Here is a 144,179-nt window from a genome sequence, read left to right as displayed (position 1 = left end):
TGGTTGACAAGTTATAATAATTTTGCAATACTTTCATTCAGAACATGGTATCCTCAAAGGTAAAAAACATTTTATTTCATTTTGGACACAAAAATCCTCACAAAGATGAGGAGGAGCTTGCATGCAAGTACAGCTGGAGAAAAGTATCAGATTCCAGAATTTTCTACCAATGCTTCAAGATCATTTTTCCCCAGAACATAGTTGTCTTTAAGAGAATTTCACCAAACTTCAGATCCAGGTGAATTTTACTGAATATTAATAGGGAGGCAGATTTTAAATTTTACAAGAATGTACAGAAATGAACCATACTGCTGTAAATTGAGGGTGGTGGTGGTGTCATTTTATAGATCTTGATCAAAAATTGGCTTCAGTGGATCTGAATGCAAAAACTGCAGTCCCAGAAGCAAAGATATTACCATTCTAAAATTCTAAACACTAAAATGATAACATTGTCTAAAGTGTGAATTTGTGACTTTCTCTTCAGATGGCTTGACATTCAGTATCCTGGTGAATACTCATATATAAGAAGAACTTTCTTTCTGCCTTCTTGTTCATTCATCACCAAGATATGTGGAGGGCAATGAGTCTGAAAAAAAGAGAGAGAAGTCCTGTTATTCTAGGGGAGCTCTCCATTTTGAGGCGGAACCTTGATTTTCTAGAGTACTGATTCACATGGAGAACCACCATGGATAACCTAGGCTCTCTCTCTCTTTAGACTTATCAGCGCCTTCCATGTATAAGAGGGCAATAGAAATGATGATGGAGGATGTGGGTTTAGAATGCTCCACTGTACATACAAGTATTGTATGAATATTCCGTAGCTCTGAATGACTAACTATGGCTATCATCTTCATGGAGCAGAATGAGGTGGGAATGAGATGAAACAACAGATTATACCACTTCAGACTACAGGATATATATATATATATTTAAATGATCCCTGACCAGAGGAATTAGCACAAATCGAAACTTCTTGTGCAGCTAGAAGAAAGCTAGGAAACAGTGTTTGCTTCCAAAGTGCTAACTGTTGGAAGTGACTGGATGCAACTCATCTTACACTTGTGATTATGCAGATCTTTGCATGGGGAGGAGAAGAGAGAACGAAGGGCCTCCTTAGGTTTCCTGGGACTGTCCTTTACCTGCTCTGACCCTGTGGTGACATTCCTTCAGTCTTGGGTGGCTATTCTTAGCGCTGCTGATGTTGGTTCCTTCCTTCTCACATCTGTTCTTTTGTCCTTCCAAGTAGGAGACATCTCGCCCTTGTGTTCCAGAGACGAAAGGGGCAGCTATGGCTCTTGACATCTTCAACAAACATAGTTAGTTTGAAAATTCAGAATGATTGCCCAAGGAAATTTCTCTCTTTGTAAAGGAATCACATTTGGTCCCCCCATTTTTAGTTCAGTCGTGTCCCATTCTAGGGGGCAGTGCTCATCCCGTTTTTCAAGCTGTAGAGCCAGCGTTTATCCGGAGACAGTTTCCGTTGCCACATGGCCAGCGTGACTAGGGAACACCGTTTTACTTTCCCACCGAGGTGGTACCTATTTATCCACTTGCATTTGCATGCTTTCGAACTGCTAGGTTGGCGAGGAGCTGGGACAAAGCGATGGGAGCTCACTCCGTCGTGTGGATTCGATCTTACAACTGCTGGTCTTCCGCAGCACAGGCTTCTGTGGTTTAGCCCACAGCACCACCACGTCCCCTTAGATTTGAGTTCTATCACCTTTCCTATCTCAAGTGTATCTACTTAATAAACACACACCTTCTTCTTTTCTTAGAATTGTGAATGTGATTCCTTTACAAAGAAAGAAATTTCCTTGGGCAATCATCCTGAATTTTCAAAAGTCTAAACTCACAAGTTAATGCTGTTCTTGTCTTGCTTACACTGCAATGTTAGTTTTACATTTGCGGAAAACCAGCTACATAGGGAAGAGTAAATAGTTTCCACCACCTGCAGCTTGAATTTGTACAGTCTATTTGGCCACCTGTATTGGCAGCTGAATAGTTGATACGGTAGACTGCCTTTAGATTAGGCACCCTTCAGTCTCTAGAGACTATGGTGACGTGCTCTGTATGGAGGACTTGGAACAGCATCTAGTGTGGCTGAGAAGGCCAGTTCGAGAGTGACAATCCCTTCCACATTGAAGACAAATATAGTCTGTCCCCTGTCCATCTCCCTGATTTTGCTGGTTTCTGGACTGCCTCTTTGCCTCGGCCTGCTGGATAAGGGTCTCTTCAAATTGGGAGAGACCGTGATGCACCGCCTGCCTCCAGGCTGAACGGTCAGATGTCAAGGTTTCCCATCTATTGAGGTCCATTCCTAAGGCCTTCAGATTCTGCCTTAGGGGGTAAATTGCATGGACCACAGCTCTTTCCTCTAACTTCCAGGGCCTGGAAGTTCTGCATCCCAGAATCTGCTGCCTGAAATGGTCGCTTCAGTCTACCTAGTGGAAGGTGCTGCAGGGGCATTAAGACTGCATCAGCTCTATTTATTTAATCCTCTTCAGGTGTTCAACCTGTAGGCATGTGAGGCTGTAATCACAATGATGGATGGGAGCATGCACATATGCCCCATCACTCACCTCCTCAACCCATCTGGATGTCAGGCTTTCACAAGCTCACCTTGAAGGTTTGCCAATGCTCTTGAAAGAGCATTCAGCAGACAGTGTTTCTGGGTAAAATTCATGTAATGCCTCATCTAGATCACAAAAATACTATGCATGCATTGAGCCAAACACAATTAAATATACCCTTGTGTATCTTCTGAATGTACAAAGGTCTGGCGACTTCCCAGCAAGCCTGTGAGAGGAGGGTTTCTTTGCATCCCCTCATCACCATCATACATTTAGGCCCATATACGTTCAGCCTTAACACCTGAATAGAGCTTTTCAGTCACTTCATCTCCCAATATGGATCTTTTTAAGTAGAGCTGGTGACTGGCTCCGGAGGACTGTAAATATTTTGACAAGATTTGGTATTTTTTATTATGATTTTTTTAAAAAAACGTATGGCTGCCAAGAAACAGCCGAGTGCTATCAGAGTATTTCAACACGACAAGCGTTTAATGATTTCTGGACGCAGGCCACCCGTCTCGGCTAGTAAGAACTTACATAAACACTGCTGTGGTCTATTAAACCACTCCAGACCAGATGATGTTGTAATCCATTAACTGGGTGGAAAGAGACCTGCAAAGCAGACAGAAGTGTGATTGGAACACTTCAATGGGCTAGAGCCTTTGGGTGGTCATCTGGATGGCCTCCAAGCTTTCAAGATCCAGACAAGCCACATGTCAACAGAGAACAAGCAAAGTTTTGTGTGTCATTGTGAAATGTTGCCCACCTGTGTCTGCAGCTTGTCCTTCTGCATACTTCAGAAACCACCTTCAACTTGAACACCTACAAGATGGGGTCTGGCCACCTAATCCTTCCCCGTCATTGTGATCTCAGTCCCATGGCAACCCGGGTCTCTTTCTTTAAAGCATGTTCCAAATATTTGTTTCTAAAAACCACAATGGATTATTGTTCTCAACAGATATGTAATGTCTCATCTCAAGTTTTGTCACTTTCTTTCTAGTCATTCCAGATGGTGCACTTATTACCAATATGTGAATTCATACTGCTTATTAACTTCATTTGCCAAGTCATTTGTCAAATGACAAATTTCGGTTGCCAGCGCGGTAACCAAATCCAAGATAATAAACCAAAACAAAGCCCAAAATTCTATCAGTTCTATCACATTTTGCAACTACAGCAGTCAGCAGCATGGCCACTGATAAAGGGATATATAGAATCAGGGCAACGTCAGATTCCACTTTATTTTCAGACCTGGAAGTTATATTATTGCGTTCAGGATTCCAGGAATTATGTATGTGTCTGTTATTAATGTGGATAATTTATACTCACATTTTTATCTCAAAAGATTTGTTCAAGATATCATATATCCTACATGAAATCCAAAAGTATCACAAGACAGTCAAAGAGATTAAATATCCACGATAAAATGGCCAGAATAAGCAACAATAAAAACACATGAAGTTTTAAATATATATCTAAAAGTAGTCTAGAGGTCTAGCGGTTCAAAAGCATGCAAATATGAGTAGATAAATAGGGACCACCTCGGTGGGAAGGTAACAGCGTTCTATGTCTAAGTCGCACTGGCCATGTGACCACGGAAGATTGTCTTCGGACAAAACGCTGGCTCTATGGCTTGGAAACGGGAATGAGCACCGCCCCCTAGAGTCAAACACGACTGGACAAAAATTGTCAAGGGGAACCTTTACCTTTACAGTGGTGCCTCGCTTAACGAGCGCACCGTATAACGAAGAATCCGTATAGCGATCCCTTTTTGGGGATCGCTATACGGAGCTGCCCCAATCGCCGCACTCGCTTTGCAACGATTGGGGCGTCCGGCGGCCATTTTGGAGCCGCCGAACAGCTGTTGAGCGGCTCCAAAATGGCCGCCGGATGACCCGAAATGGCCCCCCGCAGCGTTTTCGCGACCTCGGTAAGCAAGGGGAGGGCGCGAAAACACTGACAGGGGGCCATTTCGGGTCATCCGGCGGCCATTTTGGAGCCGCCGAACAGCTGTTCAGCGGCTCCAAAATGGCCGCCGGACCAGCAAAAACATCGCTGGAGGGGTAAGTTTTGGCACCTATTGGAACACATTAAACTAAGTTTAATGCGTTCCAATAGGCTTTTCCTGCCCCGTACAGCGATGTTTTCGCATAGCGAAGGTTAATCCGGAACGGATTAACCTCGCTATGCGGGGCACCACTGTATCTTTTTTGGTCTAAAGGTAAAAGCAACATGACATAGTATTATCTTGAACTCACCTGATCTTCTCTGGCTTCAGAAGGTAAGCAGGGTTAGGCCCAGTTAATATTTGGATGGGAGACCACCACATAATCCTAGAATGTTTAGCTAGGGGTGGAGAAGAATCCTGCTTAAAACAGGAAAGGAGCTGCTGTCAGTTGAAGTGAAGAGTACGGGCCTAGATAGACCAAAGATCTAATGTAGTCTGAGGTTGCTTCTCTGATTGCTATGTTCTGAGCCTAAAAAACTTTCAGAATAAAAGACCCCTTCTAGTGGAAACTAAACACAGAATGGGTTCCGTTGGACCTTCTCAATCAGGAAGTCTCACAGCGAGTGCAGGTGACACCTCAGTAGATACTTTCTCCCTCATCCATCCACACATACTGTAACTCTCCTGCTCAAAAGAAATTGGAAAATTATTATTTTTTTGGATTACAACTCTCAGAACCCACCTACCCCTGGCAACACAGCTAGTGGGGTCTGGAACACAAATTCTAACAATGATATAAAGCTGCAAGAGGTGAAGTCCTGAACTTCAGCAAACAGTACATACCAGGAATGGAAAAATCTGTCCATTTTGCTTTCTCATGCATTCAAGCATGTTAAACACCAGGTTCTTTCCATCCTGCATAGGAAGAAATGAGTCATTTTCAGCAAGTTTCTTCCAAAATAAGCTGAAATTAAATTCCCCTCCATTTATACTGGCTAATTTCAGTAGGAACACCTACTCTCAGCATGAAGGCAGCCATGTTAGACTCGCCAGCCACATTAACGAGGAGCCCTTCAGAAAACAAAAGTGGTAACCCTATCGTAGGGCTTTGGTAGGTTATTATGAAAAATGAACAAACCTATCCACCCCTAATGTGCATTGCCTTGTTGAGCATGCTAGGTTGAGACACTCGTTATGTGTGTTGGGCCTTGTTAATCCAGAGCAGTGGTGGACTCCCAGACACCTTCACCACTAGCTGTGCTGGCCTGGGTTTCTGGGAGGTGCAACTCTTTTGTGGACTTGGCGAATATGCAGCACCTTCCCAGGAATTGAGGCTACACTCCTCTAATGAGACCATCCCAAGGATTGACATACCATGGTGCACTACAGTAATTAATCACAGCGGAATAATTAATCCATCTGTGTTTGGACAACACTTTCTTGGTTTAATGGTTGTTGTGGGTTTTTCGGGGTCTTTGGCTGTGTTCCGAACACGGCCAAAGAGCCCGAAAAACCCACAACAACCATTAGATCCCAGCTGTGAAAGCCTTCACGAATATACTTTCTTGGTTTACCTATTCGTGCTAGATTGAAGTGATAACCCAGCCAAGCACCTTAAATACTGCCTTCATCCTTGAGCTGTGGACATCTCTGCATAAATGCATTCTTAAGTCATGCCATCCTGAGCAATCACCTATCTTAGAAAATAAAGAAGAAAAATACAGATAATGAAACTGGTCCAAAATGAAGGTGTAGGCACAGAGGGACAGACAGATCCTGAAGCTGAGGCTCCAATACTTTGGCCATCTCATGAGAAGAGAGGACTCCCTGGAAAAGACCCTGATGTTGGGAAAGTGTGAAGGCAAGAGGAGAAGGGGACGACAGAGGACGAGATGGTTGGACAGCGTCATCGAAGCTACCAAGATGAATTTGACCCAACTCCAGGAGGCAGTGGAAGACAGGAAGGCCTGGCGTGCTCTGGTCCATGGGGTCACGAAGAGTCGGACACGACTTAACGACTAAACAACAACAAAAAGGCACAGAGGGAACATTGGTACCCCTTCCCTATTGCAAAGGTGTTTTGTGATAGCATTATAGAGGGGTCTTTTCCATAACCGGTTCCTTTTCACTTGGAGATGCCAAGGGTTGAGTGTGGACGATAAATATGTAATGCTCGTGTGTGCTATGGCATTACAATTCACTGCTTTTCACAGAATTATTAAGAGTTTTATAGGGTGGGATCACCTTGCAGAAAGTATATATGCTTCCTGTCTTCGTCTTGAGGTGTATCTTTGTTCCTTTTCAGCCTATTTTACCCCTTGGTTGAGACCCAGATCTGAATATAGCTGGTTACACTTTGCATTTGATACTATTCAGTGCTTTTGAGAAAGAAGAACACAAGGCATGTTCCTTCCTGTGTAGAACCGGAGCAAACCAATTTATTTCTGGAGCAAAACTTGAAACATGTTTGCTGGTAAAATTTGTCTCAGAAGGACTAACTCCAGTGTCTTTATGCAAGTCTCACAGCTTCAAGACATCCTCTGCTTCCAAACAGTAGCATACTGACATCAGTGGAGCCGTGCCAAAATTTGACCAGGCAATTCTCTGCTTTGTGCTGCCTGGGATCACTGAAAGAAAGAAAGAAAAATAAAAGACTTAGTTCAGTGGACAATAGAGGCAGCTGACTTGGATTATAAAGAAAGCGGAGAAAATCCATTGGCGGAAAAATACAAACCTGCCAGTGTTATGTACGAGTTATATCTGCTTCTAGGTTGGGATGGTGGCTGCTTTCTCAAGCAAAGAAGAAGAAGAAAAGAGAACAGGATCTGAATGTATACAATGGCTTGCATAACAGCAGGAAAGGACAGGAGACAATCGGCTGCCAGTGACTCATGTGGCCTTTCAGGACACTGAGCAAGAATATGTGTGAAAGACTTGGATTTTTCAGGACCGAGGATGAGATTTAGTCTAGTGGAGCATGATTTCCTGGGGATGATGGAAGCCGTTGTGGCGGGGAAGGTTGGGGAAGATTGCCTAGTGTAAATCGTTACCTATTATTTTCTATGAGCATTCTTTACAGCACAAAACACACACACACATATGTATTATATATCTGTATCTACAGATCTAGATGTGTGCGCACACACACACACACAAACCCCTACCTTTCAAGAGAGCCATATAGAAATGCCAGCTTGTATGCAACAAATTATTTTAAATGATAGTATATCCAGAAAATGTCTGAACAGTTCTCACTAATGATCTTTCATTTTTAGCAGCTGCCTTAGAAACTATGCATATATTTTGGACAGGACCATTTCATACTGGTCATCTAAATGCACCAGAGCAATCATGGGTTATATGGTTTCTTGGATGGTTTCACTTAAGGGGACACTAGGAGGCATGAAAATAAAAGTGGCATGAGAGAATCGTGTTTTTCCAGCCTCCACTTGGAGAAGTGCAGTGTATAATTAGCTTTAATTTGTAATTGGTTTTGACTCCTATGTGCCAAAGCCTTGCTCTTTGCTTCTAGATACTGTACCTGGCGAACATCACAAGTGAGTTTACTGGCTTATGGAAATAAAGGAAAGATTGATGATAATGGGTGAAGATCTTGCGTGATCTTCAGTCTATTATGCACTTCCGAAGTGATCTTTGCTGACTTCAGTTGGGCAAATTGTAACTTGCTATCATTAATGAAGAATTATTTATTATTTATTTAGGATATTTCTACTTTACCTTTCCAAAAATCCATCAAGATGGTGGACAAAGAGAGAGAGGGGGGGGGATCAACACAGAATTTAATTGCTTGAATATCAAAATCCCATGTAGGTAGAAACTGGTATGATTCCCATGGTCTCCTGCTACTGGCTTCAGTATGGCCTGGAACCACATCAGTTACCACTGAAAAAATATAAGAAGGGAAAAAATCTTGTCGCCTGTACATGTGTGACGCTATCGGAGCCTTGCTATTTCTCTCTAAGTATTTCTATGCACAGCCTTGTCCCTCCAAAGTTCGGCATTTGGCCTTAGAAACAGACAAATCAACATTAGTTTGTCTGCTGCGGGAGGAGGGTGTTCAAACACGTTAAGACATACAAAACCCTCTGCCAGTAATCAACTCAGCAAACCACAGTTTTATTGGAGTGGGGCATCAGAGTTTGTGGTGCACTGGAGACTACACAGTTCCCACCCCACCCCAAGGCAGTTTTTAATGTCCCACAAGACCGAGAAGAAAAATAAAAACTGTCTGTCTAGGGTCAAAAATTTTGAAATAGAGTACATCAGTAATGATGTCCACCACGTAAGATGTTCTGGTGTTTAGGAGACATTTGTGGTCTGGGTGTGTAGTAGATAGAACATGTCTATTAACTATACACAGAGGTTCTTCAGAAATGTTTTATGTTACCTGGCAGAAATACCTGCAGTTATGTAATTTTAAAGTATATTGTGGGGAACTTGAAGTCTTCAGGCCACTGTGCTTAAGGTACTTATTTTGAAGAAGGTATTTACTTCATGGTGCTGTGGTGCTGGAGGAGACTCTTGAGAGTCCCCAGGACTGCAAAGAGAACAAACCTATCCATTTTGAAGGAAACCAATCCTGAGTGCTCACTGGAAGGACAGATCCTGAAGCTGAGGCTCCAATACTTTGGCCATCTCATGAGAACAGAAGACTCCCTGGAAGAGACCCTGATGTTGGGAAAATGTGAAGGCAAGAGGAGGAGGGGATGTCAGAGGACGAGATGGATAGACAGTGCCATCGAAACTACCAAACTCCAGGAGGCAATGGAAGACAGGAGGCCCTGGTGTGCTGTGGTCCATGGGGTCACAAAAAGTCAGACACGACTTAATTACTAAACAGCAAAATTGACTTCATGAAGGGACAAAGTACAGGATATATTAAATGCAGGACTACATTTATTTATTTATTTATTTATTTATTTATTTATTTACTTACTTACTTACTTACTTACTTACTTACTTACTTACTTACTTACTTACTTACTTACTTACTTACTTACTTACTTACTTACTTACTTACTGCACCATTAGTGCACACACTACAAGTTTATAATTAAAATTCCCTTCCCAAAAAGCATACGGTGGTTGACAGTATCAAAGGCTGCAGAAAGATCCAAGAGGACCAAATGGGTTACACTCCCCCTGTATGCCTTCCTTAGGAGATCACCAATAGGGCGGCCAAAATTGACACAGAGCAACAGCGGGTGGTCTATTCCTACTGGTGCTGATCTGGCGCCTGGTTTAAAAGTTTTAAAAATTGTTTGAGGTACTCCCATTTTTCAAATTGCCTTGTAGAATATTGTTTTGTTGTTCCACACAATAACATCACTGCATTCCCGTGCAGTGATAATGTAATAACCTAAGAAAAGCTGTGGTGCATCAGACCAAAGGTCATCTAGTCCAGCATACAGTTCACACAATGGACAACGAGTTGCCTACAGGAAACCAAGCAGAAGGACATAAGTGAATAGCATCCTTCCTCTGCCCTCTTTAGCAACTGATATACATTGCCTCTGTTAGATAGCTGTTCTGAGCGGTATATTCCTATCCTGACAAACATATATGCGTGATGAGTGTGATGTGATCTTAACCTCTCTCTCTCTCTCTCTTTCTCTCTCTCTCTCTATCTCTCTCTCTCTCTCTGTCTGTCTCTCTGGTATATAAGCATCCTGACTTAGTAGCCATTGATGGCCCTAAACTCTGCGGACCTAACATCCCTTCCAAAGACTGGGATTTTACCCCCAGCATTTTTGATCACAGCTTTCTTTCAGTTTGGTTTTCAAAGGGGAAGATGATTTGACTCAACACATATTGGGGTCTTAATGTCTTGATGGCTCTCCTCTCCTTCTGGCTCATGCTTTCTGGCTTTCATTTTAATGTGATTTCCTGGCAGTGCTGTTCTCTCTCAGCTGGCGGTTTTTCTGTCTGTCATAGGCTGAATGAAAGAAACTAGACCACCAATGACTAAGTGTCAGCTGGCATTGCACAAAAGCGTGATGTAGTCCTGTTGTGGCTGTTTCCCATCAGGTGGGGCTGATTAAATAGTTCATCCTTTTTCCTCCAGTCTGTTTATAGCTGATTTATTAATGCATTCCGTTCTTGTTCTGCAATCCACAAACCATTGCAATGAACAAACTGGGTCTTTGTCAAACGTCAGTGACTTTGAAGAGAATGGCATTGTTCATCTGTTAAACTTGACCCATTATTGTCAGATATAGCGCTGATATAATTCATCTGAACAGTAACAGCTCACATATAGGAGAAGATCCACCATGCCTCCCACATTTTTGGGAACAAATGTTAAATCTGTGGGATATTTTCAGAAAATTGAGTTGAAAGAAACAAAGGTCTAGGTTGAAACAGAAGTGTCGAGGTTGTTAGAGAATAAGTAGTATCGGAACAATGTTAACTTGTACATTCAGCCCTTTTAAATTCTCAGAATTTCCCCGTTTATTATGTGAATGACATTCACACTTTTTTTGAAGGGTACACCATAGTGGTAAAAAAATGTGGCAAGTGCTCTGGAATTGGGACAGGCTGATTCCCTTTTTTCCATTGACCATTTGACATAAAAGGAAATGCAAATCAGCCTGGAGTTCCATCTGATACTTTTTATTCTCTGGCTTTCTTCTGTTGTGCAAGCTAGCAGGCTGCTTATGTGGACTGTTCATTGGTCCATTACAGAAGAAATCTGCTCCCTTGAAGTCTACTACAGGTGTGATCATCCAGGACCGAGCACAGCAGATGGAACGCTGGGTGCAGCACTACTCCGAGCTATATTCCAGAAAGAATGTAGTAACCGAAGAAGCATTAAATAACATTGAGTGCCTGCCTGTCTTGGAAGAGCTGGACAGCGAACCAACCCTAGCAGAAATAAATGCGGCCTTGGATTCCCTCACCTCTGGCAAGGCACCTGGAAGGGACAACATCCCTGTTGAAGTGCTGAAATGCGGTAAGGAGATCATCATCACCGAACTGTATGAAATCTTTTGCCTCTGCTGGAGGGAAGGTGGAGTACCACAAGACATGAAGGATGCAAACATTGTCACGTTGTACAAGAACAAAGGTGACAGGGGTGACTGCAATAACTACCGTGGTATCTCTCTTCTTAGCGTTGTAGGGAAGCTGCTTGCCCGTGTTGTGCTGAAGAGGCTCCAGGTACTTGCAGACAGAGTCTATCCGGAATCACAGTGTGGATTTCGAGCAAATAGATCCACCACTGACATGGTATTCTCCCTCCGACAGTTGCAGGAGAAATGCAGGGAACAACAACAGCCACTCTTAGTGGCCTTCATAGACCTTACAAAAGCATTTGACTTGGTTAGCAGGGATGGCCTTTTCAAAATACTTCCCAAGATTGGATGTCCACCTCGTCTCCTTAACATCATCAGGTCCTTCCATGATGGAATGAAAGGCACTGTAGTTTTTGACGGCTCAACATCAGATCCCTTTGACATCCGAAGCGGAGTGAAACAGGGCTGTGTCCTCGCACCAACACTTTTTGGGATCTTTTTTGCTGTCATGCTGAAGCATGCCTTTGGAACTGCAACAGAAGGTGTCTATCTCCGGACTAGATCAGATGGAAAGCTCTTTAATCTCTCTAGATTGAGAGCGAAGACCAAAGTCCAACTGAAATGCATGAGGGACTTCCTCTTTGCAGACGATGCAGCCATTGTTGCCCACTCTGCTGAAGACCTCCAACAACTCATGAACCGTTTCAGCAAGGCCTGCCAAGACTTTGGACTAACAATCAGCCTGAAGAAAACACAAGTCATGGGCCAGGGTGTGGACTCACCTCCCTCTATTACCATCTCCACACAAGAATTGGAGGTTGTTCATGACTTTGTGTACCTCGGCTCAACCATCTCTGACACCCTCTCTCTAGATGCTGAGCTGGATAAACGCATTGGGAAAGCAGCCACCATGTTCTCTAGACTCACAAAGAGAGTATGGCTCAATAAGAAACTGACAACACATACCAAGATCCAGGTCTATAGAGCCTGTGTCCTGAGCACACTCCTGTACTGCAGCGAGTCCTGGACCCTTTGTGCCCGGCAGGAGAGGAAGCTGAACACCTTCCATATGCGTTGCCTACGACGGATTTTTGGTATCTCCTGGCAGGACAGAGTTCCAAATAGAGTAGTCCTAGAACAAGCTGGAATTTTCAGCATGCATACATTACTGAAACAGCGACGTCTACGCTGGCTTGGGCACGTTGTGAGAATGGCTGATGGTCGGATTCCAAAGGATCTCCTATATGGAGAATTAGTGCAGGGAAATAGCCCCAGAGGGAGACCACAGCTGCGATACAAGGATATCTGCAAGCGGGATCTGAAGGCCTTAGGAATAGACCTCAACAGATGGGAAACTCTGACATCTGATCGTTCAGCCTGGAGGCAGGCAGTACATCACGGCCTCTCCCAATTTGAAGAGACCCTTGTCCAGCAGGCTGAGGCAAAGAGGAAGTCACAAAGGAAGCAAAACCAGGGAGCTGGACAGGGGACAGATTGGATTTGTCTCCAGTGTGGAAGGGATTGTCACTCTCGAATTGGCCTCCTCAGCCACACTAGACGCTGTTCCAAGTCCTCCATACAGAGCACGATACCATAGTCTTTCGAGACTGAAGGATGCCTACTACATTGGACCATTGTCTTGATGGAATCTCCATCTATACCTCAATTTATTTCTCTGTCTTGCACACTCAGCTCTTCAGGAACCCTACATAAGCCACCGCTTGTCCGCTATTGACTTAGCAGGCAAGTTTTGCAAATACACTTTTGCCTTATAGGGATCGACTAAGAGGCTGGAAATGTCCATAAGCATGGGCTGAGGTCTTTGAGAGGAGGACCAAATGAACTTGTTTTTTGGTCTTTTTTTTTTAAAGCAACTTGGTGCCAGAATTGTTGTGTTGGGCTACTTAGATAGGTGGGAAACCCATAGGGAATGAGAAGAGGAAACGAGAGGAAATTGGCAGTCTGCCTTTGTTTACAGCTTATTCACATATCCTCTGTTTCTGCACCTCCTGCAGGCCTACAAGAGAAGTACATTAATAAGCTGCCAACAAGGTTGTTTAGCTAATTTCCTCCTATCTGTGTGTGGCCAGCTAATTTGAAAAGATCCAGGGAAAACTGAACTCCCCAGTGTGATTTATTTTTTAGGCATCCTTCAGTCTCAAAAGACTATGGTAATATGCTCTGTATGGAGGACTTGGAATAGCATCTAGTGTGGCTCAGAAGGACAATTTGAGAGTGACAATCCCTTCCACACTGAAGACAAATACAATTTGTTCCCTGTCCAGCTCCCTGATTTTGCTGGGTTCGGGACTACCTCTTTGCCTCGGCCTGCTGGACAAGTGTCTCTTCAAAATGGGAGAGGCCGTGATGCACCGCCTGCCTCCAGGCTGAATGCTCAGACATCAAGATTTCCCATCTGTTGAGGTCCATTCCTAAGGACTTCAGATCCTGCTTGCAGATATCCGTGTATCACAGCTGTGGTCTCCCTCTGGGGTGATTTCCCTGCCCTAATTCCCCATACAGGAGATCTTTTGGAATCTTACCATCAGCCATTCTCACAACATGCCCAAGCCCCCGTAGACATCACTGTTTCAGTAATGTATACATGCTAAAAATCCCAGCTCATTTTAGGACTACTGTATTTGAAACTTTGTCCTGCCAGGTGATGCCAAAAATACATCAGAGACAATGCATATGGCAGGTGTTCAGCTTCCTCTCCTGCTGAGCACAAAGGGCCCAGGACTCACTGCAGTACAGGAGTGTGCCCAGGACACAGGATCGATAGACCTGGATCTTGGTATATGCCATCAGCTTCTTATTAAGCCATACTGTCTTTGTGAGTCTAGAGAACATGGTAGCTGCTTTGCCAATGTGTTTATCTCGCTCAATATCTAGGGAGCTAGTGTTAGAAATCTTTGAGCCAAGTGTGACTTCACAATGAGTGAATTCATATTTCTTTCACTGTGTATTCACACTCTAAGGGAAAAAAATCTTGTCTTGATTGTTCTGTTTTTGTTTTTGCACCTTTGAATAGGTCATACTGGTATGTGCATCCACACATCAGGAGAATATTTGTTGCTGAAGGTACTGGGATGTACTGGATTGCACGAGTAGGACCTGTCCACATACACCTGAAATTGCTCTCTGATGTCTCACTCCCACCTTTGTCTATCTTCTTCAACCTTTCCTCGTGGCCTTCCTTCCTTCCTTCCTTCCTTGTTTCACTCACCCACAGGGCACGCAGTGGTGGAGACCGACTAACAGACAAACATCCATAAGGAAACAACATCAAATTGTACCCACCCACAAAGTATGCAGACCAGCACAGAACAACAAAGTCCTAGAGTTTCATAATCAGATCTTGCTCTGGAGCAAACCAGAAGAAAAATATACCACTCCCTGATGGTGGAGTAAAAGACCCCATAAAGAAAAATCCGTTGTCTCGCTTGGACTCTGTTGACACTAGTTTCAGCCCTGTTATGCAGACGTTGGGCTGCAGTACTAGTAAATAAAATTGAACAAATACTCAGTGTGGATGAGCTCTGAAGGTGTCAGGAGCTGTGCCTGCCCATTTCATCTTTACAGAACAAAAGTAAGATATCTGCTCTGTGGAGGATGAGAAAGAGGTGAGAGAAGGAAGGAAGTGAACCAGAAATCCTAGGAGTAGCAATCTAAAATTGAAGGGAGGTCAGAACAGGTAAAGGACAATCTAGGAAACCTGAGGACATCCTTTCTCTTTCCACTTCCTCATGCAAAGAGATGCATCTTCTTGAGTGTAAACCAATGTGCATCCAATTATGCCCAGCAAGGTATCATTTTACAATCTCCCCTTTCCATGCTGATAAAAGTTGACTCGGCATTGGTTTTGACGAGAGACAAAGGGTGCGATCACATGGCAATATTGCTTGCCCTTTGGACCACTTGTGACATGATCCACTTCAAGCTCTTTTCCAGTGTCCAGAAATCACAGGAAAGCAAACCAACCCTGCTCCATGCCCAGTCTGCACCTTTTTGGTCCAGTAGTGGGCTACATTTCTTTTGGAACTAGGCAGAAGCAATGGAGTCTGGTGTTGTGTATTCATGGAAGGGCTGCCTTAAGGGAAACTACACCCAGTGAAGCAACCCTTTCCAGCATGATCCATAAAGGGGACCGTTAGTCACCTTTATTGGCTTGGAGCACACGTGTGTAGAACCAGATAGCCAAACAGGAAATTAAATTTAGATGTTGCATAAGGTTAACATTTAAATTAAAGCCAAATTAGTTGTCATAATGGCTGGAGGAGATGGAATCCTCACTGAAGTGCAGTCTTATGGAAATCCTTCTTTGGCAGAAGAGTTTGCCCTGGTGGCTTAATCCTGATATTTCCAATGTCAAAGCAGTGTAATCCCTCCGTAGAAACAAAATTCTGAATTGGTTAATGCTTTTATTGTTGTTATGTGCCATCAAGTTGGGATCAACATAGTGACCCTAGGTCAGCTTTCAAGTTAGGTGAGGTATTTAAGGAGTGGTTTTAACAATTCCACACTCCCAGTGAGCTTCCATGGCAGAGTGGGGATTTGAACCCAGGCCTCCTGAGTTCTAATCTGTCAATCTGTCCACTACACTAAACTGGGTATCCCAATGTTTTTATTACATGACTTTAAAAGTTACAAATCAAGATAAGCTTTCAAATTCTACCAGATCCTTCCCTAGAAATAATTGAAGATGAAGAACATTAGTGGAGAGAGGGAAAAAAATCAATGAGGCTGGCTAATGTGTGTCAGTAATGCATTCTAATTAAATACAAAGAGGCTGTCTGTAATACTGTTGTTTTAATTCTCTGTTACAGTAATGCACCAGAGTCAAAAATAGCCTTGAAAAGAAAGAAAAAATGATAGATTACTTCCCTCATTAAAATCGGTCCATACAATTAATCAATAAAAATTTTCGTTGATTAATCCAACAATTAAAGCTATTAAACCTAAGATCCTAGCATCAAACCGATGCTGCTCTAGGGCTGGCTCCCTAATTAAACTGATTAAGCAAACCCTGCTGTACTCAGTGCAAGAAATGTCTGAGTAAACATACATGGGCTCACGGTGCACAAGCATCAAACTTTCTTAATAAGATAGAAAGAGCATGCAATAAACTCCATTGAAGTGTTTTAATTATCTGGGTTTAGAATCTGATCATTATAGGCTGGATCTCCAATTCAGGGGTGGAGGTGGGGAACTAAATGAGAGGAAGAAAATGAACAAAAAAGTAGTGAAGGAGATAACCATTTTAACTGTATTTTAAAAGCTAGGAAAACTCGAACATAGTAAGCGATCTTATTTGCAGACCATAGATCCATCTAATACAGCATTGCCAACTCTGACTGGTGCCAGCTCTTTAGGATTTTTGGCACCAATCCTTGGTGCTAATGTTCTCCCATGCCATCTCTAACCAGTATTGAGTTGCTGCAGTCAGACAAGGCTGGGTATGTTCAGAGTAGTTTGGTTTCTCAGTGTCTAAAGCTTTGCTCATAAAGCCAGCATCTGGTTGGCACACGATGGCACTGAGGAGCAGAAGAGGTAAGGGGGAAAGCAGAGGGAGGTATTGTTTTATAGGAATGGAAACAAGAAAAAAAATGTGGAGACCGCTTTATTGCATAGGAAGCTTGTTTCTGTCTGGGTTTTACATCCAATTTCATGGTGGTTTTACTCATTCCAGTAAAACAAAACCTAGATGTTTTCTCAGCAGTTGGCAAGGGCGAGGCAGTGCCCCCTCTCTGGATAAACTTATATTTGCCGACCTGAGGTCATTCTTATTTGTCCTTCTCTCTTCCTCCTTTTCAGTGATGGAAAATGCTTGTTTTCCAGACTACAGTTCCCAGCATTCAACAAATGGAATCTCATGGATGGCCACTGACATAAATCTGTATTACCCCCAAGTCAAAACTGATTTCCTCACATAAGAGGTTTATGAGATATTATAAGATATTAATTAATAAATTCAAATTTATAAAATCTGTAAGAGAAGAGAGAAGTAGTCATCTGATCCAGTCACAGAAATAACTAAGGGAATCTACACAGGGGTTTTATGCTAGTTTTCTCATTTGAATTGTGGTGTTACCTTTCGTTGTTGTTTTCAAGAGCATGACACATTATTAGTCATTCAAAGTCACAAGAGCTGTGATAACCTATGGTTAAGCTATCTCTTTTCAAAGTGGAGTTAAAGGAGTAGGAAAATGTATAGCCACTGAATCTGCTGTTTACGGTACTTTATTAATTTAATTTTTAATGACTTCACTAGCCAAGCTCTGAGTCAAAAGCTGACAATGAGATGGGGGGGGGGAGCCTGTCTCCTTGCCTTTTAATACAGCTCTTTGAACAGCACCACCTCCAGGACTGTAGGAAAAACTGCAAACAGTTCGATTTAAATGTGGCCACTTACAGTGGTGCCTCACTTAACGAGGATAATCTGTTCCAGCGAAATCGCTGTAGAGCGAAATCCTCGTTAAGCGAAATAAAAAATCCCATTGAAACGCATTGAAAACCCGTTCAATGCGTTCCAATGGGCTGAAAAACTCACCGTCCAGTGAAGATCCTCAATAGGGGCGGCCATTTTCAGCGCCTGTATGGTGACGAATCTGTCCAAAAACAGAGCAGGGAGCCATTTTACACAGCGGGCGGCCATTTTGAAGCCGCCGATCAGCTGTTTTAAAACATCGTAATGTGAAGAAATGGTTCCCGAAGCAGGGAACAGATCATCGCAAAGTGGATTTTGCCTATTAAAACATTGTTTTGCGATCACAAAAGCAATCACAAAACAGTCATCGTATAGCAGTTTCATCGTTTAACAAGGCAATCGTTAAGCGAGGCACCACTGTACATCGAACAGACTGGGATTCCCTGGTGGAACTTCACAGCGAGTAAATGCGAGTGAATTTGCATTTCCCTTGCTTTTACCCACCCTTTTCCCTTTGCATTCCCATAGGCCCGTTTCAAGTGAAGACACCTTTATTCCTACTTCCTGTCTGCACTGGTGCTGAGATTGGCGACCAGCGTAAGACAATTCAATGTCTGATTTTAAAACATTTAATTTTTATAACATTTTAACAGAATGAAGTAGCCTGGAGTCCGGCACCGTAGAGTCCACTGGCGCACACAAACACGCATCCTTTCATACTTGCATAATGTATTTCCTGTTCAGTTAAATGAGAACAAAAAGGGAAGGGGGCGTTTCCAGGGAAAAAAAATTACCTAGGAGGATAGCCATGTCAGCATGTGTGTATATATACAGCCCATCAAGTTGATTCTGACCTACGGCGACCTTTTTGATGATTTTTAGGTAGAGAATACACAGATGTGGTTTATCATTCCCTTCTTCTGGGGGCACTCTGGGACTGTGCGGGTTGCCAATGGCAACACAAGCTGACTCTTCTCCCAGGAGGCACACCGGGGAATCAAACTCCCAACCTCTGGCTGCACAGCCAGATACCTAAACCACTGAGCAATCCAGCTAGCTAAATGTTGTTATGTGGCTTCAAGCCAAAACTGGCTTGCAGCAACCCTGATAGGGCTTTTAAGGTAAGTGAGATATTTTGAGGTGGTTTTACCAGTTCCACACACATCAAGGAGTTCCCATGGCTGAGTGCGGATATGAACCCAGGCGTCCTGAGCCCCGGGATGTTACTCTGTCCACTATACCACACTGGGAATTCATCTATGCGAGCAGAGTTGTGTGAAAAACAGATGGTGGTGAAGACAAGGGAACGAAGGTCTTCATTTCCAGACTGATGAGCATGACACCCTTCCGATGATTCCCAGATGCACAGAGATGAGGGACATACATCGGGGCAGTGGTGCCATATAAATGGATATTTCAGTGCCACTCATGCATATAGGTGAGAAGATATAACACAGGTGTGATGAAAAGGGAAACTCTGCTAGGCATGGATAAGATCTGTTACCTCTACCAGGAACAAGAGAAATAATCTCTTACCATGGAACTCATATTCAAGTTTTTACAGCTGAAATATATTTGACTGGATTTTTTAAAAGTTAGTACTAATGTTATAGTGATACCCAGTGGTTGTCATGGATAGAGTGATGGACTAAGACTTAGGAGGCCTGGATGCGAATTCTCCCTCAGCCATTGGAACTCACTGGGCATGAAGAACTATTAAAGCCACTCCTTAAATATCTTACTTACCCTGCAAGCCCTTATTGGGTTCACTATACATTGGTTCCGACTTGATGCTACCCTGTTTCCCTCAAAATAAGACCTAACCTGAAAATTAGCCCTAGTATGTTTTTTCAGGATGCTCGTAATACTGTATAAGCCCTACCCTCAAATTAAGCCCTAGTTAAGTGAAAGCCTGCCGTCCACCATTGTGTAGCAACCAGAAGAAGATGACGTGACTGTATTTGAATAAACGTAGATTGTACATGAAAAAAAAATAAAGCATCCCCTGAAAATAAGCCCTAGTGTGTTTTTGGAGCAAAAATTAATACAAGACCCTGTTTTATTTTGGGGGAAACACGGTATTATATTAGATGGCCCATATCCTGTTGGTTCTCAGCTATGAACAGAACAGTCCATTCTATGCACAGTTCCTCCTTTCAAATTCTAAATGCGAATTCAAGAACCCCTTATGTAGGCAGAAAGCCCCATTGTTTTCAATAGGGCAACTACTGGCTTGTGTATGGCTGGGTATGGCTGGAGCAAGAATGGAGTCCTACACCCGCAGGACCGTTATGCTCCACATTTGCAAGTAGGAAATTGCTTGAAATCATTACAGCAAGTTAGTTTGCCTTTTTTATTTCAGCAAGTCTTCTAGGCATGACTAACCTTGGATCCAAACCACGGAATTCAACAGTACAAAGACTGGAACACATGGCCATCATACCTTGAATGATAATTCCTGTAATACCTCACCATTTGGTCTTGCTGGCTGAAGCAGGTGGGGGTTACAGTTCAGTACACCTGCAGGGGGAAGTGAAACATTCTCCAAACTTGCAATAGTAAAACAAGTCTTTGTTATTTTTGTCATCCCAGTTTCTAATACAGCTAGGGGTCATGCCTGGTTATTCTGTGCTTCATGATGCATTGCTCATAAGTCCCTGTTTTTTTCCAGCAAAACTTTCACCATCGAAGCGTGGGCAACATTTAATGATTACCCAGGCACACAAAATAGCATCAGTTCACTTTTGCATAGTATGTGTGGGCGCAGGAGGAAGGTGAATGTCCTAAACAAATAAGAACCGTTCCTTGACATGAAGCTATCTGTTAAACATGCTCCAAGTGAAAACTGGCAATCAGAAGGCAATGATGCAACAGTAGGTTTTGATAGTATATGTGGTGTTTACCCCGTGGCCCCTGCTTGTTTCACAGAGCTCACATGATTATCCCAACAAACCCACTGCCACCAGTTGACATCTTTGTCAGCCTACATTTCCAATGAAAGACTGGGGTCCATTCAGTACTGAACTTTTAAACAGATACAGGTTTATTGATTACAAGTTGTTTTAGGAATAGTTCTTAAGCACATTCTTAAAGTTACACAAAGCTCCACTATTTTACTTTAACCTCTCCTATCTTAATTAATGACCACCTTATCTATCTCCTGAGAAGACAGGAGATAGATAAGGTGGGACAGAAAGCAACAGTTAGAACTGGATATGGAACAACTGATTGGTTCAAAATTTGGAAAAGGAGTACGACAAGGCTATATACTGACCCTCAGCTTATTTAACTTCTATGCAGAATACATCATGCAAAAGGCCGGGCTGGAGGAATCCCAAACCGGAATTAAGATTGCCAGAAGAAATATCAACAACCTCAGATATGCAGATGATACCACTCTGGTGGCAGAAAGTGAGGAGGAATTAAAAAACCTCTTAATGAGGGTGAAAGAGGAGAGCGCAAAAAATGGTCCGAAGCTCAAAATCAAAAAAGTTAAGATCATGGCCACTGGTTCCCTCATCTCCTGGCAAATAGAAGGGGAAGATATGGAGGCAGTGACAGATTTTACTTTCTTGGACTCCATGATCACTGCAGATGGTGACAGCAGCCACGAAATTCCTTCCTTGTAGGAAAGCGATGACAAACCTAGACAGCATCTTAAAAAGCAGAGACATAACCTTGCCGACAAAAGTCCACATAGTCAAAGCTATGGTTTTTCCTGTCGTGATGTATGGAAGTGAGAGCTGGACCATAAAGAAAGCAGACCGCCGAAGAATTGATGCCTTTGAATTGTGGTGCAGGAGGAGACTCTTGAGAGTCCCCGGGACTGCAAAGAGAACAAACCTATCCATTCTGAAGGAAATCAACCCTGAGTGCTCACCGGAAGGAGAGATCCTGAAGCTGAGGCTCCAATCCTTTGGCCATCTCATGAGAAGAGAAGACTACCTGGAAAAGACCCTGATGTTGGGAAAGTGTGAAGGCAGGAGGAGAAGGGGACGACAGAGGATGAGATGGTTGGACAGTGTCATCGAAGCAACTAACATGAATTTGAACCAACTTCAGGGGGCAGTGGAAGACAGGAGGGTGTGGTATGCTCTGGTCCCTGGGGACATGAAGAGTCGGACACAACTTAACGACTAAACAACAACAATCTTAATTAATACAGGTCACACTCTGACTAATCACTCCTTAAACACTCTCTCTGCTTCAAACCCCCAAACTCCTTCTCCAAACTCTCTCTCTAACCAAACTAACTAGACTCTGACTCACCCCTCCCTTCTAGTTTCTCTTGCTCCGCCTCCCAACAGCTCTCATTGGTGCTTGCCAATAATCTTCTACCTGAGCCAAAGCAGGGTGATCACTACATAGTATATATTATGGGTGGATGGATTAACACATACATCTGTGTTTTCAGATGGAGCATGCTAATGTAAGAAGCCTGGCTCAGTCTAGTGCAGTCTTCTGATTCTGATGCTTCCAGCAAGCTGACAAATAAAGCATGTAGGAATAGCCATTCTACCAACTGCCTCCTTCCCCAACCAACTGGTGTCCAGAGGCAACTGCTAGAAGCTTGGTGTTCTATGTAGCTGCAATAGCTGTTCATAAAGTTTGCCTCTATTTGCACAGTCAAAGAGAGGAAGCAGACAAAACTGTTAAAAAATAAATTGCAGGGTTTTCAAAGAGACACAATGTAATAGTGATGGGAGATTTCAATTATAGAAATATATGTTGGGAGGCAAATTCTGCCAAGTTTGGCCCTTCCAAGAAATTCCTGGCTTGTGTGGCTGATAATTTTCTCCTACAAAAACGGGAGAAAGAAACTAGAGGATTTGCTATCCTTGACTTGATTCTGACCAACAAAGATGACTTGGTGAGGGAAGTGGCAGTAAGGGGAACTCTAGGAGAGAGTGACCATGTCTTTCTAGAATTCTTGATTTCAAAGGAAACTAAAGCAGAATGTAGCCACACATTTCTGCTGGATTTTTAAAAAGCCAATTTTAATAATCTCAGAACAAGGATAAGTAAGGTCCAATGGCAAGAGATCCTAACAAGAAAAGGAGTCCAAGAAGGGTGGGAGCTTCTTGGAAAAGAAATTCTAAAGGCGCAACTACAAACAATTCCAACAAGGAAAAAAGAGGGGAGATGGCAAAAAAGGCTAGTGTGGCTTCACAAAAAGCACAGGGAGGACCTAAAAACCAAAAAAGACATGTACAGGAAATGGAAAGTACAGATCTGTGGTCTTAAAGACAATGACAATTGCAACATCTCCATTAGGCCTTGAACTTAACAATCCTTATATTGACCCAGGAACATCTGAGATTTTACCTAGGTGACCCACCATGATTGTATCCTGCATTCATGCACACAGAAAGGCACTCCCACTTCTCTTACACATTTCCATACCACACAGTGGATTTCTATGATTGATGCTGTACAGTATCTCATTTGATCATAGTTCTGTCTGTGCTTTTCAAAGTTGTAAGCATGGAAAAGAATGGGTTGTATATCCCAGTCAATTTTGCTCCATGTTGATGGGAACGGTCTGTATAAGAGATATAGCTACCAATAACTGAATGCAGTTACAAAGATGTATATGATTTGGACCTTGCATCCACTGAAATAGATTGCAGTTAATTTGTGAAATCCTTGTCACAAATATGGAGACCCTAGGAGCTACTGAACAAACACAGCATGGCTGTATTTCAGTGGAGGACAGTACAAGGTTTGCCAGGTGGGATTGGGCATCTTGGCCTATTCTGGCTTTCTCTAAATAACCATTCATAAATTGCTGCACTTAGATCACTTCCCCCTTCTTCGGGGTCTATTTTGTTGGTGAGCGATGACCAGTCATGAAGCGATGTCTCCATGAAACCCATGAACATACCTGTACACATGAAGGCCACCTCGAGAACCTTAGATTCTAAGTCTAAATTTGGTTTTCCTATATCTGTTCTATCCTGAATGAATTTTAAAAAATAAGAATAAAGTCAGGGTTTTCCACCATTTCCTTTTCTAACCACACCTGAGATTAATCCTGCTTCATAGACAACAATAAGCTGTATCATTTCCTGCACTCTGCTAGCTCAGGTACCACATTTTCTAACAATTGAATGTGGCTACATTTCTGATGTAGACGTTCTCTGACAACCTGGGAAGGTGACAAGAAGATTGGTGGAGTACTTAAGTAGACTATCGTTGTTTAGTCGTTTAGTCGTGTCTGACTCTTCATGACCCCGCAGAGCACGCCAGGCCCCCCTATCTTCCACTGCCTCCTGGAGTTGTGTCAAATTCATGTTGGTTGCTTCAATGACACTATCCAACCATCTCATCCTCTGTCGTCCCCTTCTCCTCTTGCCCTCACACTTTCCTAACATCAGGGTCTTTTCCAGGGAGTCTTCTCTTCTCATGAGATGGCCAAAGTATTGGAGCCTCAGCTTCAGGATCTGTCTTTCCAGTGAACACTCAGGGTTGATTTCCTTCAAAACAGATAGGTTTGTTCTCCTTGCAGTCCAGGGGACTCTCAAGAGCCTCCTCCAGCACCACAATTCAAAAGCATCAATTCTTCGGTGGTCAGCTTTCTTTATGGTCCAGCTCTCACTTCCACTATAATTAGACTATAGATATCATTATTAGAGTAGCAGCACTGACCCTTGACATTCTGCTGTCAGGAAAACCTTGGTCAATTCACAAGTCTTGGCTGTGAGGTTAACCAAGGGCCACCAATCCTTGTGAACATCCTTTTCTGCTCTTTGCCAGTGCAAGAGGCCTAAACTGTGTGTGGAGGCCAAGCTGGACTAACTTTCCATCCCATCTCAGGGGGAATTAACACCTACAGAATGCCCACGAGCACTTCCTGAAGAGAAAAACTGTCATGTTTGCTTTCTGGGTTGTCTCACACTTGTGTACCTACCTGGCATGACAGTATTTGCTTTTAAAAAATGGAAAGCAGTAAGGGTGTTGCTGCACCACAATGAAGCAACATTTCCAGATGTCCATCTTAGTGCACATTTCTTTTTATGTGATACAACAGGCATGGTGCATAGGGGGAAAAACATCATCCCGTAAACCTTATGAATGGTTTGTCCTGCTCTTCTATTTTTAAGAAGCAGAGCCCATTTAACTGTGTAGGTTAAGAAGCACATAACCTTTTTTTTAAAAGAGTACACAATAGTAAACCACATTTTCAAAGCCTTTAAAAAAAAGAAAAATGGAAAGTATTAGAGTAGTAGTATGTCAGAATTAAGCACACCAGTTTTTCTCTGTAGGCATCTCTTCCTTTGACACAGAACAGAACTTTAAACTACTAGGGTCATAGCTTGAATGGAAAATCTGTTATTTTCCTTGCCTTAAATTAAGAGCAGACGTTTGCTCAATCATTCTGGAAAAAAGAAGAGCTAAGCAAGCTTTAAACTGAGGTCACTTGATCTATGTCTGCAATATGAGTCAATAAAGCGACTTATTTTGACATAGGTCATTTTAAGAAGAAAGAAGCTTCTGGCTAATAAAATACTCGACTCCTATAAACTCTCCTTGGTTCAATTCATCTGTGGCCTGTGTTTTTTTCCTCAGCACTGGCAGTTTGGTCCTTATGGGTCTAATATGAGAAAATGCTGTGTCAGACAAAGAGTGAATTTCAGGAACAATGTCACATTGGTGACATTGTGTCATCACATGGAGCTGCCCACCTGAAAAATGACCTGCTGTAAGAATACCACACGTCAACCCAGATAATTGTTATGTTTCTCTGGCTTTCTGGGCGAAGAGACCAATTTCAGTGCAACTGGTGTGGGAGGATAAGAAAGTTTGATTTTTTTTGTATGTGAGGCAGCATCAAGGCTTGAGCACCTATTTCTGTCTATCCTTAGCTGGCACCAGGGCTCCTTGACTCAGTGGACATGTGTTTGTAGGTTCTACCTCTTTCTCTCCCAACACTTGTTGGCCTGTCCTGTGAAGTCGCAAAGGCTCACCTCCAAGAAGTCTGCCCTCCATTCAAGATTTTAGCCCTGAAATCTGAGCAAATGGACGATGCTAACCCGGCAACTTTACTTACGATTTCCCACAAAGATGAGACATATTCATTTTGAGAGGAAAGGACAAAACAGGCCATCAATGTAATAAACAAATATCCCGTTGCTACTGCTAATATAAAATCCAGGTGTCAACTTAGTGTGCTTCTGTACAGTGGTGCCTCACTTAATGAGGATAATCCATTCCAGCGAAATCGCTGTAGAGCGAAATCCTCGTTAAGCGAAATAAAAATCCCATTAAAACACATTGAAAACCCGTTCAATGCATTCCAATGCGCTGAAAACTCACCATCCAGCGAAGATTCTCCATAGGGGCGGCCATTTTTGGTGCCTGTAAAGCAAGGAATCCGTCCAAAAACACAGTGGGGAGCCATTTTACACAGCGGGCTGCCATTCTGAAGCCGCTGATCAGCTGTTTTAAAAACATAGTGAAAAAACGGTTCCCGAAGCAGGGAACTGATCATTGGGAAGTGAATTTTGCCTATTAAAACATCGTTTTGCGATTGCAAAAGCGATTGCAAAACAGTCATCGTATAGCGGTTTTGTCATTTAACAAGGCAATCGTTAAGCAAGGCACCACTGTATATGAAAAGAAGAGGGTCCTGCTTGTTCATTCCCCAGGCGTGAACAGTTTCTTGGTAGTGGTCAGTTCTGTTGGGACTTTGCTCCCCTCTTTCAGGTTTCTTTAAGTCACTTCAAGAGAACAAATAGAAAAGAAAAAGAAAAACCAACAAACCTACCGTGGCTTTTATTTGCCAACCATTTGGGAAGAGGAAGAAGGACAATGCATGCAAGGAAATAGGAAACGAAACCCACTGAGGAGGATGTGGTCTGAAGCTCTGACCCAAGACAAACTCCATGAGATATATGATCCGGTCATTGCTACGCAGTCCCTGTCCACAGCAGCATCCCCTGGTCTCTGCCAAAGCGCCTCATTACAGGTTTTTTGAGAGCATTTTTGTATAGCGTCTCTTTGAGTAAATTTAAAGAGAGCCTTTGCTTCCAGTAATTGCTGCCTACAGCTGGGGTTTGAAACAAGTCTGTAAACTTGTGTTTTCATGCAGTCTGTCTCATGGGGCCCGGCCTAAACAGTGGATGTACACAAAGTAAAATGGCATAAAGTAATAAGTTGAGTTTCTGGTATGAAAACAAACCTACAGACTTCTGGCTCAAAACGCCCACAGGGAACAACAACATGTCCGGAGGAGTGACGTGGGCAGGCTGGTGTGGAAATGTGTGATCAACGCAGTAGGAATATTACATTGGCTTTTGCTCAGTTCAAAGGAAGCCTCTCTAGCCTGAGTCCCTTACAAGGTAAACGTTAAGGTTAATAAACATGCAAACAAAACTCACTGGGAGGGCAACAAGGTGGGATATCTGCTAGAATTACTGAAGGAAAAGCTAGGATAAGGGGGAAATATGGTGTTCCAACAAGCCTGAGGCATCGTCAACACCCAAGAGTCCGATGTAGCCAGTGGAAATGTTTGCTTGGAGTACAGCTCAAAGAAAAACAACCCCAGAAATTCATTGTTTGGACCCCTGAGCTGGCTGAGGGATTCCAACAGTATTCAGTCTTGGAAAGTAACTTTTCCAAGCTTTGTGCTGTCATTACTATCAGCGTGGCTGTGTTGGAGGGTTTTTTGCAACCTCGCATGCTGCCTTTCTGGGCTGGGGTGATTGCCCATCTACCCTTCTATCCAATCATTCTCTCTGCCTCTGAATTCAAAGAGAACCTTGGTGTTCTGCTCAGTGCTTTTCTTCCCTTTCTGTTGGCAGCCTATTGAAGTCTTTTCCTGAAATCAGTGATGATTCTCAGCTTTGCTATTTGATCTGTTCAACTGTAGGTAATGAAACCCTTTTTTTCTTTCTTCTCACAAATCTCTCCGAGTGTCACTGAGACAGTACGTCCCAGTTAATGAGAAAAGGGGTGGACTACTTTGGGGAAACCTGAAGCTATTCTGCTCTGTGAATCCCTGCACTTCTGCTGCGCAGCTGGCGGAATTTAGCCAAAAATTCAAAACTGGGCAAGAGGCTTGTCTTTCACAATATTTTTCCAGAGTAATATTTCACCTGGTGAGGAACTACCTGACCTGGAGAGAGAAGCTAAATCCATGGAGGTTCTACACTGTATGTCTCATGCTGCTCCCAATCATCAGGGATCACTGAGTGAGCAGTGACCCTTCCCAGAGCAAACTCTCTCATTAGCCAGAAGTGGCTATTTACTCTCTCCCTCTTCTTCCCTGAGACCACCATCTCTCCAGACAGCTGTTGCTAGTTTTTCACAGTTCTCCAGAGCCATTATTTTCTCAGTGCTGGGCTCAGAGCATCTCTTCGAGCCAAGCATCCTCCCAGGTAAAGGTAAACCACATAAGTGATTTTCAAATACAGCCTATCAACAACACCTCTGAAAGGTCCTCGGATCCTGGCCCTTTAAATTAAAAAAAAAAGACCATTGGGTGGGGACCAATGGTTTGGTACTGCACTCCACTAAGCCCTGCGGCGAGTGTAACAGGAGAGCAGAGGTAGAGACAGAGTCTGGAGGAAAAACAGGTTGGGGAGAGAGGTATAGAAGTATTGACAAGGGCGATGGAAAATTCTGGCATTGCCAGCTTCTCCTTTAATGCTGGGTGTCAGTAGGGATTATGTTCTGTATCTGCTACTAATTTGAAGGATGTAGACTCCATGGAAAAGACCCTGATGTTGGGAAAGTGTGGAGTCAAGAGGAGGGGACAACAGAGGACGAGATGGCTGGACAGTGTCATCAAAGCTACCAACATGAATTTGAACCAACTCTGGGAGGCAGTGGAAGACAGGAGGGCCTGGCATGCTCTGGTCCATGGGGTCACGAAGAATTGGACATGACTTAACCACTAAACAACCACAATAAAAGTGGGGGGGGGGAGTGTGTGTGTCTTATGGAGCGAATACTGTAAAAATGGTGCAATTTGTGGATATTAACAGACCCCCCCAAAGCCCATGCTGCTGTCATTCATGGCTGGGTTCTGTATTCCTCCCCCCACACCGCCAGTCTTTTTTAAAACCCTTCTGACCCCAACCCAAGCCCAACAGCAAGCCCCGGGAATCTTCTTTGGCTTCCCACCGCTGGCAACGAAAGTTCGACTCTGCAGGGAAAGAGGCAAGCTCCGCCTCCCGTCTTCCATGCCACCGTCTCCAGCTTCCCCCTCTCATGCCTGTCACTGATATTGGTTCGTTCAGCACCAGGCCATGCCCCCTGCCACCGGCACCAGGCTGCCTTTTTCCTCCCCTTCCAGGGCAGGGCCTAGAAGTACTTCTAGACCATGAGCGAGTCCCATAGAGATGATGAGCTGGCTGGGTCGGTAAGGGAGCTGGCAGCTCCCTACCTCTGGTGCCTTAGCAGTTGTAGGCATGCACACGAAGACAGAGCAAACCATTCTCTGAAAGGGGGTGGAGTTTTACTTCCGGCACTCTTCGTGGGAACCATTCCTTGTACTGGAGGGGAGAGGTTCAGAATATTTTTTTCCTTTTTTTCTCCTCTAAAAATTAGGTGTGTCTTATGGTCAGGTGCGTCTTATGGAGCGAAAAATATGGTAAGCCTTTCAGGAATCACTTTCTTTTTTGAGCAGGAAGTAAGGCCTGAATCAGGAAAGCAAAGCCTGAGGTAGGCTTCAGTCACAGCGAGTGGAATGTAGTGTCTATAACTGCATGTCTGTGGGATGCAGTTCTTAGATTTCTGCCTGGAGAATGTTACAGAGTTTTGTTTGGTTAAAATCCTCTAGCTGTGAAACAGAAGTGCAAGGACTTACAGAGTAGAATTAGCTTCAAGTCTCCCCACAGTAAACCACCCCTTTATTGTCTCATCAATTGGACTTGCATTCTCAGTACTTCACTCTGAAACATTGGTAGGGGAAAGAATAAAAAGGTTTCATCTACTCATAGTTGAACAGATCAAAAACAGTGTACTGTCCAAAAAAAATATGACTGCTTACAGCAACAGACCTCAACAGGCTTATAATCTGCTTCCAGCAGACCCCCGCAGACCACATTCACATAACTGTACTAACTGCTAACTGACTCAGGAGAGAGGGAAAAAATACATTTAAGCAAAGAGGCAAGGCTGTCTTTGAAATCAAAGGCAAGGAAATAACAATTGGTTACTGCTGGATTGATTGACAGTCACCCCAGACCAGAAAGGTCCCTCTCAGCAACATACGAGGTTGAGATAACTCTAATAGGGAATTCTTGGAGAATATTGGGAGCTGGAGTCCAAAAACCTCAAAATAACAAATGCCACACTCTTGATGAATTTCAGCTTGCTCTAACAGGAAGTGCAGGGTCTGGAGAGAGCAGGAAAGCCAAAGACAAGTAAGCAATCTGTTCAGAGAATAAGCAGATAAAAGCAAAATAGACACATAAGAAGATTAGAAAGATGGTTGATAGATGGTTAGATAGATTTGTTTAGTCGTTTAGTCGTGTCCGACTCTTCGAGACCCCATGGACCAGAGTTAGATGGATATAGTACAAATAAAAACAGAGTTGGCTTGCAGATTAGGAGAGTGGACACTGCCCTTATCACAAGCTTTCTATGAACAAAAATGAAATGTCGTGTTTCCAAGAAAATAAGAGAGGGTCTTATATTAATTTTTGCTCCGAAAAATGCATTAGGGCTTATTTTCAGGGGATTTTTAAAAATATATACAACAATCTACATTTATTTAAATACAGTCACGTCATCTTCTTCTGGTGGCTGCACAATGGTGGAGGGCGGGGTTTCAGTTCACTAGGGCTTATTTTTGAGGTAGGGCTTATATTACGAGCATCCTGAAAAATCATACTAGGGCTTATTTTCAGGTTAAGTCTTATTTTCGGGGAAACAGGGTAGACTGTTGTTTTTTGGGTGGTGTGTAAAAATCTGGCAGTGGCAGACAGCGGTGGTACAGGAGGGCAGAGTTGGGTGGCAGGAGAGCTTGGATTGCCCCTCTCCCTACCCAATTCAGGTTGCCTCACGTTGCAGATTTTGGGGTACAGAAGCAAGCAGTTTTCTTTTGGCATATGTAGCAGGCACAGCTGCAAGTGCCTCTTCTTTGCTGTGGCTATATATAATGCACTAATACCAAATTAAATAATAGTAAATTAAACGACTGATAGCTTCATGTTCTTTCACGACACCCCATAATCTGGAGACTGAGTCAGTGTCTGGGCTGACATTGTCCTGATGCACTGGAAGGAAATGACAAAAAATTGTAAGGTGCATATATTTCTGGACTATATTAATTAGCAAGTATTTACATCATTGCTTAACTAAATGACTGCCCCCCTGGTTGTTATATGGTGTGAAATAATTACAATGGAGTTTTATTTTGGGAACACAGCATGAAATCCTGTTTGTTCTACTTCTTGGTAGGTCACATCATTTTCAAGGTATCTGGTTATGTTCGTCTTTAGTTATAATTATTGGCCATGATATGAGTAGGTGTATGGGGGAAGATGACTCTGCTTGGGTTTCTGAGCAGGCCAACTCAGTGGAGACAGGATGTTGTACAGCCACCTAGGGGGAATATCCTAGTTTATAAAGAGTGGGGTCATGGCTAGGCTAATGAAACAATCCATGAATATCTATGGTTTTTGCTTCGGGGAGCAAACTTTACATATTTTTCATTGTGATTAGGTGCCCCAGTATTTTAGAAAAAGTTTCTGCATTCTTTAAGAAGATACTTCAAGAAGGATGTCAAAAAACCTGAGCAAGTTCAGAGGAGGCCAACAAGGAAGATCAGGAGACTGGAAACTAAGTCCTATGAAGAAAGGCTGAAAGAACTGGGCATGTTTAGCCTTGAGGAAAGAAGACTGAGGGGAGATATGATAGCACGTTTCAAATACTTGAAAGGTCATCATATAGAAAAGGGACAGGGTCTGTTCTCGATCATCCCAGAGTGCAGGATGCATAATAATGGGATCAATCCACAGGAAGCAAGATTAAGGCTGAAAATTGGGAAAAACTTCTTAACTGTTAAAGCAGTTTGACAATGGAGCTAATTATCTCAGGAGGTGGTGAGCACTCCAACTCTAGAGGCATTCAAGAGAAAAGTGGACAACCATCTGTCAGATCTGCTTTGATTTGGATTCCTGCCTTGAGCAAGGAGTTGGACTCAATGGCCTTATAGGCCCCTTCTACCTCAATTATTCTGTGATTCTATGAATCATTACTGTAGATGCTAGAAAAAACACTTGCCTGTAGAAGAGTGTTGATTTACTGTCTGAAACTATGTTTGTGCAAATATGCTGTCTAAGGCTGATCATGTCATCAGCCATGATTATTTTTTTGGAAAGAAAAAATTTCCAGTTCCCCCATCCAAAGGTCCTAAGGTTTTCCCAGAATTCCTTTTATTGTGGGGAGGATATTGGTGGTCAACAGATGATGGGGAGCCTTTAATTTCTGAAAACCTACCTCTGCTAATGGACTATCCAGCCATGAACCACAATCTATTACCCATGGTTTGCTATCGGCTAATGAACTCTGGCTTGTTCAAGCTATGACTTGTAGTGATGTGTGAACCCAAAATCCTGGCTTGTTTCTTAGCTTGTTGCTGATAACCAGCAATCAGACATGCAAGTTAAGCCTTGTTTACATTCCAATGATCAGCCACAAATCAAACCAAATTAAATACAGTACAGCTGAGAAAAAACTGTAAAACAAGCACAAGTTTTTGCATTACAGTGGTGCCTCAACTTACAAACTTAATTGGTTCCGGACGATGGCCGTAACTCGAAATAGTTGTAAGTCGAAGCACCATTTCCCATTGAAATGCATTGAAATTCAATTAATCCATTCTGGCTGAAGGAAAAAAGAGCCCACACCCCCCAAAAAACCCCTGCAAGACCCATTGGAAACACAATTAATCCCTTCTGGCTGAAGGGGGGGAAGAAAAGCAATCAAGTGTGCAAGACCCATTGGAAATGCAAAGAAAGCAAAGGAAAAAGCAAAGAGAGCACATTGGAAATGCAAAGAAAAACCAAAAAGCAAACAGAGCACATCGGAAATGCAAAGAAAGCAAAGGAAAAAGCAAAGAGAGCACATCGGAAATGCAAAGAAAAAGCAAAAAGCAAACAGAGCACATCGAAAATGCAAAGAAAACAAAGCAAAAAGCAAGGGAAGCATACAAGACCCATCGGAAATGGGGAAACCCCCCAAAAAGCAACCAACCCCCCCCAAGACCCATCAGAAACAGGAGAAAAAACAAAAAAACCAGCAACCCTCCAAGACCCATCAGAAATGGGTGGGGGACACACACAAAAAACCAAAAAAACCCAAGACCTATCGGAAATGGTGAAAAAACCCACAACAAACAAACCCCCCAAGACCCATCGGAAATGGGGGAAAAACACCAAAAAACAAACAAACCCCCCAAGACCCATCACAGCACAGAAACATAACCCCCCCAGCCCAAAACCACGCTGCAAAACCCACCCAGAACAGTTTTTAAAAAGCAGAAAGCAGCACCTTACTTTACCAGGCAGTCCAAAGCCTCCTCCGATCTCACATTCTCTAACAACTGGGTCGAAAGAGCTACAAAGAAGCAGCCTCTTCACCACCAACAGTTAGCAATTTGAATTTCCCTCCTTTTCCCCCTACCTTTTTCTGTTCATAACTGGAAGCTCTGGCCGCAAGTCCAAGCAAAATTTTGTGGCCAGAGTTTGTTGTAATTCAAAATGGTCGTATGTCAGGACGTTCGTAAGTTGAGGCGCCACTGTACTTGTGTGGGGCAACTTTGCCCCCTCCCCAAAAAGGCACACTAAGTCTATAGTCCAGCTTGACCTTGAAGGCAGTAGTTTATGGTTTGAAAAAGGAGTCTTCCTCCACCCTATTTAGAGATACCAGTCACTGGGATTTTGTTTGTACAAAAGCGAAAAGGGAAGCCCGTTGCAGAATCACCTCTCTTGAGAGAATACTGTAATTGTCTTTTTTTGGTTCAACATGCAAAAATGGTTTAAATTTGCTCCAACTGGATTGACCTCACTTTTGTCCCTCTTCTGCCCAGTTTGATTGCCTGATTTGGCGCAAAGGGCTGGGGGAGTGATAGTTCCCCTCAACTGAGTGATCCTTGTCGCCAAACCATTTCTTTCTTTAAAAACAGAAAGTTTTCAACTTAGTTCTGGAACCTATTATCACTATGGTGCTTAAGAGAACAATTGAAAAAAGTGGTGGAAATTATCAATTAGCACCTTGTTGGCACCTTAAGACAGCACCTGCCATTGCCTCTGCCCCTGCTGGCTCCTGTAAATTTTGTCTGGATAGCTACAGAAATTTCATTTGTGGAAACCCAATTTCCACAAGTGAAATTGCATCAGTGTGAAGCATGGGGAATGAAACTGTATTTTTCATGCTGTGTATCACATCCTGTCTCTCTTCTTTTCAGTCATATACTGTATGAATTTCTTTTCTGTCACATCGGTTGGCCCAAGGTCTTTTTCTGTCTGAGGCCAAGGGAATATGGTCTCCCCTCTTTCAATCTGCCGAAAGCATCTATTCTTGTACAGTGGTGCCTCACTTTACGATTGCCCCACATTACGACAAAACCGCATTACGACAATCTTTTTGCGATCGCAAAACGATGGTCTAAATGGGTTTTTTTGCTTTGCGATGATCGGTTCCCTGCTTCGGGAACCGATCATCACAAAATGACGATTTTAAAACAGCTGATTGGCGGTTTCAAAATGGCCACTGGGTAAACAAAATGGCTCCCCGCTGTTTTCTGGGACAGATTCCTCGCAAGACAGGCATCGAAAACAGCTGCCCTATGGAGGATCTTCGCTGGATGGTGAGTTTTGACCCCATTGGAACGCATTGAACGGGTTTCAATACGTTTCAATGGGTTTTTTTCGCTTTACGATGTTTTAGATTAATGGCGATTTTCCTGGAACGGATTATCGCCATTAAGTGAGGCACCACTGTAATTTAAACCTACTTCAGCATTGATGAGAAGAGATCATGCTTTACTGCACCTGAATGTTTAAGATGCCAGAGGTTATTTTATGGACACAAAGTAGATGGCTTAATACATAGATTGTTGTCCGCATACTGTCCCTCAGCCTTTGCTGCCTCAGGTGGTTGCCTCATGTTAGGACCAGTCCTGAGTGGCCCTCAGTTGTGTGGGACTGAGCCTTCTGGCGTCAGAGAAAATGAAATCCAAAGAAATGAAAGCCACCAAGACTGCACCAGACTTGTTTTCGTGGGACTGCTTCCAAGCACATGCTGGCAATGGGTTTTTTTAGACATACTTATCAACCAATGTTGTTGTCCTGTTTTAATTGGGTCCCATCTTGAACCACATGTCCTGCTGTCAGCATCCTGGCAGATGTTATACCCTACCAAAGTCTGCTGATGTTTTTCTGCCTTTAAGACAAACAAACAATTTCCAGCACCATCAGTCTTTCCTCATAAAAAAAAAGTAAAGCAAAAAGCAGAGACTAGGCAGGATGCCGGAGTTATTCGATATGAGTATATCTAGTTTTACAGATCTACCAAAAAGGCCAGCCAATTCCAGGACAGAACAAAATGGCAAGTCCTTACGTCAGTGGCAGGCGGTCTCAAGGAGGATAGTTTTTTTGGTTGAATTTCTACCAAACGTCTTAAGTGGCAAAACAGAAGGACAGGTCACAATCAGCCTTTGCAACAAGGCTGCCCTATTCCAGGTCTTTGTCCTGAACAGAGGATCTGCACAGACAGACAGCAGAAACAAGACGTTTCGGTGCATTCCTGCACCGATCTTTCAAGTCCCTTTGTCCGTTCCTGCAGAGGTCTGATCTGGTGACACATTGCCTTAGTTAGACCCCTGCTGCAACATTCCCTCCAATTTTCCACTAGCACTGGGTGGGTTCTAACTAGAGATGGGGATATCCAATTACGAATACCCCCATACAGCTGGAGTTAACGAGGGTGGTGGCCCCGCTTTTCCTTCCATTCGCTCCAGAGTGCCCAGTTGGCTAGCCACTTGTCAGCCTTGCAGGGAGACTTATCTTCCCTCCTTCTGCCAGGAGTGGCACTCGGGAGAGATTGGAAGGAAGAGCAGATGCTGGCAGCGGATGCGTGAGTGTACGGTCCAGCCCCAGGGGCCAGATCCTCATTAACTCTAGCTGTGCAGGGGTATTCATATTCGTATACGAATACCCCCATCTCTAGTTCTAACCTATAAAGCCCTAAATGGCTTGTCTCAAAGACCACATCTACCTTCATGAACCTGCTCAATTGCTGAGATAATCAGGTGAGGCCTTTCTCTCCATCCCACTACCTTCACAGGTAGGTTTGGTGACGATACAGGGGAGGGCCTTCTCTGTTTCTCCTCCCTCCCACAAGAGGTCGGGCTGGCCCCATCTTTGCTGTCCTTCCACAATTAGGTGAAGAAGACCTTTTCCGTCAGGCAAGCTTTCCCTGAGTGAATGGCTAATGAATTGTGTTTTTTTTTCACAATAGATTGTTGTGCCTTGTTGCTTTTGAATATGTTTTAGTGTTGCTTCCTTTTTTTAGTGCGGTATTTGATCGATCCTTTTTAGTATTTGTATGAAGACAGGAGGACCTGGTGTGCTCTGGTCCATGGGGTCACGAAGAGTCGGACACAACTAAACGACTAAACAACAACAAGTATTTGTATACTCGCTGATGTTAGTTTTTATATTGTATTTTAGTGAAAGACGCATGAAATTCTCTGGTTCTGTTTTTTTACTCTAATCTGGTAAATAGGAAAGCCAAATAGCATTGCATACACCTGGGGGCAGGAATATTTTAGGGGCAGGATCATACTTCTGCACTATTAGGGAGCAGGCCGGGTAGCTGGAGCTTGTCAGCCTTGGACGACAGCCCATCTAGGGTAAGGAACGTACTCTGTATCAAGAAGTGTCCTCTCCAGAGCATGAAGCCTGGGTAAAGTAATATGGAGGATAGGCTGTTACCCAAGCAGCAAAACCCCTCTCTCCACGTCACTGAAATGGTCCAATGGAAAGGCAAGAGCCAATACAACTGGTTCCAGCAACGTCGCAGGAGTTGGCAGAACGACACGAACTGCCTCCAGGACTCCAGCTCCGGATTTTGCCTTGAGGTTAATTCCTGACGTATTTTCCATGAGTGGATATAGCCACAAGGCAGTGGAGGTTTGAAATTGGAGTTTTCCTTCTCCTAGATGGGCTGCTTCCAAGGCTGACGAGCCCCACCTATCCAGCAAATATGGAGCGTTTCACGAATTTGCATGTCATCCTTGTGCAGGGGCCATGCTAATCTTCTCTATATCGTTCCAAATTTAATATATGTGCTGCCCAAGCGAGCACAGGATTCCAGCCACTGGTTTTTTTTATGGGTAGAGAAGTTTTGGATTTTGAAAGGAGTCTGAAGAGAAGGAATGCGGGAAAATCTTTATAGCACTTGTGGGAAACCTTTCACCCTCCAGATGTTGTACAATTGCAAAATGTATCATTCTAGCTTTTCTGCTCAGAGCTGATCAGCATATGGAAGCCTATAGCTTTCCTATGTATGGGAAGAACGCTAAAATAATCCCTCTCTTTATTGATTCTGACTGTCCTCCTGATTACCTGAATGAGGAATTTGAGAGCTCTCTGAGAATCCTCAGTTCCTGCTGAGAAGAGGACAAAGGGATTTTGTTTTCCATTTTAAGATCTCCGCATTTTGTGCATAACCCTTTCCCCTTGAAAAACAAAGTGTGCACACCAACAAGCGCAGAAGGATTGGCTGATAGTAAGGAAGATGAAAACTAGATCCCGTGCATTAAATTGCAAAATGCTCCTTAAAACTAAGATGCAGTCCTCCCACTTTTGTGCCATTAATGGGTGTGTGTTTTTATTTCAATATTTTGTCTTTACAATGGCAGGAGGACCGGGAAAATCAGGACCTTGAAGGTGAGGAGATAGATGTGCAAGCATGAAGTAAGAGAAGATTTAGATGCCTACTCAGAACAGATCTGAGTTCCTCAGTTAAGGTCAGGAGTTTTGCCAGACTTCATTGTCTAGGAAGCACAGTGTGGTTTGCATTACCGCTATAATATAAACATCATTTATTGCATCAACTATGACGTGCTGGCGTTGTGGGTTAAACCACAGAAGCCTCTGTGCTGCAAGGTCAGAAGACCTGCAGTCGTAAGATTGAATCTACACGACGGAGTGAGCGCCCGTCGCTTGTCCCAGCTCCTGCCAACCTAGCAGCTCGAAAGCATGTAAATGCGAGTAGATAAATAGGTACCACTACGTGGGAAGGTAACAGCGTTCCGTGTCTAGGTGCGTTGGCCATGTGACCACGGAAACTGTCTTCGGACAAACACTGGCGCTATGGCTTGGAGACGGGGATGAGCACCATCTCCTAGAGTCAGACACGACTGGACAAATTGTCAAGGGAAACCTTTACCTTTACCTTTTTATGCCGTTGGATTGTACGTTGCCCCAAGAGCAGCATATTAAGCTAAATAAATAAATAGTACAAACTTTTAGAAATGGTCACAAGGAAAGTGGCATCAAGATGTACTGACTTAAGCCTAGGCTTCTTCCCTTACTCCTTCTCCACACTCAACTTTTACTGTCCCTAAGAAATATTTACACGTTGTGTTCTATTGACCACTGAGGCCAGGCAGCTTAAACAAAGTTCTAAATACAGAACATGCCTACCCTCTAGTGGGAATTTCAATTACAGCAGTTTATTGGCAAACGCAGCCAAATCAGTTTAGTGAAAATCTCAAGGCCATAATCTGTAACCAGGGAGCAGGCCTTTTGTAATCTCATCATCCTCACCTCAGAACTGCAAAGCTGGAAGAGGGACCCTATGGAGGATGGAGCCTTTGTGGTGAAGTCTCAGAAGATATGACACTGAGGCTTCATTTCCAGCCTTGCTCCAAATGGCACGATAAACCCACAATTTGTCTTCCGCGTTACTTTACATAGATGGAATACTCATATAAAGAAGAATCAGATTTTCTGATATCTTGGACTACATGTCCCATAATTCCCCATCCTGGGAGTTGTACACACCTTGTAGACACCTAAAAGTGGCTCGCATGCGAGAAAAGGCCTAAACTGTACGGCTTTGCTAAATCTATCATCACCCAAGCTCCCAATTCCTGACTAGTGATAGCTTTCTTTCTGAACAGAAAGCTTGGGTGAAGCTAGTCCTAAACTAAGCCTCAAAGCCTTTCAACACAGTAGGCTTTTAATCCCTACATATCTAAATATCTACATACATAAACGGACATACAACAATTACATTTTCTCATCTTCCAACACAATTCATCTTGACTTTTGTTTCCCCACCTGAAGAAGCTCAGTAGTCCCCCAAGACCTCATAAATCTATTACCAGTACTTAAAGCAAGGACTGGCAAATTTTCCTCAACTGAAGGCCAGTAGATTTGGGAGGTGGCACTGCAGGTTAAAATGCAGAAGCCTCTGTGCTGCAAGGTCAGAAGACCAGCAGTTGTAAGATCGAATCCACGCGATAGAGGGAGCTTCCATCGCTTGTCCCAGCTCCTGCCAACCTAGTGGTTCAAAAGTATGTATATGTGAGTAGATAAAGAGATACCACCACGGTGGGAAGGTAACTGCATTCCACGTCTAGTCGCACTGGCTCTGTGACCGCGGAAACTCTCTTCGGACAAACGCTGGCTCTATGGCTTAGAGATGGGGGATGAGCACCGCACCCTAGAGTTGGACACGACTGGACTAAATGTCAAGGGGAATCTTTACCTTTACCTTTCTTTAGGGTGCAATTTATCTGGAACAGCTTTGTTTTGAAAATAAAGTTATTCAGAAGCTGGATTTTAAAGCAAGACTTTATTGGTATGCAATATTATAGCATCAGTTCTTATAATGTGTATGGTTTCATAGATATTCCCCTTAATGTTGCATAATATTTTTGCAGAGAAATCTGTTATGATAAAAACAAATTTTCTGTTCAGCTTTAAAGCTGGATATTGCACCTTATAATTTAGATGCAGAAAGGTCCTGGGAAGAAATGCAACTTCCAGGTTTCCTTTAATGCTTTTCAAGCAAAATCCTAAATGTGTCTAGTCAAAAGTAGGTTCCTACTGCATTCATTATGACTTACTTCCAGGTAAGTGGCTACAATGTTGTACATCTTTACCTGGGAATCAGACCTACTGAAGTTGGTCGGATAGTTCAGTGGTTTAGGTATCTGACTGTGGAGCCAAGGGTTGTTGTGGGTTTTTCAGGCTCTTTGGCTGTGTTCTGAAGGTTGTTCTTCCTGACGTTTCACCAGTCTCTGTGGCCGGCATCTTCAGAGGACTGGAGTAGGAACACTGTCCATGCTCTGTTGTTGGGAGTTTGTTTCCCCACTGTGCCTTTTGTGGGGTGGGGCCAGCTTGTGTGACCCAGGGGAATGTTAAACCATTTCTGAGTGCTCTCTAACTACGAAAATCCTGAAGAGTGTCCCCATAAGTCAGAACTGACAACAACACATTTTTTATTAAGTGCAAATAATATGTTTTTAAAAACAATGTATGATGCCATGATGTGATGTCATTACTTCTTCTAGCTGCTGCTGCTGCTTTGCTGCACTCTTAACCACCTCCTCAACCCCTTTCTTACACACTGCCTACTCTATTCTGATCAGACTATTGATCTCTGTGCTACTAGAGATCACACAACAAGGAGCTTATAGGACTGCATCAAGCAGCCAATCAGATTTGACAGCATTTTGAAATCACTGAGAGCGTGCTACATAAATAAGGTAGCAGTTGTACTACAAGTGTGCCCCATAACTGGATAAGGGAGGTGAAGCTAGACATATTTGTGAGTCACTTCATCTCAGCCCTAATTATGTCTCTTAGGGTGCAGTCCTATACAATTCTGATCTGGAAGTAAGTTCCACTCAACTCAGTAGGGCTTATATTTAATAGACTCATATAGGATTGCACTCTTAGGTTTGATACCGCACCACAAATGATATTCCTTAATTACGTCCTGTGTATATTTACTGATTGTGACCGCACAATAAAAGCAAATTTAAGCAGTGCTTTCATGCTTCAAGAATCATGTTGATAATTGGTATTTCAGTCTTCCATGTTGCTTTGGTCATCACTTTGGTTACTCTCTGGAGACAGATTTTCAGCACTCTCAGCTGATGGGTGGCTGTCAATGTGGTCATTCTGATAGTCTTCAAAAGACTGTCGGCTATCACTCCCTCTTTTTTCCTTGCTTTCAGAGGATTGGCTGCTGTCACTTCCATGAGCTTTCTTAAGCGATGGATGCTTCTTAGCATGTTGGCTGCTCTTTCTCCTCGAGACACCTGAATACTTCTGGTATCGTTTGGCTATCTTGTCTCTGTATTTTCCCGTATGAGCCTTAGCTGTCCCTCTGCTTAGCTTTACAACTTTTTCAACAACCTTCACGGAGGGTAAGGAATGCTCTTGGCTTTTAGCATTTTCATTTTTTGGCAGTTTAAAGAGATGTTGGACATCCTTTTCAGAACCAGGAGATAAAGACAGGGCACCATTGAGCTGAACAGAATGTTGACCCTGTTGTTCTGTCTTTCTGTCAGAAGACTCTACATTATCACTGCTCTTGAGTTCTGTGGCAGCTCCAATGGCTTTCTCATAATTAATACTCCCTTTTATGGTGTCCTTTCTGACTTCTTGAAATGTAGAACCAAATCTTTTTTTCTCTCTTTCATGGGTCACTGGATCACCCAATGAGCTTTCTTGAGGCTTTCTGTTTATTTTTTCATGTCCAGCAACTTCTTTTTGATGTGCTTTGGTCGAACTCAAATCTTCTTGACCAGTATTAAACTTCCTATGAGGGATACTGACATCTTTTCTGCCTTGCAGTATTGCATTGGAAGCTGATACTTGGCTACCAGAAATCCTTTTATGGGTCATAGCTTCACCTTCTGAATATGACTCAGTAACTCCAGCTCCATCCATGTGGCCTTTAAGCTTCCCACTCAGTATGATCCCACTTTGGTTTGTTTTATCAGGCTTAGCGAAAACAGAATCTTTTACCTGACTGACAAGTTTCTCTATATTATCCACTTCACCTTTTTCTTTTTTATGTATTTTGGAAATACTGGTTGCTTCTGTAGGCTTTCTTTTACCTGGCTTAGTAAAAATGGGATCTTCCACTTGACTGATAAATTCCTCAGCACCAGTTTCATCTTTATCTTTTTTATGTGTTTTGGAAATACCAGTTACTTCCATATCGCTGCTAGACATCCCAGTAACGACATCCTCTCTCGCGTTATCTTTTTTATGTGGTTTGATAGTACTAGCAACTTCCACGTGGCTGCCACCTCTTGCTTCACTTTTTGGGAGTGGTCTGGTAACTCCAGACCGGTCCTTCCATTTGCTTACTATCACAGTAGGTTCATATTCACCTTTCTTCTGTTCTGCAGCCTTGCGATTACCTTTTTCGCTAGCTATTTTAACTTGACCAGTGTCTGAAGTGCTGGTGAAATTGCTTTTATCTGTTACGTGCACTTCTTTCCCTAGAAGATCTCTAGAGACATTACTTTGCACTTTGAAACTATGTAATTCGACAGTAACATTGGCCTGTTTGCCTGACAAACCAAGGTGACCACCCATTTCTCTACCTGGCTCTTCATTGGTGGAATTAGTTTTGCCTTTCAAAGAAACCTCTGAATAATCTTTGCTCTGTGGTTCTTTAATTTTTCTAGGAATATCATTGTAAGGATGAGTTTCCTGGCTTACACCAACCTCGTTCTCTTTTATCCATATTTTTGTGATCCCATTTTTGGATGGCTTGGTTATTGCAGGTTTCCCACCTTTACCCTTCCCCTCAAATTTACCCCTTTCAGGGCTTCTTGTGACTTGGTGGTCTTTGCTTAGCTCACTAGCTTCACTGCCAACATCGATGCCATGATGGGTAGCAACGTGCCCTGGAAAGTCTATGTCTCCACTCCCATCTATTTCATTGGTGTTATCTCCTCCAGCAAAATCATTTTCTCCTTTGCCTGAGATGAGCTCTAAGTGATGTTGTTGGAAATCCCAATTACTCGTGTTTCCATGACGTTCCCTTACATTCTGCCTCCTTCCAGAATTTGTTCTATCCTCTGGCTTTCTGCTGTCTCCTCTTCCAGTTAGATGCTTCTGCCCATTGCTTGTTTCTTGGGCAGCATCTGTGAGATTGTCACTTGGTTTCTTTGGCTTATGTTTCTTGTCAAGCTCATCAGTGGCACTGGAAATGGTCTTCTTGTTATCTTCTTTCTATGTTTCATTTCCAAAAAGAAATTGTTAAAATGTCATTATTAACAGAATCATTTAATTTAAACAGGTAAAGCAGAACGTGCATAATAAAAATGACAAAACCAAGGTATTAGACACAGAGTGAGGAAACTGTTTCCTTTGAATGCTTTTAAACTAGCAGTTCGGTCTCATATTGTCATCCTTTCGTCACCTTTTTTCAAAAACAACAAGTCTAGACAGCATACTTGTCAGAAGTTTAACTTTAAAGGTTTTCTTCCTCCTTCGCCTGAATTGTAAGGCCTGACTTAGGGAAAGTAGTTTGACTTATAACTCCGTTTTAGAACCACACCATCCCAATGTGAACAGGCAAAGGGCTATAGTACCTTTAATTAAAACCTTCTTGTTTGAAGCATCTGATTCTTTCATCACTTCCTGCTGCATATGGCCGCATGGTCACTGATACATAACCTGGTAGCTGTTCATTGAATAGTCTGTTCCCTGTTAATAATTGTTTCTGTGCTTGTGAAGCTTAAAGGCTATCATATGAAGCCTGAACAACCTATACCTGTAGGTACCTATGCTGATAATATTCAGACGGATCATTAAACACCCAGTTAATGGGAGAGGTCACTTAGCTGTGTAATAGGGTGATGGAGTGGTAATGCTGAGATGAAATATGACATCCGAAGGTGAACCTCACTAAGTCTTTGCAGAAGTAGAAGGTATATTGACCATTCATGCAATTTTTGCCTGGTTCTTCAGTGTGATTCACAACCGCAAGGAATGTTGACCAAATGGAACACAAATGAAAACTGGGTGTGGGCACTAGAAGGATAGAAGAGGGTCTGGCAGGCTGGCATCCCAAATAGAAGGATGCCTCTCTGCCATATTTACAGAGGTCCGTCTCCCATACCACTTATTTATTTATAAAGATCAAGAGTGAGCTTGTAAGTTATGAGCTCAGTGGTGTAGGTATCTGGCTGCAGAGCCAGAGGCTGTGATCCCAATTCACCACAGTGAGTCCTGCAAGCAAAGCCAGCCTGTGTGGCCTTGGGAAAGGTGGGAAATTAGTTTGCTCAAGGCCACACAGTCCCAGGAGTGAAGGGGAAACCACTTCTGAGTATTCTGTACCTGGAAAACCCTGAAAAGGGTCACAAGAAGTCAGAATTGACTTGATGGCACATGTTTTTCGTAGAGTAGATTGGTTTTTAGCGTATGTTTTTAACTGAACTGTTTTAATTAATGTTGGAAGACTCTTGCAGAGTGCGGACAGCATACAAGTTGAATTAATAACAATAACAATAACAATAACAATAACAATAACAATAACAATAACAATAACAATAACAACAACAACAACAACAACAACAACAATAACAATAACAATAATAACAATAATAATAATAATAATAATAATAATAATAATAATAATAATAATAATAATAATAATAATAATAATAATAATAATAATAATAATAATAATAATAATAATAATAATGAGGAGAGGTAGGAAATATGAAGATGAGTGTACACCATGATACTTTTGCATAGGAAATACATTTGAGTTTAAACATCTTAACTCATATTTCAGGTGTGATACATTGGTGCCTCGACTTACGAACTTAATCCATCACAGAAGATGTTCATAAGTTGAAAAGCTTGTAAGTCGAATCAGCATTTCCCATAGGAATGCATTGAAAACCAATTAATCCATTCCGGCTGTTTTTTTGTTCGTATGTAGAGGCACCATTTGTAAGTCGAAGCATTAGTTCCCATAGGATAGGAACTAATGCAAAACTGGTTAATCTGTCCTCTATCACTAGGCGGAGAATTTTTTTAAAACCTAAGATGACTTAGGTTTAAAAAAGGGCAGGAAAGGAGGGACAAACACCTTTTAAACAAAACACCTTTTAAACCAAGAAGCTTTAAACCAAACCAAGCACCTTTTAAACCAATTTTTACATTTTAAAATTACAGTATCAGGCACTACCAGGCAGTCCAAAGTCCATTTCCTGCTTTCCCCATAGTTTTTTTTGTTCGTAAATCAAAGCTCCATTCGCAAGTTTAAGCAAAATTTTGCGAACAGAGCTGTTTGTAAATCAAAATGTTCATATGTAGGGGCGTTCGTAAGTCAAGGCATCACTGACATCAGAGAAATGGGAAGACATCAGGCCTTCACATCTATCCTGTAAAAACTGATTCTAAAAAAAATGGGGCTGCAAGAAGAATGAACTTTTTAAGTGCTGAAAAGAAAATGTCAAGCAATTTGTTGAATGAAATGATGTAATCTCAGTGTACCATAGGGCAAATATTAGAAAATAAACACACACATATTCAGTAAGAAACATGAGCTGAACACAGTTTACCTGAATCTGTGTTTGATTGTTTGGCATTGAAGAAGAGTACACATAATTGAATATGTAAAACCCGTGCTTGGAATGTCGTCCTTTGACCATTATCTGAGGACAGAAGATAAGGCATTAAAAATATTCTTGACCACTCCCTCTTATTTCACTTTAGCCTTCTTATTGAACTGGAGAAGACAGCAACTCACAACAGATTGGGATCACCAGTTGCCAAACTCTTTCTGAGAAAAATCAACAGAGTTTTGTGAATGATCTCTATAATTATGTTTATGTACATTTTAGCCTTAATGTAATGATCAGTCTGGTTTTTTTTTCTTAGTATTGTGTTTCCCTCTGATCTCACAGCTGATACATAGGGAGGTAAATAGACAAATATCTAGTTTGACAGGCAGACAGACATTCTCTTTATCCCTTTGTATCTATGTCTGCTAACCCAGGATAATATCAAGCATATGAAGAAATGGATGCTGGTGTAGGCTGTACTTTATAGTCTTTCAGGTGCCATAAGACTTGTTTTTCACTGCAACAGACTAAAATAATTGCCTCTGGAAATTGTTTGCAGCCACCAGGGGGAGTACGTAACCTTTGTTTCCGATTTCATAGGACATCTGTTCTCAACTTCTCATTGTGCCACTTACATTTACTAAGCCATAATTTTCACATCCATAAAAGTTTATACTCCAGACATTCTGCCGATGATCTATTATTCTTTAAGGTAAAAAAAAACTCCTATAGGTTTTTTTGTTTGGATGTGGGATATCTCTAAGTAGCAATTTTAAAGGATTTTTCTCATCAACTACCTCTGCGTTGGTGGTAGAGTCTAGAAGACTCTTTTGAGGGCAACTCCTAACACATATATTTTCTGTAACTAGATTCCTCAAATTCTGAATTCTGGATGTGTCCAAAGTGGAGAATATATGCATTAATGGATTTTGTTGTTGTTGACTTTCTCCTGGTTGCTCAATTTTCTTTAAAAAAATAATGAAATGGGGAGTGCTGTCGAAAATACTCAGAACGTATTAAAACTGGTAAATCTTTAAACTTTTCCGCATCTCCCTTCATGCTCCATATCAGTGAAAGCTTGATTAAATAGGAAGTTCTGACATCACTTCCTTTGCATCTGCAAAGCTGAGGGGATGGATAACATGAAGGAGTTAGTTCCAAAGCATCAGGCTGGAGATAAATATGTTAAACCCTGTTCTAATAACAAAGTTTGGATTCAGTAATAAAACACATTTGACAACCAACACTTCTACTAATTGTAATATAGAACAAAATGGCGGGAAACAAAATTCTTTCCACATATGTTTGTGTAGAGACACAACATCCCCTCATTTTTAAACAAACAGAAATAGAAGGAAGCCATATTTTCACCAGAATACTTTAAAAAAATTACCTGGTGTTCTCCCACACACTTCTGCTTTGCTTTTTGGTAATGGGGCTGAAGCTCCTGGAGAAAAGTAGAATATCACATAACTCACCTCAGAATCTGTTTACATCCTGTATATTCTTAAAGCAAGGGTAAGTAACTCCAATGTTCCATCTCCAACTTTTGATGGAACCAGAAGTAACTGAAAAATCAGTTCATTTTTAAGAAAAAAATGCTATTTGGGGTCAAAAAGAGCCCCCAAAGAAGGATTTAAAAGGAGGCCCATACCCTCTGGAGGTATAATTCTCTACTTTCCCATGCAAAATTTACTTCAGGAATGAATGGCTAAGGATTTTTGTTTTATTTCACTTCTTAACTATTAGAGCAGTATGACAAAGGAACCAATGATCTTGGAAGATGATGAGCACTCCAAGGCTGGAGACATTCAGGAGAATATTAGACAACTATCTGTCAGATTTAATTTGATTTTGATTCTGCATTGAGCAGGGGGGGTGGACTCAGTGGCCTTATTGGTCCCTCCCAACCCAATTATTCCATGATTCTATGGTTCTGTTATTTCATTTCTAACATACACACAAATTGTGAATGTTAGGAAATTTTTCTTAGTCAAATGTCAGCAGAAGGATTGCTCAAGTGAGAGATAAAATAGATCACATTAAATATAAGAACATTTAAAGCACAAACTGTACTGCTCCAACTTCCCCTGTCTGGACATGCCCTCTGTTGAGCTAACTGGGCCTAAAAGAGGCTCTAACAGCCTTGAAATGAGCTAGGCGCTGGGTGTGCATGTGTCCATTTTTGCTATTAATTTTTTGCAATTTTTGCATCTTGCAAATATCAATGCTATGGGGTCAAAGCCCCAGTTGCCTTTTCTTATTTATGATTCCAGATTTGCATGTAAAGATAGTAATACTCACCGACTGTGCCCAGGCTAAGCTACAGAGAGACAAGTACAAGAGGGCTGTTTTCATTTTTGAGATTTCTAGGGACAAAGCAAAAGAGAGAGAGAGAGAAAGAAAGAAAGAAAGAAAGAAAGATTGTCATTTAACTTTCAATGTTGATGCCATAGTCAAGACTCTACAGAATTATTATTTCTCTCAATGAAGTATCAGAGGCAAAACTTAAAAAAAAAATCACTTCTTTTAGCATCTGCTGAAATAATTAAATATGGCATTCTGTATCAATATGTGCCAGATTAGTTTGCAAGAATTGAAACATTATCTGATTCATGTTTATTTGTTTATTGCATTTGTATAGCCCACCATTCTTTCTAACTGACATGCATACATAATTCTCGCTCACTTTTTGTTTTCTCAGCCACCCTGTGAGATTCAAATCTGGCACTCCCCAGTGCTTTTTCTAAGGGTGCAACTACACTGGAAGGATGAATCGCAATTTGATTTGCAGCTGGATTACATTTGAAATTACAGTCAGTACTCACACAGAGGCTAAGGATTGATTTGGAAGTTCACCGTTCATAGTGGAAGCAATGTGATTTGCAATCCAACCTGCAGCCCCCCTTTTTCCTTCCTTTCTCTGGTCCCACCTCTGCCAATCCTTCCTTTCTCTAATCCCACCTCTGCTGATCCTTCGTTCCTTTTATGAGGTATTTATTTATTTATTTATTTATTTATTTATTTATTTATTTATTTTATTTGTTCGATTTATATCCCGCCCATCTGGTATATTTTACCACTCTGGGTGGCTTACAGCATATCATAAATACATTAGGGAAAACATTCCCATACAACAATAACAAATACTGTGCAGAAATATAATAAATGATAAATAGCAAAGCAAGAAGAAATCAGATGTTGACAGGAGGGACGGCATGGATGTACATCCATGTTTTCAGATGGGATTTTAAAGTACCCGGCATAGGGGCCTCACAAATCTCTGGAGGGAGGTTGTTCCAAAGGCAAGGAGCCACTGCCGAAAAGGCCCGGTTTCGTGTCTTTTCCCTCCGGGCCTCCCTCGGCGTCAGGCTCCTCAACCTCACCTCCTGACTCGCATGGGTGATCCGAGTAGATCTTGGTGGGAGCAGGCGTTCCGCCAAATATTGCTGCTACAATTATTTCCTGAATGTATAAATTCAGGAAATAATTGTAGCAGCGAAGCCCTGATGATAAGGTGATCTAGTGCAAATTTCATATATGTAAGATTTTTTTATAAAAAAACATTGAAGGATGATTGAAGGAGAGGAAAGAATGGGTGTGGGAATATTCCTGTCCTGAACACCATGCCCCAACTGCCGACGTCACTGAAACACCACCTACAGACACACACCCATCTTTAACGGAACTTATCAGAACTAATCACGTAAAAAAGCCCATTTTGTTCTAGCTTGAAAACGTAGAAGCCACCCAACAGTAGAGGAAATAAGCTGCTTTGGGAGCAATGAAGGGCTAAGCAGTTTGAATCAGCCTTTGCATCATGTGGTCAGTAAAAAAATCTTTCACAATATTTCACCCATTTTATAAGCAGAGCAAATCCTGTGATTTTGACCATGTAGTTACAGCCTAACATAAGGAAAAGACCCACTGATGGACTCTAGTTGTTTTGGACTTTAACTCCCATAGTCCATTTCCATTGGCCACTGCTGTCTGAGGCTAATGGCCTAAATTCTTTAGAGGGCAATGAAGCTTCCTGTTCTTGCCATAACTATTAGACCCTCTGTAGGAATAGCAGTTATTTGAAAGTTCTAACCACATACGTCCAAATGGTGTAGGTACGTCTAGGGCCACACCTGTAAGGACATAAATAATAGCCTTATACTTGGGCAGACCAGTGTTCACAAAAGGAGAGAACGTGGCTCTCAAGATACTGCTGCACATCAGCTTCTTACTGTGGCCAATAGGGAAGGATGATGGGAGTTGTAGCCCAATGGAGCTGGAAGAGTATCCTCAACTCTTGTTCCAATCTTTTCCAATTTTGGATTCATTACTGTTGTCGGCCCCTGTCGTGATGATGGGAGATGGAGTCAGACAGGTTCTGTGTGAAGATGATTTGAGAGACATTGGAGTGTGTTTTTCTAAGTGCCATGAGAGTGTTTTCCCAAGAACCGTTACAGCCTGGTTCGAGATAATGATGAAGGCCAAATTGAGAGGCCCATGGAAGACTCAACATTCCAAGCTAATTGGAGAAGAGATAAACAACACCTGGACTCTCATGGAAATAAGGGAAGGAGGAAGGTGGTACAGCCTCTTGAGGCTAATTGGTTAACAGCTAGAAGTGTCAAGAAGAAGGATGGAGTTAGAGAAGATAGAAAATGGACGATGGGTTATGTGGAAGTGGTTCAATGATTCGTTGTTGTTCTGTTCTGTTTTTCGATTCCATGATGATGGGAGAGAAAGGAACTTGACTGAGAGAGGATGTAAGTAAAGGAGAAAGAAGGAGGTGAGGCTAGCCCACTATAGCCCACCTTACCTTATTAGTGTTTATTATTTTTAATGGGGAATAGTTATTTTATTTAACTGCAGTCATCTTTGAATATGTTCCTGATGCTAATGCTTGTGCAATATAAACTGTTTCTGATGAAACTGTATTTTTCTAATAAAATTTAATTATAAAAATTCTACAAAAGGACTGGTCTCTTGAACAGCAGGGTCTGGCTAAATCTAGGAGGTGGAGAGGGCCTCAACCTAGCTATCTTTTAAGAGTCCTACCTAACTGAGCTTTGGTGAGTTTGAAATAATCACAAAGCCCCTGTCTCTGTACCTGCAAAGTACTGGTTAAAGTGTTCTTTTAAGGTCAGACTTGTGTTCAAAGGGCTTACACTACGCACTGCTAAGGTCCTGGGACTTGCCCCAGCACAAAGGTGGTAGGTAAGTGATCTGTCGGACTCTCTGACTGAGTGCAATCTGCCCTTGGGAGATCTAGTGCACCACAGCCCCAAATTTACCATTCTTGACTACTGGCAGTAGGGTAGCCACAACTCTCAAGATCCCCCATCCAAAGATCCATTGGTGGGGACTCAAAAGAAGGTCTTCTCTGTGGATGCTCCCAGTCTGTAGCAAAAGAGACCAGGCTCCATGCGCCCTGCACCTGTCCTTCAAGCAGCAGGCAAAGACCTTTCTATTTAAGCAGCCTTTGGCAATTAGCATTCTAACAACAGGCTTGCAGCTGAATGTGCTCTTTCTTTTTAAAAAAGTAAAATATCATTAGTACTTTAAGAAGTGTTAAAGTTTATTATATTATAAAGTATATGGACAGTATAAAGAGTTTATTTCTATTTAATTGCATGTAACTTATTGTATTTTAATGCCATTGTTTTCAGCAATGTTTGTAGACTGTCTTGGGTCTCAGATTTGAAAGACAGGCAGCAAAGAAACAAATAAACAAATTGCTGGTTGTACAATTGCATATGGAGTCACTGATCCTATGACCACCCAGCAGGAAATGTTGTGAAGCTGTAAGAGACAGTTCTAAATTTCTTTAATGGGGATTAGAAAGGCCACATTTGCGGTGCTGCTTTGCAAAATCAGAACAGCTTCTTTATGATGACTCAGTTGCACTTAACATCCTTTGGCAGGTAACGAGTCTAATATACGGTAACTTGACTTCGCATGGGTTGGAACATTGCTTTCCTTGAGCATTTCTCCTCACTGGTGACAGTGAAAAATTTACTGGGGCAGTTAGCACTGGCAAAATAAGCTAGAAGTCTGATAAGTGGATTAGTTAACAAATTTGTTACTCTACTCATAGGTTTAAAATGTTCCAATTTAGTTTGCTAATTAATCCACATCAAATAATTTCAGTTTACTCAGTTTATTTTCATGCATAGCAAAAACTGATAGGGGAAAACCTGTGTCACGTGACAGAATTTTGTGTATTGCAGGAAGCTAAGATTCTGGTGGCTCTACAGATCATACTGAGGACTGTCTGTGTCTTAAAAAGGAAAACATCTCATGAAATAGACATGCATTGAGGATGAATACATCTCAGACTAAATGTATAAGGTTCCACTCTTATTTTACTGAAGTCAGTGGCCACTACTGTTTTGTCTCACTGATTTCAATGGTATACCAGGTCAAATAATGTACAGGACAATCCTGTGCATACTTACTCAGAGGTAAACCCTGTTGCACTAAGTGAAGCTTCCTTAAATTTAAGGATGTATTAAATTTTACACATGTACACACAGACATACACTGGTAGCAAACTAAATTCCCTAGATGCTACTAGACTAAATGAAGGACATTATGTGTCCAATCTTTTAATCACTTTTTACTATGCAAAATATGAAAATACACCAAATATATAGCCACAATTCAGAGCTACTAGGGGAAGGAATATCTGGAAACCATTTAAGCCGTAATCCTGTATATAATTTCCTGATAATAGGTCTTAATGAATGCAGTGAACTGTTGAGCTAATTCACAAAACCACCACAATGTTAAGCTATCTCAAAAATACATTTTTAAATTTGTATTTCACTCTTGTTTAAAAAAAACATAATAAAACATAGCTCCTGCTTCTGTGTTTGGCCTTATTTCCTAAAGTGGCTTAGGAAATAAATAAAATACCAGCACAATAAAAACATTAAAAAGCAGATAAAATCAAAACACATGACAATATGCATAAGCAACAAGCACAGTACAAAAAGCTATTAGTTATTCAGTAGCAAACAGACCTAATCAAAGACAACTAAGTCAAAAGGAAAAACAAATGAACAACTTCAGCCCAGGAAATTCAACGAAGCCAATTTGGCCTATGACAATTCTGTCTAAAACAGAATAGAATACCTAGCATATAAATAACAACACAAATTCCCCATAAAATATCAACACAAATTGCATCAGTTCCTGGAATGAAGTGTACACATGCATTCTTTAAGACAAAAGCTGAAATGCTGAACTTGAAATACTAGAGCTTTATAGCTGTAAGCAAGTAAATGGATTCAGGATATGATCTTCAATTTAATTTACCATTTATCAGCATTCAAGCTAGAAATAGGTTTGCAAAGTTAGAGGTGTTACCGTAGCTTACATTTAACTCAGTCAACAGATAAGGTAGAATGAGACAAGAGAATGAAGAAATTTCCTTGTGTTTCCTCAGGTCAAGATCCCTCCAGAAGCTGTTTGCAGCATCTTGCACACCTATCTGAGGTTTAAAGTTTATTAAAACAGCACAGGCCAATCAGGTCCAGATGCTTTTAGCACCTGACCACAGATAACTGGAGGAGGGTCAGTTTTAACCTAAAAAAGTTTTTTGTGGTGGAAGTAATTTATCTCATGTTCCATCTCATTGAAAAACAACAACAACATGCAGGTTATAAATATCTGTTGTGCAGCTTAAGGTGCCCAAGAGTATGTAGTTCTGCAGTTGGGCAGATTTATATGTCTGAAAGAACAGAATATGGGGCTGCCATTAAAAACAGCCAGTTAAATTTGCCCCCTGTACTACATCCTGATGTCATTAAGATGGTGTAACTTCTAATCCACATCATTTGCCTCTGCTCAAGGAAAGGATACCTATACATTTCCCACTGTGACAGGTGTTTGACTCACTGATCTACAGGGTACTCTCCAGTCCAGTACTGCAGTTCTAAGATGATGATATATTTGGGATGTAGTGGACCAGGGATAAGTTGACATTATGGAGGAACTAGGAAACCTTGACACGGAGCTACGATTTTTAATGGAATTCGTATATTCCTGGTTTTAAAAGTTCCAGGCTATTTGTTATTAGTGTTAAATGGAAGATGATTAAATTAAAAGAAAGTTGCTGGGTCAGTCTGAGCTGTTGTGTTCTGCTTTTTAACTAGTTGGCAGAGAATTTGCCTAATTTGTTGAAATTGTTGCTTTAATTGAGAACGCAAAAAGTCACTGGATCATTAGTCTAGTTCACTTGAGAGTAATTTCCTCTGTCAAATCCTCAAAGATTTGAAACAAGGTAGGTGAATAAGCCAGTGGGTTAAGCAGAGGTGTCCTAAAGGATCAGAAAACCCACTGCAGAAAAGAAAAGTCCAAAGAATGTGCGTCTTGGTTGCTAAGGCAAGTTAATGGAAATTGGAACATTTGTGAAGATTTTGCAGTGAATACTAAACGTGAGCAAATGAGAGATCAAACTATTTTATTTCCATAGTCCACATTTAGATGGATGCTGGTGAATTTGTTAAGTCTTGTTTTGCAATTTTCTATTGCCACTAAAATGATAACCATAATGCACACTGTTGTTTTATTACCAGTACCTGTATATGCTGTTGCTGTGACTAGCATATTTGATTGAAATATAATCTTCAATGATTCATACAAAGAGTTTTTAAAGTATTATTAATATACAGATATCGTTGCTATGCAACTATGTAATCTGAACATATGATAGCAAATTTATGTGCATATGGTTATTTTGTCATTTATTCTATGGATGGGCTTGTATAGAAAAAAAACCTAGATAATTTGAGGAGTGTGACTCTTGCTTGTGTGGAATGAGCAAACCTTTCCATATTTTCAGCCTTATGTTTGCAATAATAAGGTCTTCATGTGATCAGAGTCTGGGATTCTCGGTGTAACAAATTCTTACTTGTGCAGTCATGGAAATAAAAGAAGGTGGGATTTATCAACTATATATGTACAGAGATCTGCTTGTGGCAGTCCTTGATGCAGCTGGATGCTGTTAGTAGATAATATGCTCACTCTTCCAGTACTCTAATCCAGTGGTCCCCAACCTTGGGCCTCCAGATGTTCTTGGACTACAGCTCCCACAAGCCCTCACCACCACCTCTGCTGGCCAGGATTTCTGAGAGTTGAAGTCCAAGAACATCTGGAGGCCCAAGGTTGGGGACCACTGCTCTAATCAATTTTGCCCAATAACAACTTGAAAAGAAGGACTATACAAAGTCATTATTTAGTATATCTTCCGACAATGAGCATGAATTAATGTCAGATCTAACCACAATTAAGGCTATAGCTTAGTGGTAGAGCACAATGCTTTGCATAAGAAAGGTTCCAGATTCATCATTATGTAGGAATGGAATGTCCAGTGTAGTTTATATGTTTGTTTGTTTGAGTCCTTGATATATCACCCTATTAGCGCGCACACTACTGTGGGTGGCTTACAAATTAAACCTTAAAAATCCCAAAGACCCCACATAACAGTGGAGTAGTGAAGGGAGTGATGGTCTCGGCCTCAAGATATCTGGTTTTGAATTCCCACTTGGCCATGGAATCTCAAAGGGAGGCTGGAATTGGTAAACCCACTTCTCAAATATTTCAAGTATCTTAAAGCCCAGTTTCGACTTGAGGGGACGCCACATACAACATGTAGGACCAGGAAAGAGTTCTTTTGTAATCCTGGAAAGCCATAGCTAGCCAGTGTGGACTAATGGTGGGCATTTTGTGGCTATCCAGATGCTTTTGGGTAGCAATGTCCATTTTGTTTCTGTCTTCCAGGTTATTACTATTCTGTCCAATTTTGTGTCATCTGCTGATTTGATAAGCATTCCCTGCACCCCTTCATCCAAGTCATTAATTAAAATTTAAGAGCACCAATGCCAGGACTGAGCTTTGAGGTACCCCACTTGTTACCTCTTTCCCAGTTCAAGAGCCATTGATAAGCATTCTCAGAGTACAGTTCTGTAACCAACTGTGTATCCACCTGACAGTTGTTCTATCCAGCGCACACCAAGTTAACTTGCTAATCAGAATATCACAGGGCAGGATTTCAGAAAAACAATAGACAGTGGTTCTGTGATCTCTTCAGCCAGTTCCTTCAATATCTTTGGAGGCATTTCATTGGGCCTTGGGGGTTTGAGCTTATTCTAAGAAAAAACGTATTCCTTTACAATTTGTTTATGAATATCAAGCTGCAGTCTTCTCCACTGTTACTTCATATTTGCCTGGAGTGTCATAAACTGTCTTTAGGGAAAAGACTGAGCTAAAGTTGGAATTGAGCAATTCTGCTCTTCTTTATTGTCTCTTATAATTTTCCCATCCCCATTGAACAACTAAGCCACTGTTTCTTTTCTCTGTCTTTTGCTATGCATGTACCCGAATAATGCTTTTTTGTTGCTTTTAGCATTTCTTGCTAACCTCAGCTCATTCTCAGCTTTTTACTTTCCTAACACCATCCCTGCAATTTCTTGCTACTTGTCTGTAGTCTTCCTTTATGGCCTGGCCTTCTTTCTGCTTCCTCTATGTGTTCTTTTTTATTATTATTTTCAGATCCTCTCTGAGTTTTTTTGTGAAGCCACAATTGTCTTTTTGCTGTCTTCCACTCTGTGTGTGTGTTTAGAATTGTTTGTAGTGTGTTTTTTAAGAAAATCCCACCCATTTTGGACTCCTTTTCTAGTTATAATCTCCTGCCATTCATGGAGCCATAGGTATCATTGTTCTGAGTTTATCAGCTTTCCTGAAATCTAGTATGCCTTTGAAATCAAGAACTCAAGTATCACATGGGCACATTCCCCACCAAAGTTCCCCTTACTGCCAGTTCATCCACCAAGTCATCTCTGTTGGTTAAAATCAAATCAAGGTTTGTTAATCTTCTAGTTTCTTCCTCCACTCTTTGTAGGAGAAAATATCAGCAACATGTCAGGAATTTCTTGGAAGAGGTATGTGTGTCTATGAATGAAGTCTCCCATTACTGCCGCATTGTATCTCTGAAATCCTTGCAATTTGTTTTCAAAGGTTTCATCTGCATCTTCTCCTTGATTGGGCAGTTGGTAGTAGACTCCAACTGCCATATTCCTTCTGGGGCTTTGACCCAATTATATTAATCCAGATGTTCTTGATGGGGCAACCAAGCTCATCCTCCTGTATTTCTGTACATATTTTAGATATATATGTGATGAGATGGGTTTTTGAGTTAAAGTCTTGTAAGGAATATGGGGTTTGTAATTAAGAAATGAGCCAGAGAGGTTCCATCTTGTTCCTTTGTATAAAGTACTGTATCTATGCTGTGCTAAAAGGTTGTTTTCTAGGCGAGCAGAGAGAATGTTATTCTGATAGCCTGAGAAAAGGACTCGGTGTAATTAGATGGGAATTGTTGTGACTCTTGGATAAACCACAGTAACCCAAATAACATCTGGTGTGTATGGGAAAGAAGTCATGTGGTGCGACAGGACTGTTTGCCTAGTAACGAACTCTGATTGGATGACATCGTGGGAAGGTGAGATAAGCCCTTGCCAGTTACTCTTGAAAAAGGAACTTTTTGCCTATGGACATTGTCATTCAAGACCGACTCTTCAGTCATTCGTGACACACGGGACTAACCTTTACATGGACTGATCTTTGTATTATACTGGATTACTCTTGGACTTATGGGCTTTTTCCTAAGGACTATGGATTATTTCTCTATGAACTATTATTTTTTGAATACTTCATATGGACTATGCTCTTGTAATTTTGTAAGGACAATGGTACATTTACTGGATTTTTCTTTCCTAAGGACAATGGGACTTTTACTGAATTTTTCTTTTTAGTACAGGATTTTTGTTCTACAGGATCACTGAGGACTATAGCCTTTTTATAACCTACTTGGATTATTTTGTTTTTACTAATGAATTACTGGACTGGAACTGTTGTTATTCTTTTTAATGGCTTTTTGTATTTTTGTAAGGTTTTTGAACATTTTTCTATTTTTCATGTTTTCTTTGCCTCACTACAGAGTTGTAAATAACTAACACAATGCTTATTTACTTGCCTTAACTTAGTTTAGTTTTGATACCTAGTAACATGCTTATTTTTTAATAAAATAATGATTATAAAACTCAATTGGTTTTCTGAACAGTACACTTGTCTTAGGGTCATCTGAGAGTGCTGCCTCGGCCTAGCATACTTAAGGAGTCCTGTCAGTGGTGCAAGTTAAGTCTAAGGACTACAAAGCCCACTTGATCTTTTCACAGTAATATCTGAGAGTACAAGGGTGTTCTTATGTGGGCAGACTTGTAAGATGGAGTGTTGTAGCATGGCTAGCTGAGCTTGGACTCACTCAGCCCATTTTAGCGTGTGCAAACTCCTGATTGCTCTCTGTCCAGGCTTACGTGGATGTTTTCGAACTCCGTGTTTGCTCGCAATATAGTGATATTCCACCTTCCTTTCTATTATTTCTGGGGTTTTTTGAGCAATTTATATTCTTCAATATTCCAGTAACGAGAGTCATTCCACCAATTGTCAGTTATCCCCATCAAGCTGCATTTCCTCTCCTGAACTAAGATTTTCAGTTCTTGTCTCCCTGCCCCCATATTATTCTTCATGTCATTATAGTGCTATGGCTTAACTGAGTTTGGAATGCAAAATGTTCTGAATATTTTTTAAAAACTGGGATTGGCAAACAGTTTGGTGGATTTTTCAATTGTATGCGTTTAGATGCTTTAACATATTGGGAGTGTAGAAGCAACAGGGACAGAGGATACAGTGGGGTCTTGACTTAAGAACGGCCCGAGTTAAGAACATTTTGACTTACAAACCACTCTCATAGGAAAATATTGACTTGACTTACATACTTAGATTTGAGTTACAAACTGAAAAAAACCCACGTGGGAGGCAGGGAAAGTGCAAAATTTGAACTTTCAGTTAACGTTGGCCAGTGAAAAGGGTGCCTGTCTGCTTCCTCACTCCTCCCAGCATTTAGAGAGTGGATTGGGAGACAGTCTTCAGACTGCCTGGTACTGTCCTGCCTGGACTGTATTTTCCCTGCCTTCCCTGAACCTTTCTTGACCTAAGGAAAAAAGAAACAAAATATCCCCCTCTAGTGGTTGAAGGCGGAATAGCAGCTTCCCATTAGTTTCTATGGACGGAAAAGAGCAGATACGGATCAAATGGTTCCCAATGCATTACTATGGGAAATGCAGATTTGACGTGCGAACTTTTTGACTTGAGAACCGCCTTCCAATATGGATTAAGTTCTCAAGTCAAGACCCCACTGTAAATGTGAGTTGTGTACTCTGCTGTTTAACTTGGAGTCACATTATGTCCAGAGTTTAACTTTGCCTAGCTGTATCCAGAGCTTGGAATAGTTAGATTTTTGGACAGCAGCTCACATATTCTGTGAAGGATAATAGGAATCGTAGTCTCCAAAGTAACTTTTCTGAGTTCTGGCTGCATCACTGAACATGAAAAGTTGTAGATTTAAGTTAAAGGTTCCAAACACAAACAGCACACAGTGTGTGCAGGAGACACCACAAACCAAGTATGAAGGTCATGCTTCGTTAGTCATACTGTAGTGGATCTCTCTTTCTCAAGTTTTATACATACTTTCATGTTTCTTCCACTTATATTTTGAATAATATTCTGCTAAGGAGGCCAAAGTATCTTAGTTCTTACACATTTAAAAAATAATCACAGCAAAATGTTCTTAAAATACTATGGGATTTTCCCCCAATAAATTTTGGCATTTTTCTGAGAAGCGTATGCCAAAAGGTTGCTTATGCATCACAATGAATTCATTATTGTCTCACTGATTGTATCCATGCTTCAATTAAGGCAGAGAGAGGGGCAAATATGGCTTAGTTACCCATCCTTTTATGACCATCTCCCAACAACTATTTACAGAGGGTGACTGTGGTTATTTGCTGTCAGGTCATAGCCAGCTCATACCAACCCTAACAGGGCTTTCAAGGTAAGTGAGATATTTAAGGAGTCCATCACTGTATCCACTCTACCACACTGGGTATTCATTGGGGCATAACTTGGATAAAAGTAGAAAACTTTTTCAGAAAGTGAAATGGATTTCACAGGCAGAGGAAGCTTCTTTATAACAAATCAGCCACATGATCTTTTTCTCCCAGTATTGTCAGCTCTGACAGGCAGCAAGTCTTAGAAATTTCAAGGAGAATTCTTTCCTATGTCTTTCTAGAGAACATGCCGTAACAGCCTCCCATTGCAGTTCTAACCAGGTCTGTCCCTGCTTAGCTTCCACATGTTCAGCTGGTACCACATGTTCAGTGAAACGTTCCCTTTGCTGCCCATCTGAGCTTATCAAAGGCAGTGCAGGATAAAAAGAAACAGCATCACATAGGAATACTTCTTTATTTTTACTTAGAGCAAATCCAGTCTGTACATTGTTCCAAAAGCCATCTTGGCTTTCATACAAATACATCAGAGGAAATATAGTACACAGCAGACTTCAGTTTGATCATGATTCTGACATATAATATTCACCTGCACCATGATTTGGTTTTGTTGTTTTTTTAAATCTACAAACTCTACAAAAGTCCACAACAGATATGTGAATACTGGTCAAAAGCACATAAAAAAAAGACAACAGTAAAAAGGAGTACATTTTCATGGTTAGCAGTCAAACCTGATACGAATCATCTGTTTTGTTTAATAAGCACCATGTTATACTGTGATGCATCTTCCTGAGTAGAACAATTGCAAAATCTGTTTATAAATGAGTCCAAGAGAGGACTTCCTTTCTTCACTGATTGTAGTAGTAATCTTGGCCATAAACATCATACCCGTGCCCTTTATAATAGCCATATTCATCCTCATAGGTTCTGAAAGTATCCCCTCGAGGGTATCCATTTTCACTCCCGTAGTAATCTGTTTGAGCCTCATAGCCATGGTCGTACCCATTGGAAGTGGTGGTATCATGAGCCCATGGGTCTTCACTGGTGGTGTCATATTGATGATCTACAGGGGTGGTCTCACCTTGCCACTGGTCTTCTGTGGTGGTTTCATATTGGTCCTGATACTCTGTGGTGGGGCTGACAGTGGTAAGCAGGGTGGTTGGAGCAGCAGTGGTTGCTCCGTTTTCTTCCCCTTCTTCTTCCTCCTCCTCTTCTCCATTGCCTCCATTTCCGTTCTCCTCAGCAGTGCTGTTGGTGCTTGTCCCATTGACACCACTTCCATTCTCATCCACCGTCTCCTGCTCCTCCTTTTCTTCTTCTTCGTTTTCTTCTTCCTCGTTTTCATCACTATCTTCTTCTTCTTCTCCTTTCCCGCCTTTTTCCGGAGCTTTGTCCTTTTCAACTTTTTGAGGGCCTCCTTCTTTCCCTGGTTTCTGAAGAGGCTCTTTTCTTACCGGCACCTGCATGGACACAAAAATGGTTGTTTGTTTGAAAAGTATGAGGAAAAAGTCACTCTAAAGTTTCTAACCAAGGGATGGATTCCAAACTTGATCTACAAACTGAGATACTGCGCTTACTCGTGGCCCAAAACAATTTGGAAAATGGCTAGCCTGAGTGTGTGATACAGTGTGGTCGCTCAAAAGCTATTCGGTAAATTTTCTAGCACAAGGCTTGCTGTAAAAGAGATGTGGGCAAAGCATCAGCCAGGTGTCATGGGGCATTCTATCCCAATGGCTTTCTTCTGGGTCACACACCCTCCCTTAAGAGCTCCACTACACCAACAGACTTTTCTCTCTTTGGAAGCAAACAGACACACTCCTGTTTTACACCTCAACACAGCTGTTTTTAATGATGTGCAAACTTTATTATCTAGTTTGACCCTGAGTCATAAATAAGCTGAGCTCTCAGCTTGTGATCCTGACTGAAGCAGTGAGCAGTGGTGGACTCAAATGGCTTTTAGACCTCCAGGTGCTGTCCAAATCATACACCTACCACACCTGCTCCTCCTTTTCCCACCCTTGAGCCATGCTCTATATGTGATTCTGCTTGAGCATGGCTGAGGTAGGGCTATTGAAAGACCACTCTTTCCCACAGATAAAGAAGGGTGGCCAGATGGAGAAAAGGATGGGGTTCCTGCACTGTTAATAGCTGTCTGGGGAGAAAATGGTTGGAAAAAATACAGTGTTGCATGCTTCTCCTTCAACACTTTAGCAGTATACACAGCATCCACTTTATTGTAAACATATCAGACCCACATATCTTACCTGCTTTGGAGGTTTGCCATTACTGACACCCTTCTTATCTCCAGTTCCTGGTTCACTGGGAGCCTCAGTTGCCTCCTCATTCTCTTTTCCACCTTCGTTTTCTCCAGTGTTTTCTTCGTTTGACTGCCCCTACAGATATAAGAAGCAATAAATGTAAATGCCATTTCTGTTATGCAGCAGAATAAAACAGAGGTCAAAAGCTGTTACAGACAGACACCTGCCCTCTCGAGATAGACAGCCACACTCTTAGGCATGCTATGAATGAGGAAGAGAAACTCTCTGTAACTCGTGGTGTTTATAAGTGCATAGATAGCTTAGAGGTTTAGGTATCTGGTTGTGGAGCCATAGGTTGGGAGTTCAATTCATGACTGTGCCTCTTTGACAGGAGATGGACTTAAGGATCCATAAGGGTCCCTTCCAGCCCTGCAGTTCTGCAGTGATAATGATAATCATATCTTTTTGCTGCAACAAAAATAGTATCATAGCAAGGAGTATGGAGTACTCTCTCAGTCGATGTAAAACACATGAATAAGTGGGCTGCCATCTACAAAAGTTTGTTTGGAAAATAAAATCTTGTTCTTCTTCAAGGTGCCACATGACTCCATTATTTTTTCCCTGGAACAAACTCACACAGCAATTTCCTTGGACATTTCTCCAATGAGAAGCACCATGTTCAGCCCTACGGAGAGGAAAAGTCTACCGAAGCTTCATGCTTCAGCCGTCTGCGGTCAACAAGTGCTTGTGCCCAACAAACCTTGAAGGTGCTACAGGACTCCTCCTTCTTGAAGATATGTATGAGACACAAAAGGCAAAAAATACATTTGTAAACAGATAATATCCTTTTCTCATCTACTCAGCACCGATTTTGTTTTCTTGGAAGCCCCCAAATGATCAAGTGAAAGTCAGGGCAAGTGCATTTTGAATGTAAGATAGAACATCAGCATGTCCCATCATGTCCATTTGGACTAACGGCAACCATTCTCAGGGTTTTCCAGGTAGAGAATACTCAGAAGTAGTTTATAATTCCTGGGTTTGCCCTGGGACTACAAAGCTTGCCCAAGGCCACACAGGATGGGTCTTCTCCCAAGGCACAGCGGGGGAATTGATAGCACAACAGAAATAGTCCCCTTTTTCTCTTCTTTCCAACATGGATTGCTTCCGATTGGCATCACTGTTTTGCTTTAGTTTTTTTCTTAAGTATTTGGTTTAAGATGTTTACCCTAATTTCTCATATTTCTCAGGGTGCTCATTACTTGTACAACCCCTAAAAAAAAAAAACTCCTGTAGATATGTAGACCAATTTTCTGAAAAATTCTAATAAGTAGATTTTAAAAATTCGTTTGTCAAATTATGAAAGGGCAACAAAGGCAACCCATTTAAACTAACCATCATAGGAGAGGGGGAGCTTTCTGATGGAGCAATTCTCTAGCCTGTGACTTGACATTTGAAGGATGAGCTAAGAAAGGGAAACTAACCTCCTGGATGAACTTGGATCTCAAACATTTGCGCTGGCACAGCCATCAGCAATGCTAGCGTAATATTCGGCCTTGCCGCATTATTCTGGCATGGCTGTGGGTCAGACTCAGCTAAGGTCTTCTCTGTTGGAGCAGCAGTTCTTCAGATTAGGTGGTTAAAACACTTAAAATAAGATGTAATGCCATGCCAGTAAAAACCAAAGTTATTTTCCTCTGTATTGAGAAGTCACAAAATTGCATGGTGTGGCTGGCTATTTGGACAGCTATCAGAGGACACCATGACCTCTACAAAACAGCAATTACAGTGCTATTTATTTACATATTGCTGAGGTTCTGTCAAAGCTGGACATAGGCATAAAACCACTGAAATGGATCCGAGGAAGATGCTCATACTTTTTGAATGTTCATGAGTGGCATCCTGATTCTGCATGCACAGAAGATTCAAAACAGAACCCCCCAGTTCTCTGTAGCAGCTGTTGCTTCCGACAGTAACTGCAGGCATATAAAGAGCCCTGATCGCTGCAGTATTCTGATTTCCACCGATGTCTGCCTCAGCAGCATGGAGTTCCTTCAGGCAGAAAAGTGAAACAAGAATATATCTTGTAAAATTAGCTAAGCACTACCAAAGTGGGTCAATAAATTACACTGGTAGTGTTAATGAAGAGGCTGGATTCTGGCCTTCTAGCAGACATTAGAAGTGGAAGTTGCTACAGCCAACTGGAAACTTTTGTGCATTGATTGGACTAAGTGAAGGAATAGTTTCAAAGTTCCTGTATGAACTACCATGTTTGTCTTCTTCTGTGAAACATATTTATGCATCCCTTGAATCACAGCTTAAATCCATGCAATCCTCTTAGATTAACAATTTTCACAGGGAACCAATGTTTTTCAGTTACAACAATCTTTACACACAGGAAATTATTTGTAATGTGATTTTCAGCAACAAGAGTTACAGCACTTTTAAAAATCCACTTAATTTGCAAATATCCACTGCCTGTTATTTTCCCTGTTAAAAATAGACACAGATAAGCATCAGTCTCATGTTATGAGTGAACTTTTCTCTCTTTTTTTTCTTTTTAAAAATCCCAAGTCTCTCCTACCTCTCCCCCCCCCCCCATCACACCACTAGTCTGGCTACCTTTTAGGATTTTAAAGATGCATTTCTTTAGCAAAGCAGCAGTACCTTTGGGGCAAAGAGGAACTACTAACTGCTTTGGCATATACTATATTATCAAATAGATTGGCTGTTTGTGCATCTTTCAAAAAAGACAACATTCATCATTAAAAGAGAGAGAGAGAGAGAGAGAGGCAGTGTCTAAATGAATGTTTCTCTAGCTCTTTGAGTATGTATGTGTGCATGCTTACCTGCATGATTATATATGAACAAACACTTTTGTCTCATTGCCTCATATAAATGGATATTATATCCTAGCAGGTATATCTGGGTGTAGAAGACAGCTTTATTGCTCTCTTGTCATTAGGATTGGTAAGTGTCAGGACTGGTAAGTGTCTATACACCTTTTGATTTAGAAAAGATGCAGAAAGCAGTTGACATCAAGTATTTAAAAATGCAGATTGTCTTCATGCAGACAAGATGTTTGGGGGTTTCCTTTTGTTCTTCCGGGGAGGGATAAAATCTCAGGATGAGGGACCAGAATCAGGTGGGTTTTAAGTAGAAGTACTTGAGGTTGATTGTATCTATGTACATGGAGCAGGGAAAGTAGAGAATAACTTGGAGACACACGGGAAAGACAGAGAAAACAGCTAGAAGGAAGTGACTCTGCCCAAAAACAGCAGGACAGAAAAACCGTAAAATAGAGAGCAGAAGGAGCAAAAAGTCAAGGGCTTGGATCCTAACATCTTGTTCCATGAATGGAAGGACTACTTCGGTGAGCAAAACTCTCCTTCCGTTCATGGAGCAAAAGGATAAGGGAGATCTGAGCCAAGAAGTTCCAACAGGTGGTTTAATAAAGGACTTTTAAAACTCCTCTCTGGTTCTAAAGTGGTTGGTCATTTTGGTTGCTATGGCTTTTTGCTGTTCATAACACCCTTTGGTGCCTAAAGGCTACTTCATCCCTGGCCCATTATATGCTGAGCAATTTATAGCCCTCCAGAAGGTGCTGGGTTCCAAATTCCCATAACCCCTTTCCATTAGTTTACAAGCTGAATCTTATGAGAGTCACGTTTCAACAACATCTGGAGGGCCACAAGTTACCACTCCTGCTGTGTCTTAACCATGAACCTCTAGGCTCTGCTCTTGCACAATCAGCCTTCACCATCCATCCATCAGTAGGCCAAAATGGATAGGTGAGCCTTCTCTTGCTTCAGCCTCTGGCCATCTCTCAGATGCCACCCTTTAACTTCTACAGCCTGCCCTCTCAGCTTCAGGGTCTCAGCCTTAGGTGACCTGCTGTCAGGAAAAGGTAGCAAGCGGTCATTTTTAAAACACTGTAGTCCTTTGTGTGCATGCTCAGAAGTGAGCCATAGTGGATTTAATGGGACATGTTCCCACATACATTGTTTAAGATAGCAACATTGCCGTTATCTGTAGATTTGTATTATTATTGCTGAGTGGTGGGAGAGATGCTTGTGAGATTTTTCTACTTCACCGGCTTTGAGGATGCATCAGAAATGGAAAATGGGGAATTCCCTGCTTTGCCTCAGGCAAAAAGATTGGCAACCAATAACTGCTGGATAGCTCAGTGGTTTAGGTCTCTGGCTGAGGAGTCAGAGAGTAGACATGGTCTAGAGGGGCGTGTTAAAAATCAAATAAATAAATAAATGAATAAATAAGAGTTTGGGAGTTCAAATCCCGCTGTGCCTCCATAGGGTTCCTTCCAGCTCTGTAGTTCTGAGATTATCTGAGATTAGCCAAGATTAACTACTACTACTACTACTACTACTACTACTACTACTACTACTACTACTACTACTACTACTACTACTACTACTACTACTACTACTACTACTACTACTACTACTACTACTACTACTAATAATAATAATAATAATAATAATAATAATAATAATAATAATAATAATAATAATAATAATAATAATAATAATAATAATAATAATAATAATAATAATAATAATGGTGAGGTACCATCAAGTCAATTTTGACTTAAGGAGACCCTTTTCAGAGTTTTCCAGACGTAGTTTGCCATTCCTTCTTCTGGGAGCATCCTGGGACGGTGCAGCTTGCCCAAGATGACACAAATTGGCTCTACTCGTAGGAGGCACAGTGGGGAATCAAACTCCCAACCTCTGGCTCCACAGCCTGATATCACTGACAAAAGACTTAGCCAAATGGTGAGGCTACAGAATATGGACTCAGTAACCCACTGTATTAAGAAAACCCCAGAGATCCCAGTAGATCAGACACATATGTTTACATGGTAGAATATATTTGCCCTGAAATACAATAGAACATAATGACAACCTTGTATTTTATGACTTTCACACTGAGCCAAAATTTCATTTTTATAAATACTCTTATGTCTAAGCACATATTGACCAAGCAAACTGTAACAGTGCTCAACTGAAGAAGCTATTACAGACTGTTCAGGTAAAATATGTGTTCCCCAAATAGCATGTATACCAAGATACATATTTACTCAGGAGATTATATCAGCTTTCAGGGAGCCAAAATGATTCCTGAGGTAAATATTAATATGGAGACAAGGCACAACACCCAACAATGCAAATACACTCCAGAGCCCCAAGAGTACGAAGGGCAATCCACTCTTTGTTGACATAATGGTCCTTTTTGTATTGATGGACCAGTTTTCATTTGACTGAAATGTCTTCTTGTGGATACCCTTTAGGCATGATTAAAATAACTCAAAGAATCCCACATAAGGCAAAGGATGGCCAACATTCTGTTCCCCAGAACACCCTGAGGAATGCATAGCCTGTTAATATATACACTGAAGCACAAAAATAACAAAATCAGAAATGGCTAGCAGTCAACTTCTAATTTCAAGGAATGGGTGTCTAGGTGGTGATAACTGGAGCTGAGGGTGGGGGTGGTCTCAGAGATTTATCTCAAAGGTAGATTGCTACTCCTGGAAGGTTTCACAAGCTAAAAATTCTCAATATGCACCAGAAAAATTGGGATTGGAACTGGGGCAGGGCTGAGGGACAAGAAAAAAGCTCTGGGATTTTTAAAGGCAGAAAAGAATCCAACTGAACCATATTCACACTGACATAAGTGCAATGGCATAATGGAAAATGGTCAATAGCCATTAATTAACAAGCCCTCAGTTGTATTCCTAGTCACACGCCAAGTCATGAGTGTGGACTTGTTAATTAGCAACTATTTGCCACTCCAAGTTACAATACTGTCTAAATATGTAGTTGGGTTCTGGCTATAATTTGGTACCCGCAAATCCAGATTCACCACTAATCCTTGGACATTCCTGTTGGCTGCTGTGCTGTTTTCACTATCTTAAAGCACCTGCTAAGACCATTATTCATGGTTCGTGGGCTGTGCTCATAAGTTGTGCAGGCTCACATTCATTCATCAGGCTGTTTTAAAACAGTAATGGGCAACTTGCAGCCTTCCAGATATTGTCAGTTCTCACCAAAAGCTATGCTGGCTAGGTCTAGTTGAAGTTTTGGTCCAGCAACATCTGGAAAGTCTCATCTATGTACCCCTGTTTTAGGGAATAATTGTGGAGCTGAAGAACTATTCATGAAAAAAGAATCATGCCAAAATGTTACTTTCAAAAAAGGAATTAGTTACATTTATGTTTCTAAGCCTGTTGAAAGGCACCACAGACTTGAAACAGTTCTTCACACACCACCTTATAAAGTTCATTATGTGACTTATACAATCCTGATTTGGCCTATGTTCTTTTCAAGTTGTGTTTATGGCCAAAGCCAAAACAAGGTTTTCTAAAGCACCTAAAAAACACACTAATCACCCATCTCCAGAAAAGGACATAAGCCTATATCACAGCCATAAATACTGTACTCTACTTCCAAGCAAACTACACCAGAGCACAGAGCACTGTCCTCTGAAGATGCTGGCCACAGAGACTGGTGAAACGTTAGGAAGAACAACCTTCAGAACACGTCCAAAGAGCCTGAAAAACCCACAGCAACCACCTAAAATTTAATTAGTTACAATTTTGAAAAAAGTAATTCTTTTCAGTGGCTTAAAACAAAAATAACTAAAATATGCCTTTTCATTTACATAGGAAACACCTGACAAGAATGGAAGTGTCTGTTTATCACAACCCTCCATGGGCTGGAGGACTAAGAAACATCTGAATGCTACAAGTCATGGATCTCTGATACGAAGATACCTTCCTCCCATTGTTCTTCTCACCCCCAACACCCACAACAAGCAAAAAGCTGCAAGTAGAGGCAAAGCACAAGCCAGCATTTGAACCATGGTATACTCCTTTCTCCATCATTTATTAAGGCTATACTCCCATAATTATTCCAAAGAGCAGAATGTTATATAGCTGCACTGCACATGGAATAAAGTTATTTCTCTTTAAGTCATAGTCATAATATAACTTGATTGTACCTCTGTTATTGGAAAAAAAGGAATTAATTACAAGTAATAAGGTTCCTTCCAAGTTCTGAAAATATTTATAATGTTCCACTTCTGAACCACAGTAGTTGCATTTGAATAAATGGACAAAAGTCCTATCTGTCTCTAAGCTTTCCCTGTGTCTTTGAGGATTACATCTTGTTTAGAGGACACAGGAGTTAAAAAACACGGCAGCAAACCAGACTGGAAACTTGTGGGCAGTTAGTAATCCTCACCAAGGACACTCACAGAGTACAGTCTGTGAAAACAATCCTTATTATTTTTCTTACGCTCTTTGGTTTATTTTGACCAGAGTCGAGTATATCGCTTACCCCTTCTTCTTCCTCCTCTTCCTCCTCCTCTTCCGAACTATCACCACCATAGCCTTCTTCGGATGAGTCACTGTTGAACTAAAAAGAGAAATAACTCTGGGGCACTTCCTGTATATATGTCACAAAATAAGAATGGGTACTTATACACCCCAAAGCCGTCAATATCTTGTACATGATTCCAGCTGAAGTCTGTGTAGGCGATACAGGGCTTCAGAGCCCTGTCATTACCTGTTCCCTTAATGTACTTTGGAGAAATGAAATGTATAACATTAGGGAATAGAAAAACTTGCCAGGTAATTTGATTCTAAAGATAAGCAATGTTGCTGTTTTGGATTCTTCCACGGATAGACAGCCAAGACAGGGTTAACATGCTATAGAGCACAATGCAGTAGTCTGCATTCAAAACATCTCCCCAGATGGTTCTTGATCAGTCAATTTATTAGCCTAAACTAATTTATAAATCTGCTTTAAGAATACAATGAGACAAACCTCTGCCTTGTGTACAGCCCTGAGCAATTTCATTGAAGCATGAGCTACCAGTATCATAAATCAGTAAGTCACATTGTAAGTCTTATAATCAATGGATGAGGATGGTAACCAGATAGCCTGCACTGATTAATATACTGTAATATCACATGCTTACTATGTATGGGCTGAATGTTGAAAACTCAAATTTCTGTTTTCTATAGTCTACTGACATGCAAGCCAATCCTTTATTACTAGATCTTCATTATTTGAGAATATCTGCATTACAAAGTTTTAGCAGTGTGATACTGCTTAAGTGTTGCTCATCTCCATCCTATGAAATCTTAGGATTTGTCATTTCCTGAACTAAGTATGCTCTGCTAAATAATGTCCTGAACCCAAGCAGAGAATTTCTAAGCCTCTCACCAAACTACAAATCCTAGTATTCCACAGGCTTTGAACCATGACAATTGAAGTGATATTAAACTGCTGTAATTGTGCAGTGTGGATAGTAAGATAACTCAAGCACACAGAAAGATTACCAATAGTAATTGTGTTTAGATGGGCAAACTGATTCCACCACACCAAAGGGAACCAGAAGAGGGAGATGTCAGATCCTGACATTCAAAGTCAAGTTATGACTTAACCATGAAATGCAGGCAAACACACACACTCACTCCTAATAATATAAATAATGAACCTTTTAAAAAGAAGGGGGGAAGACAAAGACAGGCAATATGCTACATTGACAGATGTCTCTCAGCTAAAAAAATAAATAAAAAAAATTAAAATAAATGCAGAGAGCAACTGGCACAGCTTGGAGAGTTGTGACTTCACTAAGAGACCCTGCCCAGAGATTCAGTGATTGGAGTATTCAGGAGAGGCCATGGACTTCATTGGTGGCTGACGCTGTCAATTGTGTCCTTTGGCATCAGCTCATCATTTTCCTTAAGGGGTGGATATTTCCCATTCCTTTTCCTCTGTTTATCATCACATAACTTCTTTTTGTTTCAACACATTAAACCCCTTAAATGTTGGATTTAACCCAAGGGGTCTGTGCAGGATGATGCTCCATCCTCTGAGTGCACTTGGACTCTTTCCTCTGCTCTATAGTCATCCCCATAATGCACTGATCACCCTAATTTGGTTTCTAGTCACACATCTGTCCAAAGGCAGCGAACATCCCTGTTTGGGTGTTATGTCAACATTTCCTTATTGTGAGAGCCATGGTCGTTGTAATTTGGAAAACAGGCAAGAGCGCGTAACCAAAGATCTTCTCCAAGGCTGCGAAGTCATGGGTTGGGATAAAAATATGTTTGTACTCAAGAATGATGCCAAACCACCATTCTGCCAAGGCAGCTTTCCCAGAAGCAAGACAATTTTTAGCTTCTTACATGAGCCATCCATGAAAACATGTAATTAACAGTCCCTTGTATCACTCTCTTACAATGAAGAGACAGTGATCATCACAATTGTCTATAAGGCATTGTAGCATGAACACAATCATATATAAAGTCTGTGTTGCCATTTCTTATGTGTACAGCAGGAGAAGATGTTCTACTACATGGAATGATTGTTTCCAGAAACTTTTGTTTTTCGGTAATATAATGTTGTGTGTTGCTTCTTTGGGTCACGTTGGTCATGGGGATGGCTGAAATTTCTACACACATTAGTTTCTTTTCTTTGATTCTTTGTTCAGCTGATCAGAGCTTAGAAAAGTTACTTTTGGGACTACAGATTCCAAATGTTTGGGAGTTGGAGACCAAAAAGTAATTTTTCCAAGCTCTACAGCTGGTTGGCAGTATATACTATCTGAAACAACAGCAGGAAATCATATGACATTCATCATCATAATGGTTCTGTGTAACATAGGCCAGAATCCTGTTGTGCGACTTTATGCTGTGGAACTGTGCTGATGTCATCAACTGTACCTTACCTACATGAACATTTGTGCTATTCTTATGAAATTGTTTGATTTTGTATGTTGATTTTGAAACATGAATAAGAAGGAAGGAAGGAAGGAAGGAAGGAAGGAAGGAAGGAAGGAAGGAAGGAAGGAAGGAAGGAAGGAAGGAAGGAAGGAAGGAAGGAAGGAAGGAAGGAAGGAAGGAAGGAAGGGAGGGAGGGAGGAAGGGAGGGAGGGAGGGAGGGAGGGAGGGAGAGAGAGAGAGAGAGAGAGAGAGAGAGAAAGAAAGAAAGAAAGAAAGAAAGAAAGAAAGAAAGAAAGAAAGAAAGAAAGAAAGAAAGAAAGAAAGAAAGAGCTCATAGCTATATCAAGAAAATTAAGTTTTCTATTCCTAAGGATCCCCTTCATCCCAGGGAAGACTTTAGGAGCCACAGAATGGGAGAGCAAATTCTTTAATACCTGAAAATTGCTGCTAGGAAGAGAAAGGGAGGGCTTCTCCAAGAGGAAACTGATCTTTAAGGATCATATCTGCAGATGGGGACCAGAAACTTTTAATTCCCTTGAAATTGCCACAGTTGGTGACATCATGAGAGTTATGTGGCATAAGGTTATGCAACAGGATTCCAGCCATAGAATGTAATTTCTGGGTGTTTGCATATAGGTATAACATGCCATGATCTTTTAGTAGTTATACAACCACTAGTTAGGAATTAAAGACCCTTTAGCTCAACTTCAAATTTATCTTTGTTTCATATTTCAGAAATCTGTATTGATGCTTTAAAAAGATTTCACTTTGGAATTTATTTAAATTTATCTAAAGGAAATGCACTTACCTGAAATCTTTTCATAGATGGGTAGTGATAGGGATATCTATGAAGAAAATATCTATATCTGTTCTTGAATACCTGTCAAAAAGTGGGGGGGGGAGAGATTTGCATTTGTTAAATTGGAGAAAAGATGCATATGTTTAATTTTCTCTAACAATTAAGATGACAACTTACTGCATTTTCTTCTGAGTCCTCTGCCTTAAATCTTCTTTGGAAGTTTTTTGCCTGTAAGAACATATGGGATTATTAGGGTAGATTTGATTCTTTTTCTGTAACTGTTTACTTGAGTCTGAGCACAGAACTGTGTGTTCGGGTGCTGAAAAATGTATCCTTCTTCTTACAGGGATATTTCCTACATACTTATTTGGCTTGTGCTCTTATACTTGTATTTTGTCTGGTCCTGCTGTTAACGTGTTGTTTGTTTCTACATTAACTTCAAGAGACAGAGAGACAAAGTGATAGGTAGGATCAAAACCACCAAAGGTCAAGAAGGTTTCCTTATTCATTTGTTTACTTCACATTTTCACCTTTCTCTCTGTGCAGGGACCAAAGGTGGCTTAAATGACACCTAGTGGCAGAATATCTGTAGGGCAGAAACCTCTGCTAAACAAAGAACAATGGCTCATTGTTATCTAAACTAGTAGTTCCCAACCTTGGGTCCCCAGATGTTCTTGGACTGCAACTCCCAGAAGCCTTCACCACTAGCTGTGCTGGCCTGGATTTCTGGGAGGTGCGGTCCAAGAACATCTGGGGACCCAAGGTTGGAAACCACTAATCTATAGTTAAGTGGACTCCTCTGTTTCTGGAAGAAACTATCTAGACAGAGCAGCAGCTGAGAAGATAGAAGTGCATGGATTCCAGGCAGGAGTAGCAATGCTGCAAGAGAAAGCAATTATTCCAGACTGTAGTAAATAGTTTTTATTTTTGTGAATTAACAAATCACTAAAACATTACGTTGGAATACGGATCATTGCAGGGCTGTAATAGTGCAAACCCGTTCTTCGTCTTCCATTTCTGGGCAGGGAACTTGATGGGGGAGTGTGTCCCTATTGGTTCTGCTAGACCTTCAGTGGTTTTTGATATGATCTGAGATGGTATCCTCCAAGGCTGTCTCTCTGGGATGGGACTTGGAGGCATTGATTTCCAGCAGTTCTGTTCCTTCCTGGAAGGGAGAACAGGGAACTCCTGTTCGAAGCCCTGGCCATTGTCCTGTGACATTTCTCAGAGTTCTGTTTTGTCCCCCCATAGTTTTTAAAATCTAAATGAAACCCCTGAAGAGGTTGTCCTTAGTTCAGTTTTACTGAAATGCTGATGATACCCAACACTATCTCTCCTTTCCATCAAATTCCAAGGAAGCTGCCTCAGTTATAAACTGATGTCCTGTATGGGTAATGGGCTAGATGGGGGCAAATAAAATGAAACTTAATTTGTACAAGACTGAGGTGTTCCTGGTCAATCAAAAAGCAGATGAGGGAATAGGGATGCACCCTGTGCTGGACGGGGTTACACTCCCCCTGAAAACTCAGGCCCATAGCTTGGGTGTGCTCCTGGACTCTTCTCTGAGCCTGGATGCCTAGGTTTTGGCAGAGGCCAAGAGTACATTTGTACAGTTAAAGCTGGTGTGACAGCTGTGCCCATTCTTTGAGATGTGTGGTTTAGGTACAGGGGCACATGCCTTAGTTACATTGTATTTGGTTTATTGTAATGTGCTCTCTGTGGAGAGTTTGGAAGACATTTTGGAAACTTCAGCTGGTTTGCAATGGAGCTGCCACACAGCCGACGGGGGCCAGTTAGGGAGCATATAATGCCCCTGTTACAGCAACTGCACTGGCTACCACTCTGTTACTGGATTGGTTGGTTGGTTGGGTGGGTGGTTGGTTGGTTGGTTGGTTGGTTGGTTGGTTGGTTGGTTGGTTGGTTGGTTGGTTGGTTGGTAGACTGATTGATTGATTGATTGATTGATTGATTGATTGATTGATTGATTGATTGATTGATTGATTGATTGATTGATTGATTGATTGATTGGATTCCTGTCCCACTGATCTAGACCAAAGGTCTACTCTGGGCGGTTATTTCCTATAAAACCCCATATGGTTTGAGGCCAAGCTATCTGGAAGACTGTACTGTATTTCCCTCTATGAGACTGCCCAGCCCTTAGGTCTTCAGAGGAGGCCTTCCTCTTAGTCCCATTGGCACTGCAGGCATGTGTGATGGGAACACAAGAGAGGGCCTTCTCTGTGGCTGCATCCAGGTTGTAGAATGCTCTCCCTTGGGAGGTTAGGTTACCCCAGCTCTCTTTCATCCTTCTGCCAACCGTGGAAGACCCATGTCTTCAGGCAGGCTTTTAACTTTTCATGGAGTCCCTGGATGTTGATCTTTAGCTTTTTTTAAAAAAAAAAGTTGTAGAATTTATTGTGCTTTTTAATTTTACTTATCATTGTGAGCTACCTTGAGACCCCTTGTCAGGAGAATGCCAGCCTACCATCGACTGTGGGTCCTGATGGCAATTTTTAGAGTAAGGTAAAGGTAAAGGTTCCCCTCGACATTTTAGTCAGTCGTGTTTGACTCTAGGGGGCGGTGCTCATCCCCGTTTCCAAGCCGTAGAGCCAGCGCCTGTCTGAAGACAGTTTTCCGTTGTCACGTGGACAGCGCGACTTAGATTCGGAATGCTGTTTACCTTCCCACCAAGATGGTACCTATTTATCTACTCACATTTACATGCTTTCGAACTGCTAGGTTGGCAGGGGCTGGGACAAAGCGACGGGAGCTCACTCCATCGCGTGGATTCGATCTTACAACTGCTGGTTTTCTGACACTGCAGCACACAGAGGCTTCTGTGGTTTAGCCTGCAGCGCCACCACGTCCCTTAATTTTTTTTAGAGTACTATATTCTAATTGTATTTTAATTGTTTTATCCTTTTTACTGTATTTAAATTGTTGTAAGCTGCCCAGAGACCTTTGGGTAGTGTGGGTGGCATATAAATTAAATTAAATTAAATTAAATTAAATTAAATAATAAATAGGTATCATAACAATATCTTGCATGATCTTCTCTCCCCACCCTCTGCGCACAACTTTCCTGGTTGGAGACACAGGGTGGGGAACTGGAGGTTATATCGCACAGCAGGAACTGAAAACCCACAATTCACTTTTCCACTCTCCACTGCCACTTCCACATCTTCCATTATGACTCCATGACATGAGCATGAGAGAGATGTACTGCCAAAAGACATAGTGTCTTCTTTTAGCATTTTTCTTTTCTTTTACCATCTTTTAGCTTTTCAACTTCCTACCAGCTGGCAGAGCTAACTTGGCATGAAAGACACATGCTGGAGACAAAAGACACAGTGGAGAATTTAGTGGCTTTAAGGCTCATGCACATGATCACACTGTTTTAATCCTGAATAGAGCTTGGGGAAATTGCTGGTTTAGGACTCTGTGCTTGCAGGGAGATTCTGGGAGTTGTAATCCAAAAAAGGAAAGTTTCCAAACTTAGTCCTAAAGCCTGGTATTCCCAATTAGATTCCCATTCAATCAACAGGTTTTCCCTATTTGTTGACTCATCACTCAGCAGTCAATTCAATATTGTTGTTGTTGTTGTTTAGTTGTTAAGTCGTGTCCGAGTCTTCATGACCCCATGGACCAGAGCATGCCAGGCCCTCCTGCCTTCCACTGCCTCCCAGAGTTGGGTCAAATTCATGTTGGTCGCTTCAGTGACACTGTCCAACCATCTTCTCCTCTGTCGTCCCCTTCTCCTCTTGCCTTCACACTTTCCCAACATCAGGGGCTTTTCCAGGGAGTCATCTCTTCTCATGAGATGGCTAAAGTATTGGAGCCTCAGCTTCAGGATCTGTCCTTCCAGTGAACACTCAGGGTTGATTTCCATTAGAATGGATAGGTTTGTTCTCCTTGCAGAATATCTCTATCCACCAGGTTTCCTCTCTAGCACCCAATAATGAGCCAGAATTCCATGCTGACAGAGCATCTCATGATTCCATGCCTTAGGGCTCCATGGCCAAATTATTTTGTGTACGTCTGCAAATCGGTGTGTGTGTGTGTGCGTGTGTGTTTTCAAATGCCTCCTGATACCTCCCCTCTTGTATGCAGATGCTACTGTTTTGACCACAACTGGACTTGCACTCAAAGAACTGAGTTTTTTAAAATTGGCATATAATGATGATTAAGGCATCTTAAAATCTCTTTGGCTTTTCTTCCTTTTTCTAAATTACAGGCATATCACACTCCTGATTCATGCTGTTTGTGACACACTGCAATTCTGAGATTCTTTTTCTTACGAACTACTATCAAGCTAGCTATTCCCAGCTACCGCCTTAGTCATTTTCTGGGTACATTTGATATAATGAGTTCTTACTTATGAATTTCGCAATAAATTCATTCACAATAAACCAGTGAGGTTCACAGCTGCCACTTCCTTTTATAGGGACCATTTTCCTCCTACAGCCTGTAGACACTAAATCTCATTGATCCCCTTGCACTCTTTGCCCGTACCTATGAATGGTCATCCGCTCACATAAAAAGAGCTCAGGGCTACTGAGAGCCAATAAAAAGAAAGCATTATCATCAGTCACAACACACAAGTAAGCAGAAGCAAGAAATGGAGCTCTTCTGTATCATTCGAATGAATGCTCACGGTACATCCTGTGCTTAATAAAGAGCGGTTATTTTTACTCACTGAGAAGGCACAAGCTATTCCCAAAAGGCAGAGCAAGACTAGGGCAGTCTTCATTTTTCTGATTTCTGGAAAGGAAAAAGAAAATGTACCTGGGAGTCATCTACAAGCCTTTCATTCAAGTTATACAACCAATATACAAACAACAAATATGTGCAGAAGAAATTTGTGAAACCGGGGAAAGGCTGATGTCAACTGGGCCAGATCTTGACTTCCAAACATTGAACAGAACCTACACAGAGAGGTCAAGAATTTGATCCAATAGGGCAATCTGGGTTATCCCTCCACACACTGGGTTGAATCCAAACATAGTTATGCTTGTAATTGGACCATCAAAATCAGTAGCTGCTATCCTGTTAGGGAAGTGCAGAGTGTCATGTCCAAAAGATGCAGTACTTTACATCACTGGTTCTTAACCTTGGGTTACTCAGGAGTTTTGGACTGCAACTCCCAGAAGCCTTCACCACCAGCTGTCCTGACTGGGGTTTCTGGGAGTTGCAGTTCAAAAGCATCTGAGTAACAAAGGTTAAGAACCACTGCTTTACATGATCTCTGGCATGTAAATGTGCAAGTTGGAGGTTGCCCAATGAAAGCAGGAAAAAGACAGCCACATGCTCTGTAAACAATGAAAATGAAGGGAATTCTGTACGTTGTACTCCAAAAGTTTGATAGTAAAGATGCATCTGTGCACTGGAATATTAAACATCATCTTAAGGATGGAAATTAAAATGTAGTAATAGAGATTATATTTCTGTAACTCAAAGAGGAGCAATGTCTGACCCCTCAGAGGTTTGTGAACTGGGGTGTATATCATCACTCATCATTAGCTATGCTGGTAGGAATCCCAATATCTGGTGGTTCACAGATTGCCTGATCCTAATTTCTTTCAAATTAGAGGTACTGTACCTTCTTTGAAGTGTTAGGTTTTTTTGTAAACTGAAAAATATTGTTGGCAGATTTTGAAACAGCATGGAATCTAGATTTGCTATCTGGATCTGGAGGACCTACTTCTGAATGCCAGTGAGAATAGCAGGATGGGTGGAAAAGTCACACTATCATATAGATTTAACTCAAGTCTTTTTTTCCTGATTCTTTTATGTCATTAAGGAGGAAACCTGTGAGTAACTGAGGAGGGCCAGAAAATTTTGAAATTATTGAACCTAATAGACAAGCACGCATATCTTTAAACTCAGGGCAGTGACAAAGGATGTGTGTGACTGAATCTGGTTCTAAACCGCAGAAATTGCAAATTCCTTGTTCAAAAGGTACCCGGGTATATCGTCCTTTAAGCACCTCTGAAGGGAAGATATTCAGTCGGGCTAACATAAAGGCCCTCCTAATACAGGGGTTCACCAAGGACTGGAAGTAAGAATATCCATAACCAAAGGAGGGGAAAATACCGAAATGAATTGGGGAGCATGTCTGATTCACGTTAGAAACTAACTGAAGGTACTCAGACTCCCATAGTCTCTCCTTGATAAGGGAGAGTGCTTGATTAAAATTACTGTTAAATAGAGAGTTTGAAGATAAGCCAATGGTCATGAGTTTGGATTCACATTGTGAAAACCATATGGATTGGTAAGTATCTTTGAGAAGGTGAACAAGGAGAGCATCTGGATTTATTTTAAAAAAGAGGCGCAGCCAGAATTTGAAAGTAAGAGCCCACGCCGTTGTTGAAGGAAGATGCAGGCCAGCTCTAGGGCTATAGTAGATAATTTGATTGAATTGGGAATCCCTAGAATCCGTCTATAGAAAGTAGCAGCTAGTAAATCAACTTTATTGTTCATGGCATTGATCCAGATTGAGACGCCATAGAGTAGGCGATTAATCAGTTTAGCCTGAAAAATATGGGTGGCTGCTGGAACAAACTGATTCCCAGAATTATGATGGAATTTATTTATTGCTCCGAGAAGATGTGAGACAGAAGCTATCGCCAGGTTTCTATGTGTATTCCACTTGAGTTGGAAGTGGAATGATATGCCTAGGTATTTAAAGGTTCTGACTTGTTCAATGGTCTGATTGTTGATTTTCCACTGAAGAGGCTTCCAAGATTTTGAGAATACCATAATTTTGGTTTTCTCTACATTGATAACGAGATCGTTGCGAGAACAATATGAATGAAACAAGAAGAGAAGTTGTCTTAAGCCTGAGCTGGATACAGAAGAAGGACAGCATCATCAGCGTATAATAGAAGGGGTACTACGCCTTATTTAAAAACGGGACAGATTTTTCAGCTTGTGACAACTGAGGACGTAAATCTGCTAAAAAAACATTAAATAAAAACGGGGCTAAAATACAGCCCTGCCTCACTCCTCTGGTGACTGGAATCTTCTCGGTGACAGAGATGCAACAATCATTTAACTCAAGTCTTTTTTTTCCTGATTCTTTTATGTGTTCTGAAAAAAAACATGCAAATACCATTGCAGAAGCACAAATATTTGGGAGGAACACCAGAAGTCAAGTGACTCCCTCTCCCTCTCAAAGTCAAGAAGCTTCAGAGCTAAAGCACCCTTAATGCACTGTGGACCATTGGGTCAATTACTGTATTTGGAGTTCAAAACATAGCTCAGCTATGGCGTTATCTGTAAAGCTTGGTTATATTTCCATCTCAGTTTTAGACCTTGATCCTGGAATCCCTTGATGGTTATTGAATTGATAGAGAAAACATTGAAAAGCTAAATATTAATAAGAAATGTAAAGCAAATTTGGACATCCAGCAGTTGCTCACTAGCTAAAACCCTGTTGCTTAGAACATTGAATCACATTATAGGCCCCTTGAATCAATGGAACTATGCTAAAGTAAATCAAAGTTAGAGTAGGCCCATTTGAATCAATGGAACATATGGATGAGTTGACTGACCAAGTCCCCACTGATTCAATGGGGCTACTCTAGTGTGAGTTACTATACTAAGCAACAGGATTTTGGCCACTGATTTGGAATTTCACCATTAACTCAGACTCCTCTTCTTCTCTATGGGGGTCCACTTGTCTGTCCTTTCTCAGCCAGTACTTTATCCTTTCAGCAGAAAGCCCTGCCCCTTCATTTCTGGTTCCCCGGGAACTAGGTTTACACAGTTTGCTTCATTTTCCCATTCAAGGTCATATATGGGTATATGTATCTATGGGTAAAGAAACATCTGAGTCTTTAAGCCTGCGATCCATGTTTTGTTTGCCAACTTGTGTGCCTTCTGATCTGTGCCAGATGAGTAGCAATCTCCTATTTCTGATTGGGCTTGTATATTGGGAAGTGCGGGATGGGGAGAAACCAGTCTTCCATCAGGTCAATGGATCTGCCCTTTTCCTAGATTTTTTTTCCCAGTTGTGCTATCACCACCTCCTGCTCCAAGATGAATACCAATGCAGAAGGGAGAGAGGGTGTTTCTAAAGCGGGCAAGACCATACATGGACCTTGCGATTTATAGCTTTCTTGCTTGCTCTGGTACCTGTTTCTGTGGAGAAGCTCTCTCCATGAACCTGGTATGTGAGAGAAGGGAGAGTGAGAATTGTGGAAAGCAGAGTTAATGAAAGAGAGCTCTTGACTCTCCTTTTTTGGAAGTGGTCACCCCTGATTCTTTCTGCTGGATGCCTACAAGCTTGCCACAATATCTCTATCTTAGTAAGCCTAGAAGGTATGAAGGGCCTTGTATGAAGGCTGAAGAGCACAGGGTTAGAAGAGGAACTCAAGATGAGGCCTATTTGTTGTCCCTCTGTCCCCCCTGTCAACGGAGGACTTCTCCTCCTCCTCTTAATTACTTCTGCCTGAACATGATAACAAACACGTGAGCTCACCAGAGGAACAGAACAAGATTGTTAGCATTGGTCTTTTGAGGAGTGACTGGTGGTGTAATTCCTCACAATGTGTCACAGTGACGGAATCATGTTCTGGGGCAGCATGGACAACCAATGGCAGCTGTTTGGGGCTCATTTGAGGACTCAAACCAACAGGGTCAGTACCAGTCGATCCTTTACAGCTGCCTGAGGGTGATGCTTTTTGACTGATCCCAACTTTGCACAACATTGATAGGCAGGAAGGTTACAGGCCTGTTATTTGTTACTCCTCATCTCTCGGTCCTGTTTCACCACCACTAACACATGTTCACCCTCTATAGTTAAGACAATGACAGCTGTTGTGGTGCACAGTAAAATTACTCGTTCCTCTGTACCAGAGGGAACCTCAAGAGAAACAAAAAAATGTACTTAAGTGCAAAGATGCCATCAAGATAAAGTCAAGAAATTGTTCTGAAGGCTAGCTGCCAAACTTTGCCCTAAACTAACAAGCAGGCCTTTCTTCTCAGAACATCATAATCTCATGTGACCAGACAGACATCTCTTATTTCACCATTTTACCAAGCTGGTGAATCTTTTTGCATATTGAGGGTTTGGCAGCACTAATGTGAGGCTGCCCTGGAAGAACTTTATCGGTTTCATCAGAACAGGGTGTGATCCAAAGCTAATTAGATATAGTTAGCAATAGTGCTCCTCAAACCCCAGAACAGTAGCTGAAATGACTTCCCGTCTAACCCTGTGGAAGGCTGACAGAAGATGACGACTTCATCCCATTCTTAGAACCAGCTGGTTAACAGATATATAGACCAATCCCTTCCAAACCCAAATAACTGGTATTAAAACATTATTGATTTGTTAGGACAGAAATACCCAAAGTCATGGCACAGCATATTGTACAAATGACTTACAAATATTCCACAAAATATACCACAATTATTGTTGCACATACTGTATCTTCATTTATTTATCCTTTACAATAGCACAAACTTGAATTAAGAAAAGCATTTAATATAATTGATGGCATCCATAATCCCCATAATGTGAACAGACAACCAAATATATAGTTATTTGCATTATAACCCTAAAGCAGAGTGACATATACTGAGGTAATTATAGTGAATTTATGGCATATACATGGCACATAGCCTGTATAATAGGGACGGAAAATGAGTGACAGTCAAAATATTGTTGCACTGCAACTCTCATACTTCATTATCATTGGTGATGCTGGTTAAGGTCAGTGGGATTTGCAGTCCAGTAATATTCTTCAATAGGAGAATATAGGAAAGACAGTATCTGTCAGCCTATCTGCAGCATAGTGGTAAAGACTTCCCTTGTTGGCTCATCCCAGCCAGTGCTGGGAGAATGGATATAGAGTCCTCTGAACACAAACACACAATCATGAAGAAATTGTGGCAGTTGTTACTCTACTTATTTGTATACATTTACAATACTGAACTAGATTATCTGCCAAATAACAGTTGTGGATGTCTTCTCTTTTCCTCAGTCCTACAAGAAATGCTGCAAAATAAAGCCCACCCAAAGTTCTGTACTGTTCCAATTTTATTCCATTCATTCAAAACGAGTTATAAATGCAAGGTAGGTATTGGTTACTAGTGAAATGTTCTGCTTTAAATAATAAGCACTATACTCTTGATATAAACTCTCACAGGCAAACTGAAACACAGATTACCTCAACACAGAATCTGAAATTCAGAAATCTATGGACTAGAAGCAGGGTGAGAAAGTCTGATACTTGTATAGAACCAAATACACTTGGCAGTCAATAACTTACCAGCTTGCAGTCCTGAAGTTAAAGGCTGGTCTCCAAGGAGTCGAGGGACAGAGATTTAACAGTTCATCTGTTTGTCCTTGGTCATCCTACTGGGATATAAGCACTATTTTTACCCGTAGTAGCCAATCACTACTTCCCTAGGATGATGTCACCAAGTGGACTCTGACCAGGAAATCTCCAAACTTCAACATTTTTCTAGTCACAGATTTCATTTATAAATATACTGTGCCATTTTAGTGCCCAGAGTTTTGGATCATTCCGCTTAATTGAAGGGTTGAGCCAGAGATGAATAGGCTTGGATTCTGAGCTGTATAATAATGGTCTAGATTTAAATTAAACTAAATATTGGGAACATTAGTTGGATTTTATAAAGGTTTTATTTTGTGGGAGGGAGGGAGGGAGGATCACCAGTATGTAGAGACGGATTTCTTCCTTTCCTTCTCCCAAATATTATACAAACAAGTGAAGTATTTGAGGCTTAATTCAATTGAAAATGGATTATAGTGGGCCCAAGTATCGAAAAGACAATTTTGTGCTTGATTTCTCCCCTTATAAATAACTGCTTCGGATATACAGAAATTGCAGAAGAAATAGATATTGGTATGTTTCTTTCATAAGGCAATTCACAACACATTGAGCATTTCCGTAGTGGGTATTTCTGTATTGCATTTCACATATATTATTTCCCTTTATGAGCCTATCCAGGTGTTAAGATAATCAAGGGAGGGCTTCCCCTCAGTCCCATTACCTGCACAAGGAGCCTTGTAGCATAGTGATTAAACTGCTGTACTGAAGCCAAAACTGTCCTCAGGACCCGGGGTTCAATCCCAGGTAGTCAACTCAAGGTTGACTCAGCCTTCCATCCTTCCAAGGTCAGTAAAATGAGTTCCCAGCTCACTTGGGGGGAGGGGCAATGTGTAGCCTGCATAATTAATTTGTAAACTGCCCAGAGAGTGCTTTAAGCACCATGGGGCAATGTATAAGCAGCATTCTTTTTTTTTTTTTTTCATTTAGTGGAGACAAGAGAGAGGGCCTTCTCTGTCACTGCTCCCAGACTGTGGAACTCCTTCCTATGGGAGGCCATGCTGGCCTCACCTTTGCACTCCTTCAGCAAACAGGTGAAGACCTTTCTCTTCAGGCAAGCTTTCTCTTATGATTGGCTGTCTGGGTTTTAAAATTGGGATGATTCGTGTTTTGTTGCTTTAATAATGCTTTTCTTTAACATACTATAGTGTGTATTTAGTTCTTTTAAAAATATTTGAATAATTTATTGTTTGTAATTTGTCTCTTTTAATGATGTAAGTCACCTTGAGTTCTTTTATGGAGAAAGGTGGTGTAAAAATATTATGAATGAATGAATGAATGAATGAATGAATGAATGAATGAATGAATGAAAGTTAAGGCAAAAAAAATATGTTTTAGCCAGTGATGAGGTTGGCAGAAGAAGAGGAGTAAATGGTATCCCCGCCTATCAAAATCAAGGTACTAGGTATACAAAACCAGATAATTAAGGCGTTTTGACAGGAAACAGAACAGCCCACTGCCATCATTCCTCCTTTCTGTCATTGAACAAAGACAATAACAAGATTAATGAATAAATATCAGTTTTCAGGACATGGTAAAATAGCTGCTTGAAATAACTGTCTTGCTCTGTCCAATGGCCAATCATTGTCTGATGCAACCTGCACTCACAAAAAACACACAGGAAGGAATGATGCTGCCACTCATAAGAATATGTTGAATCTTCAATAGCATAAGAGCCCAGTTAGATTAAACAAAAATCTATCTAGTTTCCCATCTATTTCTTACAGATGGGAGACTATGCCTCGCCCCCCTTGGCAGAGGAAGGCAAATGTGGAAAGACTGTATCACCCTGGCTTTTAAGGTTTTCTGGGGAGGCCCTTCTCTCAGTCCCGCCACCCTCACAGGATTTTTTTTGGTGAGGGAGCAAAAAAAGGGACTTTTCAGTGGCTGCTCCCAGGTTGGAAGTCAGGTTGGCCCCCTCACTCTTGTCCTTCTGTTGCCAGAAGAACCATCCTCTTTACGGAGACTTTTAATTGGCTTGGGCAAGTGGGGGCTGTATTGTGGAATGCTGTATTTAGGGGTTTCAGGAGTGTGTGTTTTAAAGTATTTTTAAATAGTGATTTTTAATATTGTTCTTTGAGGCCTATAGGATGAGAAATGAGGCATATAAATAAAATAAAATACCCCGAACCATTCCCTTCTCTTAGAGAACTGAGCTATGTGAGACGTACAGGCTGCCCCACACCTCCTAAATCACCCTGTGCCCCCTTGGTATTTGGGAGGATGCTGTTGTACTGATTCCACTGCCAACCCAATGGACTGAAGGGAAGGATCTCATATTTTACAGCAGGAAATAAAATATCTTGGGCCAGGCCCAGCCAGTCTGGTAGTTCCAGGAAACCTGCTAGATTGACACAAACAACAGCCCTCTCCTGGGTTGCTCCCAGGAATGGTGGATATCATCTCAGAACAAAACAACTCTCTCCTATCAAAGTACATTGGGCATTTCCCAACATTGGAAAGGAAATTGGACTATAACGCCCAGAGTAACTGCCCATGCTCACTCGAAAGTCCTTAGAAATGTAATCTATAAACTCAATTTTTCCAAATTCTGGTGAGAATGTCTGAAACACACACCGTTTCTGACATTTGATGACAAGTTCTTGTCATGAAAAAACTGCATCAACTTTGCATGTCTTCAGCTCTGTTGTGTTCGCAACAGAATATGAAATTTTGGCAAGAGGGAGATAATAACTACTGTGCTTCTACCGCAAAGATTTACTAATAGATTATGTCAGTGTTTTCTCTGTGTCCTCAGTGGGATATATTTTCCCTGGCAGATTTTACTTAAATTGCTCAAACTGGCTAGAATCCTGTTGAAAAGAACTGTGCATATAATAGCAACTGTGAAGTGGCTTACCCTTCTTTGTTTGCCATCCAGTACGTGGCCAAGCAAGTAACTTGGCATATGACTGCTTTCTCAACCCAAGGAAGAAGAGGAGCTTGGTAAACAGATATAAACAAAATTAGGCTCCCTTGCAGGATTGCCTGCTTATATTCAAAAGATTCAAGAGGATTCTGGCCTTTGGGCTAGACCTAGTATTCAGTCCCAACTAGAGTAGATCTGCTGAATTAATGGGACTTTCATAAGTGTTGATTTACTCATTATTATTTATTTATTTCTTCAATTTATATACTACCCCAGTAGTGCAATGCATTATTCTGGGCAGGTTAAGGCAAGATAAAACAAACAAGCATCAAGTTAAATAAAGCACACTTTTAAGAAGTACATTTATTCAGTGGATCTACTCTGGTTGGGATTTACTCCTTTGTTGTTGTTTATTTTATTGTTGTTTATTTTTTTATTCTCATTGAATGTTTCACCTTTGTTGGAATCTTTGAAATGGCTTCAAGACAAGATGGCACTCGATCTATATATAGAAGCTATAAACTGGGCTGACAATTAGCTGAATCTTAATTCTGTTTTGGTGATGGCACAGGATCCTCCATGGCACTTGAGGAGAGATCAATAACTTAAGGGGTGCAGGAGAGCTGTCACAACCACATAGCTCTGCCCTGTAACACCTTGTTGCTTTTTCCCACTCCAGAATACGGTGCCATGCTTCCCTAATTCAGAGCTGGGCAACGTATGGCCCACATTTGGCCCCGAGCAGGCCCATACTCCCCAATGGAGAAAAATAAACAGAGAAACTGAGAACAATAAATATTTTAACTTGAAAAGTTACTTTGTGCTTTTGCAGAATGTGAGGGTCATTTGGCCATGTTCTGGATTCCCTCCAAACTCCAAACCTAGTCACTAGCGGGTACAAAGGAGCTCCTACTGTTTTAAACCCCAGTTTGTAATAAAATATGGGGGGGGGGTGATAGCAGGAACAGGTGTGGCTCTCCAAGGTTGGGTACAAACAGCCCCTGGACCTATGGAGATCACTTGTCGTCGACCTAATAGTAAGGTTGACTGTGTCTCAAAATGTGGCCAGGAGAAAAATTCTGTGACAACGTTATCCACTCAGAACAAAGAAAAACCTATATTATAAGCACAAAGTATAACAAAACTCAGGAGTACAACACAAATTTAAAAGTAGCTTGAAAAGTCTATTGCCTGTTGGACAACAGACAATCCAGAATCTGTAAATTAATGCATTGAAAAATAACCACTGACGGCAAAAGATGATGAATCTATTTGCCACTATTATTGACTTAAATTACCAAATCAGATTATAGATGCCAAAACTGGATTTGAGTCAAGACACTGGAGTTAGTAACCCTGATACTGAAGAAAGACATCTGGTACAAGTGATGGGGATACTGGTTGTTGGGTTTTTTTTTTTAATTGGCTTCTTCAAAGAATGCCAACTTCTGTTTCTGTGTCCTTCCAAAACAATTCTTTGGTTTGACGACTCGTTGCTGACTCAGAAGCAAAACGGCCACCTAAGTTCAGGACAATCATTAAGTTCCTTGGTGGTCTGACACTTGGCTGGCCGACCGAGGCACTTGGCAGACACAAGACTGGGATTTAGGGTGGACACTGAGCTGCAAACAGCCTGGGGGACACTTGCATGCGTGTCCATCCTAGATGGGAAAGAACGGCATAATTGTTTTGTGCAGAACGTTAGAAAATATAAAATGATGGTGCAAAAAAATTGGAAGGAATGGTAAAACTCCACATTTTAGGAGGCTACTTGTCCACGAAGGGACGTGGTGGTGCTGCGGGCTAAACCGCAAAAGCCTGTGCTGCAGGGTTAGAAGACCAGCAGTCATAAGATCGAATCTACGTGACGGAGTGAGTGCCCGTTGCTTGTCCCAGCTCCCGCCAACCTAGCGGTTCGAAAGCATGCAAATGCAAGTTGATAAATAGGGACCACTTCAGTGGGAAGGTAACCGCGTTCCGTGTCTAAGTCGCACTGGCCATGTGACCACGGAAGATTGTCTTCGGACAAACGCTGGCTCTATGGCTTGGAAATGGGGATGAGCACCGCCCCCTAGAGTCGAACACGACTGGACAAAAATTGTCAAGGGGAACCTTTACCTTTACCTTACTTGTCCAAGATGGGAACGTTGTTTCCGCCCCAAATAATCTTGGTAGTAGCCAGCTAACTTTTTTTTTGTATTGAACCTAATGTGATGGAAAGTAACCATAACTCATGCTGGAAATAGGAATCTCTCTTTTGCCTGGGATCTAGTGTCTTGTTGGGAAAAAGGAAATCTTTGTAAAAGTTTCAGTTGCGGGTGTTCTATTCTGAACCGAGATTTGAACCAAAATGAATACAAGTCTGGGAAATAGTCTAAAAGTGAAAATAGTTTTTAAAAATAGTCTAGAAGTGCCATTTGTGCTAGTACTGAGGAAAATATTTCTTTTTCAGTTTTTCCTGTCTATGCTTGTTCAGTGTGGTGGGAAATAAGTTGTTTTCAAAAATGTCCAAAGCAGAAGAACATGGCGGAGGATTGGTCAAGTGTAAGGTTGGGACAGTGCTGGGTAAAGCTTTTAAAAAAACCACCTCTTTGAAGTCCAGCTGGGGCAGTGATCATTTCATTAAGGAAATGTGGAGATGGCCATTGCATAGCAATTGAGAAACCAAATCTCGTCTTCATGTTTAAGAGCCAAGAAGCAATGACTGAGGCATTGAATAACTAAGCTAACATTGTGGAACCAGTTGGCCACTGATGGGGTAGTCACCGCAAACAATGTCAGAAGCATGTGCAACATTTTTAAGTTCTATGGGACTATTTGTTTACTTAGAAATCTTTCAATGAACCTTAAAAACATGATTTCACAAAATGAGTCTCTTCTTATTCACAGTTATATAACTGAAAACAGAAGCAATGACAACAACAAAATGCTGCAATTTGTGCACTCAAGCCCTCATCAACAGCACCAATATAGACCAGACGTTGCTTGTAGCATTGCAAAGTTCAAGTGTCTTTTTGAATTCAAATTCAGGCAAATATCCAAGCTATCTTCCTCAACTGGGTTGGGTATACAGTATATGGAAGAATCAGCTCCAAATGCAATATATTCAAAACCCAGCCCCAAACCAAGTTGGCAACAGCCTTGAGCGGTAGATGAAAATGTAGGCATAGATCCAATAAGATGTTAGCAGAGCAGAAAACCGTTGTGCTGGATTTATCCCTTGCACAAACACCAGTGCAAGGCATATCACCCACCTGCAGCCTCTTGTGCTCTCATTTGCACAGCAGAATAATGCATTAGCTTGATTCTTGAGACAACATCCTAAATGCACACGAGGTTGTGCACAAGGGTGAGTAATCTCAGCAGGTGCAGAGTCTAATATTCTTTCTCCAACAGCTTGCACAGACAACCTACAATGATGATGATAACCCAATACTAAGTTGCAACTAGGTAAAGGTAATGATTCCCCTTGACATTTAGTCCATTCGTGTGTGACTCTAAGGGGCGGTGCTCATCCCCATTTCCAAGCTAGAGTAAACCTATTGCATTAGTGGGAATTTGGTGAGTCGGCTCCCCTGTAAATTCCAGAGCGTCAATGGGGCTTTGGGAGCAACATCCAGAAATTTCACACAGTATTATAAGCAGTTGCAGATCTCAGAGCTACAAAAAAAACACAATAATATTAGGAACAGCATACATACTGCACTGACATTTAAAAGATATATAGGTTTTTGGTTAAAAATCTGTATCTGTTATATTATACCAGTCAATGTTTTTTTATAATTTTGATTGACTGTGCCTGGTGTTTTTTTAACAACAACAACAATATGAAGACCTCCTTCCAAAAGCCTAGAAGTGGCTAGGCTTCAGTATTTTAAAAAATCTATAAAATGTTGGTGTTGAATAGGTAGTGGTGGGAGGGTGACCGGGTTCCTGCAACCTGTTTAGAAGATGAATCGCTGCTGCTGAGGCTTCCAGAAATGGACATTCACATTTTGTGTTTGTATGTGCTGGGGAAATCCAATGAGGGGGACATTTGGTGAAGCTGCTTCCTCACCCTCGCCCCCAATAAACACCTTTTGGGCCTTACACCTGGCCCGTCTCTCTGCTAGTACAATAGGTTTTGTGCTAGTACAATGACACATATGGATGTATTAGTGTTTTGCCATGAAGCATAGGGAGGCTGCTGTTAGAAACACATACAGCCTAAGTCCTTTTGGCCATGTAGAACAAGTTGCCATGTTGTTGTTGTTTTAATAATCTAGCCAGCGCACGTTTAATAGGCAGTGTGACGTACATCGAAGCAACCAACATGAATTTGACACAACTCCGGGAGGCAGTGGAAGACAGGAGGGCCTGGCGTGCTCTTGTCCATGGGGTCACAAAGAATCGGACATGACTAAATGACTAGATGACGTGAGGTACAACCAAATTCTGGATAAAACCCAGTACTAAGTCACAACTAGAGTAAACCTATTGCATTTGTGAGGATTTCGTGAGTCAATTCCTCTATAACTTCCTTTTGAGTCAATGGGCCTACTCTAGTTGTGAGTTACTTCTGGATTCAAGTGTCTCTGCTCTTTGACATTAACTCAGTGATGTAAAATGGTGCAATGTGCATGTGTGTGAGAGAGAAAGGCAGAGAATACAGTTTTTCCAAGGCAGTTATGTCAACAGCTAATTTCATCAGTTTCCCTACAGAGAATTATAGATTATAATTGTTTTTTTTCCAAGAGCCAATGCCAAGGTATGATAATTAGTGATTGCTTTGATAGAGCTAGTAATTAAGGGGAAACTTCTAAAAGACTAAAGGCAGATCTTGTCAATAACAGAGGATTCCTGCAGTGATGATGACTGTTACAACCAATATTCTCAAAATTAGCAAAGCAAACAGAAAGGGGATGGGGAGTGGTGGGAGAAACATCTATTGCTTACAAAATAAATAGAGAAGCAAAGAGTAAGGTTGACTGTCCTGTTTCCAAATCAAACTGGAAAACTTCGTAGGGCAGGAAAACCAAGATTATGTCACTTCAAATTCTTCAGCATTGGTGGATTTCCTCTACAACCATTCTTTATAAACACCTGGCTTGCTAAAAAGGGACAGGGCAAATTCAGAGCCTAAAAGATGAGAGACATATGAAATTAATTAATCTATAAAATGTGAGCATTATTTGGTATTTGAAGAAGCAACTCTTAAAATTTCTACCCAAGTTTCAATTACATATTTTCCCCTCTCATTCTTAAGTATTTTATGCTCATATGCTGTTTTATGATTATTGGAAATGGTCTGTATTGTGTTCATATTTTTAAAGTAAAAATAATTAAAAGTATTATTTTTTAAATTACACTTGGCTGGAATCCAATGTTCAGGCATAAAAATGACTGTGATTGTGTTTGAACTCAGCCATTCCCCAAAAAGGAACAAAGATATATGCCAGAAATGGCACCACGAAGGTCAGGACACTCATTCCCTTCCAGGACAATCATAAGAACATAAGAAATGCCCAACTGACCCAAACCAAATGTCCACCTAATACCCTATTTCCCCAAAAATAAGACCTAACGTAAAAATAAGCCCTAGTATGATTTTTCAGGATGCCCATAATATAAGCCCTACCCCAAGAATAAGACCCAGTTAAGTGAAACCCTGCCCTCCACCATTGTGCAGCAACCAGAAGAAGATAACGCGACTGTATTTGAATAAATGTAGATTGTTGTACATGAAAAAAATAAAAAATTCCTTGAAAATAAGTCCTAATGCGTTTTTGGAGCAAAATTAATATAAGACCCTGTCTTATTTTGGGGGAAACACGGCAGTATCCTAGTATCCTGTCTCCTACAATGAAATCCCTTGGAGAGTGCTATCATCACTGTGTCCTATTTGAAGCTCACAAATAGGATACGAAGACAGCTTCTCCTGCTGATGTCCCCCAGCAGGTATGCCATAGACGTAGCATAGAATTGTTGGAATTACTGACAACTGGTATCTTGATCCTTCATGTATTTCTTCTAATCCCTTTTTAGAGCCATTAAAGTTGGTGACCATCACTGCATCTTGTGGTAGTGAATGCCACTGTTTCTACTATGTTCTGTGATAAGAAGTACTTCCTTTCACCTGTTTTTAATCTCTGTCATTCAGGTTAACATTCCGATGCCTGGCTCCAGGAAATACAGTGGCTGTTGTTGGATTGTGACAAGGGTCACCTGCGATCAATCTCTCCTCTAACTCATCTTTTAAAAAGAATTGATTTGAATGGCAAAGGATAGTGTCCCCATTAAAACATCACATGACCCTGCTATCACAGGTACTCTTTAACATGGAGCCCGTTTAATTTATGTAGAACTCAAAAATAGGTGTAGAAGTTAAAAATGCATTACTTGTTTATTAGGTGAGTCCTAAAAAAGATTGGGGAGTTTGGTCCTTTGTTTTTCTGGTAGACCAACACAGCCTCTTTTGCTTTTTGTATACCTCTCAGTATTTTGTGGAGACAAAAATAAATCGTTTTGCCACATATGTGTTTATGTTCCTAAGAATGTTTTTGTTGCCTTTTCCTGCTCAAAAGACTTTGCATAATCCAATCTTCTTAGTGTGCTCTGTACCACTCTGAAGATCCTAAATGGAATTCACGCAATGCGATAGCCAAACAACTTTACCTCAGGGGCTAACACTGTATTTTCAGTCCCTTTCCAAGGAAAGTTTAAGAACCTTTGATGTCACCAGGAATATTTCTATACTATTTTAATTTTAACTGCTGTTTTGCAAGGAAAAGTATATTTATTTATTAGGCTGTGCAAGCAGGGCCAGCCTTATCATTAAGCAAACTGAGGTTTGGGGTACCATGAAAGAGTTATTTATATACCGTAGTCTTTGTTGTTGTTATCTTACTGTGAGGGATTGGTCAAGGTGGTTATAGGATTTTCTGCTTCTCATGGCAACAAAACAAGGCTAGTATTGAATAGCGTGCAGCTTCAGGGGAAGTACCATGTGCTAGTCTGCCTCAGGCAGCAAAATAGTTTGGGTCAGCCTTGTATTGGAAATCTCATCCAACATATCCGAATAGCATCAGCTGTATTTTGGAGAGGTAGTCTGACATTCAAGGCATGATGGTATCTTGGTTTGTCAACATTTATTTATTTATTTATTTATTTATTTATTTATTTATTTATTTATTTATTTATTTATTTATTTAAAATGTTTTCTCCTCCACCTTTCTCCTTAAATAGAATCCAAGGCAGCTTACATCATTAAAAAGACAATATGTAGAAGCTAATTATGTTCTCACTAAAGTTTGGTGGCCAATATTTTGACTACAAAACACCAGGAAACACAACCGTGTCTTTGCTGGTTTCTGGTCTGCAGACCATCCCTGTCCATATGTGTTTCTCACAACCTGCTGATCAGTTTAAAATCAGTGATTCCAGATTCTTTATATAGTCCTATGTGGAGTTACCAAGGATCAAACCTGGGAATTTCTGAATTCAAAACACATGTTCTACAGATCAATCTCTGAAAATATTGGGAGATTGTGTTAGGCTAACAGCCTCAGCCCTATATAATTAAAATACAGAATATAGTGATTAGATCTTGTTTGTATTGTTTCGCCGCCTAGAGTGGTCGTAAATGACTAGATAGGCGGGATATAAATTCAATAAATGAAAAATAAAATAATAATTTGTATTATCTTGTTTCTTCTTGCCCTTTTGATATATATGTGAAGACAAATGGGATTTCCTTTGCAAAGATATTAATGGGTGCAGCAAGGGAAATGAGATCTTCTGGAGAGAGAAATTCAGCTCCAGTGAATTAATTCTAAAGATTTTACTTTAAAAAAATTTCCTGGAGTGCATCCAAATACGAGACATATTCTTCATTCAAAATTGAAGTCACATGGATAGGATAGTGATTAAATATTCAAATTGGTAAACTCCATCTTCATAAAGGCTGGAAAGTTACCCTTAAGAAAAAAAAAGGGGGGGGGGAACTTAAGAGACAAAACGAGGAAAGGGTTCAAGTGTTTGGCCTGAGTTGCAGCTTCAGCTTTTGATGTCATAGTGGTTGTCTTTGAACGACAGAAGCAACACTCTCCTCATTGTTTAAAAGTCAGTGATTTAAGACAGCAATTGCAGAGTAAGCTAATGACCTCTACAGAAAGTGAATTGAGACTTCAGTCATCCATGTGGGAGCAATCACCAAGTAAGAGAACTGGGCTGTTCCACTAATGTCTCCATTTCTACCTGTGAAATGTTGAAAAGCAACCATGCCATAATAACTCTTATTTTAAACAACAAGAACTTTATTGCTGATGACCAAAAGCCTTTACAATATGCAATGTAAAATAAAATTTCCAGCCTAAAAACAGGTTATTATAAGAGCTTATCAAGGCATTTATCAATGGTCTAGAAACATCTAGACTGGCCAAACATACTAATGGCAATTATATAGTTAGCCTCTTTAGCCTTAGAAGGCAGCCCATCTAGGAGAAGGAAAACTCTGATCCCAAACCCCCATGCCGTGAGGAGGAGGAGGAGGCACCGCCATCACCCATGCGGCAAGGGAGCAGCCCAGGTAGGTGGGGCTCATCAGCCATGGAAGGCAGCCCATCTAGGAGAAGGAAAACTCCAATTCCAAACCTCCACTGCCTTGTGGCTATATCCACTGATGGAAAAAGCTTCAGGAGTAAACCTTGAGGCAAAATCCGGAGCTGGAGCCCCAGAGGCAGTTCATGTCATTCTGGCAACTCCTGCGACGTCGCTGGAACCAGTTGCATTGGCTCTTGCCTTTCCACTGGACTATGTCAGCGATGTGGAGAGGGGGGCTTTGCTGCTTGGGTAACAGCCTATCCTCCGTATCATTCTACCCAGGCTTCGTGCTCTGGAGAGGACACTCCAGCTTCGCATACAGCGTTGAAGTCCTCCATACAGAGCACATCACCATAGTCTCTCGAGACTGAAGGATGCCTATGATCCTTAATCAAAGAAGAACACAACGTCTTGGCTGCCAGTGCGAACTGAGCCACAGCATATGTAATTGATAACTGCTTAGCAGCAAGCTGTCAGTCCCATTACTGCTTCCTTAAAGGTGCAGTTGATGAACAACTGAAATGACAGGTGACAGAAATCTTTGTCTAGGATCCTTGTAAAAGGGACAGAACAGTAAATAATGAAATAAATCTTCATTCAAATAATGAATTAAACCTACCACCCAAACCAAGTTTATGTTTTTTAAATGGATTTCCCTAGGCATCTTCCTAACCACTGCTTTGATAAGATAATTAAATTGGTCAGATTCTGTATATGCTGAGATCCATTTATAGGCAGGGAGGTCTCAATTCCATTTAATTATGAGGCAACCTCAGGTAGAATTTTCTTCTAGTAGGGAGATATGGCCAAAATCCTGTTGCTTAACAGCGCATTGAATCCATCGGGATTTAGTGAGTCAGCTCTTCCATATGTTCCTTTGATTCAAATGGGCTTACTCTAGCTGCAATTTACTATGCCTACTCTAGTTTGTTTTACTGTACTTATCAACAAGATTTTAGCCTACATTCTTTCCTTACATCAGGCAGCTGTGGAATCTTCTCACAGTTTGTACTGTTCTTTCAGGCCAGTATTCCTTCTTTACATCAGTCAGCTGTGGAGTCTTCTCACAGTCTGTACTGTTCCCTTAGAACTTCATTGTCAGACAAAGAAAACACAATTAGCTTTCCAATAGCTAGGATTTTGTGTTACAATGTGCCTAACCCCGAGGCACGGCTGTCATTTGGAGTGCACTGCCAAAATGACTGAGTCTGTCACGCTAGTGTTGACAGTGGCATAAAGTTAAACCGCTTGGTTTACTGAGGCATGGACTTCAAAGCCCAGTTGATGCCCATTGTGCTATTGCTGTGAAGTTTAATTATAAGGAAGATCTGAAGCTCAGTTTGGGCTTCGATTGAAGCTCCAGACCAAAAATATCCTACAGAAGCAACAGTAGATGTTGTCATCTGATGCCAGCTCAGCACACTTGGATTGGAGCAAAGAAATGTTTAGCCTTTCACATTTGTGAAATATTGGACAAGTGTAAAAGGCTGACAAATGCTTAGACCATTATATTTGCCCAAAATCCATTTAAAGCCTCTTTAGCTACAAGAACAACAAGAAGTCTTGTGGTAACTTTAAGACTACAAAATTTTATTTGGTGTGAGCTTTTGTAGACCCAACTCTTCAGCTGCATGGAGCACAATATTCAAGTCTCATGCTTATCTGAATACTGACTATGATTTTGGGAGTGATACAGAGCAAAACATGATGCAGAAAATAAAATTGTACTGTTGACACTAATCATAATAATATGTCAAAGGGCTGGTTCCAACTTAAACATCCTGGAAACAGTGAGATCTTTTACACGAGTTAACAATCCTAAATCATGAAGTTAGTGTTACTTTGCCTACCAAACGCAGACAGGACACAGGTGTTGGGATTACTAGTCAAGTTTAGAGATGGATATAAATCGGGGGGAAATGGTGCTTCGTTGGTATTCAACACTGATCAAAGTTGATGAAGAGATGAAGTGATGAAGCACCCAATTTTAGCAATGAATCAACTAATATTCATCAATTTGTCATTGCAACACAATGTCCCACTGAACGGGCAATGTCGACAGGACATTGACAAGCAGGTTGGCTGCAGAAGGGAACCCGGTTTCAGTTCCCACAGCCAGCCTGTCTGTCAATGTCCCAACCATCAGCTGCCCATTGGCTCTGGGAAGGGAGACCCCATTTCTATTCTGCGGCCATTCTGCACGAAGGGACGAATAAAAACAGGTAAATATTCATGTCTTCATATTTGTTGGGGTCTCCAGGTCTGACAAATATGAAAGGACAAATATTCCACGAACCAGCGATATTTCAGGAATATTACAATTCAGTTTTTTATTCATCCCGACGTCTAGTTGAGTTTATTAAATTGATGCTCAAATTCCAATGGCATATTATATTACAAGTCATGTAACGGGATCGGCCATACACTGAAACAGACACCAATTAGGATAAAGTTAACAACACTGTGAAAATGACCAACTCTTTGGAAGATCTTGAACAGCAAATTGCCCCAGCACCAACTCCTCCAATGTATTTAAAGACATCAAGAAGATTGCCATAACTTGTCTTTCCTTCTTTTAAGTTCTGGGTCTTCTGGCATAGCTTCTTTCATTTCTTTTTCTTTCTTTCTTTCTTTCTTTCTTTCTTTCTTTCTTTCTTTCTTTCTTTCTTTCTTTCTTTCTTTCTTTCTTTCTTTCTTTCTTTCTTTCAAAATTTGGTTTTCTCATTCATACATAAGTACCAGTATCCAGTTATACATATTTTTCTATGGTTCCTTTGTGCACACATTTTAGGTGGAAAAAATTTCTATTACTTTACAACTTATATCATGCTTTCTTTATACTTGTATCTTGAAAGCAGCTACTAAAATAACCAACATATAAGTTGGCAAAATGTTCAACAAATTATAAACTTTAAACTACAAACAATTAGCCATGGTCTTTGGAGAAAAAGAATAGCCAAAATCTGTGATTATTGGATGGCCAGTATATCTACAAAAATCTACACTCTGAAATCTTGGGAGATTTGGTTGGAAATGATGATTTATCCTAGTGGAAAGACACCAGTCAGTAATTAATACTTAAAGGTAAGGTAATTTACTCTGTGTATATACAAAAATGTGAAATTGTTCCTGGGTAAAAAAAGGATGATTATTATCAACAGATTATGGTTAAAAAAATTATGTCCAGTAGGAATTGCATTAGCAAGTACCTTAGTATTCATCCTATATTGGCTAACAGCATGATTTGTCTTAGAAAGGTTCAAATTACTTTAGTTTCATCTACAGAGAGAGATGGTGCAGAGTGGAGGAGAACTTAAATCACAAGCATCAGTTAGAAGAGGTGAATCATAAGAGAGGACTTAGTTTTTTTAAATCTTACTTACTCTTCGTCAATATTAAATTACAAGGCAAGAGCAGAATTTTGGTGGATGACTGCAGTGAAAAAAATTAAAGGGCCCCCACTAGACTATGTGCAAAGCTACAGTCAGGAAGCATGGGGCTATCGCCCAGTGGTAGACCACAAGCTTAAGATCCCAAGTTCCACCCCAGGACTTTTAATTAGGACAGGAAAAACCCTCATCTGAAATCTTAGAAAGCTGCTGCCTGTCATTGTTGACAGTGATCTGACTCATATAAAGCAGCTTCCTATGTAGAAGGTATTTCCTATGTGAATAATTTTCATATTGGTAGTAAACCTGTGTCGGGCTTTGTGGCATCTCAGTCTGCAGGCAGAATCTCAGGACAATGTTCTTCTACAAAAATTGTTTTATAAATATTCATAGGTCAGATTTTAGGATTATATAACCCAGTCTTCTCCTTGGCAGACCAGTTTTTTTTTTAGAAAAAGTGTGTACAAACAAGGTTTTTCCCTAAATAAGAAGCATACTATTCTTTGAGTCCCCACCCACAAGCTGAAGTCAAATATGGAGCGAGACAACAGGGGCTTCAAGTTTGACACAGTGTTCATTTTGTTACATTTTAGCCTCGCATCTGTGCAGGGCACGCCAGATCACTGGTGATCTGTTTGCAGGCCCCATTCAAATTGCTTGTTATGACCTATAAAACTCTATGTGATGGGGGGCAAAAGGAGACCATCTGATGGGCCACATCTCCCCATATGAGCCGGCCCATATATGTATATATGTATGCACATATGGTGTGGTGGCACTGCGGGCTAAACCACAGAAGCCTTTGTGTGCTGCAGGGTCAGAAGACCAGCAGTCATAAGATCGAATCCACGCAACGGAGTGAGCTCCCGTCGCTTTGTCCCAGCTCCTTGCCAACCTAGCAGTTCGAAAGCATGTAAAAATGCGAGTAGATAAATAGGTACCACCTCAGTGGGAAGGTAAACAGCGTTCCGTGTATAGCCGCGCTGGCCATGTGACAACGAAAACTGTCTTCAGACAAACGCTGGCTGTACGGCTTGGAAACGGGGATGAGCACCACCCCCTAGAGTCGAACACAACTGACTAAATGTCAAGGGGAACCTTTACCTTATGTACTCATTCATTCATTCATTCATTCATTCATTCATTCATTCATTCATTCATTCATTCAATTTATGTTTGGCCCATTTAGCAAACCGCTACTCTGGGTGATGTACAACAAAATAAATGTGCATTATATAATAATACAAACAATAAACTATGCCAGACATAAATCATAAACTAAAACAGGCAGTGAAACAATTTCTGGAACATACTCCTCCATCTCCTCCTTCCTCCACTATCCCAGCTATTTGGGAAGATTCTACCCAGAAGCCTCTCTGAATAGTTCTGTTTTTAGGAGCTTTCTGAATACGCCCGTCATATTTTCTGCAGGAGAGCACTCCACAGAAATGACGCCACTTCAGAAACAGCCAACGTTCTGGTGACCCTTTTCCAAGCTTCTCTGGCAATTAACACCTGCAGGTGTGAGGACTGGGTCAGAAGGGCAGTCCAACTAGACAGAAGACATTCAGATAAGTAGCAAGGTCTCAAATCATTTAGGCCTTGATGGGTTAGAACCAAGACCTTGTACCTGGCACAGAAGTGGATGGGGGGACCAGTGCAGATGAAAACAGAATTAGGATAATATGGTCAAACTTCCTCACACCAGCCATAGTATGCTGGACACCCTAAAGCTTCCAGGGATGCGTCATGCAGAGTCCATTGCAGTAATCAATATTTTGAGACTACCAGTGTGTATTTTGGGACTACCCAGTGTCCCTAGGGACCTGTTGTCTAGGTAGGGACACCGTTGTGCAATTTGCCAAAGTTGGTAATATGATCTCTGGGAAAAACCTTTCAATCCTCACAGACATGCCTGGTGAGGACACAAAGATGGACCATAGCTTTGACTATGTGGACCTTTGTCAGCAAGGTGATGTCTCTGCTCTTTAAGATGCTGTTTAGGTTTGTCATCGCTTTCCTCCCAAAAAGCAGCTATCTTTTAATTTCATGGCTGCTGTCCCCATCTGCAGTGAACATGGAGCCCAAGAAAGTAAAATCTCTCACTGCCTCCATTTCTTCCCCTTCTATTTGCCAGGAGGTGGTGGGACCAGTGGCCATGATCTTAGCTGGCTTTACTGTAATGTTAAAGCCCAAAACATGGTAGAATATCAGGAACAGTATGCTTAAAAAAAAAAAAACCCTCTGAAATCCAGTCTCATAATAACCATGGTTATTTGGAAGTTAATGTAATTGATTTTAGGCAGATTTCCATCCATGCAAAGAATTGTACCAGTGTAACACGAAGGCCCTTCTCTACTCATGTTTGCTTTGAAACCAGAACCATTTAAATCATTTGGCTTCCTTGCAGGTAAAGTGATTTGGTTGGTGTGCAAAACAAATGCACTAAAAACAACCTGGATAGGTCTCTGTAGTGAACTATGGAAGAAAGAACACGGTTAGGGAAGAGATGTATTACCAAAAATGCAACTGAGATATTTTAAAGAATAGCTCAAGATGGGGAGGTGTAAAAATATCCCTGGATCCAGACAATGTGCCAAACCGCAGTCCCTCTGCTGAGACATCATTCCCAGAAGCTGGACCATATTTAGCTCCTGAGGAGTCCAGCCTTAAATTTCCAGCCCATTGTTGCCCCCTATATGTAGCTGTATTCTAGTGTGAGAAAATCCAACCTCTGGCTGGAGCCACTGCTGCCCCTTTAGCATCTCCCGACAGACAGATCTGTGATCAGAGATGGAAGAGAAAAAGATGTTTCGTTCTTATTGAAATGCAAACCCACTTAATTGTTACTATCTGAATCAATGTGCAAAAATGAATGCAGTCATACTTCAGTAATCATATCTCAGTAATCCCACTTATGCAAATTTTAGCAATGCAGTTCTCTGTTTCTAAAATAATAATAATAATAATTGCATGCTCTTAAGTCAATTCTGACTTATGGTGACCATTTCCATGGTTTTCTAGGTAGAGAATACTCAAAAGTACTTTACCATCCCCTTCTTCTGAGGGCATACTGGGACTGTGCAGCTTGCCCGTGACTTAGAACCAAAGAAGTTGCAAATATGGAGGTTTACTGTGTCTCTTGCAAACTGGTCCAGATCCATCTGCCCGTTTAATGTCCCACAATGTCCCCAAATTCTCATTGCTCTGAGGGATTGTGACAAATGTCAAGGGTTATTAGAATACACCTACTCAGTGTTGCTTTGTGTGCTACCACCATAGCATGGTAGGCTAAGAGAACATAAGGCCTAGCAAATAATACTTGTCAAATGCTCATTTTAGACCTGAAACCAGCCTAGAAACCAGCCACACTGAAGAATTGTCTCTTTGTGTGAGTTCTAAAACATGCTTTTCTAATTCAATGAACATCACAATTAGGGTGCATCAAATGGATTTCTTAGAAGCATCATTTCCTTGACTTTGAATTACTGCTATATTGAAGCTACTTTTAGTGATGGTTCATATGAAGGAGACATAGCATATCCTGGGAGCCTTGCAAATAGCCATGATAGTTTTTACACCCCTGGCAAAGTAAAGAGATGAGTTTCGAAATTATATACAACCATATCAGTTTCTATATTTAAGCTGCATTTGCCCGTTGCTTTCTCCTTAACCCAGTCTTTGTCTATAAATATTCCCGCTACAAGAATTTTTGTGGGAAAATGAAGGAGGGAAAGAAATGGGAACATGAACTAGATTTCATTCCTATGTACAAAAGGAAGCTTTAGCATTGCCTTAAAGTGAAATACATTCCCTCTGAAACAGAGCTTGCCACCCTTGCACAGAGGAAGAGGCTATGTTGCTCAGGACAGAATTACATGTTGCAAAGAATGCAGAGCCCCCATTGCATCGGCAACCACATAGACAGTCCTGCTAAATTAGTCCAAGAGGCCCATTTGGTGCAGCATTTTGCACCAAATCGGAGATGGGCAAAGTTACACATTTGGACTGCAGCTTTCCGAATCACTAGTCACATGGCCATTGGCCATGCCAGTTTGGGGATTCTGTGGGTCTTATTCATTCATTCATTCATTCATTCATTCATTCATTCATTCATTCATTCATTCATTCATTCATTCATTCATTCATTTGACTTCTGTACGCCCCATCGGGCTGCCAGGACCACTCTGGGTGGTTTACAACAAAAAAAAGAAGATAAACAATCATATGAAACAATAAACACAATAACAATCAAAATGAAACATCAAATAAACGTAGACTAATTTAAAGGCAAGATGGCAGAACAGGTAGTATAAAACGCTGAAATGACCACTGAATTAGGATGTTAAATACTTTGGGCGAAGCCTGCCGGAAAAGCCTTGTTTTCAGTGATGGCTTAAAAATTCCCAGTGAAGAGATCAGGCAAATTTCAGGTGGGAGATTGTTCCAAAGATAAGGAGCGACCACCGAGAAGGCCCAGTTTTTGGTCTTCTCTCTCTAGCCCTCTCTCAAAGTTGGTGTTCTCAACTTCACAACCTAGGAAGATCACGTAAAACAGGCAGAAGGAGGCATTCTGCCAGATATTGAGGTCCCAAACCATTTAGGGCTTTGTAAGTCAGCATCATGAACTTCAAACTGGCATGGATATGAACAGGTATCCAGTGCAAGGCAGCCAGAGTAGGGGAGATATGGTGGCATTTCTTCATCCCAGTCATTAGTCTGGCTGCCATATTCTGGACCTGTTTCCATAGCAACCTCATAGGCAGCCCCATGTAGAGAGCATTACAGTAGTCTAATCTTGAGATAGACAGAGTGGTATCATCTGCATATCTGAGGTTGTTGATATTTCCTCCTGCAATCTTAATTCCGGTTTGGGATTCCTCCAGTCCAGCCTTTTGCATGATTTATTCTGCATATAAATTAAATGACCCTAGGCTATAAATATATAATTGTACTGAGCTGTGCCACATCACTACTTTATTCTCCAAATTCTGCTCAATTTTCTTCTCTCCCTTTGTAACTCCCTAGATCAACTGATCCATGATTCCATGTTATTGCAGTAGACATTTCTCCAGCTAAAAGTTCTCTGCAACTTCTTGCTCCATTCTCAATTATGTTTAATGGAACTGTAAACATGGAAGAAACCTTAGAAATCCTCAACTATTTTGGATTACAACTTCCATAATCTGGCAATGTTGGACAAGACAAATGGGGTCTTGTAAATTAAATGTCTGAAGGGCCAAAGAGTTTGCATACCTGATTTAGTCTACACCCAACTTAATGCAGGCTCTGCAATCCAGGACACACAGTTATGATGTCTGTCACAGAGAGCACATCTGATCTAAGCTTAAATAACTCTAGTGCAGGAGAGATGACCATCTCCTTCAGCTATTGGCCCTGCTGCAGAACAGCTTGCGCTGTTAAGACACTCCTGTTTACTTGAAACCAGCTTTCCTGCCATTGCCATCCATGTGTTTTGCAGTGTTTAGATGTTATATTTATTGTTATGCCAACTGCTCAGGCTCTCATTGCTTTGTGATTAAAAGGCTGGTTGAAAATTACTACAAGGACCATAACGCAGCTTGTTAAAACCTGGAATCCATGGACTTTGCCAAAGGTATGACAGGGTACTATTTAATCTAATTGCTGCAGTCTTGACGGAGGCTACAAAAGGTCTTTGTTGATGGCACAGTTGGCGATCCCAAGCTTAGTTTTTATTATTTCTTTTCCTAAGCAAAGTGATGTTTGCCCTGTTCTGCAAGGATATTTACAGCACAGCCTGAGGTTGTCCTTTTGACAACTTCAGCATACTAACTTTGTTGAGTTGTCAAGCTACCACACCCTAGCTCTAAGAGGAAGCCACAATCCCCCAAAGAAGTAAAGAAAACAAATGGCCCTCACCAAAGAAAACCCCACAAAGCATACTAGACAGAAGGATTTGTGTATCATATCCAACCAGGATTCTGAATTCTTTTCTCCCTGGTTTTGGCATTCTAAGGACATCTGTGTTGATTCAAAGTTTGTATTAAGGCATTATTCTGCTTACAGAAACTGGTCTCAGTGCTGGTACCAAGGCCGAAATGACTGGGAACCAGAAGAGCTATGGAATGAAAGCAGATATATTATCAGGGAAAATGCAGAAACACTATTCCTATAGTGAAAAGGGAAAGAAAAGCCTTGATGAGTGATCAAGGAACTCCCTGAATTGTTAACAATTGATTTTTTTTTAATTTTATCTCTTTAGTGGTCCAATACAGGTGTTACGTGTTCCTACATCAGAATAAGGAATTGTTCCTATTTGTGTAGAGTATATTTACATTAAACATACTGATTGGTTTGAGGCTAGTTATAATTAGTTAAATTAAAAAGTTACAATTGTCCAAAGCAAATAATTTGGTTTCCATAGAGCAGTGGTTCTTAACCTTGGGTTACTCAGGTGTTTTTGAACTGCAAGTCCCAGAAACCCCAGCCAGCACGGCTGGTGGTGAAGGCTTCTGGGAGTTGCAGTCCAAAAACACCTAAGTAACCCAAGGTTAAGAACCACTGCCATAGAGGACCCAAGGAATATATATTAGCATTGAGCGTCTCCAGTTAGGGACCCATTGTCCCTTTTGAAATGGTCAAGTCAACAGTTCAATCAGAATGAAGGGTTTCAACAGAGCAAGTATTAACTTCATTTTAGAATTCTACTTAATGGTGCCTTCACTACCACAGTAATTTCTCTTATTACTCATTTCACTGCCATCACAATTTCATCCTTTTAACTTATTGTTCTCACAGGCTTTAGCTTTTTCCTCAGCGTTCCTTACTACCTTCCCCAGTACTGTTTGAATGATGCCTCAGATTGTTTATTTGGAATCCCCAGAATCATTAGAGCTTGAGGTGCTGCTGTCACTAAAATTAGTGGAGGTGCTGGAAGATCTGGAGTTGCTGGAATCACTTTGATTACTAGAATTGCTGGAACTACTGGACTCTGAAGAAACCATTGAGTCACTAGAATCACTGGACTCTGAAGAATTCCTAGGACCATTTGAGCCACTGGAATCACTGGAGCTGCTGGAGTCAGAAGAACTGCTTGAATCACTGGAATCACTGGAGCTGCTAGAAGAATCACTGGAATTACAGGAGCTGCTGGAGTCAGAAGAATCACTGGAGCTGCTGGACTCAAAAGAATCACTAGAATCACTGGAGCTGCTAAACCCAGAAGAATCACTGGAGCTGCTGGACTCAGAAGAACCACTGGAGCTGCTGGAGTCAGAAGAATTACTGGAATCACTGGAGCTGCTGGAGTCAGAAGAATCACTGGAAGCACTGGAAGCACTGGAGCTGCTTGAAGAATCACTGGAATCACTCGAGCTGCTGGAGTCAGAAGAATCCCTTGAATCACTGGAATCACTGGAGCTGCTAGAAGAATCACTGGAATCACTGGAGCTGCTGGACTCAGAAGAATCACTGGAAGCACTTGAACCACTGGAGATGTTGGATTTGGAAAAATCATCAGAATCAATTGAGCCACTGGAATCACGTGACTCAGAACTCCCGGAATTTCTTGAGTCATTAGAACCACTGGTATCACTAGTCTCACTGGAGCTACTTGAGCTGCTGGAGTCACTGGAACTGCTAGAATCATGAGAATCCATAGAGTCACTGGGAATCACCCTGGAATCATTTGTGTCACTGGAGCTACTGGAATGAGAGGAACCACTGGAGTCCTTCTGGTTTCCAGAGTTCAGTGACGAGCTGGATTGTTTTGAACTTTCCTTATTTGAACTGCTTGGATTATCTGATTCCTCTGGCCACTGACTGGAATTGCTCTGGCTTTGTGCCTGCTGACTAGAATCAGAGTCGTCGCCATAACCTGGCTCATCTCCTTGCATGCCTTCGTCCTCTAAATGGTAACTGTGGAAAATGTAAGGATTCTTGTACTGTGCATCCACATTTTTTCTTGCCACGAAATCACCCCTAGCTTGGAATTCCTCGATAAACTGTTTCTCAGCACATATCTCTGCTTCATGGATGATGGGACCTGCTTTGACTAATATGGGGCCATGAACTGCGTTTCTGTTTCTCAAAGGCTCTGTGCCATTTTGTCCTGCATTATGACTAATCTCTTTTAAAATGTCAATGAGGTGGCTCTTATTGTCTTTCTTGGTGGGGAACTTGACATGCACGCCCATGCTTTCCTTTGTGACCTGCTGACTCTTGTCTTCAGCCTGCACCAGAGTAGTATCTTCATGGAGCAGCCGGTGATCCATTTTATGCTGATAGCCTTCTTGGTGACTGATAGTATCAACAGTAGACACTTCTGCAGCAACAGCATATGTTTTAGGGGGATTAAGAAATATTTCTTCCTCCTCTCCATTTTGCCAGTGTCCATTTTCATTAGCAGCATCGATCTGTAAGACTTCTTTATCTGTGTTAATCAGATTCATATATCCCCCATAGCCGGTTCCAGGTAGAGGTTCATCTTTCTGGATCTATCATGAAGAAGTGTATAAAACAATACAATGTTTATATGCTCTGAGGAAATATAAGAAATCTTGTATTTACGAACATAGTGGACCATGAAGGTTCCGTGTAAATCTTGTTAGTCTTCCGTTAATACTTTTGTGCTCTTTAATTGAGGAATGGTGAGTGTATGGCCCTCCAGAAAATATTGGACTACAGTTCCCACATCCTTCAGTTTTGGTGATGTGGCTAATGGGAGTTGCAGTGAAACAACATATGGAGGACTACATGTTTCTGCTTCACAAAAAGGACACATTTCTTCATGACTAGAACTTAGTGGCTTTGATCTGTCAGAACTTCTGCGACTGGAATTAGACAGAAGATAATTTTTCCCAATTCTCATATAGACCAAAGTCTGCGTCCCTTCCTGTACTGAGGTTTTGACATACTTTAGAGTGTGCAGTATCAGAAGAGAGAGAGAGATGAGACGCTTTTCTTTGAGCTGGTATCAGCTTGAGCTAACCTACTGTCACTGTTGTTATATGCCCTCAAGTCAGAAATGACTTATAGCAGTTCTAACAGCACTTTCAAAGTAAAAGCAAAGCAAAGCGTGCTGCTTATATACCACCCCATAGTGCTTCAAGCACTCTCTGGGCAGTTTACAAGTTAATTATGCAGGCTACACATTGTTCCCCCCCCCCCAAGTGAGCTGGGTACTCATTTTACCGACCTTGGAAGGATAGAAGGCTGAGTCAACCTTGAGCCGGCTACCTGGGATTGAACCCCAGGTCGTGAGCACAGTTTTGGCTGCAATACATCAGTTTAACCACTGTGCCACGAGGCTCTTCCCAGATGTTTAAGGATGTTAAAGATGTTTAATGAGTGGTTTTACCAATTCCACACCCCCAAGATGTTTACGTGGTTGAGTGGAGATTCAAACCCAGGTATATTTCCAAGTCTGTTGCTCTATCCACTATATCACTCTGATTATCAATGCACTGTACAAGTCTTATTGTAAGTCATTAAAAAGATCAAGTTAAATAGGAAGGAAGGAAGGAAGGAAGGAAGGAAGGAAGGAAGGAAGGAAGGAAGGAAGGAAGGAAGGAAGGAAGGAAGGAAGGAAGGAAGGAAGGAAGGAAGGAAGGAAGGAAGGAAGGAAGCTAACTGAGCCATGTGAACTTTATCTAGAGATATTATTTTCCTTGTCTTCTGTACTTACCGGAAAAGCAATGGCTATTCCAATAATATTTACAAGCAAAAGTAGAGTTTTCATGATCGGAATCCCTGTCTGTGAGGAAATTGAAAGTATATTTAACAACTGGTGTGACGGTTTCACTACCTAGAAGAAAAACAGGATAGTTTAAACAAACAAACAAAATAAATATGAACTATGTGAAGCATTAGAAGGGAAAAGAATCAATAATGAAATCAACAATTTTCTCATTAGTGTAATGAGAAAAGACTGTTGAGCTGGTCTGGAGCAGTCATCGGTCATTGGTAGAGAATATTTTTAGCATGTAGCTCTTAGCATGAATTTCCCAGGTTTAATTCCCAGCACTTTCAAAGAAAAGGTCCAGCCTGAACTCCTAGAGATCCATTGGCAATCAACATCATTAATGAGATGTACGAAGAGTCCGAACCAGTAGAAGACGACCTTTTATGTCCCTATGACATCAAGATCCTCCCAAGACTTTTCCATCTTTACTCTGTATTCATTCACTTTGTGGTAACCTGCTGTCCTGCACTGGCTTCTGAAGTAAATTGTGCTAAGAAAGTCTAGTGTACAGAAAGAAGGAGGGCAACTTTGCTGGTCCAATGCACCTCATCCTCCACAACAAGATTAGGGCCCAGAAAAAGGAATTCGTTATTATAATATGGGTGGCAAGATTGATATTTTCAAGGAATTGGAAGAATAAAAATGAAATTACCGGTAATATGAAGGAATGATATAAAGAAATGTGAAATATCCTATTAATGATAAATTTGCAAGTGAAATTAAGATCAGAAAAGGAATATCAAATACAAAGGATTTTGAAGATGTATGGGATGTATTTTTAGTACATGTGTTTGAGAAAGGGAAAGGTTATACCTTATATTTCTGGAGAGAAATGGAGCAGCTACAAATGCTACAAAATATAAAGTAAACTTAATTAATTAATTCTGAGGGTGGTGGGGAGCACAGGATGGAACACTTATGTTATATTTTGTGTAAACTTTTTCTTTAATTGATATGTTAGTTGAATTTTCTTTTTGATGGTTTGGCTTGGGTTGTTATATTATTGTCATATTCTTCTGTATTATTGAAATGATTTTTAAAAAAGATTAGCGACCAAAAGACCAAGGCAAAGTGTATGTGCACAGAGGGCAAGTTGTAAGCAAGCACAATTGGTGAAGGTACACCACAGTCACTGTCCACATGTGTTGGGGCATTAGCCTTAACTTCAAATTTCCTTGTTTGGTGGAGTTTGAGTCAATGTGAAATAGTCTTAATTCTAGTCTTCAACCAACGATGTCTGTTTGTGTGTACGTGCAAGTGTGTAACTGAATAACAATGCAATTGGATTACAGTTTGTTAGAATGTGAGATTATCTGGTAAAATAAATGCTGTGACTTAATCATACACATGTTTACGCCGCAAAACAAGGCCGAGAGCTTCTGCTTTTGGTAGAATGGGAAGTTTTGCCATGTTTTCATCCCAGGAAAAGTCATACGGTTGTAACATTATGGATACCTACTTTAAATAAAGTTCCACAAACTCAGAGAATTTACTTGTCCCAAAAGGCGAAACAAGGGCATGATTTATCAGAGAGAAAGACAGGGCTGATTCAAGAAATTTTGCTGCCTCAGTCCAGGAAGCCACAGCCAGACTGCTAACTGGAGCAGGTTACAGGGAGCCTATAACTTTTCTGTGACAGTAACTCCACCAGCTGCCGATCCATTTCTTGGCACAATGCAAAGTGCTGGCTTTAACCTATAAAACCCTGAATGGCTTGGGTCCAAGCTATCGAAAAGACTGCATCTCCCTCTATGAAACTGCCTGGGCATTAAGATCATCAGGGAAAGCCTTTCTCTCAGTCCCACCACCCTCACAGGCATGCTGGGTTGGGACACGGGAAAGAGCTTTCTCTCTTGCTGCTCCCAGACTCTGGAACTGCCTCCCACAGGAAGCTAGGCTTTGCTGTCCTTCTACAAGCAGACAAAGACCTTTCTCTTCAGGCAGTGACTGGTTGTCTGATAGGGTTTTTAAAAATGAATCATTTTGCTCTATTGCTTTTAAATGTAGTATACAGTACTGATTTTATTTACTGTTTTAAATAAATGCTTGTTTAATTATCTTTTTTAATATTTGTTTTCTTGTTTAAATATTGCTTTGGTTATTTTAATGATATAAGCCAGCTTGGGTCCTTTTAAGGAGAAAGGTGGGGTAAAGATATTTCAGTAAATAAATAGGAACAAAATAATACCCCCGTCCATACCTTATCACACATATATTCCACGTAACAAAGCAAGCTCAACTGAATCTCACTTCAACACTGGCCATGGAATTAGGGTCTTCTGTCCCACTTGATGGAAACAGGATATGTTAAAGCAGTGGTCTCAAACCTTGGGCTTCCAGATGTTCTTAGACTTCAACTCCCAGAAATCCTGGCCAGCAGAGGTGATGGTGAAGGCTTCTGGGAGTTGTAGTCTAAGAACATCTGGAGGCCCAAGGTTGGGGACCACTGCGTTAAAGGATGTGGGGCCAGTCATGTGACACACACAGCTCTGATCTTAAAGGCAAGGGAATGGGAAAATCTGGTAGAAGGCTAGGGGGTTTACTGATGTTGTCTCCAGTATTTGCCTCACAGTGCCTGTTGGGATAGGTGGTGTAAAAGATGAAATAGCGTAGCTTGTTTAAAGTCAAACTGCCTGCCTTCTTTTTAGCAGCAATGCAAAAGACTCAGATCCATGTGGAAAAAAGAAGACGAAATTCTAACTAGGACATGTTGTAAGGTGGCAGAACTATTTTAAGATGTCTGAAAATATACAGTTGCTGTAAAAAGAAGTACAATTCTTGGAAATACTGAGCTGTGCTATACATAAAACAAAGGTCTCACAATTATGAGTCTCTCCTTGAGTTTGTACCACATAATTCACATATAGGACATGGCTGAAATGCCGCTCTATGTGTGAGGGCTCCTAATCTGTTATTTCCTCTCTTTGGAACATTTAATGGATATTAAGGTGAGAACTAACTAAACAGGATGTTTGCCCATAATCTCAGGAACATAATTTAGGTCTTTCACCTGCCCGTCTCAATAAGCCTATTGGGAAGCTGGAGGAACCGAGATCCTCATGTTTAAATATACACAGACTCCTTACTGCCTGAGTAATAATATATTTTCTTTACAAAATCAAAGACCTGGGCCTTCTCTCTTCTGCTTGAGGATGAATGAATTTAGTCACTTTTTAGACAGATTAATGTACCCTGTCCATTCCCATGAGATATAATTTACCCAAAAAAACATCTGACTGTGATTATCTTAAGCACTACAGCTGGCTGTTGTTGGTTTTCTTGAAGAAAAAAAATCTCAGTGGGCATACCACTGAAGGTACATATGTAGGTCTCAATTATCAACACCAGGCTTAGGGCTCTGATGTGCCACCCAAGACCAGAGAAGCCACATCAGTTTGTTAATCATGGATTCCATGTCTGGCCAAATGATTGTGCACCAACCGAGGGCAATCTTAACATCAGGTTCCAGGCACTGGAAAACCGCAGGGGAGGCAGAGAACTCGTAATAATGGGTTTTCCTCCAGCCATGAGAGTGACATCCTAATTTAGGTAGAGAAAACTCTCCTTTTCAGGCTGAAGGGGTGAAAAAGGCTTGATGAAAAATCTATAGTGCTGACAGGTCTGGGAAAGGCTGGTGTCCCATATGGTAAGAATGATGGGGGAAACCAAGGTTCTCTTTTTAACATACTTAAAAGAAAATTATTATACTTGGTTAAAACCAATATGTCTATTGAGAAATTCTTTTCAAGCCACTGTGGCTTTTAGGTTTCCACAGGCGGGCATGTGATTCCCAAGCAATGGCCAAGAAGGCTGAGTAGATTTTGTCAGTATCAAATGTCTTTAGTGGACATTAATGGAAATAGCAGGGGATTGTTCAGGAGGACAGCTGGAGAAAAGGCCAATTAAAACGTAAAGGTGATTAGAATACCTTCATTAGAATGAAAAGTGAAAGTATGTTGGGGTTTGCAAGTCTAGAAAAAAGATAAGGGGAAACAGGACAGAGACTTATACAATTATGTATAACCTGGGGCAGAAAGAAAGGCACCATTTTCTGCAAAAAATTAGAATGTGGGAATTATCCAATGAGCTTGATTGACTGTGAATTTAAGACAGACAAAAGAAAGTAATTCCCACAACACGTTATTAATGAATGAAATTTGCTTCCATAAGTTGCAGTGATGGGAAGTCCCCTAATTTAGCTACCTTCCAAAAGGGATTAAACAATTTAATGGAAGATGTTGAGCAAACGGTGTTAATTGTGATAGCCATGTAAACTCTGGAGACTGATGGATGATGTGCTACTAAATATCAGTAGGAGAGGCTTGTAGCCTTAAAGTTCTGGTTATGAGTTGCCTGTAGAAGCATCCATTAGCCAGAGGGGAGAAACAAGATGCAAGTTACTTTTTGCCATCTAATTACTTTTGCCATCTTGAATTATAGCATTGTTGTTGTTTTTATTTTATTATATTGTTTTCATTTTTATGCATTATTGTTAGCCGCCCAGAGTAGACTTCGGTCTAGATGGGAGGGGTATAAATAAATAAATAAATAAATAAATAAATAAATAAATAAATAAATAAATAGATAGATAGATAGATAGATAGATAAACAAACAAACAAACAAACAAACAAACAAACAAGCACGCACGCACGCACGCACGCACGCACACATACATACATACATACATACATACATACATACATACATACATACATACATACTGTACAGTATTCCAAACGATAAGTGGAAGAAATACACTCAAACTGCATTTACAGCATATATACACATAAAAATATTATTACTATTTTCCTTTTTTTGTATTAGTCATTTTAGTCATTTTATTTTTTGAGATTAACATTTTTTGTATGCTGATTCATTTCAACTTTATTACTGCTTTACTCTATGTTTACACTCTGTCACTTTCAGCTACTAATGGTTGGATACCCAACCCCTCTGTCTTTGCTCTTGACCCATTAGACGCACTCCTTTAATCTTAGTCTGCTACCATTTTTTGTGGCTCGGAGGAAGTTCAGTAGCTGTTTTGCATTGCCTGCCTCTGCTTCCTGAGAAGGAAACGGCACCTGCTATGTCCCATTTTAAATTTGAAGGTGATGTGTCCTGTCATTTTAGAAGATATTTATTTATTTATTTATTTATTTATTTGATTTTTACCCCGCCTCTCTAGACCATGTCTACTCGGGGCGGCTTACAAAATAAAACAAAACAGTATAAAAATATATAAAATCATAAAATTACATATTTCAATTTAAAACAATTAATTTAAAGAGAGAATTACCAAGATGGAATAGCCAAAAAAAGAGAGAGAGAAACAGAGAAAAAGACTTAATTGACTGGAGGGAAGGCCTTCTTGAATAACCAAGTTTTTAACTGGCTTTTAAAAACACCCAGCGAGGGTGCCAGCCGAATTTCTGTTGGGAGGGCATTCCACAGCCGAGGGGCCACCGCCGAGAAGGCCCGGTTTCTTGTTTTTTCCTTCCGGGCCTCTCTCGGCGTCAGACCCCTCAGCCGCCCCTGCTGGCTATATCGGGTGATCCGGGTAGATCTGGGTGGGAGAAGACGATCTGCCAAATATTGAGGTCCCAAACCGTTTAGGGCTTTATAAGTGATCATTAGCACTTTGAAGTCAATGCGGAAACGGATGGGCAACCAGTGCAAAGCAGCCAGGGTGGGGGAGATATGCTGGTGTTTTCTCACCCCACTAAGGAGCCTGGCTGCTGCATTCTGGACCATCTGAAGTTTCCGCGTCAGCCTCAAAGGCAGCCCCACGTAGAGTGCATTACAATGGTCTAATCTTGAGATTATGAGCGCATGGACTAGAGTAGTGAGGGCCCCCCGATCAAGATATGGTCGTAGCTGGGCAATCCGCCATAGATGAAAATAGGCAGAGCGGACCACGGACGCCACCTGGGTTTCCATGGTAAGCGCCGGGTCCAGATGTATTCCCAAGCTGCGGACCTCACTCTTTGCGGCAAGGGTCGTCCCCCCAAAGGAGAGGGAGTCACCTATGCCGCTGACGGAAGGGCCGCCCACCCTCAAGACCTCCGTCTTGTCCGGGTTCAGCCTCAATCCATTTGACTGCATCCATTCCAGTACAGTGTCCAGGCAGCGCTGGAGGGACCGGACGGCATCCACTGAAGTTGGTGTAAAGGAGATGTAGAGCTGTGTGTCATCAGAAATTGTTTCAGAGAAGAGATTTTCTTCAGGACCAGAAATGGAGAAGAGATGGGATAAACTTCTCTCTGTGCCTGCTGCGGTCTCAAAAATTTCCAGCACTGAAGCTTTTTAAAAGCTTGTGTGTCGAATGCAAAGGCATGCAAAGTCACATCTGGTTTGGTCCTTCATCCACTTCTCCTAGAATCGTTTGCTCTTATAGGCGGCATAACCATTTTAAGGTTTCCAAGCAAGAAACTTCTTGGTTCTCCTACCTGAAAATTGTTTTAATTGGTACCAACACGAATTGAATTTGGGATGTTCTACAATTCATGTATTTTTCTGCACAGCTGTTACTTTCCTCAGGATAATCGCTGCATTGGTATCACTACAGATTTATTGATATTCTGCTAGTTCTAGATTCCTACTCACATGCTAACATGTAATTAGTTAGGGGGTGTAACTTTTTTTTGATAAAGCTCCTTTGCCTTTATCTCTTGCACAATAGGTAGGAATTCAACAGGCAGCAATCCTCATCACAGCATCTTGCTAATTGCTTAGAAACCCAAACAGACGTGTGAAATGTAATTATGTTACAGATTCCACAAAGAAACATAATTGCAACCCGTAGCAACAATATGCTAATTGCTATTGATCTTGCACCTGCCTCCGACGGTTCACTTCCTGTTTACTCTGCAGGCTGAATGTGCAGTCAATGCATGCAATCATTTGATTAGAGGTAAGCAATTCCATTATTTGGCTTTTCGCTCCCTTTTGAATTAAAGCAATTGTTTTTAGTAACTCCCTTTCTTAACACATGGCGCACAATGCTTACCTTTTCTGTAGTCCAGCAATAAACAATATTAAAATTGTTAGGATGTTTCTGATGTCTCAGTTCCTCAAGGGATGGACACAAAATGGTACTGGGCATACATTTAAACAGTAATTTAACTTTCAGGCAACCAATTGGAGTCCAGCAACTGAACTGGGACTTAACCAAGTCTTAAACAGAAACCCACTAATCCCTCACCATTTGTTCTTGAAATGATTAGATGCTCTCTTACTCCATTTAAATTCTTCTTGTCCCACTGCCCATGCAGTACATGAGATAAATTATATTTTGTACCTTGTTTTGCGAGATAATATATATTATAAATGTCAGGCAAGCCCCTGCTTCTATGATTACTAGATTTATTCACCTACATTGCGCTACTGAGATGTATCCAGGAAGTGCATTCTAACTGAGGGGTAGAATTTTAGTGACACATTTGAGCCAGTCAATTGATGTGTCAGTCTGTTCTTAATAACTAGGTTTGTGATGTTCCTAATCACATCATCTTGCTTGTTTAATGTCAAAAACCTTCCATTTATTCAGATAAACATCCTTCCTCACTGCTGCTTGTAAAGGCTGACTTCTGCAATCACAAAGGGCTTCTTTGCATCTAAAGATACGTCACTTGACCCAATTCGTACATCACCCTAAGCTAAACGTCTTGAGTTTAGTAAGTCAGCCTATAAATCAAGCAAACAAACAAACAAATTGGTTGTGTGGTTGGGGAACATGATGAAGCACATGGCCAAAATGCATTCTGGCCACTATGACCCCATCTGTATATAAGCTCCATTTAAAATTATGTCTTCTGTAATTTAAAAAAAATTAAAAGTAAAATAGAGCACTGAGGATTGCTTTGTAGGTGGACAGGTTCTATCTATAAGCATCAGAACAGAATGTGTGTTCCAGTCATTATTGTCTTTTCATTATCAGCAGCCAGAAAAATGCAGGAAATATTCTCTAGTTCCATTTCATGTTTAGCTCGAATATTTGTATTAACAAATACACAAATGTCCTTTTGTGTGGTCTTTTGTTTGCAAGTACATTTTTTTCCACACACAAAAGAGAGAGAGGAGAGGGGTTTCTAGCTCTCCTTTAAAAAAAAAACCCTGAGAAGACACAAAACTTGATAAAAACAGTAATTATATATTATATTGTGCATTTTGTAGGTACGTAAGTATAAATATATATACCTAATGGGCGCCCTGAAGTAAAAGTAGTCATTAAGCTGTTGAAAAATGGAACCCTGGAAGCTTTTAGGCTATAAAGAAATTATAGATTTGTATTCCGCAGGAAACCAGGGCACTACCACTCAGTCAATAGACAAAGCACTTGTTCATTTGAGTCATTTCTACTATGAAACAATCTTCTTCCAGCTTCCATTGAAGGACATAAGCCCATGTTAACACCCTTGGCTGTCCAAAGCTGTCTTCACTTTTAAGCCATGGGTACAATTTAAGGAAAGAAAATAAGGAACTGACTGACAGAGGATAGGAATGTAGGCAAACAGCCCAGGTAAGTCAATTTGTGCATCTCAGACACTGTAGTCTACTTTGACAGACAGTGGCTGTTCACTTTCTTTTACAGTCAAATGCACCTTTTTGCTACAGATGCAATGGATTGAACCTATGTCCTTGCATTTAGGCTGTGTTACATGAGTGGGAATATTTCCGGTTCTCAGATGTTGATAAATTCCTGCTCCCATCAAAGCTCACCATTAGCCAGGGTGGATAGGACTAGATAGGGATCTGAAACATCTGGAGGGCTGCACACATTTTTGCTGTTCCGTTTTTTATTTGTTTTATTTTAAGTTCTGCAAATGACAACCCACCAGCTGGCCACCGAATTCCTTAATTCATTCACAAGGTATTATTTTAAAGCTCTGAGCATTAGAGCATGAGCCACATGAGGTGGGAGATTTAGGATGTCACAAATGGTCATCAGATTGTTGGGTAGGAAACATCTTCCTTTTATATTTTGACTGCTGGGAGGAGAATTTTCTGCATCAGGTACTGAAATAATTCGAGTGGCTTTGAGTGTTATGCACCATGAGCTGGATGACGTTTGTTCAGGAAACAAAATGTCTTGTCTTGCCTCTGGCAGAATATAGCTATTCTTGTTTGGTACATTTCTTGAAAAATATTGGGCAGATTCCTGCTATCGATTTACATATGTTAATATTAAATTGCATAATCCTCTGTGGCAAATTGCTGCTCAAATGATATCTGTTGTGTGATTAGCTGTGCATCTATTTTAATTAAAATTAAAACCACCAACAGGATTCTGGCCATTAATATTAATGTGGGCTAAGGAGTCCTACAGAATTTCAATGCAAGGGGAATTATAATGTTTGAACAGCTTTGGGACAAAACACTACACCCATATTTCAAATAGATTAATTGCATTAGGAAATGGGCACATCATCTCCTAAGGCATTTGCAATTAAAACATAGCACCATTTTACATATGCCTGTAGCTATATTGGATATATTACCACAATAGCTGATGTTCCTGCTGATCTGTGTGTCTTCTACAGCTAGAATTCTGCACCTTTTTTTCCATCTGAATAACAATTATATAGGCATATGATGTAAAATCAATAACATGTGTCATCAATTTAACCATCTTTTTGAAGATTTTCCAGGTAGACAATAGATAGGCAATACAGTACTCCGATGTGATTTACCCATTCCCTTTTTCTGAGGACACCCTAGGACTGTGCAGCTTGCCCAAGGCCACACGGGCTGGCTGTACTTGCAGGAGGTACCATGGGGATTTGAACTCTCAATCTCTCCGCGGCCAGATACCTAAACCACTGAAGTATCCAGCCAGAAAAATCATCAGATTGGATGTTTTCCTAGCCAAGGCCTGCTTCAGGTGATGCTGTATTTAGTTCAGGACTAAATATATAGAAGGTGAGCTGCCAAGAGGGCATGCTATAGACATAGCTACATACAAAACATGACTATGTTTGGATTGCAAATATACCCAGTGAAGCCTCCTAAATAGTAGGTGTTTTTGCCCAGGTGACTCCTTTAAAGAACCAGTGCTGAAATTTAACATCTAGACAAACTTTCAACCAAAATAGAGCCACAAGCAAATATGACAGGGCACTTGTTCTTTGTATCAAACAGTGTGGGTCTAAATCCTTCAGTTTTAATGGCGGCAGTGTGGTACTTAGAAGGAAATAACCTCACATAACCAAATAGACGGGCAAACCTCTTAACTTGTTGGTGACCACTGAAGAGCCCTTTGATTAAAAGCTTGATGATGTTTGTCAACTGGGACTTCGAGATGTTGCGTAAGACTTGTTGATAGTAAAGGGCTTGTGTCTCCATTAAATATGATAAACGCTGAGCTTGGAACACTCTGACGCCTTGCCTTCATAGCACACTTTTAAGAGAACACTTAGGGATAGGAAGATATTTCTTGGATTTGTATTTTCTACAGAAATAAAATGCCTATTTTCTGCCACCAGAAGCTGCCAACAGAACGGAATACCTCTTTCCTCAGAAAGCCATTCATTTGCGAGGACTGTGATCCATTGGGCCAGGGTAGATGGATCGCGGGGGGGGGGGGAGAGGAAGTGTGTGCATTTTTAAAATGTATACACATAGCAATGTGCGTGTTTGGAAAATACACAGTCATGCTTTAGAGACAATACAAAAAATGACATTAAAATGCATACTTTTGAAAAAAATGCTTTCAAGAATGCATATATTTTGAAGAAATGCATCCAAAAATATGCATGAATGTCCAGTGTGGGGGCAAGAGAGAGAGAGTGTGTGTGTCTCATAATCTAATGTTGGACTGAACGGATGCTGCTGGAAAGCTAAGAAACTCAGCACTGATTTCCCCATCCTCTGTGTTGTTCGTGCATCGTGGAACTCTGGATTCATATCTTACATTAGCAACACCCACTAAAAAACAACACTTTTAACAGGTCAGCCATATTCCACTTTATCAAAATTACATCACAATTAAAAGCTAGTTCATACTCATCGACTAGGTATCCATTACATGCAGCGGGAGAGGAAGCTTGGCATCTCAGAGTCTACAAATTAAGCCATCATCACTACTGAACAAGCAGATCTAAATCCAAATGCGAGTCCCAAATAGAGTAGACCTGTTGAACCAGTTATTGACTTGTAAGTATTGATTAGGAAGTGATTTCAAATGCCTAGTCTATGTGGAGCTAGCAATTGGATGTATGCCATAATAAGGTACACCTCATCTCTATAAGCAGCCCCTGGGTGGGGACAGAAATATGCACGGATGAGGGAAACAGCTCTACTGCAGATGTCGTCAACTAATAATATTAATTAAAGCCTCCTGAAACATGAAATAACATCTGATCTTGAAGAAGCAGAACTAGACCAAATAGGCTGAGGATTGACCTGGCTTCTGCAGAGGTGATCATGAGACGCTAACTTCTCTTCCTAACTTCTAAACTGAAAATGTATATTTCTATTGCTCCTACAAGGGCTCCTAGCTCTAAGACCTTCCGGACCAGCCTTTGGAGGAGGTGGCAGTAGAGTTGTAGAGTCTTGAAACCAGACTTATTGATACCTGAGAGAGAGAGGGAGGGAGGGAATTATTTTTGGGGCAAAGGTCTGTGGAACTGTCACAGCTAGAAGGATCTGATATCTTCTGAGCAGTGATTGCTTGGCTGAGCTGCTAAAGTAGGTAATGGAGTTGCCAAAATAAGAAACATCTTTTCTTCTTCTTCTTCTTCTTCTTCTTCTTCTTCTTCTTCTTCTTCTTCTTCTTCTTCTTCTTCTTCTTCTTCTTCTTCTTCTTCTTCTTCTTCTTCTTCTTCTTCTTGCCAACGTCCCTTCTCACATCAATCACAATCAAAGTCTTACCTCAGTCCTTACCTTGCCTCCAAAGCTCGGGACTTAACTGTCATTGTTATTGTTGCTGATATTCATGACTTCTGTGAGTAACATGGAGCAGTAGTCGGAGGGCCCACCAAGGTATTATTTCTTTGTGTGCATCAAACGGCACTCTCATTGCATTATTGTGATTCTGAATGTTTAATCATGTCAGATGGTCTAGGGGTTCTGGGTAGGAGCCTCGTGGCATAGTGACTAAACTCACAACAGCATGAGACCCTCTCTTTTCCAACTCCATTAAATGCATAGTCCAGGAAACGTGGACAGCTGCTTCCCACATTTCCTGTTAGTTGTTGAAGGAAGGGACAATGGCCCATGATGCTCTGTATGTTTCATACTCATTTTGCATTGTAAATAAGTAAGTGGAAGCAGTAATGGTAATTAATATAAGTCTACAACAATACAATGAGTTACTCCTGAAGCCCAGGCACAGTAAAGGTGATGAGGTGCATGTTGTGATAGGTGACGAGTAATGCAATAATTTAAAAAGCAAAAAAATAAAAAATAAAAATTGAAGCTTTGCCCTTCTTGCGAGAGCAGTATTGGGTGGTAGAAACAGTGGTGCCTGGTGAGGTAGAAGACATAACAACCAGTGTTACCCAAATAGGCTAAAGTTGGTATTCACACACAGAGAGAGAGAAAGAGAGAGAGAGAGGAGCAGGCAGGCAAGCATTCACACATATAGTATATACACTCAGAGCTCCTCTGCCTTAAGAAAGGAGGAAGACAGAAATTAGATGCTTTGAATTAGCCTAAATCTCAGGTTGGGGGGCACCCCAATTGTCCTAACAAATGCGCCACCTCTGGATGGGAGGCGGTTTTCAATCTATAGGTAGATCTCTTTCCGCTTTGCTGTGTTCTGGCACATGTTTTAGAGATTCCTGATTATTTAACAGTAATGAATCCTTCCACTCTTTATTTTAGGTGCTGAAAGTAATAAGGAGTAGGCTGGGGTCCATTTACATGTGACAGGATGGGCAGTGAACTCCTTTCTGATACTGACAACACATTTCTGGGCTGAAGAGGTGCTCAGAGACACCCTAAATATAAGTTGAAAGTCCACTATCCCTAGTAATCTAGGAAAATTAGTTTTGCTTAGTTTACTGACAACACTTTAAGTAAAATTAGTTTTACTAGTTTACTAGTAAAAAAAAAACATGCCATGATCCTGAAAAATGGGAGAGAGCCACAAGCCTAAGATACTGTCTTTGCATCAATAGTTCAGCACTTTTAGCTGGGATGGGGAGTCACGTCGTTGTCAAGTTGGACTTAAATCACACTGGTGACTTGACTCAACTTTTTGTTGTTGTTGTTGTTGTTGTTGTTGTTGTTGTTGTTGTTGTTTTCAATGACTCTGACTCAACTTCTGACTCAGAACCTACCCACTCCTTCCTTATTTCTGGGGAAAAGATATTGTTTTTAATAGAAACTCAGGCTTGGGGCTTGGGACTCGGGACCAAAGACTTGAACTCAGAACTTGGTACCAAAGACTCAGACTTGGGACTTGATACCAAAGATTTGGACAGAGACTTGGAATCAGACCCAGAGACTTGCCAACATCCCTGACTTTTAGTACTTAACCTGAAAGCTGGGTTTGCTTTGCAGTTACCTCTGGTTTAGACATATGATACCTATAGAGTCAAGGGACCTGGTGGCATTTTGGATTAAACCGCAGAAGCCTCTGTGCTGCAAGGTCAGAAGACCTGCAGTCGTAAGATCAAATCCATGCAACAGAGTGAGCTCGTCGCTTGTCCCAGCTCCTGCCAACCTAGCAGTTCAAAAGCATGCAAATGCAAGTAGATAAATAGGTACCACCATGGTGGGAAGCTAACGGCATTCCGTGTCTAGTCGCGATGGCTACATGACCACGGACACTGTCTTTGGAGAAACACTGGCTCTACAGCTTGGAAACAACGATGAGCACTGCCCCCTAGAGTCAGATATGACTGGATTAAATGTCAAGGGGAACCTTACCTATAGAGTCACGTAGCAGCCGGGAGATTGCTTGAGGAGAGAAGAGGGAAAACAAACATTGAAATTCTTTTTAAGCCTGTATTCCTGTGGTTTTCCAAAAATATAGTTCTCATTGCAAAACTAAATGAGAGAGTGAACTTATACGAAGGACACTTTGAAACTCTTTCCCCTTTTTGTCACTGTTGTTGTATGCTAGGATGAGGAATGGATGGCACTTTAGGCAATAGGGACGCGTTTGTGGACAGAAATAGTCTGAAGCTTGAGATGTTGAGTATTCCTGTGGCGTGTCTGAGTGTCCTGAAGAGTGCAAGAATGGCAATGAAAGGGAGGGACCGTTGTAACCTTGTATAATAAACCTTAACTTGAAAACACCCCACCCCAGAGCCACTGTGGTAAAAACATTTAGAACACCGAGTAACCTCATGGAATGGACACACATGAGTGAAATGTAGCTCTTTTTCCATGGCCAATGATCCAAAGTTTTAAAAAATGTTTTATTATTATTATTGCATTCTGAAAAGATAGATCCATGGGGGTGGGGAGCACTGAACTTGGCTTGTACATCAATAATGTGAGGAACTTTAATGTCCCTCGTTTTCCTAGCCAGTGCTAGAATGGAAAGAAAAGAACTCTCCAGCTATTGTGTCACCAACAGATGTCCACTCCATCTAAACTGTGAAACAACATGCAATTTGACATAAAACTATACCTTGCCATTTAATTGGTGCTGAGTAAGGTAAGGGAGCCTTCCCCATCATTAAGTGATTTCTCATCCTCCAGAAGTTGGTCACAAGAAACAGGGCATTTATAGCAGTAGATCGTTCCTTCTGGCAGAACAAGCAGTTATGGTTCTTTTATGAATCATGCATGGCTATCAACTGTGCCTTCATAGAAAAGACAAAAAGGTGGGACTGAAACGTGCTCCACTCCAGGCCGTGTGCTCCGTCTCCACCTTCCATTCCCTCAGTAAGAGGCTGTGGGAGGGACACTCTGGCAATCTGCCTCCTGGGATGCCCCAGGACATACCACAGTGTTGATGTGGCACCTTCCCAGTGTCCTCCCCACAGCCCTATCAGCTGGGTTTCCCGCAGTGGGCACAGCCTTGGGTCCAAGTAAGTCTGGACCCACATTGATTGCTCTTTATTAGAGATGTGGGTATTCTTACATGAATACCCACGCACAGGTGGAAATAATGAAGGTCCACTCACCGATGTTCTAATGTTGCGAGGTCCGCGCTGACGTCCTATCGCTCTGGAGATCGCAATCACTGAGCCACTCCTGGCAGGAGGCGGGATGACAAGCCTCTCTGCCAGGTCGAAGAGTACCTCGGTGATCGCGATCTCCGGAGCGATAGGACGGCAGCATGGACCCCGCAGCATTAGCGCATTGGTGAGTGAACTGTCTGGCCCCATGGGGCCAGACCCTTGTTATCTCCACTTGTGTGGGGTTATATGTGTATGAATACCCCCATCTCTAATCTGTATTCATTGCCTTAGTATTTATTCACTGATCACCATCTTGGTCCAATATATTCTCAGCATCCTATGATGAATCCACATCTCATATGCTTTTGTCTTTTTTTTATAGCAGGTATAGGATGTGGTGGTGCTACGGGTTAAACCTCTGAAGCCTCTGTGCTGCAAGGTCAGAAGACCTGCAGTCGTAAGATTGAATCCACATGAAGGAGTGAGCTCCCATCGCTTGTCCCAGCTCCCGCCAAACCTAGCGGTTCGAAAGCATGCAAAATGCAAAAATGTGAGTAGATATATAGGTACCACCTCGGTGGGAAGGTAAACGGCGTTCCATATCTAGTCACGCTGGCCACGTGACCATGGAGGATTGTCTGCGGACAAAACGCTAGCTCTATGGGTTGGAAACGGAGTTGAGAAGCGCCCCTTAGAGTCAGACACGGCTGGACAAATTGTCAAGGGGAACCTTTACCTATAGGACCCAAATATTTTACAAAAGATCTAATCTTATTAGCTGTACACAAGGAACACACTTTGAACTGGTTTGTTACTATAGATTGACACACTTGGCTGTATTAGTAGAAACTCCCTGGGGTGTGGTTAGGAGTCCATTGTAACGCCATGATGAGTTGCCAATGTGTCAGAATTTACAGCTGCACTATGGACCTCATGAGATTTTTGTAGAAATGTCAGCAACCCAGTCTGTCTGCTGCATTTATTGCCCTTTCATGCTTTCTGTTTACATTCTTTGCCTTTACATCTAAACATCTGCGTTCTGAGGATGGCATTTCACAGATCTAACAAGTGGGCCGTCATCTGCAAAAAAATTGTGTGTTACAGTCACTGTAACTCCGTGCCTCATCAAAGAGCCACAAGATGCTTTGTTGTTTTCTCTCTACAGTGTCTCAGATGTTATTCATTCTTCCATTATGCCAAAGGGCCTATGAAAACCTCAATGTGGGGTGTGACCCTCTTTAAAAGGAGACCTCACTCCTCTGAGCAGGAAAAGCTCCTGGTGGATTGTGCCCATGATTTATAACGGAGCTTTGTATTAACCATTTCTATTTTTACACAAACTCTTTTCCTAAAAGAACCAAGCAAATTATTTGAAGCGGCTTTGTACATAGCCAAACCACACCGAAACTCAGAGGGGCTTTGGAACAGCCCAAATGGAAACAGCCTTATTTTAGGGGATCCATAGGGAACAACAAGTGCCTTAGAAACAGGTTGAAAACTCTCCTTCCCGGGAATTACAATGTGGCTCTTTTTGCAGCTTTATTGATCTATTTAAATTGCCAGGAGAGGCAAGCCAACCACCTTAACCTCAGTCATCCAGGAAGGATGCTTGAGGGTATAAATACTCCAGGACACAGCATCCAGAGGTATTTCACCTTCTGTGCTCCCTGAGAAAATTGGGAAACAAAGCTGGCCTGTAAACGTCTTCTTTAAAAGCTTCATTGACTTAGGAAGTCGTAACATCTGCAAGAAATGTTGCTACAAAAATATGACCGGTTGTGTTTCTACTTTTCGGACTCTAGGGTGGCGTCTAGAGTTTGGCAAACTCCAGGGTGACATTAATACGTAACCATAGAGCAGGTGTGGAAAACATCTGGCACAGGGGCTGGATGTTTGCCCTTCCACACACTTCATTTCATCTCACCCAGGGGCATTCCAAGATTGCTTCTCCACCCCAAGGAAATACTGGCATGGAGGGGGTTGCTTGAACATATTCTATTTGAGGTTTTTTTTTAAGTATTTAAAAAAAAAAATCTCATGTTCATTCTGTTTGGGGATATAGGAATGGGACAGAATTTCATGTAAGCTCATTCGTAATAAGAACGTGTTGACATTTGTCCATTTATTTATATTCAGAATCAAAAGAATATTTTTAAAAAATGACATTTGACTTGGACGACATTTTTGAATTGGATTTTCCCCCTCCCTAATGAATGTGTGGTAGCCCAAACTGGCATGTTTATTTATCTAGATCCTCCTTAACGATTAAATATTTAGACATGAATCTCTGTATAGACTTGACCCAAAGTTGAAAATATCATCACATTCAGGATGGAAAGAAATGGGGGGGGGGGAGTTTTTAAAAATTAATGCAGAAGGAAATAGAGCTGAAAGATTTAATTATCCCTAAGTGGGCAATGCTGTTTTAAAATTGCTCCAGCACCTTCTAGCAGCTGTAGACAACACACACACACACACACACACACACACACACACACACACACACACACAAAAGGGACTAGAGAGAGAGAACATGTTACAAGTATGTACTGAGTGCAGAAAAATAATTATTGGGCTCTGAGTTTCACACGCATCAAAGCAGAAAATCTTGGGGGAGTTTGATATTATCCATTCTCCATCTGTTTAAATGGCTGGTTGCCAGGGACAAAAGAACTATAAAACTCAGTAAAAGGATACAAAGGATAGGGCAGAGGTAACTGAAGAGTTATTCCAGTTACCTGCTTGAGAAGAGGTTTAATAACTAAGGATTATAAGCACACCACAGATTCATTTTAATGGCAATGATTGTTGTTGTTGTTGTTTAGTTGTTAAGTCGTGTCTGACTCTTCGTGACTCCATGGACCAGAGCACGCCAGGCCCTCCTCTCTTCCACTGCCTCCCAGAGTTTGGTCAAATTCATGTTGGTCACTTCAGTGACACTGTCCAACCATCTACGGCAATGATAGAATCATACAATAACTGAGTTGGAACGAGGCCTATAAGATCATTGAGCCCAATCCCCTGCTCAAGCAGGAATCCAAGTCAAAGCAGATCTGACAGACGATTGTCCAATTTCTCTTGAATGCCTCCAGTATTGAAGCGCTCACCACATTCCAAGGTAATTGGTTCCTTTGTTGTACTGCTCTAACACTTAAGAAGTTTTTTTCCTAATATTCAACCTAAATTGGGTTTCCTGTAGCTTGAGCCCATTGTTGCATGTCCTGTACTCTGGGATGATTGAGATCCTTCCCCTCCTCTGTATACCTGTATACATTTCAAGTATTTGAGAAGTGCTATCCTGTCTCCATTCAGTCTTCTTTTCTCAAGGCTAAACATGCCCAGTTCTTTCAGTCTTTCCTTATAGGGCTTGGTTTCCAGACCCCTGATCATCCTTGTTCCCTCCTCTGAACTTGCTCCAGTTTGCCCACAATTCATTCTAACGTTGCCTGTTATGCCTCCTTCCAGAATATGTGTGGAAATAGAATGCTTTTTCTTACACAGGAAGTTGCCTTATGCTGAGTTGTTCTATCTAGACCAGCGCTGTTGCTTATTGCTCCATCTAGACTAGTACTGTGAACTCTGACTGGCAGAGGCTCTATAGCAGTGGTCCCCAACCTTTCTAATGCCAGGGACCGGTTTTGTTAAAGACCATTCTTCCAAGGACCGGGGGGGGGCTGCCGCCATCGCCACCCGGGAGTGGGGAGGGGCGTGGGGGGGCATCCGTGCATGGGGGTACTTGTTATGCAGTAGGGGTTCCAGTCAGAATTCTTCCCTAGTCTGACCTGAGGACACAAACAATTGATCCAGGAACAATCTGCCTGCAAAGCCTATGTCTCACAGTAGAGCTTCGTGTCCATACAAAGGATTGGAAGGGAGGGCCATGCACCAGATGCAGAAGAAACTCAAATCTCTACCCAATGGGACCTGATCCAGGCTGATTTGCATGAGGACCAGGATGAACCAGAAGGCTAGATGTGGTTCTAGAGCAGTGGTTTCCAATGTTGGGTCCCTGCATGTTCCTGAGCTACAGTTCCCTGATATCCTGGCCAGCACAGATAGTGGTGACTCTTTCTGGGGATATCAGTCCAAGAACATCTGGGGAAACCATTGTTTTAGAGCAAAGGAATGTTAATTCACAAATCAGTTTGTCTCACTTTGGGTGGGACACATGAACCCACCCTTCAGTGTACTAGTTATTTGTGAGAATGTGTGTGTGTGTGTGTGTGTGTGTGTGTGTGTGTGTGTGTGTGTACAGAAAACTTTAAAGATGATAACACCCCATCATCCACTGGATAAACACACGTGGATTCATTTATCCACTGCTGGAAAATATTAAATTAAAAAAAGAATCCACAGTGTATTTACTAGAGGGAGCCACTAGGGGAGTGGTGGCGAACCTATGGCACGCGTGCCACAGCTGGCACACAGACCCCTCTCTGTGGGCACCTGAGCCATACGTCGCTGGATTGTTACCCCCGGCAGCCAAACCTGAGGAGGCGGCTGCAGTTGGGGTGCTAGCGCTCTGACAGGTGGCAGGCCAGGATCCGGAGCAGCTGGCGGTGATGATGGTGGCGGACCAGCCGAGCTATAGGCAGTGGTGGGGTTGGGCACGACTGGAGACAGATCTGGGGTGGGGTCTGGAGGCACCTCAGTGCCCAGGATTCCCCCTTCCACTGCCACTTCCACTTCTGCCACCACTGCCACACGCCTCCCACTGATTTTCTTGTTTGACTTTTTTTATTTGCAGTTTGGGCACTCAGGATCAAAAAAGATTCACCCTCACTGCACTAGAGGGAGCCAGAGAGAGAGAGAGAGGAGGCTATGGATAGCATTCACTGTGTCCACATTTCCCAGCATCTATGGGGGAGGGGGGAGTTTGGAACCAATCCCACATGGATTCTATGGTCCTACTGTACACAAACCCCTGAAGCTAGCTGTCTGAAATTTCAGAGACTAATCCCTCTGTTTAGGTTCTGTTGTGTCTCCCTGTTTCATGTGCATCAGTCCAAGAACAAAAAAGTTAGAGCCTTTTTGCTTTTCAATGCAAGTCAATGGGAATTTACAGGGTCACTCAAATCTGGAGCACAAGATGAATTGGATGGGGCATAAAACATTCAGGACCGAATGGGGAAATCAGAATCGTAAACCCTGATGCAATCTGCAAATAGGATTGGGAACCCACACACAGCCCTGATGTGCTGCATTTGATTTCCAAGAGGGCTCAGCTGTGGAAATCCAGTTGTCACATTATACCCTGGAACACAGTCCCTGTAGCTGCAACATGAGATACCTGTGTGGATTGCTTCTTTAAGCGACCCCTTACCAGCCTGAAAGCAATAGGCCAGCTGTGATCCTAGAGGTTGATTAGTAGCGCCACCTGCTGGCTACTGCAAAAGCTGCAGTGCATTTTCTGCAGAAAAATTTTAGGTTGAAGTTTTCATACATTCTGGGGGTTGTGTTGCACCCACAATGCCGCAATAAACAATATTTGCTGCAACACCCAGTGCTGGGTGGGGTGGGATGCAGTATGACCCCCGCCACCCTTTCCAATTTGTGACCTGATTCTTGTGCCTTACATGGTTCATACCAGGATCTGTCCTAACTGAAACAGTAGATAAATATGCTTCAGAATATAAGGATTATATGTGAAACTGTTGTAAAATTGTTGTAATATTATTATTGTTTTATTCTATTTTTTTGTGAGCCGCCCAGAGTAGACATTGTCTAGATGGGCGGCATATAAGTCTAATAAATAAATAAATAATGAGGATAACTGAAGCAAGGGCCCAAATGTTATTGGTGAAATCCTTAGCATACCAAATAGTGACTAAAGTAGGACTACCGTTCTGGATTTGTTGAGGTAACTACTCTATAATCCCCAAAGGTTCAATGGGCCTACTCTATGGTGATTTACTATGCTGGGTAACAGGATTTCAGCCATTGGGTTTTGATGCTCTTGTAACTGGTATGAATCACATTTGCAAATCAACACAAGTGAAGCAGTTAGCATAAGCAGCTGCTGTTGTGCAAAATAGCAACTGTGTATGTTGACTTCTAAATTTGGGGCAATTTACCAACAAAATTGACACCATTTGTGTTATGCTGGCAGATGAAACTAACCAGATTTTGGTCAGCAGGTGTAGTTCAGTGTTTGTATTGTGTTAAATTCTCTAGCTGGGTTTACACACACAAAAAGAGCAAATGCATTGCAATTTGTGAAAGCTTGCACTGAAATTAATTTTGGTTGAAAACAAAGTAAAAATAAAAAGTAAAAAAAGAAACATGGTGGCACCTTAAAGACTAGTTTCAGTAGTTTTTAATGTGAGCCTTCATGGACAAATCCACTTCTTCAGACTTGTTCATGAAAAAAATATAAAAGTTAGTCTTTAAGGTGTTACCATATTTTTGTTTTCTTTACTTTTATTTATTTTTTTAACTTTGCTTTCACCTATAATGCTTGCACAGACTAACATGGCTGCCCCCTTCTACAACAGAAATTAATTGATTAGGCTTTAAGGTGATGCTGTTGTTTTTGTTTCCTTTTTGTTGAACATGCTGAAATAGATTAACACAACTACAAGTTTGAAAACACAGAGTATGTTTGTCTCTGGAAAATACAACATTCACGTTCCTAGCCCTAATTCGCTAAAAAATTATGATTTCTCAGTTTCTGATAGAGTGTTACTTAAACCTCTTTCATGCTGTTTCTCCCGTGTGGAATTTTGTTGAGAATTCAAATACATATTCTGCATGAGAACAAGGGAAGGAACAGATCAGAACAGGAGCCAAATAATAGAATGTGTGATCACTGGAACTGATTTAAAGCAAGCCTTCCTTTTGCAACCTGCCAATATCGTGAAGTGACTTTGTAAGCAAGCCACTTCAGGATATTGGCAAATTAATTACTTCCCCTGCTCGGCAGAGGGCAGGGGAAGAGGGGGAAAATATTTTTGATTATATGTAGTCTACTACATATAGTGATGTGCTATATCAGTTATTTCATATATGTGTGTGTGTGTGTGTGAAAATATAGGGCAAACAAGAAACTATATTGTTTGCCCTATATATATAGTGGAATATATATTTCGCGGAAATCAGTTTCTTGTTTGCCCTTTAAGAGAAGGCAAAGATAAATTTTAATTTTTTCACTTCTCCTGCCCTTGTTTGCTTATTTGTTTAAAGCAAACTCTCCCTAATATTTGTTTGTTTGTTTGTTTGTTTGTTTATTTGTTTGTTTATTTATTTATTTATTATTTTTAGCTTTAGGGTTGTTATTATTTGAATTCCAGTATAGGAAAGGTTTGTCCTTGAATGATACAGTCACATGTATGCAATTCCTCCAAACATTTCAGAAGGGGTCTGGCCCGTAGAACTGAATGTTGATCAGCATTCTACGTGCTCAGGAGTTTTCACTATCATGCAAGCTCTAGGAACAGAGATGGACTCCAGAGAAGAGAAAAGACAATATACATTGGTGAAGGTTCGGAACCTGCTACTTCTTTGTGTTCCCATAACAGAGTTTTGTTGGTCAGAAGGTGGTGAGTGTTACCAAGGAATCATTATAATGGGGAATTATGAGTCATGAAATCCTTACACAGGTCAATATTTAGAATCCCATTTGGCAATCTTTAAACCATAAAGGTAGCAGCAGCCAGGAAAGGAGGAAGGAGACAGTGGGTGGAAACGTCTGAAAAATCAAGTGACATGAATTATTGAGTAGCAGGAATTATGGGATGTGGTAGCAATGGAAACAGGGCCGATTCTTGACACATTCTTGCCTGTCATTCTCAGGAAAACAGAATGCTGTGAGAGAATCAATGTGCCGCCCAAACCTTGTCTTTCATAATTGCGTATGCTGTCCCTTTTTCCATACAAATCAATGAAGGAGATAAGTGTCCATAAGATAAGTGTCCATAAGGAGAGGGGATTACGTGGAGAGCACCACAGATATTTAGCACAGATCGTTTCAGAAATACTTTTAGTGCTGACTGAAATGTTCTGTCTTGTCCATGAAATGGCCTAGTGTTTCTTCCTCATATTGATTAGGCTTGTATTTTCTTTTATTTATTTAAACTTATACCCTGTCCATGTAGTGGACAAGCCACTACTCTGAGTGGCTTCCAAAAGATAACCAGAATATACAAAGAGAGTTTTAATTTTACAAAGGGGCGAAGCTTGTGAAGGCCTAGAATAGATTAAAATTCAAATTTTAACTTGTTCTCAAAAACTCAAGAGAGTGGAAGCCAATCACATCTCTGCAGGGAAAGAGTTCCAGAGTGGGAATGTTTGATATATATCCATATTAAACCTTTTCTCACCACTAAAAATATATAGCCACTATTGTCCTAGCCTGTTTGCTGAGGACAAAAGTTTCCATGGCAAAGTCCCAGAAATGACAAAGTGAGGACTAGCTGGATAGCTCAGTGGCTTAGGCATCTGGCTACAGAGCCAGAAGTTTAATTCCCCTTTACGCCCCCTTGATAGGGACTCAGTGACCCATAGTGCCCCTTCCAGCTCTGCAATTATTATTGGCAAGATTATTATTATAACACCCTTCCAGTTACAGATTTTTTCGTAACACTGCTTCTGCTCATTTAAATACAAACTGAGGTAAAATATATTACAGCCATTTGAAATGTTTATACTAGGTCAGACAACTCTATCTTTTTTTGTCATTTGAACATCTTTATTTCAATATAAAAAGACAATTGTTTTCTTTTTAATTTAATATCATCCATATAAAATGAGATTTAAAAAACCACAATATATCCAAACACAGCTACACACTTATTACAACATATAGTAGACATTCCATGTTAATAATCCTCTAAGGCTGCAGGGCCAGCTGATATACACAGGTATTTAACACATGACAAGTACCTTTTCTGTGCAATTGCTCTTGTTTATAAATTTGCTTCTGTTTCTCACACATATACATATTTGAGCTGCCTACCATTATTTTTAGGAATCCATGTCTATCCTAGTCTGTATTTGGATGGTTGTTATTTTGTTTAACAGACCATGGAACTCATTCTCCTCTTCGTCCTCTTATTGCTCAGGCTCCAATCTCACATCTGTAATGTGTTACTTACTCTGAGGTATGGTTGTGCACATTTATAAACACCTTCTATAGTCTGGTCTGATTTCATAGTTAAATGGAAGACACTCCTTCCCTGTCTTTGGTAGATTTTTCTGCCCGTCTTCGTTCATGAGCTTGAGAAAGTATGAACATTTTAGAGCATGAACTGGCATCTACCCCATAGTCTAGGAAATATGGATTGGAAACACTCTGCTGAACCTTGCAGGTAAATCAGATTTCACACACACAGAGTCCAACTTTGCCTTGCATGAGTACACCTTTGTTTCAGAAGAACACCTGCTCAATTCTGCTCTCTTTAAAAATGAGTGGAACAACCCAATACATCTCCAATCAAACCATGGTTTAACCGTGGGGCACTGGTATGCATTTACCATTTTTAAAGGTGTGCTCATACTAAAGACGAGCATTCACCCAGAAATGAGCTTTTGGAAAACAATATGTCCTCATCAAATATGAAACATTACACCTAAATGAGGGAAGACAATGTATTCTTCATCATGACACCACAAATACTGATCGATTGAAGCCTGGCATAAACAAGCAAACCTCAGTTCCACAGACATTCCACAGTTGTGGAGCAAGTGACAAAAATTTTATGTTGGGGACCGCTACCATTTTCTTCACTGAATGGAATATAAAGTAAGACCTTTCTAATATGGAAATCCATTGGGAAAATTCTTTCCTTAAGTCAGTGGTGGGCAGTGTGGCCCCTCTGATGGGGCTGCAACTCCCATCAGTCTAGCCCACCCAACCAATTAACCTTGAGCCTGTAGCCCAACCATATCTAGATTCCTACAGCTGTCCAACCCAGCCTTAGATACATAAAGGAAGTCTTCCTTTCAAATGGAACAGATACCTGGAACAGATATCAGCTCCAACAGTGATAATCTACATGTCCTCAGACTTTATTGACAGCAACAGCCACTTATGTTCGTAGCACCTGTTTGTCTAACAAATATATATCAGTATGTTAGTCCACTTATCTAGATACAAGAGGTGGGTTCTTCATAATGTAATCAAAAAAGCTTACTTTGAAACACATTCGTTAAAGGTGCCACTATCCTTTTTTTTTATTCTGCTATTGCTGAAACAGACTAACATCAGTACCAAATGGCTGCCACTATTCACTGAGGGTAGCTACTGTTATCAGAATATTTCAGTCTCCCTCATAATAAGTCAGTTGTTCTTCCTAGGGAAGATGCTGTTAATTGGCCTTAAGGTTTACTTTCAATAGGACTCAGCAACAACACAAAGACATAGTAAATCTTATTGAAACTGATTTTGCCTTCTTTGAAACTCCTTAGGGGCAAGACTAATCCAAGCAGGAACCTTCCAATTTGCTTCATATTTTGCTTCAAATAGAATTCTGTGGCAACTAATTTTCAGCTATCATTATTCATGTTGCTACAATTGTAAAATAAGTTAGAAGAAAAGATTCCATCCTGACCTCAAGATCAGAGTGGATTTGATTTAAATCATGATTTAAGCCACAATTTAAATCACTAGTTAGTTAGTGAGCATTTCATTTTTAAAAAAATCCAATTTAATTTAAAAAAATTAAAATTCCAATTTGAAGAATCTTCTTTAAATGGAAAAAAACCAAATTTTTGATGTAAATCAGATTTTTTTTAAAAAAATGATTACTGACTAGTGATTTAAATCATGGTTTTGAACTGATTTTTAAATCAGTTTGATTTCAGTCAAACCCACCCTGCTCAAGTTATTGTATAGAGCTGGCTTTGTTTGTTTTCAGTAGCCATCCTGGCAATCATTATCATCATAATCACTCAATGGTTTATTATGATCAATGTTGAACATTAATTTTCGGCTGTCAAGCTCCATGCTTCTGGACCAGCTGTCACCTTCTGAACTTGCTGAATTCTCTCTGGAATGACTGTCTCTTTCTGTAGAATAACTGTTCTCCTCTTCTGTGGATTCACTAGTTTCTGTTGAAAGGTTTTGCTGTTGTCGCCGTTCTTCAGACCTAAGATGAGACTCACTGTCATCACTGCCCTCACTTTCTTCAGAAGCTTTGCTGCTCTCAGACGATGCGCTGTGGGACGACCGGCTGTCATCCTGGCTGGACTCCTTTGTATCCTCAGGTGATTCTTCACTTTCTTCTGTAGATGTGCTCTTCTCACTTGATCTGCTGTGATGTCTCTTAACCTCTCTGGATTCACTGCCTCTGGGCATCACGTTCCCTGTATCTTCAGCAGATGTGCTAGCACTGTGCTCGTCGGATTTGTCACTTATCTCTTTAGACTTTTCAATATCTTTTTCATGGCTGGTGCTGTCTTCATGGGATTCACTCCTCAAGTCTTCAGTAGATACCAGGTCATCCTCCTCCCTAGAATGACTGTTCTCATCTTCTCTTGATTGGCTAGCTATGATTTCTCTGGAGTGACTATGTACATCTTCCCTTGACCAACTGGGCCTGTCCTCTTCCCTGGACTGGCTGTGCCTGTCATCTTCCCTGGACCGGCTGTGCTTGTCCTCTTCCCTGGATCGGCTGTGCCTATCATCTTCTCTGGACCGGCTGTGCTTGTCCTCTTCCCTGGATCGGCTGTGCCTGTCATCTTCTCTGGACCGGCTGTGCTTGTCCTCTTCCCTGGATCGGCTGTGCCTGTCATCTTCCCTGGACCGGCTGTGCTTGTCCTCTTCCCTCGATTGGCTGTGCCTATCATCTTCTCTGGACCGGCTGTGCTTGTCCTCTTCCCTGGATCGGCTGTGCTTGTCCTCTTCCCTGGACCAGCTGTGCTTGTCCTCTTCCCTGGATCGGCTGTGCCTGTCATCTTCTCTGGACCGGCTGTGCTTGTCCTCTTCCCTGGATCGGCTGTGCCTGTCCTCTTCTCTAGACCGGCTCTTGATGTTCTCTTGAGACTGACTGTGTCTATGGCCTCTGGATGAACTGGCTACATCTTCCTTGGATTTACTGGGAACATTTTCTGTTGATTCTCTGAAATCTTCTACTGATTGACTCTCTCCTTTAGAGACCAGTTCATCCTCTTGCAGGGATTTACTCTCTTCTTGTTCAGGACTATGATCTTCTTCTGAATCAGCATCAACATAATGATATACTTTCCTGGAAAAACGTTCAATTAACTTCCTGTGATGTCTACCTTTTCCTTCCCATTTCTCTCTGCTGATGTCCTGGCTGCTTTCTTTGGAATAGACATCCCCATGGAGCATGTAAGAGTGACTATCGTGATTGTCAAAGGTTCTTGGGTCATCTCCTTGCATTCCTTCATCATCAAAATCGTATCTGTCCTCTTGGCTGCTGCTGTAACTATTGCTTTCACGTCTTTTGCCATAATCAGTTATGTGGTTATCCTCTTTATCAAGGCTTCTGCTCTCACTGCTGCTGCTGCTGCTGCTGCTGTCAGCAGGGTGTCGCCCTATAGTATTGTCACCATCTTGTTCTCCATCCGTCACCAAATTTTGCTGCTCATCTCTTTCACCCGGAGGCACAGTATATCCAGGATCTTCCTCGTTATGTCTTTCGAAAGCGTCGTCACCACTGATGTCTTCATCATGTGTCAGGTCACTTCCTCCTTTCCCCACAAAGGTATACAAAACTTGATCAGGTGTGTAAAGCATACCATCATTTTCAACATCAAACTGTTCTTTGGATTTTGTGGTGTCACTGTGAACCTGATTTTGATCCTTTTGTGCAAAAAGAAAAATGGAAAGAAAAACCCAAGATATCATTATTTCTTGCAGCATTAACTGTTTTAAAGGTTATGTACATCAAACACAGCTTTCTTTTAAGCCCATCCTACAGGAACCATCTGCAAAACTGTATCACATTGTGATCCACCTTGTCAGCTTAGGAGTAACCCTCAAAGCAGTAAACATAAAATACATTTTAAATTCATTTTTATTAATGCAGACCTGATGTCAGGAATCATCCACATTTCTCAATTTTATCCTACTTATGCACTGTTTTCCTGCATTTTTTTAAGTTTCTGAGTGTCTCTATAGTACTGATGTGTGCTATGAATGTGTTTCTTAATAAAAGAGGGAAAAGCAAACCTGATGTGACTGTATATATATGGTTGCATCAATATTCTTTTAGTGCAATGTTTTATCAACGGGTGTAGCACATCAGTAAAACACTACCTGAAAAAGAATCTTGATGCAGTTGTACACATAACCACACCAAGACTGCAAAGTTTTATTTCCATAAATGTGCACATGAGTAAAATATAGGAGAAGCCAAATGACTTCAAAACTAGAGCATTCTGCAGCTCTGGAATTCATTTCAAAAACTCTCATAAGCTCTCTTTATGTATTACTCACATGCAAGGCAGTCACATGTTGGGGGTAGACCCAATAAGTGCTCTTGTGGTGCAGGATCTGGCCAAGTCATTCCACAGCTGGCCTGCCCATTTCCCAGTTGTCTGCATGTTATATGCAGATGTCTGAAGAAGAGGAACAACTGTAAGGCTTCCTCTTCAGGTGTCCACATTCAGTTTCTGAATGTTGAGCAAGCCCAACAGTGGAACATGAGGGATGAAGATCAACAAGTCAACATCCTTCCTTGTTCTACACATGACTGTCCTCCATGAGATAAGACTTTGGTTAAATAGAATTCAGAGTAGCATGCAGGGCTGTGTGAACCATCCTAAAAAAATAAGAGATGGAAGAAATCCTTCCATCCATACATACTGTGATTTTATGGCCACTCATTTTACTTACAAGTAACTACATTCAGATAATTTGCTTTCAATTCCAGGTCCTCCCAATGGCCAAGTAATAGCTTTTGGTATTGTGAAAATTCCAGTTCTTCACATTAGGCAAATAATTTCATGGACTGCAATTCCAAGGTTTATACAAGAATGTTTGAGTACCTACCACAGACATTCGGTCAGCAGGCTGGTCGTCAGAACTGTCCCCATTCTCTGCCCATTTCCTGTGGAATGTTTGGTGGAGTCTGAAATAATAGTCATCCTCATTGTCTCGAGTGCTCCATTCATGGTCATCGCCTGGATGGCTCTCAAGGCTAAGGCTGGAAACCTTCCTGGGAAAACCTTCAGTACTTCTGCTGTCACTATCACCATCACCAGGATCTTTTGTTCTGGCTTCTGAACTCATGCTTAATGTGCTGCTTTTGTCTTCATCACTGACATCTGTGGAATCAGCAACCTCATTCAAGCTTTCATCAGCTGCAGTAGCCTATAGAACGTGTTTTGGGAGGAAGAAAGGATGATACGTTATTGCTGTTTTGGTGGTGCTCTTTTGGATGTGCATGTTGTGTGTAATAGTACATATCAAAAATTGTGTGATTGCTAACAATTTCACGAGCCTGTTGATAGTACCATATGCATTGTCTACAGAATCATTTATATATATTTAAATCTCTATGTACAAACACCATGCCAGTACATAATAAAATCATGCAGATCATGCAGGTTCTTGCTTGGATGCCATTTTGGTTTCATGTTTTTATTGCACTGCACAACAATACTGCTAATGTTTAAGTAATGGAGACATTTCGTATTTTCAAGAATATAAGCTGTCAGGGATCAAAATATCTACCTGAGAAGGAACTTAACTTCTTAGACAGAACAGCCTGTTTACGCCCATCATAAAAATGACAAAAATAAGTCTGTAATAAAGATAAGTGTATTGTCCCATGTTTAAGGACAATGAAAATAGAATTATCTGCTTACCCAGTGTTCTTCAAAGCTCCTGTGATGTACCCCATGGTGTCTGGATACCTGGATATGGTAAAAAGAAGAAATATGAGTGCTGTTACAGAAGCGTTTGACAAGGAAGTCAGCCTGAGTTAACTGAGTTACATCCTCTTCATTTCAGCAAGAAAGTTGAAAACAAGCTGAAATCCCCCAATGCTTGCTTGCAATGCAGTCTTTGAACTATACTTACTGGACGAGCACAGGATAGTGCCCACAGGGAGAGAAATAAGAGAGCATTCCTCTTCATATTCATGTTGTGTCTGTAACAACAACATCAAAAGAAAATTGTCAAATAACAGAGAATTTTGAGCAGTTGTATTGACCAAAGTAGGACAGAGAGGATAAAGGGCCCTTCAACACTGTTCCCTTCTGTCCAACTAATGCTGAAAAAGTTAAACCAAGCTCGCTAAAACTAAAAGGATGGAACAGAATGTCACCAGTAGCAGGCTTAATGATGGTTTCTGACAAGCCAGATTTGGATCACGAGGTATCAATTGTTGCCTTCAGGTTTGCACTTGCCTGTGATAAAACTTTATAAGACATTGGCTGAAATTCTGTTGCTTGGTGCAGTAAGTTGCACTAGAGCAGGGGTCTCAAACTCAATTTACCCGGGGGCCACTGGAGGCAGGGTCTGGCTGAGACTGGGCCGCATCAGATTTTCTGCCAAGCGGAGCAAGAGCCCAAGGAAGCCACCCAGGAGTTTCCTTAGCCCAGCTGGGGCTCTGAGGAGGAGGAGGAGGAAGAGGGGCGCCAGCCATGACCCCCTCCGGCTCCTTCTTCACTACCACCAGCAGCAACAGCAGGATGAAGAAGTGGAGAAGGGAGGGAGTGCCAGCAACCACCTAGCTGGGACGGGGGAGGAGGGCATGACATTTTTTTTTTAAAAAAAAAAAATAGAATTGGCCTTGCCAAAGGAAAAAAGCCCCCACCGGTACCTGTGAAATTAAACAGAATGGGGTGGGGCCCCCACAGGTGCACACGCGTATGCGCACGCACGCACACGAACACACACACACACACACATATGGAGGTCCAGCAACCTTCCTCTGAGGGGCCCGCTCAAAAAAAAGCACTCAGGAGCAGCAGCTACCCCCACCACGACAGAGGAGCAACTTTGTGAGGTGAGCAGCGCTGAGGCAGCTGCTGGCCGGGCTGGTGCTGGGGGTGCTGAGAGAGAAAGAGCCAGAATGCCGCTTCCCTGGAAGAAGCAGTGGCAGTGGCAGCTCCTGTTGGCGGCTTGGAGGCGCTGTTCGAGGACGGGCCGGGAGTGAGCTCTGCTTGGCAGCAAAGGAAAAGGGTTGGCAACACGCCTCGCTCACCAGCTCTCCCCCAAGACAGCGCCTCTTGCACCCTCCATCTGGAACTGCAGCCTGCCAGCCAGCCTGCCTGTCTGCCAGCTGGCAGGCTGCAGATCCGGATGGAGGGTGCAACAGGCACTGTCTTGGGGGATAGCCGGTGAGCGAGGCGAAGCTTTTTTTTTAACTCTTGACAGCAGAGGACGCATGGGTGCTTCGGGGGGTGGCAGGCAAGGCGGGGGCCACAAACTATCATCCGGCGGGCTACAAATGGCCCCCGGGCCGCATGTTTGAGACCTCTGCACTAGAGTATACCCATTGAATCAATGAGGATTTGGTAACTCAGCTCCTCCATAACGTCTATTGATTCCGATGGGCCTACTTTAGTTGCAACTTACTTTTATCATAGAATTATCTGTGCTTGTCAAAGAAATTGAAATAATGGTGTAGAGCCATCATTCCTTCGGACCTATCAAGTTTTCACAGTAGTTTGTGTTATATTCCCAGAAATGCTGAAAGAAGTCAACAGAAGCATGGCCCAGTGTTTACATTTTGGTATGACATTCATATCTTTGAATAGTGTCCAAAGTGCCAATGCTAAATGATATACATACACAGACATGTAATACAATATACCGAGTTGGATTCAGACATAGTTATGCTTAGAGTAGGCTCACTCAAATCAATGGTACAAGGTAGTACCAACTGAGACCCACGGATTTTGGCAGGTCTCAATTGTGTAAAATAATCCTGGATCCCGGGCTGTGTGGTTGAACTGTCACGAAAGGGTATTAAATATTAAGTTTGCCTCTAGATATATGTAGACAATTATGCTCCAAATTGCTTTCTTAAGTAATTGAAAGAACCAACATATATCCAAATACCCACATGAACATACATTCCCTGGAGAACAAAATCATTGTTCTCTATTAAGTTTTATCATCGAGTTGTCCTGACTATGGCACCATTTCAGGCAGGCTTCAGGGCTGTAGCTTGCCCAGTGCCCCCAGGGCATGTCTACTTCATATCTGTCTATCCCATCATCTTTAGCAAAGCTTGGAAAAGTTTTCATTGTTGTTACAACTTTCTCATAGCCTGAGCAAGTCAATATTTCAGGCTCTAGTCTTCTGGTTTGACAGATGCCAGCACCTCTGCGGGCACAGTGTGAGAGTAAGTGTTGGTTAGACTGTAACATGCAAAACCAGAAGGGCAGAAAGGGACAAAAAGAAGAAATGGGCAATGGGTGGTCATAATGACTGCTGGAGTGAGAGGGAAGGAGGGAGAGGAAAGGGGTTGATTGACGAGGGGTGAGAAAGGGAAGAAACAATTCAGACGTCTGCCCTGTTTAGTTCATACACATAGGATCTAACTATACCTAGCTTGTATGTAGAGGCACCAGTCCCTTAAGGAGTGTGTGTGTGTTGGGGGGAGAATCTGTTTGTCCCAGCACAAACTGCCTCTTGCATTCTAGTATGCTTTCTATTTATTTATTTATTTATTTGTTTGTTTATCCCCTTTCTCCTTTAATATGAACCCAAGGCAGCTTACCGCATTAAAAGATAATACTTAAATGCTTAAAACAGTAAGTGTACAAAGAATCAAGCAACGGCCATACTCAAAATGGTATACAGAATCAACACCAAAAACAAATTCATAGCAACAAGGCACAACGCTCTGTTTATAAACCCCTCCCAGACAGCCAATCCTTGAGGGAAGAGAGGAGAAAGGTCTTCATCTGCTTGCGTCATGGGGAGATTAAAAAAACAGGCCTGATTTGCAAGTCTGATTTGCCCACACATATTATCTCTGAGAAAAGGGTGTGGCTGGAAAAAAAAACGAAATGCGATCTGGCCTGATGAATGTCCGGTAGAGCAGTGGTCCCCAACCTTGGTCCTCCAGATGTTCTTGGACTTCAACTCCCAGAAATCTTGGCCAGCACAGGAGATGGCAAAGGCTTCTGGGAGTTGTAGTTCAATAACATCTGGAGGCCCAAGGTTGGGGACCACTGCGCTAGAGCAGTGGTTCTTAACCTTTGTTACTCGGATGCTTTTGAACTGCAACTCCCAGAAACCCCAGTCAGGACAGCTGGTGGTGAAGGCTTCTGGGAGTTGCAGTCCAAAACTCCTGAGTAACCCCAGGTTAAGAACCAGTGCGCTAGAGTTTAGGTTAATCCCTTTCCTTTTATCCTTCCACCCACCTTTTCAGGTAGGTTTTGATAACTGTAACTAAGCCATGGAGGCTGGTTTGTTTTCAAGCTAAGTAAGTTTGTTTTCAAAGTTCTAAATGCTTTTAATCGCTCAATGTATTTTAATTATTATTAGAGTTTACTTGCCTTTTAATATATCATTTATTGTGCTTTTTAATTTTACTCGCTGTTAACGTTGTCAGCCACCACGGCTCCTCTCCTTGGGAGACAGGCAGCCTACAAATGATACTAAATTAATAAATGAATGAATAATAAATATACTCCAGGAAGATTCTCCAGGCATTGGGCACCTACTCTGCCTCAATACGTGGGTATTGGGCAGTGGTACCAGGAGCGAAACAGCTGAGATGGATGCAAAAAAAGAAATTGGAATTGATTATAAGTGGTTGGCGAGTGGAAGGGTGTAGAAAGTCTGGAAACTTTTGCACCCGTAGGTAAGTGAAAAAAATTCTCTCACTGAGCACTACATTAGACAGTTCTAGCCTGCCTTTCCTTTAAGGAGCTCATTGCCATGTACATAGTCTTCCTCCCCATTTTTATATTTACTAGAATTATTTTAGGGGATGTGGTGGCACTTCAGGTTAAACATGACCATGGAAACTGTCTACAGACAAACGCTGGCTCTACGGCTTCGAGATGGGGATGAGCACCATGCCCTAGAGTTGGGCACGACTAGACTAAATGTCAAGGGGAACCTTTACCTTTACCTTAGAATTCTGTTACATAAGCAAACTTAAAAGGTAAGTGGGAAGAGATTTGAATCTATATCTCCCATGTCCTAGCTGAACATTCTAAGAATTGATGGTTCTTGATAGAGCCAGCCCTTCTCGTCTTCCTATGCATTCACACATTGAACTGGAAAAGTTAACAAGCTGTTTACGCTGCTTCTGTGATAAAAGTCATGGAGAATGAGTGACATAGCTTCATATATGTTGAGTAATTCTCTCAAAACACATTGTAATAAACAGTGAGTGGACATCTGAAAACCAAGTTTCAATGAACCCTTCTGGACTAATTATGTCCAGCCATAGATTACTGAAATATACATACATTTCCCTCTTAGCCCACCAATACAGGCTATGTAGTTATATTCTATGATGTTCCAAAGAGCCACAGAGGAAGTAATTGGAGATCAAGAATAGGGAGTGTGTGTCCCTTCAGAACTTTTTTTAAAAATGATTTTCAATTGCGATAGGATTAGGGATAGGGACCTGGGGTCTGGGAAAGTTGACATGGGTAGGAGAAGGGTTAAATTCCAGAGAGCAACAGAGTACTTTTACATCCACTTATACAATTATACCAGAATACAAAGATAACAAAAAATAACAAGTTAAAAAGTTTTACCAGAATTACTACGGTATAGTTACTAATCTCTCCATTCCCTGATTGGACCTTCACAGTCTTCTTTTATTTATGCTTTCTGTCCATATTTCAAGTCCAGCTATAAAATCATTCCAAATGTTTGCGTCTTTTTTAAGATGACCATGTTTCTGCTTTCTTCCAATATTTCCCATATTGTTTCCTAGCTACAGTAATTGTGTGTATTACCAAATGTTTCATTTCTTTATCTACGTGTCCCTTCAGACCTTGATGGTCTGCAACTGCTGTGAGGTCTAGACAACATAGCTGTAGGAGAGGAATGGTAGGAAGTGCAGACCAGCAACATCTGGAAGGACACACCCTTGCAGCAGAGTTAAGATGCTACCCAGTGGGAACAAGAATAACTCTTGCTATAGAAATGGCAAGTTTGTGCATGGATGCTTATCATTTCTTGACTAGCGTCTGGCAAGCAGTTGCATGCATAACTCTACCAAAGACTCAACACTACTGCAACTAGCATTTTCACATCAACTGACATGATAACACTTTTGTAAGGACCTTCCCTATGTTTTGATGACAATCATTAGATTGTAAGTTTACTTGTAATATGATATCAAGCAATTAACGCATCTGTGTGAATCAGTCTGGTATGTTCAGCCTGTGGAGTGGCATGCCACACAAAATCACAGAAGTAACATGCTATAACCAAAGCTGAACTTAATTTGGAGGCAAAATTCAATGCATTCATGATTTTAGCATGCATTCAATTTTGTATTTTTGAAAAGTATCAAAAGCTTTAATTATCAAAACCTTCAATCATCAAAATGATACAAACCCTTCTAGTGTAAACCTTCTTTTAAAGTTCTTATTCTAATCTTTGACTTTCAAGTGTTTGAAGGACCATTTCCCTTCTTCACCATCCGCAGCCTCCTTACTCTTTAAGTGTTCTCATTATGACCAACCCATACATCTTATCACTATTAACATCAGAAAAAGGAAATAAAATAATATTCTTACCAGTCTACTTTTTTCCCAACTGCGTTTCTCAAAGAATTGTTGTGTGTTTTACCAGTAGCTCTGCCCCAGCAGATAGATGGTGTATCTTATTCTCAGATCTGAGTTCTTTATTATCTTCTATGACATTGCATGAATTTAAACTCTGCTTCTGCTAACCAGAGGACCAATCAGCAGCCTCGAGGAAGAGGATGATGTCACAAGGTGTCATCAGGCATCCAGCCTGCCTACACTTTCCTTCTGCCTCCAGAGGCATATTTTTTTTTCCTAAAAATAAGCTGTGGTTCTCAAAATGACTAGACTAGTTTACATTTAATGAGAGATCTTGCTAAGGGTTCATTTGGATTTCTTAATTTATGCCATTTCTCATACATGCAGGTTTACAAGTATAAACCATCGAAGTGTCACCCACTGATCTAGCCAGAATGTTGTCATACTCTAGTCGGGTTTGCTTCCTGCTAGTGTATGTATTCTAGAAGTTGATGCTTGTGCTAAAATGCTCCCAAGAACAGTGTTTTCGGGGGGGGATCTGTGGGCTACCAGATCTTCTTGCTTTAAAGCCACCATGTAAGAAGATACTTGTGGCAGCTTCCAAATTAATGTGAAACTGCTGAATTTGCCCTTTGTGGTTGAGATATGACAAAATTCCATGCTACAGACAGAGACAGGAGAAGCAAGTGCACCACTGGAATTTTCTTTAGCTTTTCTCCTCTGGCTAGCTTACTGCTGAAGAAACTATCAGCTTTTCCATATTTCTCTTCATGTAAAGTAGGTTGTTTCCTATGGGGTCAGAAGCACGAAATTCTGACTTTAGAATTTTATCTGGTTAATTTCATTATGGTTTTAAGGAACTTCTAAAAGTAAGGCCAGCCAGTAGTTTGAACCCAGGAATGTATGTGGTTCTCTTTGAGGTAGGGGATATAAGCCCTACCCCTTAGGATGACAGGTAACCAGGATTTGAAATTCAGTCTAGACCTAGGTTTAGAACGAACACTCTAACACTGAACTATACACTATAATGGTGTCTATCCAATGGTGACATTGGGATAGCACAATCTTTGCAGTACAGTTGCCGATTTTCAAGGTTAGCATAAGGAGGCATCCAATTAAGGTTTTGTTGTGTACGTGGTTGCATAATCAGAGGCATAAATACTTGCACATCAGTGAAATTGAGCCAGGAGGATTTTCACCTCGTAGCATGGCAAATATCCTGTTGTATTCTGCCTATGTAGAGGGACATCACCAATGACATCATCAACAATAGCAGGTTGCTGTGGAA

The 144,179-nt window shown here is 41.3% G+C and overlaps 3 protein-coding genes and 2 non-coding genes across 5 annotated transcripts; all 5 read right to left on the bottom strand.

Moving 5' to 3' along the window:
- Positions 1 to 32,934: 32,934 nt before the first annotated feature.
- LOC140707731 (uncharacterized) lies at positions 32,935 to 47,302 on the bottom strand. Its single transcript, XR_013545778.1, has 2 exons — positions 45,557 to 47,302; positions 32,935 to 43,211 (listed from the first exon to the last, which is right to left on the bottom strand). It is a non-coding gene; the product is annotated as an uncharacterized LOC140707731 (transcript).
- On the bottom strand, positions 37,198 to 37,304 carry LOC140707917 (U6 spliceosomal RNA). The gene has a single exon (XR_012088049.2). It is a non-coding gene; the product is annotated as a U6 spliceosomal RNA (small nuclear RNA).
- Positions 47,303 to 59,903: 12,601 nt separating the features above from the next.
- On the bottom strand, positions 59,904 to 82,647 carry IBSP (integrin binding sialoprotein). Its single transcript, XM_020805363.3, has 7 exons — positions 82,546 to 82,647; positions 76,968 to 77,032; positions 72,449 to 72,499; positions 72,281 to 72,352; positions 69,077 to 69,154; positions 61,725 to 61,853; positions 59,904 to 60,920 (listed from the first exon to the last, which is right to left on the bottom strand). Exons 2-7 carry the CDS (start codon positions 77,019 to 77,021, stop codon positions 60,309 to 60,311), a joined length of 996 nt encoding a protein of 331 aa, XP_020661022.3. The 5' UTR covers positions 77,022 to 77,032; positions 82,546 to 82,647; the 3' UTR covers positions 59,904 to 60,308.
- A 16,586-nt stretch (positions 82,648 to 99,233) lies between these two features.
- Positions 99,234 to 120,428, bottom strand: LOC140707647 (uncharacterized). The gene is made up of 3 exons (XM_073001984.2): positions 114,199 to 120,428; positions 107,135 to 107,254; positions 99,234 to 105,944 (listed from the first exon to the last, which is right to left on the bottom strand). The coding sequence occupies exons 1-3, from the start codon at positions 114,292 to 114,294 to the stop codon at positions 104,316 to 104,318; spliced, it is 1,845 nt and encodes a 614-aa protein (XP_072858085.2). The 5' UTR covers positions 114,295 to 120,428; the 3' UTR covers positions 99,234 to 104,315.
- A 12,545-nt stretch (positions 120,429 to 132,973) lies between these two features.
- LOC140707646 (uncharacterized) lies at positions 132,974 to 137,212 on the bottom strand. Its single transcript, XM_078394551.1, has one exon. It carries the CDS (start codon positions 135,090 to 135,092, stop codon positions 133,119 to 133,121), a length of 1,974 nt encoding a protein of 657 aa, XP_078250677.1. The 5' UTR covers positions 135,093 to 137,212; the 3' UTR covers positions 132,974 to 133,118.
- Positions 137,213 to 144,179: the final 6,967 nt, after the last annotated feature.

The sequence above is a fragment of the Pogona vitticeps genome, chromosome 5, assembly GCF_051106095.1.
Source record: "Pogona vitticeps strain Pit_001003342236 chromosome 5, PviZW2.1, whole genome shotgun sequence".
Classification (NCBI taxonomy): Eukaryota; Metazoa; Chordata; class Lepidosauria; order Squamata; family Agamidae; genus Pogona; species Pogona vitticeps.
The sequence above is the reverse complement of the archived record's forward strand: the minus strand, read 5'-3'. Positions and strand labels throughout refer to the sequence as shown.

Excerpts from the sequence above, each read along its gene's own strand:
- IBSP (XM_020805363.3), bottom strand. The coding sequence starts at position 77,021 with ATGAAGACTGCCCTAGTCTTGCTCTGCCTTTTGGGAATAGCTTGTGCC. Across the intron at positions 72,353-72,448 it reads AGGACTCAGAAGAAAATGCA|GTATTCAAGAACAGATATAG; the intron begins GTAAGTTGTCAT and ends ACTTTTTGACAG. Across the intron at positions 60,921-61,724 it reads ATGGCAAACCTCCAAAGCAG|GTGCCGGTAAGAAAAGAGCC; the intron begins GTAAGATATGTG and ends GTGTCCATGCAG.
- LOC140707647 (XM_073001984.2), bottom strand. The coding sequence starts at position 114,294 with ATGCCCAGTACCATTTTGTGTCCATCCCTTGAGGAACTGAGACATCAG. Across the intron at positions 107,255-114,198 it reads ATTGCTGGACTACAGAAAAG|GTAGTGAAACCGTCACACCA; the intron begins GTAAGCATTGTG and ends TTTTTCTTCTAG. Across the intron at positions 105,945-107,134 it reads GAATAGCCATTGCTTTTCCG|ATCCAGAAAGATGAACCTCT; the intron begins GTAAGTACAGAA and ends TCTTCATGATAG.
- LOC140707646 (XM_078394551.1), bottom strand. The coding sequence starts at position 135,092 with ATGCTGCAAGAAATAATGATATCTTGGGTTTTTCTTTCCATTTTTCTT.